Below are 144,179 nucleotides of genomic sequence, written 5' to 3'. Positions count from 1 at the left end.
ACATATAGAGACTGGCATACAAGGGTACTCTGCCCCTACACTGAAAGACTGACGGTGTAGGGGCTATGACTGTAGGAACATTAGACTGCACAGCCTATTTGCAGCAGTCGGATACTTTTCTCTTTCAGGGAAAACCTGGTGTTCCCCAACAGAAAAACACTACTAATGATCCCCACTCTCTGGGTGAGAACTTCTAGTATGTCAGTGTCATTAGTATTTTCTATATTTTTGTGAGTTTGGTGAATGAGGACCTGAAACATGGTGACAACTCAGCAAACTTTCAGTGCTTTCAGGTGAGCTGCCATGACTTGATGGGCAGTTTCCATTTTGTGATTGAGTACAACGTACCTTCAGCCGATATTTAACCCCTTGCGTGCTCCCGTCGGCCATTGGCTGACGGCAGCACTACCTCCCCAGTGCTGCAGTCGGCTAATAGCCGACAGAGCCCCACCCAGCCTTTAGAACGCCCGCACCGCAGCGGAAAAACCGCCGCAGTTAAGACGTTAATCAATGATTGTGGCCACAAACAATTGTTGCATTCCATTGCGACTCAGGAAAGGGAGGTGTATGACCCATTCACGTCTTTCCATCTTCTGGTACTAAGGGCTTGCAGAGTGTACTTTGTAAGTCAGAAAGGCATTTTCCACATTTTAGCATTGCAGGCTTTACGGATGTAAACTACTTTTGTACACTGAGCTATTTTCTATTTTGTTCCTGTGGTAAATATATCCAGCAAGTACGTGACTGCTTCCACTGTTCACTTACTCACTTATTCTCCTCCTCTTCCACCGCTTTCATAAATGTGCTCTCTTCATTTGGTTTTGTAACCAGTTACCTAATCCCTTCTGTGATATATTTATTTCCACAAACAATATTTTTCCGAAACATTGCTCGCATACACTATCCCATTCTAACTTCTGTACTACAATCTGTCTTTTTATGACATTGTTATTAATACATATTGTTTCTCTAATGTATCACATTTTTCTCTTAAACTCTTGTTAAAGCTCCCTCATTCTGCTATGAGTCCTTGGGTGACACCAGATTCCAATGAATCGTTGACCGCTATTGGGGTGATGCAGCACTATGGTACTATAAAGATCCTACAAATTAAACATAACAAAATGTCAGGTAATTTGGCAACCTCGAAACTGACACTCTTATCCCCAAAGGGCATAGATATATACAGATATGATACCCTTTCGTTGTTTACTTGTGCATGCCCATGGTAAACATAAGAAAGATGCAAATAAAGTTTTCAATACATTTATTCAAATAATCGTAGTCTGGCATAGACAGATTGAACTGCAATTAATATTAGTGAGTTTGAACAAAACAATGTAACCTGCATTATGAGCAAGGTGAAAAGAATAAACAGTCCAATCCTGGCAGTCTGATTTCTATATATTCCTACCTATCAATACCCCTACTTTGAGAGGATAGTGGGCGTACACTCTGCCCAATCTAGTAGGTTAACCTGAACCCTCATAGCTGGATAATTTGGCCAGGGAATTGCCCTGAAGTGGAAGTGGAATCCTTCTCTGCAGAGTGGAAGATAAGCAACATTCGGAGCTGTATGCCGAACACAGGATCTGTTCAAGGGCAGTCGTGATCGGAGTGCTTCTCTCTGACCTCCGAAGGTCAATGTATTGTTTATATAATGAAAGCCACTGTGTTAGAAGTAGAGCGGTGATGCATTATGTTTAGATGTTAGAAGCTGTCTCTGAAAGGGCAACGCAAGCACCAGGATATCTTGTTAAATGTTCTTAGCCTTGAACGGAGTGTGCTGATTACACAGCGAGAAAGGCTTTCTGAAAACAAGCAACATGTACTGCAGCTTCTCATAATAATATTGTGCAAGCAAAACATGTAAAAAAACATTATTAAAAAAATGTCTGCTAAACCGTGTAAAGAGAGAATGCCTTGAGATGAATCTGTCCTTTTTACAGAATGCTACCTATGATGGAGCAATGTCACCCTGGTAACTTTCGATACAGGTCTTGCTGAGTGTCTTGATTCAGTGTTTTCTTTTGAACCACAATAACCATTAAGTGCCTCAGACCAATGCCTCGGGCCTCAGACCAATGCCTCGGGCCAATACCACATCATTCCTCCAGTGTCCCCACTGTGGGAAGGACACTGATTTAAGTGCAACAGGTGACTGCATTTTTTGTTGTTTGACTCTTGCCAGGTCTGTGAACAAGGGCGTGGCCCGAAACATGTCAGGCCGCCTTGTAATCGATATCCTGCTCATGCCGTTGTCGCTGCAATCTTCATTAAAGGAGTTACAATCTACTTGGGAGGGCAAATCTTTTGGAGGGCAACCTGTGTATTTGATGTTTACAACCAGCCCAGTTGTGGATTTGCACCACTCAGAAGAACGGATCTGAAGTGCCTGGGAACGATGGTCACAATCGGACCAGTGTGGCCTTTATGAATGATGTAGTATTGGCAGTGGACTCAGATATGAGACAGTTGAAGTCAACCCACTGGGGAAAAATTCGCTTATTTATGAGGGGGACCCCAAAATCCACAGGGGGAATATATATGCAGCACCACAATAACCATGATGCTTTGCACTTTGTAGGATGGTTCATTGTAGGTGGGAAATGGATTTAAATGCAACAGGTGATGCATTTTTTGTTGTTTGCCTCTTGCCAGGTCTGTGAACAAGGGCTTGGTACCCCGAAACGCATCAGGCCGCCTTGTAATCGATTTCCTGCTCATGCTATTGTTGCTGCAATCTTCATTAAAGGAGATACAACCTACTTGGGAGAGCAAAACCTTTAAGGGCAAGCTGTGTATTTGATATATATATAATATGTGACCAAGAGCTGTTGAGCTCGAAACGCGTTGTTTGTGCCCTAAAATAAAATCTACTTGAAGAAACTTGAATCGGTGTGGGTCATGCTTACGTATGCGAGTAAGCTTGGTGGGTGGTATATATAAAACGATTTATAGTGGCGCCTTTATAGTTAGGTCAGCTGCTCCATAGGAAAAGGGGTTTTGTGGTGCTAATAATATTTGGCCCGTTTGATGAATCTCCATGAATCTGTACAAAGGTGCTACTTTTTGACTAGTTTGTGCATGGAAAGTGTCAGGGTCATCTGTCAAGTGGAGGCCAAGAAAAAAGGAGAGTCCCAAAATGCAAAATCCCCATGCATTTTTCATGGACTTCTTTAAAAAGGGTTACATCAAAAACTCCTGAACAGAATTACACCAAAGTTGGCAGGAATCTAGATCTTGGTCCACACATTGTGTTTTTTGGTATTTGCTGTAAATCTGTTTTTATTTTTTTAGAAATTCAGGGTCAAATGAATTTGTATATCTTGACGGTTGGGTCCTCGAGAGGGTCTAGAGACTCTTGCAGGAGAGCCAATTTAAAAATGGAACATTCTGATTGGCCCAGGGAGCTTTCTTCCCTTAGGCCAATTTGCTACTGCACGAGTCAGTCTCCCTTGGGAGCGAGCACTCTGATTGGCTGCCAGCAAGATCAGAAAAACGTTACTGGTAGATGGCCAGATGAACAAAGCATTTTCCCAGTCATAAATCGCCTGATCTGGCCGTTTACGACTGGAAAAATGCTTTTTCTAATGTGCAAAATGTAATTTGGTAACTTGTTACCGAATCACAATATGGATTTATGATTCAGTATTTGTAAGGGGCATGCTTTGGACGTCCCTTGCCTGACTAGCAATTTCTTTTTATTTCAAAATCAAGTGTTTCAGCAGTTGAGGGGAGTTGTGATGGGGGCCTGCTTCTCCCCCAGCTACGTGTGCTTGCACATGGGGCTGTGGGAGGAGCAGGTCCTAGGAATCGCCTATGCGGAAGTAATGACTAACAACATAGTATCATGGCATAGGTTTATTGACGACCTTTTTATAGTGTGGTGGGGGTCGGTCAGTGAGGCAGAGAAATTCATTTCTGATGTGAATATAAATGATTTAAATTTAAGTTTCACAGGGCAAATCAGCAGCAAGTCAGTCAACTTTCTGGATGTCGAAGTGTACATCGAGAGAGGCAAGTTACAAACTAGGTTACATCGCAAGGAGACTGCAGGCAATACAGTCCTGCATGCATCCAGTCACCACCCAATGCACCTGATCCGAAGCATCCCCTATGGGGAGATGCTGAGGAGCAAAATTAGCGCTGCACTTTGACCGGCGTCCAAAATCTTCCTAAGATGTTCCGTATTGGCTAGCAGGGCCGATTCCGTGCTGTGGCCCGGCCGAAAACCATTTTGTGACGGGTCCAGAATGTTATAAGAGCTCAGAAATTCGGATAGAGTATTGTTAACATGGGCTTCTGCGATCTTGGCCACCCAAGGGAGAAGGGAGATAGGTCTAATATTCTCAGGTTTTGAGGGGCCTAACGTGGGTTTCTTGATAATAGGAGACACCCAAGCCTGTTTCCAGGCCACAGGGACACTGGCCATGGAAAAGGACAAATAGAGTATTTGACACAGCGGCTGCTGAAAGAGCGGCAGTGACTCAATAAATTGGGCTGGCCTCATAGGGGCCGAAGGAGACCCAGATTTAATTCTACCACATAGTCTTGTTAACTCCTCTTTGGAGATCTCCGGAATAGCTGGCAGAATAGAACAGGACTCATCCCTAACCACTGAAACGGTGGAGTCAGGGGACACCTGTGGAAAAGATTGATAAATCTTTTGTACTTTTTCCACGAAAAAGGTCGCAAGCTCCTCACAGTGTTGTATAGATACTATGCTAGGGAGAGCGACAATTTGAAATATACATTTCGTAGGATCAGAGCTAGATTTTATTTGCTTAGCATAGAAAGCAGCACGTGCAGTACAAATAGCTTTGTGGTAGAGCTTGACTTTAGACAAATACGTTGATTTATCCCCTCCTTTGTATTCCCTTCTCCACACATGTTCCGCTTTCTTACATTCTTTCCTCAGGGCTCTCAGAGACTCACTGTACCATGGACTCATATTAGACGTACGCCCTTTGGTCCATTTTGCGGGAATATAGGTATCCAATCCCCTTAGGATCCAATCGCAGAATGCATTGTAAGCCACCTCAGGGCTAGTCAAGTCCTCTAAGGGATTGGCCACCAGGAAGGAGTGGAAGTCTTCTAATTTAAGTTTATTCCATGGGCGTCTAAGGACCGAGTTCTCAATGTCGTCCCTAAATGGTTCAGTGATACACAACCTAATTTCTATCAAGAAGTGGTCGGTCCAGGCCATGGGCTTGGGCTTTACTTTGCTCATAGCAGGGATGTTAGAGAATACCGGATCTAGTGTATGTCCGGCTATGTGCATAGCCTCAAATATTAATTGCTCCAGCTGTAAGGTGACCAGATCGGCTGATAAATTACGGATGGCACTGTCCTGGGTCTGATCCATGTGGAGATTAAGATCTCCCAAGATCGTAAAGTTAGCAGATCCAACCACCAGTGCACTGACCGTCTCTAATAGTGCCTCAATGAACTTAGCCGCTGGCCCAAGAGGGCGATAAATATACAATCCAGAAAAGGTAAAGTGTGCACTTATTTCTATCCTAAAACGGGCACATTCACATTCCCTAATATTTTCCTTAATGAAAGAACAGGTATACTGTGATTTATAAATTATCGCAATACCACCTCCTCTAGAGTCCCTGTTTATAGTACTGATCAAGTATCCTGCAGGGAGTGTAAGATTCAGTACGCCTGGCATGTCATCCTTAAGCCATGTTTCGCAGACGAAAAGAATGTCTGGGGATTCCTCAGAAATCAAAGTCTGGATTTCCATGTGGTGCTTAACAAGTGACTTTACGTTCAGTTGGAAGGTCTTGAGCTGAACTTGATGAGCTATTCCCGCTGCTCCTCGCACACGGCGAGGTGCAGGTGTGGTAAAGTCACATATGGTACATTTCAGGTGTGTTTCACCCAAATGAGATGGTAACTCACCGCAATTCTTGACACCTTGATTTAACGCTAGAAGGGTCTCTTTATTGTAGCAAAGAGGCTCCAGCAGGAATTGGCCAGTGATTTTGGCGAGAGGCGATGTCCAGGCGCAGACGGGCACAGACGGGCTTTACCTTTGGCGCACATTCGGCACGCCGTTGGCGCACCTGCTGCGCCTGCCCGCTGCGAGGTCGATTGATGGTGGCCATTTATAAGAGCTGGAAGAGGGCGTGAGTCTCCCAACAATTATGCCGCCACCCAAAAGTCCTCCCGAGATGGCGGCTAGCCCCGAGTGACTCCCACGGCAGCACCTACTCGGCTGCGAGGGAATCGGGGTAGCGATGCGGGTGAAATAAACACCGCGCATAGTGCAAACAGAAAAATTTTAAAACACACAATTTAAAAATTAGGTGCAGAGCCTAACTTTCCCGGCTGCGCCTCAGGAAAGTGCAAGACAGATCTACTGATCGAGCTGGATTACATTTGATAGCAGCATTCTTTGTAACTATTGATTTGCTTAATGAGGAAGTGATTGTTGGAGAAAACTTGACATAATGTGGCAGCTGACGGGCTATGTGGCAAACCCAGCAAATCCTAATGAGTCAAAGGGTCACATATAGAGACTGACAGACAAGGGTACTTTGCCCCTACACCGACTGGAGGTGTAGGGGCAGTGAGTGTAGGAACATTAGACAGCACAGCCTATTTGCAGCAGTCGGATACTTTTCTCTTTCAGGGAAAACCTGGTGTTCCTCAACAGAAAACACTACTAATAATCCCCACTCTCTGAGTGAAAATTCCCAGTGTCACTGGTATTTTCTATATTTTTGCGAGTTTGGTGAATGATGACCTGAAACATGGTGACAACTCAGCAAACTTTCAGTGCTTTCAGATGAGCTGCCACGACTTGATGGGATGTTTCTACATTGTGATTGACTATAAAGTACCTTATGCCAGTATTTAAACAATGATTGCGGCCACAAACAGTTGTTGCATTCCATTGCGACTCAGGAAAGGGAGGGGTATGACCCATTCACGGCTTTCCATCTTCTGGTACTAAGGGCTTGCAGAGTGTACTTTGTAAGTCAGAAAGGCATTTCCCACTTTTTAGCATTGCAGGCTTTACGGATGTAAAATACTTTTGTACACTGAGCTATTTTCTATTTTGTTCCTGTGGTAAATATATCCAGCAAGTATGTAAAAGCTTCCTCTTTTCACTTACTCACTTATTCTCCTCCTCTTCCACCCCGTTCATAAATGTGCTCTCTTCATTTGGTTTTGTAACCTGTTATCTAATCCCTTCTATGATATATTTGTTTCCACAAACAATATTTTTACGAAACATTGCTCGTAAACACTATCCCATTCTAACTTCTGTACTACAATCTGTATTATTATGACATTGGTATTAATAAATATTAGGGCATATTATCAAGACAGGTGATAAAATTATCGCCATTTTAGCGGCAGAAAACTGCTGCTAAAACGGCGATAATGGGCTTGATAATATGCTCTATGGAATTCCAATTGAAGCCCATGTTAGATGTCCTTCACATTTAACATGGGCTTCAATTGGAATTCCATAGAGCATATTATCAAGCCCATTATCGCCGTTTTAGCAGCAGTTTTCTGCCGCTAAAACGGCGATAATTTTATCGCCAGTCTTGATAATATGCCCCATTGTTTCTCTAATGTATTACATTTTTCTCTTTAACTCTTGTTAAAGCTCCCTCATTCTGGTATGAGTCCTTGGGTGACACCAGATTCCAATGAACTGTTGACCACGTTGAGGTCCTTTGGGGTGATGCAGCACTATGGTACTATAGAGAACCTACAAATTAAACATAACAAAATGTCAGGTAATTTTGGCAACCTCGAAACTTAAACTCTGATCCCCAAAGAAATCGTGTAAACAGATATTAAACCCTTTCATTGTTTACTTGTGCATGCCTATGGTAAACATGAGAAAGATGCAAACAATGTTTTCAATACATTTATTGTCTGGCATAGAGAGATTAAGCTGCGATTAATATTAGTCAGATCTATTCAAACAATGTAACCTGCATTATGAGCAGGGTGAAAAGAATAAACAGTCCAATCCTGGCAGTCTGATTTCTATATATTCCTACCTATCAATGTACCTACTCTGAGAGCATAGTGGGCATACCCTCTGCCCGATCTCTTAGGTTAGCCTGAACCTCATACCTGGATAACTTGGCCAGGGAATTTCCCTGAGTGGAAGTGTAATCCTTCTCTGCAGGGTGGAAGATAAGCAACATTCGGAGCTATATGTCGTACACAGGATCTGTTCAAGGGCAGTCGTGATCGGAGTGCTTCTCCCTGACCTCCGAAGGTCAATGTATTGTTTATATAATGAAAGCCACTGTGTTAGAAGTAGAGCTGTGATGCATTATGTTTAGATGTTAGAAGCAGTCTCTGAAAGGGCAACGCAAGCACCAGGATATCTTGTTAAATGTTCTTAGCCTTGAACGGAGTGTGCTGATTACATAGCGAGAAAGGCTTTCTGAAAACAAGCAACATGTACTGCAGCTTCTCAGAATAATATTGTGCAAGCAAAACATGTAAAAAACATTATTAAAACAATGTCTGCTAAAACGTGTAAAGAGGGAATGCCTTGAGATGAATCTGTCCTTTTTACAGAATGCTGCCTATGATGGAGCAATGTCACCCTGGTAACTTTCGATACAGGTCTTGATGAGTGTCTTGATTCAGTGTTTTCTTTCGAACCACTTGGAGAAGAGCCACAATAACCATTAAGTGCCTCAGACCAATGCCTCGGGCCAATACCACATCATTCCTCCAGTGTCCCCACTGTGGGAAGGACACTGATTTAAATGCAACAGGTGACTGCATTTTTTGTTGTTTGACTCTTGCCAGGTCTGTGAACAAGGGCGTGGCCCGAAACATGTCAGGCCGCCATGAAGTGCCTGGGAACGATGGTCACAATCGGACCAGTGTGGTCTTTATGAATGATGTAGAATTGGCAGCAGACTCAGAAATGAAACAGTTGAAGTCAACCCACTGGGGTATAATGTGCTTATTTATGAGGGGGACACCAAAATCCACAGGGGGAATATATATGCAGCACCACAATACCCATGATGCTTTGCACTTTGTAGGAAGGTTCATTGTGGGCGGGACACGGATTTAAATGCAACAGGTGACTGCATTTTTTGTTGTTTGCCTCTTGCCAGGTGTGTGAACAAGGGCTTGGTACCCCAAAATGCATCAGGCCGCCTTGTAATCGATTTCCTGCTCATGCTATTGTTGCTGCAATCTTCATTAAAGGAGATACAACCTACTTGGGAGAGCAAAACCTTTAAGGGCAAGCTGGGTATTTGATATATATATAATATGTGACCAAGAGCTGTGGAGCTCGAAACGCGTCGTTTGTGCCCTAAAATAAAATCTACTTGAAGAAACTTGAATCGGTGTGGGTCATGCTTACGTATGCGAGTAAGCTTGGTGGTGGATGTATATATATATTTATATATATAAAACTATTTATAGTGGCGCCTTTATAGTTAGGTCAGCTGCTCCTTAGGAAAAGTGGTTTTGTGGTGCTAATAATTTTGGGCCCGTTTGATGAATCTCCATGAAACTGTACAATGGGGCTACTTTTTGACTAGTTTGTGCATGGAAAGTGTCGGGGTCATCTGTCAAGTGGAGGCCAAGAAAAAAGGAGAGTCCCAAAATGCAAAATCCCCATGCATTTTCCATGGACTTCTTTAAAAGGGTTACATCAAAAACTGCTGAACAGAAGAACACCAAAGTTGGCAGGACTCTAGATCTTGGTCCACAGATTGTGCTTTTTGGTATTTGCTGTAAATCTGTTTTTATTTTTTTAGAAATTCAGGGTCAAATGTATTTGTATATCTTGATGGTTGGGTCCTCGAGAGGCTCTAGACACTCTTGCAGGAGAGCCAATTTAAAAATGGAACATTCTGATTGGCCCAGGGAGCTTTCTTCCCTTAGGCCAATTTGCTACTGCACGAGTCAGTCTCCCTTGGGAGTGAGCACTCTGGTTGGCTGCCAGCAAGATCATAAAAATGTTACTGGTAGATGGCCAGATATACAAAGCATTTTTCCAGTCATAAATCGCCTGATCTGGCCGTTTACGACCGGAAAAATGCTTTTTCTAATGTGCAAAATGTAATTTGGTAACTTGTTACAGAATCACAATATGCATTTATGATTCAGTATTTGTAAGGAGCTTGCTTTGGACGTCCCTTCCAAATACCGAATCGGTTTGGTATGTATTATGTTTTGTGACCATTTTAAATGTTTAAGTAACCCATTTGAAAATGGGAAGGCGTTCCCTTGGGACCCCTTCCCCTTTGCGAATGTTGAAAAAATATTTTTTACGTGCAGGTAGTGGTCCCACGGACCACTGCCTACCCTTAAAAAATGAAACTTCAAAGTTCATTGTTTTGTCTTTTTAAACACATTCAGTTTTCCTTTATGGAAAATGGACTGTATTTGAAAGAAAAAAGATTGCTTTATTAAAAAGCAATTGCAGACATGGTAGTCAGCTGACATCAACAGGCTACCATGTCAGATGGCTGAGATTCATAATTGGTCGTACATTGTGACCTATTTTATTAATATGCGGAAGGTAGGTTTATTTGCAACCCACTAGGAGTCGATAATGAAACTCAAAACAGATTCATACATTAGTAATACTGATTTCCTAATTGCCATTCGGAGTTAATCGCAATTAGAAAATCTGCATTCCTGATTATCGTACATCAGACCCATAGTCACCTGTCCTGAAGTAGTACATTAGAAAGAATATAAGGGGCTAGGGTAGTCATAAACTGCCCTCCTCAACATCAAGTTGGCGGCCAGGAGCGAGCAAAATGACATCCCGGTGAGACTTTTTCATTGTTTGCGGTCAGCAACATCAAGTTGCCGATCGGGAGCGTGGAAAATAAACCTCCTGGCGAGATTCTCAACGCGGGGAGGTCAGGTTTCTCATTGCGAGTGGTCGCGTATGCTCGCGACCGCTTGCGATGAGAAACTACCAGTCCACGTTTAGAAATCTACTCGAGCAGCAGAAAACTACTGCTTGCACTGTGCAAGATGCGGTTTGCATTGATTGCACAGTGCGGACAAGCATCCGGCACTGTCCAATCAGTGAGAATAGCATTTTGCACAGTGCACTACGCAGTTCGAGTAGCTATGAATAGCTCGCATAGTGCGAAGTGCACTTTATGTTTATGTTTATGTTTGGCATTTATAAAGCGCGACTTATACCCGAGGGCGTCTTGGCGCTGAAGTTTGCGTAGCACTACTATGCGTAGCACTACTTTGCGTAGCACTACTATGCGAACTACGCCCAGGGTTAGTTCAGCGACAGCATCAATGACACTAACTCCTCGCTCCTTAAATGACAGCATAGACCATAAAAGAGAAGGAATGACTCAGTGGTGCCCTGTGGATCTGCCACTGTTTTCCTGGTGCCAGAGCATCAGCTGCTTCATGGAGCAGTGGCAGCTCTTGTTCTTGGGAAGCTTGAAGCCCATGACATGCCTAGGTGTTAGGTTGAGTGTCTTCCACACTTACGGTTTTGGACCTATAAAAGACTGCCAGCTGTCACCTGATTCTATGTAGTTCTCGTGACCTTGGGGCTCTTTACAGAGAATCGATTGTACAAAGCTCTCTATCAATATTCAGGGACATCTTAAGGATTTTGGGGGCCCTGGCGAAACATATTTTGTGGGTCCCTGTACCGAACAACTTTGAATTTATGATCCAATTTCAGCTCTTTCATGCCCTCTTTGTTTAGGTCACTGACAGAGCACAGGCAGACCTGTCCTAATGCTGATGGTGTTTACATCTAATATTCAGGGATAGTGAATTGTGATTTGAATACTGCAACAATTAATATCACTGAAAATATTCTCTGTAACACCCTCCCATTCCCATATGTGAGGTCCTGTTTTGATCTATAAGAAACTTTTTTTATGGATGTTGCATGAAACAAACAACATTTCTCTGCAAAAGGTATACAATAGATTCTCTCACATCACACACATTAAAAATAAATATTAGAAAAATCTATTAAACAATCTATTTAAGAAGTATTAAAGGCTATCAGAGCATGACTCTCTGCAGAACAAAGCTGGCTCTTTCAGGGCCCCCCTGAAAGGCTGCAGCCCTGGGCCAGAGCCCACTTTGCCAACGCCTTAAAACGTCTCTGTCAATAATGGATAATTATGTCACTCAGACGAGAAGACAGAACCCTTTGTTTGCGTGTCCTTGCTCCTTTCCATCCAAGGCCCATATGTAGGTAGCTAAATACCGGTCGGTAACGGCCGAAAACCGTTAATTATCCCATTACCGACAGGTATTTAGCCTTTTCTAATGTAGGGGGCAGGTTGAAGGACTCGGTAATTTACTGATTCCTTATTTTAAGGAATCGGTAAATTACCGAATCCTTGAAAGCTATGTAGGTGGCACTCAAGTAAGTGCATTTTTGCTATCAGGATTTGTTATTTACCACCAACTACAAGTTGGTGGTATATACCGAATACCTTAAATAAAGCAATGTTTTGCATTTTTCTCAGTGCCATGTGGCAGACATACATGCCCTTAGGGCATGGGTACTCACAAACTTTCTCTCGGGGGACAAATTTACAGTCTGGTTTGTTTCCGAGGGCCGCACCGGTAGGGGCGGAGTCAGTGGGGGAGGGGGTGGGGCTAGATCAACAAAAAAAAACTATGACCATGAGGTTGATCACAGGTCCCTGCAGCGGATGCCTTCTTCGACTGCGCCACCACACCCGGCATACACACATCTATCTCCCTCCCTCGCTCCCTCTCTCCCTCCCTCTCTCTCCCTCCCTTGCTCTCCCTCCCTCGCTCGCTCCCTCTTTCTCTCCATCCCTCGCTACCTCGCTCTCTCCCTCCCTCCCTCCCTCTCTCGCTATCTCTCCCTCCCTCCCTCTCTCGCTCTCTCCCTCCATCCCTCACTCCCTCCCTCTCTCACTGTCTCTCTCCCTCCCTTGATCCCTCTCTCTCTCCCTCCCTCCCTCGCTCCCTCCCTCCCTGTCTGTCTGTCTGTCTCTCTCACTCCCTCTCTCTCACTCCCTCTCTCTCTCACTCCCTCTCTCCCTCACTCCCTCTCTCCCTCACTCCCTCTCTCTCTCACTCCCTCTCTCCCTCTGTCCCTCCCTCCCTCTCTCCCTCCCTCTGTCTCTCTCCCTCTGTCTGTCTCTCTCTCTCTCTCTCTCACTCCCTCCCACTCCCTCCCCCTCTCACTCCCGCCCTCACTCCCTGCCCTCACTCCCCTGCCCTCACTCCCTCGCCCACATTCCTTCGCCCACACTCCCTCGCCCACACTCCCTCTGTCGCTCTCACTCCCTCCGTCGCCCTCACTCCCTCTGTCACCCTCACTCCCTCTGTTACCCTCACTCCCTCCGTCACCCTCACTCCCTCCGTCGCCCTCACTCCCTCCGTCACCCTCACTCCCTCCGTCGCCCTCACTCCCTCCGTCGCCCTCACTTCCTCTGTTACCCTCACTCCCTCCGTCACCCTTACTCCCTCTGTCCCGCTCACACCCTCCATCGTCCTCCTCTGTCGCCGCTCTCCCTCTTTCTCCCTTTCTCTGTCTCCCTTTCTCTGTGTCCCTCTCCCTCCCTTTCCCTTTCCCCTCTCTCTCTCTCTCTCCCTCTCTTTCCATCTTCCCTCTGTCTCTGTCCCTCGACCTCCCTCTGTCATCTCACCCTGCCTGTGCGTCAGCCCCGGGTGAGACAGCTTCCTGACACACACAGCCGCACCCAAGCACTTCACAGGTCGTTAAAGGCCATTTGCATGCTAATGAGGCTTCTTCTTAGGCCCCTGCAGCTCCACTCTGGCTAAGTGAGAATCGCAGGACTCTGGCCCCTACAGAGCAGCAGAGACTCTCAGAGTCGCGCTGCAGCAGACAATCTTTAAAAGAAGAAAAAAAAATACATTGGTAGGATATCTGCAAGGTCCGCAGGCCGCCAGGGAACGCTTGCCGGGCCGACCCTGGCCCGCGGGCCGTACTATGAGTACCCATGCCTTAGGGCATGTATGTGCGCCACATGTGCACACATGCATGAATCAGGGGGGGCAACAGGGTGTCAATGTGACATCCTGCCACCCTTGAATATGCAACCCCTATTACCGATTCAGTATTTACTGAATCGGTAATAGTGAATGGCTTCCCATTCATTCCTATGGGCCTCCAGGCCAATAGGAATGAATGGGAAGGTGTTTCCTTATTACCGAATCGGTATTACCGATTAGGTAATAACGAATTTTACCGATTCGGTATCTTTTACCGAATTTTTAGCTACATACGAAATACAGATTCCTAAATACTGAATCGGTACAATTCGGTATTTAGGAATCGGTATTTCATATTTACCTACATCGGGCCCTAGGCACAGGATTGTAGGGTGTCCGGGTTACCTGAAAAAGCGGATGACTTACACCGCCCTCTCTTTGCCAGAGCGACAAGTATAGGCACGTATGTATTAGCGATGTAAAGTCTAATTTCATGTAAAATGCATTGTAATTTCATTTATACAGCCTTTACCAACCCTGAATAGGCGTTGAAGAGTAATGTACAGCGTTGATTACCTGTTCCCACTGAGCCACCGTCGCCGACACTTTAATACCTTTTTATTGCGGAAAAGGAGGTTTCAGACTGTTCCGTGCTCTGAATTCTCTACACGCACACTTTTCTTTGTGAAATTGTGTATTCTTCCCTCCTACATTTGGTGGCTTTGAGTCACTGTCTGTTCTTTTAAAAAAACTAACCTCTGTAGATTTTTTTAAGTGCATGCCTTTTGACAGACATAATAGATTTTTTTTTTATTCCTCGGATTCGACTGATATGATTGTCAGTGTGCCCCCCTTCCTGCGACTCGAAGCCCCTGGCTATGTCTCGGCCTTTATGCCGCGTGAAGCAACCTGGGGGATTAAATCGCCTCTGACAAACGTCGCTTTTTTGTGATTTGCTCTGAATTTGTTGTGGGTGTTAGTGTATAGGCATCAAACCTGTCTCGTCCTTGTAAAAAATAATGACGCGCCCTCCTTCCCCTCACGGCTGCTTCCATTGCTGACCTTCCTGAGACGCACTTCTCTGCCAGTGGGGGAGTCCGGAGTTCGTGCTGTAAGGACAGAGGACAATGTGTCCTTTTCAGTGACTCACGGCCAGTGGGCGTCCTGGAGAGGATGGCTTTCTCCGGTAAATACCAGGGCCCTTTGCGCACAGTGGGTGGCCTCACTTAGTTCTTGTAAAGTACTGTGGAGCAGATTTACAATAACTGATGCATCCCTGGATATTAGCGGGGATGCACCAGTTATTTTGCAAGACGTTAGAAACCCATTGCGCCACCATGGGTGCGTTGAATTTACAATGCGGTACACTGTGGTGCAAGGATGGACAGATGCGTGACGCATCTGTCAGCGTATAGGTGATGGAATCATTTTGCAAGTGCGACGCAGCTCCAGCACTGCTCAGGGGTGCCTTATACTTGCTGTGCTGCGTCACTCTTTACGCCTGCAAGAATAAGGTTCTGACGCAGCAGGGACGTAAAAGTGACTCAGTGAAATCTTGTAGAGTTCACGGTGTCACTTTTACGGGGCTTTCATGTGACGCCCACCCTGCATACATTATACCTGACGCAGGTATAATGTAGCGCTGGGCTTTAAAATGTGATGCATCTCACAAGATGCGTCACATTGTAAATATGTTGCATAGTGGTGCCACCGCTGCGTCACAAAAGTGACCATAGAGTGGCGTAAAAGTGTTGCAAGGGGCTTGTAAATATGCCCTCTGTGAATCTGTGACAATTATAGGAATCTACACAGTCCTGCACACCATGAGGAAAGTTAAGTATGTATGCGTGTGCACTGAGTGGGTGTGCACCCTATCTCTCCCTGGCAACCCGGAAACAAGCAACAATGGCTCTGGTCTCTTCGAGACTAGACTACTGTAATGCTTTATATGGAGGTTTAAATAAATCAGCTGTCTACCGCCTTCAAATGGTCCAGAACGCGGCGGCTAGGATGGTCCTGGACCTTCCACGGCTCGCTTCAGTTTCTCAGGCCCGGAAAGACCTCCACTGGCTTCCGGTTCAGGCCAGAATTTCCTTTAAACTTCTCTGTCTTGCCCACTGGGCCTTCCATGGCTATGGTTCTGAAGGTATCAGCTCACTTCTTCAGCCTCATCACCCAAGCAGAGTGCTTTGATCCTCTTCTAAAAATCTTCTTATGACACCAAGATTCATAAAGGCCAGATTTGGAGGTAGAGCCTTTTTCACCCTGGCGCCCCGACTCTGGAACTCCCTTCCTCCTGAACTGGCTTCCCAACCTCTGCCGGGGTTGTTCCGTTATCAACTGAAAACCTGGCTCTTCCGGGACTCCTATTCGTAGATTCTGTTCTTGGTGCTTAAAGATTTCTGTTGTATGCTTGTTCCTTGTGTTTAAAGACTTACACTGGATGTTTGTCTTTTCCACGTTGTCATGTTTGGCGCCTTGATGCCCTTGGGCTAAGTTGCGCCCTATAAGACCCAAAATAAATAAATTAATAAGGCAGGGATTGGCATAGGTAAACAAAGGATCCCGTCGTGAGGAAAGCCCCAGACCCCTATTGCTGAAACGTGTCGACCCACAAGGATATGAGTTGCATGACTGAGCCTCAAGTGTCTGATTGTTTGTTTTAATCATCCCTACACCCCCACCATAATAAAGGCACAGTTCTGGTACAGATAGGCGCACGGAGTATTTAGCTACCTGGATCCCCGTTTCCCCGGATAATCCCTGAACAATCCCTCAACTCATGACGAGCGCTGCCCACCTCTAGAGGATTCTCTGGTGAGCGTGGGATGGGCAGTGATGAAAATGGTCAGCCAGGGGGCGTGTGAGTCCATCCCGTTCTTGTTCGGAAATACCTACCGGTCCTATTTGCAGGTACTGGGACGCAAATCATCCTGAATTGGGTAAATTGCTCACCAATGAGGATGTCCAGCTCCCATACTTGAGAGCCAGATACAGGGGAACGTTTGTTGTTCATATGTTTGATATTGAAAGGGAGAGTACAAACGCATACTCCTATAAACTATAATTCTCATCCCCCTAGCCCTTTATATGCAAAGGGAATTGTGTATGATGAAAGTTCAGTAGCTACAGATGCAGATTTCAGAAAACACCAGAATTTATAACATGTGGCTTCAATATCATATTAATATTGTAAACAGTATCAAATAGTCTATATTCAAGAGAGTATTTTTAAGAATATGTAACAATTATTGGGCCAGATGTTCATAACGTTTTGAAGGTTGTCAAACCTCCCATTGGCTAAATAAGATTGTGTGCGAACCTGAAAAAGTATTTTGGATGCACTAAACCCATTTATTGATTGGGAAAATCCTTTGTGTATTGTTTAATGGGTTCAGAAATGGATTACAGATTGGTATCTGGAGGGGACGTACGGTGGATCCCTCTTCCAAATTTGCACCCGCGATATCAATGGTTTGCAGCCATAATTCTGGTGAAAATCATTCTAAATGTATTGACTCCTAAGTTGGGGTGGTAACTGATTCACAAAGGGGATTGACTGCTATTAGTGTTAGAGCCCCTTGCCCTTTGGTACCGAAGGGGACAGGTTCACAGAGGGGAGGAAGACCGGGGACCAGCTGCGGATTCTCCACTGGCTTCTGGTCCCTTCATGTGCAGTTTATAAACTCCTTTGTCACTCCTTCAAAGCCCTCCACGCCATCAGTCCCAGCAACCTCAACCGCAGAGTTTCATTCTTCAATAACTTCAGCACACTTCAGTCTTCTACTCCTTGTCCAGCACACATGCCCATGTCCATCAATCTCAGGAAGTAGATCTTTCTCTTACCAGGCTGCAAAGCAGTAGAACAAACTTCCTATCTAACTTTCTGCCATCAGATCATTTCAAGAATTCAAAAGAAATGGTCACTTAGCAGCCACGGACAACTACAGCATGTGGCCAGTATGGAAGCCTGACCACGGAACGAAAGCAGCAACCTCCACTTCATCTGTACAGAACAACGCTGAACCTAGGGCAACACAGAAAACTATTAGTAAGGGTGGGAATAGAACAAATGTGAATTAAGGATGGAAACAGAATAAAGCTTTCCCATCTCAGAAAAGTAACTCCAACAGTTAGCGACTAGTCCAAAATAAAGCTGACCCGTCGCAAAGATAGTAAGCCAGCCATCGCTGAGCAGTCCTAAGAGCTCCTTTCCATACGACAAATAGTTCAATGGTATAGACTCCATTGGACAGGTACACTTCAATCACAAACAATTGTTTTCTACACCAATCGCTGACACTGTAAGGAAAATGAAAGAACCTCCAACCAGAGGAAACAAGCATTTGCAATGCAATAGGTCTCGCATTAGGCAAAGTTTGAGCTTTTAGTATTGTAAATGGCATTGGCTATTTTTTTTTGCAGTAGTTACGTTTTGTTTTTATAAAAAGGGACATATAAAATATGTTGCATATTGACATATAATGATGCAGCCCACCTATGACTTATGCAGCAGCAAAATGGAGCAGCATTGAGATCAGAGTGCAGCTCTGGAGGCCACATGTCCACCCACATAAGAAATGTTAGAAGTTGTCCACTGACAAGTTTCCGAAATGGCGCCACCTCCTCTTCGTAACTGAATAATAAACAGATACAGAAAATACACACCACTCTTGAACAACAAAATATCCAATACTATAAAACTGCGGAAGGAAATTAGGACAACTAGAAGAACAAAATAAAAACCGAGCATAAGGAGCAGAGTGAATGCAGGGTGCTTGGCAAAACTCAAAAGTGCAATGGGTAGCTTGAGACACAAAGGAAGACAAGTATAATAAAAACTCACCGCCGCAGCCCGGCTTGTACAGGAAGCCAGGCAACCTGTGTTAGGACGGGGGCAGGGCCGCAAAAAGACAGGAAGCCGACGGGCGCCTACCCCGCGCTCCTGTGCCGAAGCGCTCCTGTGCCCGTCAGCCGGAAGATTGCCGGAAGATTTACGTGTCAGCTAGCGGGGCTCCCGTGCTCGTGGAGAGCCCCGCCTGCTGCTAAGGATGACCCGCTGCCTGCCGCTGCCTGCCGAAGGAGAGAGGGACACAGGAAAAGAACTCGGTGAGTGGGGTGGGAGTGGGGGGGGGGGACATGTGCGCGCGCGCGCGAGTGTGTCTGTGTGTGTGTTTGTGCCTGTGTGTGCGCGTGAGTCTGTGTGTGTGTTTGTGCCTGTGTGTGCGCGTGTGTCTGTGTGTGTGTATATGTATGCATGCATGCATGCGTGTGTAAAAAGATCCGATGACTGGTGGGGGGATGTAAAGTGAAAGTAAGCGCGCGTGTGGTGGCTGGCTGTGTGCGCACGCGTGGATGGAGGCGACGTTCGCGCACCCGAATCCAGGATGAAAAGCTCGTGCACCCTCTGGTCCGTCCTTCCCCCCAAAGTGATCGCTATTGGTCTCCAGCTGGATGCATCCTTCGGATGCATTGCCAGCGATGCCCAAAAAAGGGGGGGAAAGACAACATGTATCTACTTAAGCGCCTACACGTGGCAGCCGAGTGCTAGGAATAAAACCTTCACATTTGAAAGAATTACCGTTGAATATACATAAAACATCAGGGCACGTGGGCTTTCTAGCAAGCACTTATGGGGTAGTTTGCTTTAATGCGTATCACAGAAAATTCTTACTGACGCAAAGAAAAGGTACTTTTGGCTTTGATCTTAAGAAATTGTTTACACACACAAGGATGGCTACAAGTAAAAAGAATAGAGAACAGAAATTAAAAAGCATTGGCAAATAAAGTGTTGCCCCAGCCCTGGGACTGAAGTAACTTCTGATTAGGCCGGTGTGCACCTGCGGTCGGACAGACTGCAGCTGAAGAGGGCTGACCCGCCGCCCACAGGCTGCAAAGGGTTAATTACAGCAGCAGAACAGACCAAAGGTGACCCCCAAAGTCCCCCATCTCTGCCGTTAATGATTTTTCGATTACATAAGGCTAGTGAAACATTTAAAGCTGATTCAAAGCCAGACCTAAAAATTGCATTTCATCAGAGGAGGCGTGGCCGTGAAGCGGCTAAACATGGAGCCATCTGGGGCTTTAAACTTCACAAGTCACCGTGTAACATTCCATATCAATTACTTTTAATCGCGTATATTGCCACATACCTGGCTTCTGTTGTGCCGCATACTTTAGCTATGGCTACGACTAACCCAGGACCCCATCGCTAGGCTCGACCAGGAAGAGGCGACGCTTAACTTCTCACACTCTGTCAGGAACTTGTCACATCAACCCGCCTTGGGACCGACGGACGCGCATCAGCCGGGCACGCGCACACACACACGAGGCCGCGCGGGGGTGTACACCCGGGCCAGGCCCACTCTACTCACACCCGGCTGGGCTCTGGTCTTAGTCACTCCTGTGCGCTTCGGCCCCACGTACAGTTACCCTTCCCACTTGTTGACTGGCTAGGTTGGCGCTATACAAATACCACCTACAAACATATAATAATTCCTCATCGGACCCTCTGCTCATGGGTTACTGAGTACCTTTACCGGAGTGACCCCAGTTGCATAGGTAGCTCAGTAAGTCAATCCCCTTGCTGCAGATCACTTCCATGGGGCCTACTGTGCCCTCCATCCTGCCAGTGTTCGCGATCAGTGAATGACATTGGAGCCTGTGCTTGTCGCGGGCTGTAGACGTGTGCTGTGTGACAGCACGTGTTACTGTTACTCTCGGGGCCTCAGAGTCACGTCTGACATGGGTGCATCCGTGGGGTGTCTGTGTGCACATGTCTGTCTGTACGTGGGGGGAGGGGTGGCGCTCAGAGGGTGAATGCCCGGAGGCTGGCAGGGTCTGTCTGTAAGGAGGCAACTGGCAACTGGGTCTGTGGAAGTCGCACGTCTGCGCCTGTAAGGAGGTGAATGTCTCTGTCGGGGGTGGCGGTATGACGCTCTGTCTAGTGCTTCGATGTCTGTCTCGAGCTTTAAGCCCCTCCTCCTGTTAGTCGTATGTTTATCTATGGGTTAAGGCCCTGCCTGTCTGAGGCTGGATGTCTGTCTACAGTTGGACCTCAGAATATCTGAAGGGCAGCTCAGGCAGTTCCATACTCGCTGCTGACAGCTACGGTGATCTTTACCTAGCAAGGCCAACTCCGATGTCAATCCTTCCATGGTCAGTAAATGAAAACAACCATCCCATTGGATGCTGACAATGCCTCTCACTAACAGCACAGAGAGGTGCAAAGCTGAGCTGTACTCAAGATTAATGCATTAATATGGGGGGGGGGTCGATTTATGTCAGTCTGGAAGTGAATGTCTGTCTGTCTGACGTGAAGTATGTGCTTGCATGCCCGTAGTAAACGGAATGTCTGTCCAGCTGAAGTATAAGTATGCCTGCGGAAGGGGGGGGGGGGAGGTGGGTGAGGGGGGGGTGTTAAGGCATGCCTAGGTTTATGGACGTCTGCCAGTAGGGGAGATGGATGTCTGTCTGTCCGAAGTTATTTATGTACGCCTGTCTGTACGGGGGTCGGCAGCTTGTCTATCTGAAGTTAGGGATATGTGCGCCTGCTTGTGAGGGAGTTTAAGATGAGTACAGAAACGCCTGCCCGTATAGGGGGTTGCATTTATGTTAATTATAGGCACAGATAGAGTAATTATGCAATTTGGCAGCTGCGGCGTCTTCTGCATGATTATAGCCCCTCCCCTCCACATAATTCATCACTTGCCAAATAATGTATCACTTGCCACATAATTCATCGCTTGCCACATAATTTATCACTTGCCACATAATTCATGACACATAATTTATCACTTGCCACATAATTTATCACTTGCCACATAATTCATCGCTTGCCACATAATGTATCACTTGCCACATAATTCATCGCTTGCCACATAATGTATCACTTGCCACATAATTCATGACACATAATTTATCACTTGCCACATAATTTATCACTAGCAAAATAATTTATCACTTGCCACATAATTCATCGCTTGCCACATAATGTATCACTTGCCACATAATTCATTGCTTGCCACATAATGTATCACTTGCCACATAATTCATGACACATAATTTATCACTTGCCACATAATTTATCACTTGCTCTACAATTTGCAGATTTTAGCAAAAGCAAACATTCCTTTGTATCTGGAAAGGATCAGAAGTTACTACAGAAGCTGCCCCTGGCGTTGCCACGCACCGATGACCCTCTGCAAACATGAAGGGCTCTCCTCTCGGGCCGGGGTTGCTGCACGCGGGTGTGAAGCTGACCCACTGAGGGACACCTTTGCCCAGATTGTGTTAACGAGTACAGACACGATACAATTGTGAAGCGATACTGCCACAAAACGCGCCATAAAATGTGCCTCTAAATAATTGCCGCATAGTTAAGGCCACATAACTTGTTCCCTCCCTGCCGCATACTTCCGGTGACCCTGATTACTGGGGGGAGTATGGGGGGGGGCTGTCTGGAGGGTGCGTCTCTACCTCGGGTTCGATGTTTCGCGCCCTGCCCAGGGGTGGGTGTCTGCCCATAGCTCTGAGTCTGTCTGTCCAGCTAGGAGGTGAATGCGTGTCCTTGATTACCTGGCTGATATGGACTGGTTGATCTGTTAGTCTGGGCTCAGTCAGATGTCTGTCAGTGCCCTGGTGTCTGTCCGTGAGATCAGACGTCCGTCAGCGCCGGGTCTGTCTCAGCACTGACAGTCAGGCTGGCTGTCTGGGTGTCCGGGTGTCTGTCGTGCTGAGGGACCGGGGCCTGTCTGTCTATCCGGGTGAATGTCTGTCGGCCTGAGGAGGGGTGAATGTCTGTCGGCCTGAGGGGCCGGACCTGTCGAGCTGTCTCTCCGGGTGAATGTCTGTCGGCCTGAGGGGCCGGACCTGTCTGTCTGTTTATCCGGGTGAATGTCTGTGGGTCTGAAGGGCCAGTGTCCCTCTGGGTTAAATCTTAAATGTCCGATTGAGGAGCCAAGGTTTTTCTGAGAGTCAGTGTCCCTCTTTCTGAGTTGAATGTCCGTCTGTTTGTCTGAGGGACCAGGCTTATTCTGGGGGTCTGTGTCTGCGCATCTGACCCCGGTGCTGGCCCGATCCGGTCTGGTTCTGTGCCGCCCGGGCTCCCTTCGCTCTCCCCGCGCTCCCCGCGCACTGCCCGGGAATCCAGCTCTGGGAGGACCAGAGAACAAGCACAAGCGCTGTCAGGAGGCGGCAGACGGGGAAAAAGAACCCGAAGCAAGCCCGGACCACACAAGGAACAACAGGGCTAATAAAGGCAGGAGGAACAAGCAAAACAAGTGACGTCAGGCGGGCGCGTGCACTTCCGCGCAGGCGCAGAGTGTTCTTGGTCGCTTCTCCGGCACCCGCCCGCCCGCCCATCCATCGGGAGCCGGGCAGAAGGAGCCCACATGAAAACAGGACAAGAAGAGAGCCTGGTGAGGTGAGGTGAGGTAAGGGGGGGAGCGTGTGTGTGTATGCAGTGTGTGTGTGTATGCGACGGCGGGTTCTCTGTATGCGTGCGTGTGTGTATGTGCGCTCGTGTGTGTGTCTCTGGTGAGGTAAGAGGGGAGCGTGTGTGTATGCAGTGTGTGTGCGCGCATGTGTGTGTATGCGACGGCAAGGGTGGGTTCTCTGTATGTATGGGTGCGTGCATGGGTGCTCGTGTGTGTGTGTGTGTCTCTGGGTATGCGCATGCGTGTTGGTGCTTGCTTCCGAGGCAGGAGAGGGGCACGGCGCCTTGCGCGCCCACGAGGTGCAATCTGCGCTCGTGCACCTTCTCGTCCGTCCTTCCCTCGAGACAGCTAACTATACGTCTCCAACCCTGGAAGCATCCTTTGGATGCTAATTCCAGGGCGAGACCTAAAAAGGGTACTTCCATCTCAAAGATATGACCAATAAAATATGAGTGCCGAGAGTTAAGGACAAATCAATGGCACTGAATATTGTGACATCATGAAAAGTCTTGACCCAGAAGAGTTGATTCAGAAGTATGGTTGTGAATGGTGGAGTGGAGAACGTCGAAAACCCAGGTATGTTGATGGGCATAAATCGATTGTAAGTAGCATGGGGCCAGGAAGAACCACTAGGCAAGAAGATGGAGGACTGTGTAGCTAGTCAAGATCGGGGTACATGCAATATCATTATGGAGGCCACAGGCATATATTATACAGTAACTAAGGGACAACCATACCACGTACTGGCTCTGTACCATCAGCCAAGAGTGCTGACATCACGTTTATTAAATATTACCTGGCCCGCGCCCGGCCCAGGAAGTGAATGCAATACATTGTTAGGGTCCAACCGGATGGCTCACTGCATCCTTCCCCACCAATGTTCGTTCAAAACAATATATTAAAATAATAGGTTAACAAAACAAATGAACACAAATACATTGCAATGGCTAGAATGTCTCTGAGTGTTCATTTTCTTCATCTGTTCTTTAACACAAAAAGCCCCATAACCTTTGGCTGGCTGGGGATTATCCCTCAGCTGGTATGGATGCCCTCATTGGGTTGATGGAGCCTCCACTCGCTTTGGCGTCTCCCCTCTCAGTGTCTCTTGCGCCTGCTCTCCCTCTTCAGCATGTTCCTCCATTGATGGTGGTCCATTCACCATTGTGTTGTCCTTGTTGTCCTGTGTACTCCTCTGCTCTACCTCCTCATTGTCCCCTGGTGTCGGACTGGCTATAATTTTGAACCATGAGACATTCCTTGCTATTCTCCACTCACCTTGTTGCACAGTGACCATCATTCCTTGTACATCCACTATCTCCGAAGGCTCCTTTTCGAATGGAGTTCTGAAATTCCACCCTGGGTGCCTGTCTTTTACCACCACTTTTCTCTTTCGCTCTCATCCTCTTGCTTGCCTGTTCATTGTTGTTTTATCTTCGGGATTGAGCCACTTCTTTGTCTATTACTCCCAGCTCCCAGAATTTCTTCACCAGCACGATGTCTTTTACTTCCCTTTTCATTATTGAGTCACTTGGAGAACACCCTGTTGTGCTGTGTGACGTTTGCCAGTAGGCCCTTAGGAACTGATACAGACACTCCTCAAAGTCTTTACGTTGATCCAACCCAATTCTCAACACCTTGTTAATTTTCTTCATAAACCTGTCCACTTAACCATTGGCATGTGGCTGGATGGTGGATGTTGTATTGTTCCAGATACTTGTGTCCATGAAATGATGGTCCGTTATCAGTGCGTATCTCCCCCAGTGCACCTAGAAGAACAATGGTCTTCTCCAGCACTGGTTTTATGGCTTGAAGCGCTGTGGACATCACCACCTCAACAACCGGGAACTTAGAATGACTGTCCACCATGATTAATGTGGATCTTCCATCCGGAAAGCTCCCGAAGTCCATGCTTATCACAGCCCATGGTTTCGTGCTTGGAGGTTCAGTAATCGCTGGGGGCACCGGTGCATCTCCTCCGGTGATTAAACATGCATGACAGCTCCTTCCCTTCTCCTCAACCATGCGGTCTATCCCAGGAAACCACACTTTGACTCTTAGATGGGGCTTGGTTTTCTCGATCCCTTGATATACTTGATGTGCAAGATCAACCGTCTTCTTCCACAGCTTTGCTGGCATCACTATTCTTGTGCCATGTAGGATCAGTCCTTCCATGCTTTCACAGAGCTCCTCCCAACATCTCCACACCCTTTTTCTCACTTCTCTCTCTTCATCAGTGAGCCTCTGTACGCTGTCCAGGAAATTCTTCCATAGGTGACTGCTTAGTGCTTCCTTTACAGACCTCAGGCATGCATGTGGCCACAACATCTACTTGAGAGATAGCACTCTCAGACATGCCACCTCCGTGATCTGCTTGATGAATGATTAAGCACCGCCATCCAACTCCCTCAGGTAACCAGGATCTATTGCCATCGGGTGACGAGACAAGTAGTCATCCGGATTGTTCGCTCCCGGTCTGTATACAACCTCCAAGTTGTAATGCTGGATCTGTACAGCCCATTTCTCAATGTGTGGTGGTCCACTTCTCGCGGTTCCTCCGAACAAACGCGATTAGTGGTTTATGGTCGGTTACTAATTTGAATTTGTGTCTGCATAGATAAATGTCAAAGAGCTGACATGGCCACCGAATGGCCAGTGCTTCTCTCTCTATCTGGGCATACCTGGTCCCCACTGGTGTTAGTGCTCAGCTGGCATATGTGATGGGCACCCACTCTTCCTCAGCATCTTTCTGAAGGAGCATCTGCTACCAACTCAGTTGGGTTTCCTGGCTTGAAAATTGACACCATTGCTTCCTGTAGTAGCGCACCTTTGATGTCTTCAAACACCTTTGTATCTTCACTGGTTCACTGCCACTTGACATCCTTCTTTGTGAGTACCCTTAGCGGCTCTGACAGAGTGGCCAGGTGAGGAATGATCATTGAAAACAATGGGGTAAACCCAAGAGATCAATAGGACCTGGGTAACTGTATATATATATAAAGAAAGTGGTCCTAGATACAAAATTTTAAACACAACTAATGATGTGAATATTGTTTCTTCACAATCAAAAACATAGTCAGACTAAATCTGAACATACAAACACAAGGAGATGTATTGTTAGCTTAATTCAGCTCAAGAATACGGGAGACCCAACACAACAATGTATACAACAATTTCTACTGCAATTTATTTACAAATTCATAAAATTTCAACAAAGGGAAAAAGGAAAGGAAACAGAGTTGGTGCTCAAGTGAAGGAAAGTGTAAATATAGATTTCAAAGTAATTTAGTGCAACAGAGAAATTATTTGTACATTGCACATGTAAAGCCTACCCATTTACAATCTATATACAATATTATACAAGGGGACAGGAAGGGGCAGGTGTAGGCTTTAAGGAAGTAACGGGGGGGATCGTCGACGTTTCGACCCTGGCGCAATAAGGGAAAAGTCACGACCTCTGCTGCGGGTCTTCTTCAGGACGGTTGTAGGGAAGGGGGGGCGGGGAAGCACCAATTAAAATTGGAGGTGTCGCAATTCCAGATCAGTTGGGCGATGCACCTCGAGATGAGAAATTTCTGCTCAGAGTAGCGATTCAATCCAAAACTAGTTGGTACACAATGGGCAGTTGTAATCAATCGTGCCTAGTCCAGTAACACGATGAACATGGTACCGATGGTCAAGGGCGAGAATGGAAAAAATTTAAGTTCAAGCGAATCTTTAATTTACAGCGTTATCCCTTAACGTGCAGGGCCTCGGGGCGGCCAGACTGCAGTTCGCCAGGTTCCCCGGTTCCAGCCGGTCGCGGAAGCTGCCTGAATACACTTTGAACTACCTGGCGAACTGCAGTCTGGCCGCCCCGAGGCCCTGCACGTTAAGGGATAACGCTGTAAATTAAAGATTCGCTTGAACTTAAATTTTTTCCATTCTCGCCCTTGACCATCGGTACCATGTTCATCGTGTTACTGGACTAGGCACGATTGATTACAACTGCCCATTGTGTACCAACTAGTTTTGGATTGAATCGCTACTCTGAGCAGAAATTTCTCATCTCGAGGTGCATCGCCCAACTGATCTGGAATTGCGACACCTCCAATTTTAATTGGTGCTTCCCCGCCCCCCCTTCCCTACAACCGTCCTGAAGAAGACCCGCAGCAGAGGTCGTGACTTTTCCCTTATTGCGCCAGGGTCGAAACGTCGACGATCCCCCCCGTTACTTCCTTAAAGCCTACACCTGCCCCTTCCTGTCCCCTTGTATAATATTGTATATAGATTGTAAATGGGTAGGCTTTACATGTGCACTGTACAAATAATTTCTCTGTTGCACTAAATTACTTTGAAATCTATATTTACACTTTCCTTCACTTGAGCACCAACTCTGTTTCCTTTCCTTTTTCCCTTTGTTGAAATTTTATGAATTTGTAAATAAATTGCAGTAGAAATTGTTGTATACATTGTTGTGTTGGGTCTCCCGTATTCTTGAGCTGAATTAAGCTAACAATACATCTCCTTGTGTTTGTATGTTCAGATTTAGTCTGACTATGTTTTTGATTGTGAAGAAACAATATTCACATCATTAGTTGTGTTTAAAATTTTGTATCTAGGACCACTTTCTTTATATATATATACAGGTGAGGAATGAAGCGGCCACAGTAGTTGCCAATCCCCAGGATGCTTCTCACCTCTCTGATTCTGGGGTGTTGGTTCAGCTCTGATTGCTTCCAGTTTTGCTAGGTCCACCTGCAGTCCGTTCTGCGAGAATTTGTAGCCGAAAAACTTGACTTCGTTGGTATAAAACATGCATTCAGTCTCTGTAGTGCTGCTAATAGGTGTCCGTGGTGCTCCTCCAGTGACCTCGAAAATATGAGTACGTCATCGCTGACGTTTATTATTCCTACCGGCCCCGATAAGGCTTCACAGATGGTGTCCTGGAATACCTCCACCGCCGAATGATACCCCAAACCTGAGTCGCTTGAATCTCTTGAAACCAATATGTGTGGAGATCGTGGTGATATAGCGACTGGCTTCATCAAACAACAGCTGGTGACATCCCGAGTTTAAGTCAACTTTCAAGAACCACTTTGCACCATTAATGTCTGCCACAATTTCATCTATCATCAGAGTTATGTGTCTCTCCCTTCTGATGGGCTTATTTGGCAAGCGCATATCAACGCATAACCTTATTGCCCCTGGTTGTTTGGGCTTTGGTGCAATCACCAACTGCGACACCCAGGGAGTGGGACCTGACATCTTGTCAATCATTCATGCCTTTTCCAGCATCTCCAGCTCAGCCTCAACCAGCGGCTGCAGGTGGAATGGCACCCTTCTGTGACTCAGGGCCACCAGTTTGATTGATTTGTCAATGTGGACCTTGACTTTGACACCTTTCAGGCACCAAAGCCCCTCAAACAAACTCAGATACTCTGTCATGTGGCTGGTTTGTCTGCCGTGCGAACATGACTAACCCACGGTCCTCCGCAGAGTGGCGACTCAGCAGCATTCCTGCGCTGTCCTTTGTCGCGTGAAATTTTGTGGTTGCTGATACGTCGCCGTGGCTGACCTTGACTTTGATCACTCCCTGTAGTGGGTGGGAGTTTCATCACCGTAAGTGAAAATCCCCACTTTTGTGCTGAAAGAGGTGGTTTAGGTATGAGCTGTTCATACTGTGCTGCATCGAGGATGTTTTCTGATGCCCTGTGTCTATCAGCGCTGTGACTTTGCTCTCCCCGATGCATATCTGGCACATCGGTGGTCGCCTTTTCCTCGTATTAGGCCTCCCTGTGCATGAGATGACGAATACATCATCATCCTCATCGTTATCCATAATTCTCATCCGGTGACATCTCCTTTCCATGTCGTCTGTGTCCTCCACCATTTGGACCACATGCTTGGCAGTCCCAAATTTCTTCGATTTGCTTCCAGGCGTGGTTCCCCTTGTTGCACTCCTGCATACTTTTGCGAAGTGCCCAACCTTGCCACACCTCCAACACGGCTTGCCTTGCGTCGTAAATCCCCATTCCAGATGATTGTTCAACCCACAGCTGCTACATTCTAAGCCACCAGTGGGCGCATTCACGCCTCATCTTCCTCTTCCTGACCCCTTGCGGACTGCCTGAACATTCTTCTCCTTGATGGCAACTGGTGACACTTGTGGGTTGTCCAGCGATGTTTGTGCCAACGCCGACTCAATTTCCCTTACACGTGCGTCTGCCAGCTCGTGAGATCTCCCTAGCACCAGGATGTCATCTAACAAGATTCCTGGCTGTCGCGGAATAAGTTTCCTTAGATCCACTGATTTGCCCCCCTGAATTAGTTGCACCCTTATCTCTAACTGCTTGTCTATGCCCATACAGGAGCCAGTCAGTCTTCTCAGTCAGGCAAAAAACATTTCGACAGACTCCTCCTCCCTTTTCTTGGCCTGGTGCAACTTAAAATGCTTAAAATCAGGGTTCACCTGTGGGTTGAAGTAGCCATTCAATGCTCTCACTGCTTTATCATAATCATGTCTGTCTCCAGTGTCTGGTAGGTCTTGGAATAGTTCATAAAGCTCGTCTCCACCAATGTGTAACATGGTCCACTGTTTGACTGCACCATTTGTCTCACGCACAGCAATGAAATAGTTCTCCAGTTATCCTTTCCATTTGTGCCATCTCAGCGCTGCAGGTCCCGGACCCGCCAATTGGCTGAATGGCAGCAGCGCATTCAGCGTAGACCATGAGCTGTGGTCCACAGCTCCTTGCACCCCACTGTCTGCTGGCACTGACATTGTGCCACACAGCGTGTACTCTTGCCCTGCACAGCTCCACTGGGCCTCTCGCTGCATCGCTAGCCCTCCTAGCTCACTCCCTCCCCACATGCTCTGTCGCCCTGCCCCTGGTATCTCTGGCTCGTTTGGGGCCTTTTCCTGTGTACACAACTCTTGGCATGTCACACTTTTCCTCCCTATGCAGTATTTATTATTGTTTCCTTACAACCTTTGTGTCTTTGTGACAACTTTCTGACCTTCGGTCTGTATAAGCGCTGTCTGAGATGTGCCCTTCCTTGCGGGACTATGCGGGACTGCTGCTGAGTGTCATTGGGCTTGCCAGGCAGCCACGTGCTCTTCCGCACTTCCTCCATGGAGGCAGGATTTGTTCCTCTCCCCCGCTGCAGCTCGCTCCACCTGCACACTCGGTACATCGCTACGCACGCACCCGCTGAGTCCATACCAGATTCAATCTTCACCCGCCACAGCCGCCCTTGCACTCGCAACGCTGCGTCTCACCAGCAGTCTGCTCCAGTGTGCGGCCTGGCTCCCAGCCTGTCCGCTGCTCCTCACCTCTGGGCTGGTCGTGATGGTGGCTCCACACCGCTGGATGCTGCTTCATGTGCACACGGTAAGCACAGCTCACTTTCACGCCATTGTTTCTTCCGCCTCGTCGCCAATGTAGTGGGTCAAGATCGGGGCACATGCAATATGATTATGGAGGCCACATGTATATATTATATACAGTAATTAATGGACAACTTCACTAGGTACTTGCTCTGTAACATCAGTCACGTGCGCTCACGTTTATTTAATACTCCCTGGCCCGCGCCCGGCCCAGGAAGTGAATGTGATACATTGTTGGGTTCGAGCCGGACGGCTCACTCAAGGCTGCAACACAAAAATGTGTGAGGTGTAAGAGGATGTAGGTACGGTGGTAGAAGAGGTGGATCAGTCACAAGAGGAGGAAGATCGAGACCGGAGAAGCCATTCTGGGGGCACTGCTAGCCTCTGAGGTGGCAGAGCAGAATGAAGACCCGGAGGGAACTTCCCCTATTGTTCGGAATTTTAAACGACATGATGAGGAGAAACAAGGTAGGAGAACTGACCAAATGCCTAACGCATCCGCAGCTGGGCTGTTGCTACAATATTCACAAGCCTGACAGGGACAATGGGGCATATTACCAAAAAGTAGCGATATTTATCGCTAAATAGGCTTCGCGATGATTTTTTTATCGCTGAGCATCGCCGGAATTTATCGCTGAGATAACGTGCTATTAGCAACGTTTATCTCCAAAGCGATACATTTTCCGGCGATAGCGGCGAAATGCGTGAATATTACTGAGATTACAGCAATATTCACGCATTAGCGACTAAATGCTCTTAGCCATGTTATCCACCTCCCATTGGATAACATGGCTAAGAACTGATCTTGGCAGGTGTTAGTATTTGGAGACATTCGCACTTAGCGCGAATATTTCCATCGCTACGCCTGCCTTGCTAATAGGCGATAGCGATGTTAGCGACTGTTTTCAGTCGCTAACAGTTTGGGTACGCTCACTTTGCATGTCATTAGCGATAAATATCGCTAACATGCAAAGCGGGCCCCAAACCGGTCGCTATCACCTAAAAGCTGTCGCTAACAGCTGTTAGCGACAGCTTGCTAATAGGGCAATAGAATTAATTCCGCTTGGCGGCCGAAAACGGCCGCAAAAGTGGCGAAAATTCCCTATTGCCACCCTTGATAATATGCCCCAATGTGCGTACACAACTAGAATTTGATTCGTGCTATCGCTGCCTGTTCTTCGTAGAGTAAAGAATGTCTTTCTGTTTTCTGCAGGGCTACAGCTCCAATTGCAGGCTACTAAAGGTATGTTTGTAACATTAGTGTAATGCCACGTTTTTCTCGTGTATAGTATGGGTGCACTGTATTGTTGCTTTGCTAACTCCGCCCGCTCGCTGGAGATTGGCTGCGTTAATTGGCAACTCCGCAGAATTCCGCGGAGTGAAACGCCACGAGCACCTTCCAGCTCAAGTCCAGCAGAGGTGATGAAAACCCTGCTGGACATCAGCTATTCAGCACTAATATACAAGCACACCATCCTCTCTGTGGGGGTTTCCAGCTCACCTTGTGTGGCAATATATGAAATCATCTCTGAAATTCCCTTTCACATGGTATTTCCTGCAATCATAAACTGTAACAAGAGTGTTGTCATATTTCCATAACTCCTTTTTCACAGCTGATGTTTATTTCTTTGTCAATGTTTGTTAACTTTCTTTAAATAGAGTGGCACATCATTGCCCACTGACCTGCCTTTACTTCACCATCATACATGTGCCTAACATGTACTTCCCAGCTACCACTTTCACTACACCTTCATTTGAGCTGAAGTTACTCAGTTATTTCATTGCTTTAAAAGAAGCAAAAGGAACCTGATGACAAAGGTACATATTTTCCAGCATCAGGGTTACAAAAAATGACACTGGATTATAAAATAATTTGAATAAAAACTTATTTTAAAAATTTTTATTATTGTAAATCATTGGAAATGAGTTTTATATGAACGAATTAAGAGAGGGAATTGAGGCATTCTAATCTTAAAATAACTTATTATATATTTATAATGTTTGCTATCTTTTCATTCAATTTTATTTCCTGTTAGGATGAGTGCCCAATATTACCAAATAAATTACAATTAAAAATAAATATTAATATATGTAATCAATATAGGGTTGGAGCTAGCATTAGTGTTAAAATGTGGTTTATGATAACGTTATTTTAGGTTGATGTAGTGTTATGTTAGCAATCAAGTTCATTAATGTCTTAATTTGAAGCCTTTTAATTGCATTCTTTTGCAGTTAAGAATGGGGATAGATAGTTAACACAATAAGAATAAGATTACTTCTTTTTTAATTTAAATTATATGTGCGGAACTAAAACATTAGGGATAAGGCAAGCATTCATTATAAAATAATTGAACTCAATTTATTTCAATTGTGAGTTGGAGTTAGGGATAGTGTTAGAATATTATACTATATCATTTTAATTAAAATGAAGTTAAATATACCTTCATAAAGATAATCAATTTAGTTTAGGTAGTGTGTTTTATTGGAGTCAGAGCTAGTATTAATTAACATTGACATAATTCGATGAAATTTAAAATGCGACGAGGGCAAGCTTAGCAATATGTTGAAGTAAAGCAGATGATGTAAATGTTATTTTAATGTTAGGAGTGGGGCAAAGTGAAGCTAGGAAGAAATGGATATGAAGTAAAGTTTTTGAGAAGTTATAGTGGTTGAAGTAAGGTAGTCAACAGGTGGCTTAGTCTTGCACTAATGTAATGTAATGTAAAAAATTCTTGTAAAGCGCGCTTACACCCAGCGGTTTCATGGTGCTATTGGCAGTAGGGAGACCGGAAGGACCAGGCAGAAGCGAAGGAAAAGGAAACTAGTTATGTGCCCTGCGGAACAGATGTGTTTTCAGGAGAGACCTGAAGTGAGGATAGGAAGTGGTGAGCCTAAGCTCAAGAGGAAGTGCATTCCAAAAGGAGGGGACAAGGAACGAGAATTTGAGCGCTCCGTGTTTCTTGTGTTTGAACATAGGAGTTTTGAGTAGAGCAAGATGGGAGGACCGGAGATTCCGGGGGGGGGGGGGGGGCGTAATGATGGAGAAGGGAAGAAATAAAGGCTGGACCAAAGCAAGCCAACGCCTTGAAGATGGTGCAGCCCAGCTTGAAGTTACACCGTTCGATCACAGGGAGCTAATGAAGGGCCTTTAACAGCGAACGGACATGTTGGTGTCTGGGCTGTTTAAAGATCAGACGAGCCGCCTGGTTCTGAACCAGCTGTAATCGATTCTAACATGAACACTAACATGAAGTCAGTTGGGTTCTTGGTTATTACCATTATGTTTTGCTATATTTAGGAAGCATTTGTCATGCTGAATGGCTGGATGGTGTGCCAAATTCATCGTTATTAGCATATTTCCTAATGCATGTTTTACAATCAAAAAGGAACCTCAATGACATTTCCCACACACTCGATGGTTTCATGATGGCTAGTGAGTGGTTTTGTGAGGGCGATCTTTCTAACCTTTAACTACATTCTTTTGGCTATATTAACTCACTATGGCTTGGTAATGCCAAGTTACTTCTCTTGAATGAGTGAATGAATTAATATACGACTTGTAGAGCGCTAACTTAGCCCATGGGCATCAAGGCGCTAAATGCAGAGCAAAATGCAGGCAACAAATTCACACTCAGACCAGCATCTCAGGGAATAACCAGGTCTTTAAAGTTCTTCAAAAGAGCGTGTGTGATCGTTGCCCCAAAATTTCCTCAGGGAGAGAATTCCACAGGTTAGCTGCAGCAGTTGAAAAGGCTCTCCCGCCCCATCTCATCCTTTTAAACTTTGGAACGATAAATAGATGTTTGCTTGCTGACCTGAGTTTCCTCGTGGGAGCATAGTGTTGAAATAAAGCTCTAATGCCCACCTAACCCAGGCCATAGTAGGCATTGTGAGTGAGGCAGAGGGTTTTAAACATAATTCTGAGATCCATGGGGAGCCAGTGCAGAGAAAGAAGGGAAGCCAAGACTGAGTGATGTTTAGGCAAGTCCATCACCAGCCTTGCAGCGGCATTCTGCACCAGCTGCAGGCAACGCAGCTGTCCTTTGTTAATGCCCAAATAAAGAGCATTGCAATAGTCCAATCTGGACAGTATTAGTGCAATAACAACTTGTTTGCGTGCAGCAAATGAAAGGAACTGTGAGATTTTCCTCATGAGCCTAATTAGCCCAAAACAACTAGCAACCGTCCTGGAGACCTGCAGGTTCAAAGAAAGGGAATTGTCAACCACAACTCCCAAGTTTTTACCATGGGAGAAGGGAATTGGGCAAGTGCCCAAGGAGTCGGGTCACCACTCCCTTGACCAAGTATGCAGCCTGTCCCCAAAAATCAGAACCCCCGTCTTCTCGCCATTCAATGTTAGATAGTTTTGCACCATCCATGACGAGACTGCTTCCATGCAATCTTTAAAGTTGCGAGCAGAGTCACTGATATTATAAGTGATAGACACCATTATTTGAGTGTCGTCCGCATATGACAACACATCCAGCCCAAACAATTTCACCACCCTTGCGAGCGGGCCACATAGATATTAAACAATGTAGGGCTCAGGGAAGAGCCCTGAGGCACACTGCAAACAAGAGAGGCAGGGTCCGAATAGAAATTTCCCAATTTTACTGTTTGGGACCGCTCGCTAAGAAAAAAGGTCAGGAGACCCAAAGCCGAGCCCCCAACACCTATCTCCCTGAGACGCTCCACAAGTCTCAGGGGAGATAGGGTATCAAATGCTGCGGTAAGATCAAGTAAAATTAATAAGGTGGAATGACCTGTATCTGCCTATATCCGAATTTTGTCAAATACCGCAGTGAGATCAGTTTCTGTACTATGACAGCTTCTGAACCAATGTTGAGAGCCATCGAGTATTTGGTGGTCCCTCAAATAGGCACTTAGGTGGGACTTCAGGTAAGATTCTAAAATCTTCGCTGGGACCGGCAAGAGTGCATAGTTGAATAAGCAGCCATTTGGTCCATTGCACAATAAAGAGTTATACCTTTTACTGTGGGTGGTAATCCTACTGCTTGAATACCATCGTCTACTCTCTGGTGGAAACACCAGGTCAGTAATGGTGACCATTTTGTGGTCTGATGCTGCTGGGTTTTGAACACTGCTATCCAAATCCTAGTGAATATGTTTTGACCCTTAAAATGTGACAGGACTGGCTAATTTCTTATTGGCGTAGTTAATTTTCCAGTAATGCCATAGTATACGGTGCAGGAAAAGGCACCCAAAAAGTTTGTGCTATACAAATACACCAATATACACACACACACACACACACACACACACACACACACAGATACATTCATAAATACATTCATAAATACATATGTACAGACATGCAAATTAGACCAATGGTATGTAAAATAATCGTCACCTCTGGACTGTACCTATAGTGACTAGATCCCCAAAGCAATTTTCACTGCAAAGGTCTGCAGCTGTTCTTTTGAAAAAAACTGAAGTTTAGAATAAAAACAAATGTCTGCTAACTTGTTTTTGGTGTAGGCAATAGAATGATTCAATCATTATTTTTAATATTAATGCAAAAATCGAATTCGCTGGTGAAGTTGGATTCCTGATAAATATTTGGGAAAAGTATGTTTTAAAAAGTTAGACTTTGTCTGCATATGCCTCCAGAGGGCTAATTAGTATTAGCCTGCCAGTAGTTGTCCCCTGTCAGCTCTTCCCTTTAATAAGGTGTGTAAATGACTCAGTGAGCAGAGGCAATAGCTCATACCGATTAGAGTGTGAGGTATGTGGCTCCTTTCAGCTAAGGAAGGGCTACTCAGGAGGTTTCAAAAACATCATTAACTTGAAAGGCACCAGGGTGAGGCGTGGCCACCTATAGGTAAGTGGGGAAGAGAAGCTTTTGTTCCCTGGGCCAACTGTAGTGGGAGCGGGAGCTGGTTCCAGAACCAGTATCGTGTATTTTTTACAGGCCAGATAGGTTTATTGTTTTATTAACTAAAATCACCAAAAATATAATAATACACAGCCAAAGCAATTTTTAAATATTATCATACAATGCAGTACAAAATATCATTCTGGCCATCATCTTAAAACCTAAAAAAATACAGAATCTCAAAAGCTCATGCAGAAATCTAAAAAAGAAGATTCATTTGTACCATTCAATTAATTCAACTCACTACCCAATTGCTATTTGTAAAGTGCATGTGATGAAGCAAGGTGAAGAACAAGATTTTGTTCAAACTTGTGAAGTTAATCTCCCATAATAGTAATTAAATTAATAAGCTTGTGGTGAAATTACTAATTAACTTAGTTTAAGAATACATTCATCAATACACGTGGGATAAACTAATGTGCTTTATGTTGCAAACGCAAAGAACAAAATAATAAACTAACCTTGTCTATTGTCATTGTCAGTCTTGAATGCGGCTGTTTGACTAATGGCATGTGCTTATTTTGTGTGCTTATGTTATGTCTTTTCTGTGACGAAAGCTCAAGGAGTTCGTGCAGTTCCTAAAGGAGAAGTAAATATAATGCTGCCTGATTGTGCTTTGCTAGGTAACATAATTAACAGGATTAATTAGTAAAGGGGGTGAGTAACAGAATGGGTCTCCATTCTTTAATTAATTGATGTATTGTGTTTGTTTAATAATAGTTTCCAAAGTGAGGCCTACAGGTGATTCAGAAAACATGGCTGACAGAGCTGCAGACGCGAAAGCTTGTCCAGAGTGAAGTCTTTGTACATGCGTAGCTGTGAAGATTTTTACTGCATTGTCATCGTTAATTGAAAAAGCAGTTCTTTGGTTGAATTGAACGTGCTCATGAAGAAAAGGCTCAAGGACAGAAACTTAAAGTGTCTGCCAAGGCTAGGAAGTAAATGTTCAAAACTCGAGGAAAAGTAACCTTCTTGAGGAAGCTGAAAGATGTGGAAATGAAAGACAATAGGGCTTATGTGAAGCCTGGACTTGGTCAAGAATCGGAGATGACCTAATACACTTTATCATGGACTGACACAGGACAGGCAATGAAAAGCTTGGATTTGCTTTAAAGAATGTAAAATGTAGAAAGTTTAGCTAGAAAGAAAGGTTTAAAACCTGACCCCATGAGCAGGGAAATAAGACTCGCTGCTTCTCTTCCTTTCCATTCCTGAATGACGTGACATGCTGTTGGACTTTTGGCGCACGTAAGGACAGCAGACTTCAAATGATTTTTCCTTTCTAGGTGAAGTGAGAAATAGACAGGGAAATAGATTTAGGGAATGGAAACGGTTATTCTGCTAATATTTCATGTTTCTGAGCTTGCTTTGAAAATGTCAGTTCATTAGTTCATTTCCTTATTAAAATGCTGCTTTCTTAATTACATATAAAAAAAAGATTTTAAAACGTAAATGCTATTTTCTTTATGAAAAATGAAGTTAATAAAATTAGATTGGAAAAGACAAGCTGGTCTTGTTTATTCATGGTCTAGTTTCCATCAGTTGATCCAATCGCCTTAAGTGGTCTGATTAATAATAAGTGTTTAAAACCATGGTGAAATTAGATAAACTGCAGTTGTATATAATAATGTTAATAATATGTAAGTAGTTATTATTAATCATACCACCTGATTCAGTTGCTCAAAATTGTCTCCTAGGTGTTATGGGCCTTTATATGTATTTCATGATTAATGGTGAGTATTGAGGTGATAGGTAGCGTTTTTGAGACAGTTTTTCAAACAGAGCGCTGGATCACATGCATGCAATAAGAAGTTCAGAAATAGCAAAATAAATTAAATGGTGTGGAGTAAGAAGCAGAAGTTTACAGGGAGGATTTTGCATTTAGACATCATGTTTGTTATGCTGTGGGGTTGTGGAGGAGGGAACTGCTCATTTTACTAAACACACTCATGGCTGGAACACCAGTAATCTCCAACGGCAGTAGGCTCCTGTCACATTGGATTTTTCTCAGAATAATGGTTTGTAAAATAGCTTGCATTAAGGTAAGCAGAATGTGCTTCAAAAGTGCAATAGGTGGAACATTTCTCAATAGTTAGGATGTCTCCCGGAGTCACCCCACCCACCAGCTAATGAACCTTACAAAAGTGACATCTCACCACAGCTCATCAGAACATATCGGGCGTGTGGATGAAAAGAAGAGGACCTGCTGTCTACGGACTGGTAAGAAACTGAGGGGCTTTGCCTGCTCCCAATTATACACAAGATTGAGAAGTGTCCCCACGGGTCAGTTAGCTAAACTCATGACTGGCTGCTGAGACATGTCAAGCTGCGAGGGGCCTTTTTCCTGCAGTGTCCAGATGACCAGTAACAACTGGTCCTGGACTGGACCCTGCTGATAACCTCTGCTGGAGTGAGTCCTGGACCTGGAATGCTGTCCCTGATGTCCTGGGAGCCATAGAAGAGAACAAGAGGAACTGATAAGAGAGCCTGAAAAGTTGTGGCTTTTTTTAAGACTTCCAGGACCTCCGGAGCATAAGTGGAACCTTGATTCAAAGGGGTTCAATGTTGAGAGGACTTCATCAGATTTAGCTTCCAGGTTTGCCCCACTGAAGGATTTTGCATTCCAAAAAAGTGATTAAGGGCCCAATTTATTTCTTCATGGTGAACATACTCCATCAGAAAGAAGTATTCTTAATGGCAAGTTAATGGTCCAACCACCTGACATAGATGTAGGCAGACCACAGGTGTGGCTATAGTGGTGACTACTCGGTCACCTTAATAGCCAAAACGAATTGGGAGGGTGGATATATAGCTATTTCTCTGATGGCCATTACTTTGTTGGGCCATCAGAGAAATGGCTATCTGTTTTCCCACCCAATTAGGGTGGGTGGAAATATAGCCTTTTTTAAAAATGTTTGTCACTGCCAGGCAAACCCTGGTGGTGCTGGATATTAAAAATAGAATAATGCCCCCCTTGCCATGGGAAATGGCTCCCTTGGCTAGAGAGACATTTCCTTATTTGTTTAAAAAAAGAAAATCCTGTTTCGGGTGTTTGGTGGAGAGCTCCGTCATGTAGTTTATTCCCTGCAACTAACAGAGAGAAGCCTTGACAGGACCCACTGTGATGGCTGATCCTACCAATGTGTATAAATGACTGCCAACTTGGCAGTCATTTTAAAATTTGGTGGGTGGTCTCTCATCCAGGTAGACTGAGTAATCTACTCCAAACACCTGCTGGAACAACGGGCCATCCGCCGAATTATAAATCAGGCCCCAAGGTAGGAATTTTGACCAGGCAATTGTGAAAAAAGTATCTGACCAAAAGGAGGACTTGGACAGGAGCGAAATTTGAATGTTACCACTCTGAGCTTATGCAACCAACATCAATGGCTTCAGCAGGACCTTGTCCAACTGCTATCTAGCTTTGAGAGGACCTCAAAGCATACAGCCGAGCTCCGATGATGGATCTTGACTTCAATTACAGGTCCCTTGGGCCCAAATGCGATACAGCTCGCGCAACGAAATTAGTTTGAGTCATTTGTTTGTTTACTTACCTCTGTGTGGCCGTATTCCGGATTTTACTACCCCCCCACACTGCCCCTCCCCCACACCGCATCACCACCCGGCAGCACTCCCACCACGGGTCGCTACAGCATGACACGCTGCCATCCTCGTTCTCTTTAAATAGTGACCACCAAACACCTGTACAAGGCTATCTAGTGCAATACTCATGGATATGAATAACAGACGACCAAGTAACTGCCATAGCTCAATACTTTACAAAATTTCCGTTAATACACAAGATAATATTCATTGGTTAAACATGTCTGATACATTTAATACAATTAGATGATATATCTCTGTACGGAACGCTCTAGTACAGCATGCTGGCACCTAGATATTGCTAATCAGAGCATGTAAACAACACAAATCCACAAATCAATCTGATTGGTTGATGTAAAATCCCTTAGTATTGCTATAAAGTGCAAGTGCCTAAAGTATTGTGATGTGCCCTAAAGTGCTAAGCATTGAAGTGCTATAAATTCATTGTGTTAAAAAGCTGTCATCTGTGAAGCCTTTCCTTCAACCTCATATCTATACTAATATAATAAAGAGAGAGCCCAAACCTTTGAGGCGGGTAATCTCAGGAACCACAGCACCTATCACAACAACCAATACAGCGTTGGAAAGGGCAGTTGCAGCAGAAGGACATAGGCTATGCAGACGCCCACCATATACATTTAAAAGATAAAAGAACCGTGCCAGCAAAGTATTCCCTGTTGGCGTGTCTGCGTTGTGCTGTGGGCGTGTGCTGGGGGCGTGACAAACGCTGGGGGCGTATGGTATGTTCCGCCCTTCATGCCATGTCTCATATCGTGTGCTGTGGGCGTGTGCTGGAGACGTGGGCGTGTGCGTGGCACGGGATTACGGAAAAAAAAGCGAGCGTTGTGCCCAATATTTCATTGTTTTTTCTTCCCAGGTTCTGTACATTCCAGCTCCGGGTGTCCACCCTGCTCCCTTTAAATACCCCTGCACCCCATAATCATAACCCACCCTTACTCCTTAAAATACCCAACACCCTTAAACACTAACCCATCTTAACCCTATAAATATACCCTGTACCCCAAAACCCAAACCTATCCCTAAACCCTAAAAATACCCCTGTACCCCAAAATCCAAACCTAGCCCTGAACCCTATAAATACCCCTGTACCTCAAAACCCAAACCTACCCCTGAACCCTAAAAATACCCCTGTACCCCAAAACCCAAACCTATCCCTAAACCCTAAAAATACCCCTGTACCCCAAAACCCAAACCTAGCCCTGAACCCTATAAATACCCCTGTACCTCAAAACCCAAACCTATCCCTGAAACCTAAAAATACCCCTGTACCCCAAAACCCAAACCTAGCCCTGAACCCTAAAAATACCCCTGTACCCCAAAACCCAAACCTACCCCTGAACCCTAAAATACCCCTCTACCCCAAAACCCAAACCTAGCCCTGAACCCTTAAAATACCCCTGTACCCCAAAACCCAAACCTACCACTGAACCCTAAAAATACCCCTGTACCCCAAAACCCAAACCTAGCCCTGAACCATGAAAATAACCCTGTACCCCAAAACCCAAAACTACCCCTGAACCCTAAAATATCCCTGTACCCCAAAACCCAAACCTAGCCCTGAACCCTAAAAATACCCCTGTACCCAAAACCTAGCCCTGAACCCTTAAAATACCCCTGTACCCCAAAACCCAAACCTACCCCTGAACCCTAAAAATACCCCTGTACCCCAAACCTAGCCATGAACCCTAAAAATACCCCTGTACCCCAAACCTAGCCCTGAACCCTTAAAATACCCCTGTACCCCAAAACCCAAACCTACCCCTGAACCCTAAAAATACCCCTATACCCCAAAACCCAAACCTAGCCCTGAACCCTAAAAATACCCCTGTACCCCAAAACCCATACCTATCCCTAAACCCTAAAACTACCACTCTACCCCATAACTCAAAACTATATCTGAACCCTTAAAATACTCAAGCACCCCAAAACATATACCTCAGTACCCCAAAACATATACCCCTATACCCATACTTATCTTATCCAAACATTAAAAAAATACATACTTTTACCATTTATGCATTTACAACGAATTTCGTTGTAAATGTATGCGTGGTAAAAGCATATAAAATGTAATGCCATGCGTTATAATGGCATTGCGGAGTCATGGTACTTTCCTAATGATAGTATGCGGAGTGATGGTATGCGGAAAGAAAGTTGCGGAATAATGGGTGTTTCCCTCCCCCGGTTAGTACATTGGTGGCACGGCGGCCCACATCTCCAGCAACATACTCATATTTTTTCACCACCGATTTGAAAAATGCACAGGTCTCTCTCATTGATGGCCAGCACCGACATACACTTTTAGACACACCTCCTGTCACAAGTTCTAGAATTGCGAGCTTTAGAGCTGGGGAGCTACGTTCGAATCTCGGCATCAGCTCAACATCCTGTCAATCCAGGCAAATCGCTTTGTCTCCCCGTGCCTACCACAAATGAATGTGTTCTTCTGTAATGTAAATTGTGCTCATGCCATGTTGTCGAGTTCGCGCTATATAATATTGCAAGGAAAAATAAAGTAGGGAAACTCGAGTTCACACACTACTGAACGCGCACTCTTAAGTGCATCAGCAGTGCACTGTGAATCGGAGCGTTTCACAGGCCTGTCACAGATAAGAAATGCTATCAAAACGAAATCCTACAAAACAATATACTACTGGCAGCGCCCCCATGCTCATGACGAGCTCAACTCGTCATGAGGCACGGCGCTCGTGTGCTCATGACGAGCTGAGCTCGTCAGGAGCAGACCTGTTCCCGTGGAACGCTCAGCACAGCAGGGGAATTATCCCCGCATGCGAGCGTTCCACGGCTCATGACGAGCTGAGCTCGTCATGAGCACCGGAGCGCCGTGCCTCCTCGTCATGAGCATCAATGTGGTTAACTCCGAATTTGTAGGCTCGGCATTAGCTACACTTGAAAAACCCTGTGTTTGTTGACAACCAGGTACGGGCTGGAACATATTCTGACTGTTCTTGACTAATGCATCTCTCATCGATGGTGCCCGTCTGAATGTTAAAGACGGTTGTTGAGGTACAATTTGATTCAATGTGATATCATGTAAATAATATTGATGTCCAAAATATCCGGAAGGTAGGTGCAAATAGGTGAGCATAGATTTACTATTCTTAACCCTTTCGTTGCTGCCGTGGGCCAAAGGCCGTCGTGAGCACTACCTTCGTAGTGCTGCGCACGTCCGTTGGCCGACGCGGCCCGCCCACTCTTCAGAACGCCCGCACCGCAGCGGAATTGCCGCCGCGTTTAAGATGTTAATTCCACAACTATGTACATTGATGTGGTCTTATGTATAGTAAAACCGTGCTTACCTATAGAAACATTACCTTTACGATATTTTGTCTTTGAAATTCTTGACACAATATTTTGCTCATATAATATTTTTTCTCCAATATTTTGTCTGTAAACCGGAGGACTTACATCCTCCTCAACTAATAATTCATTTCGAATACTATTTAAAAATGCAATGTAATATCTATTTTTGTTATACTGGTGAATATTTGTGCTCCAAAGATGGTGCAATTAGATTAAGATTAGAAAAACAAAAAAGTGATAGATGGAATGCTGGATCAATCTAAGCCACTGGTAATGATTTGTGGTTGTTTCTAGTTGTGTCCAATAGGTCTGGCTTGAACTGCAGTGCTTAATTTGTAAAAGAGCAAGTGCAGGGTCCCAGTATTTTTCTTAAGCCCTCACTACCAGTGATGCTGAATGATGGCATTACTGAATACCAAGGCTCGAGTCTTCATTCCACCTTAAGCATCTTTTTTTCACCACCCACAACTTCTTGTCTCGTTATCTTAGTACTACAGATTATTTTCATTCCCTGATTTCTCCCTCTGTCACCATTGTCCTATTGTTCTCTTCTCCCTTTCTCCTTTTTCTGACTTTCTTTGGGTCACAGTTTGAGGATGACAAATAGGTTCTGGTCTCAAAAAACGAGTGCAGGTGCCCACCACCAGCAACCACCAGAACAAATAAAACACAGGTGATCTGAGAGGACATCAGCACATGATTCACAAATTACATTATGAAGTAAGTTTTGTAGTATTACTGTGGTACTACAAAGTACTATTTACAAAAGGCACTTTTTTTAGCAACTTACACTTTTAAGTATGTTTATTACGGTTTGGTGTTCACAAACTGCACTTTTTCATTAACTTGCACTTTTTTATTCACTTACACTTTTGTAGTATGTCCCTACCTCCATTATTTACTGTGGGAGTATGTTACAGTACCAGCAGCTGGCCATGTGGAGTGCATGACTTACTACAAAAGTGCAGATTGTGACGCCGAAAAGCAGTAAACTTACTCAGAAGTGTGCAAAAGTATTCAAAAGTGTGATGTTACTTGTGTAACTCGGGTCCATCACGTGGCTACTCTCTCTGTATATAAATATTGCCTCTGCATATAGTGGCGGCCACCACAAAAGTCCAAGTGAGGGGCAGAAGGGGTAAGAAAGATATAATACAAAACAAAAACATACCTGTCCTGCCGCCGATGCGTTGGTGTTCCTCTACGCTCTACAACTCAGACTCTCCACCCAATCCAGACAATGCTCTCATAGCATGACAGCAGTGCCAGGATTGGTCTGAGCAGGCAAGTTTTCCACTCAGAAAGTGCCTTAGTTCCTGTGGCATTTCTCCAACCCTGTTGTGCAAAAAAGCTGGGTTGGAGAAACCTAAGTGCGCATGTCTGTTTGGCCGGCCTAAGACGCCCGCCAAACCGGCATGCTCACTTTCCAGTGCCCACTACCCCCTCCTCCCTGCCATGCCTGGTCCAGCCCCACCCAAGACTCCCTGGCTCAGTCAGTCAGTGGAAAAAAAAGAATAATAATGTTATATTATCATTTTATTTTCTGCTTACTGACTCGGTGGGGCGACGCTCCTCCGCCATTACGGAGGAGCCGCCTCTGTCTGCATAGCGTGTTGCAGCTGAACATTGGAATCCTGTGGCATACCATGCTTGTGCACGTTGTGGAATGTGTCACGCAGAGTGTCACTCCAGAGTGTTGGGATATGGGTGGATTGTAGTGGTTTGAGACTTCTGCCCTTGACAGTTTGAAACCTTCCTGTCTGCTGCTGTGTGTTGCTGAGCTTCATGTATTTTTCCACTGTCCCTAATAAATTCCTTAGAGAATTTACTTCTGGCATGTTGAGATTTTGTCAAATTCACAAAGTGACGAGCATCAAGTTATCTCAGGGATCAGACTGACAGCAATAATCATGGGAAGCGAACATGTATTAGAAAGTCTGCCTGGCTCTGAGTGTAGATACATTTCTCCCCTCCCCCCACCAAATAGATTTCACCCTCCTCCTGGGGCTGGACTCTTAACCGAACCCCCACTGGCATCCTGAGAAGAGAGATCTTTCCATCTCCAGCCTGGCGCCTGCTCTGCGGAAGCCTAACAGCTACTGCGTGCTCTATGCGGCCCCCCGACCAGGCCTTGTCAGGAGCACGTGCGGTACGAAGCATCGCCCGCTGTGCACCGCACTCCATACGTCACTTTAGCTCTAAAGCATCTATGCCACCTGCCCAAAACAGAATTTATTTAATAAAACTAACTCAAAAGGCCATAGGTTCTCGCCTCAGGGTGGCGTGTAGAAATTTCCAATTTCTTCTCTTTCATCTAAGGGCATAAAGGCTGGGAGGGTAGTGTTGTATGACAGGCACATTGTTATATTCTGGTCATCTCTTTCCCTGCTGCTCAGCCTGTGTGTGTGTGATGTCATTAGAATGTTCGTGTATGCATGGTTTGTAGGCAGAACTGGCATATTCTATGTTGCATAATCACTCGTAATAGGCGCAAAATTACTCGAAATAACGAGCAATTACTTGAGAACTAATTTCCAGCATTTACTGCTTCTAGGTGCAAAATGTACTTGTGTGTTCAAAATGGACCGAAGGATGCATTTTGTGCTAAGAAAATGGCTCTAAATGCTACGGGATGCGAACAGCAGGAGCCAGCAGCTGCTCGCTCTCTCTTACAGCTAGATGAATCAAACAAAAATCCGCTCGCAAAGGGGCAGATTCTCAGAATCTGCCCCTTTGCGACCGGTATTTTTGCATTTGGGATGCAGCATCCCAAATGCAAAAAGCGCAAATTGAGAAATCGCTAAATTGCGATTATTTGCATTTAAGAAATCTCAAATTGAGATTCCTTAAATGCAATGCATGAACATTTTAAAAATAGCGAATTTGCTAATAGGGCACGCAAATTACCATGAAGTACAACTTCATGGTAATTTGCAAAAACTTTGAAAAATGCACTACAGTGCATTTTTCAAAGTTTCATGTTGCGCACACACATGCCCTAAGGGCATGTGCGTTCGCAACATATGTGCACAGATCAATTTCAGGGGGTGCAACAGGGTGTCCTTTGCACACCCCTGCACCCTTGAAATCGCAATCTCAATTTGCGATTCGCTAATTGCGAATCGCAAATTGAGATTGTCTTCCCATTCATTCCTATGGGCCTCTAGGCCCATAGGAATGAATGGGGAGGTATTCCTTAATTGCGACTCGCAATTTGCGAGTCGCAATTAAGGAATTCTAAGAAATCGCTATTTTTTTTGTCATTTCTTGATGCATTCCATTTTGCTATTCCTTAATAGCGAATCGGTATTTTTCGCTATTAAGGAATCGCAAAATGGGTTGTTGATGCATCTGGGGGTAAGTTCATTGTTCCTGTGCTTCAGCCATTGTATTTTTGCTCCAAATTACTTTTAATTACTCAAGCAGGCGTAATTGTGTAATTTCGGGTTTTTAGCATCACAAGAGTATTGTAGGCTTACTGAAATTACTCCGATTACTCCAGCGTAATTAAACTGTCGCCGAGGCCTAGTAACTTCACAGCACATGCATCCCACAGCCACTGGTGACTAGACCTTTCGGGTGCCCTCTGTCAGGCATTGCCATCCAACCAGTAGGAGAAGCGAAGACTCCACACAGACTCTTGGCTTGGTTGTCTCTTTTCGCTTTCTACTTTAGGGGCACAAACATACCTGCTGCCCCTCAACTAGCCCTTTCACTAAGAGTCCAAGGGGCATGAGGGCTTGGGAAGCCATCGGTCAAGACTCACCCGCAGTTGTCATTGGGGGCGGGAGGGATAGAACCAGCCGGCACAAGGCTCCCCTCCACCCTGTGAAGACTGAGCCATGGTGAAGAAAGGGCAGAAGCTGGCTGCAAGGAATCATTGTAAACTCTCTTTTGGGCTCCGCTTCAGTGCCAAACGTCTTAGTGAATGGGCATGATGGGCAGCTGCCTGGGGAAGTATAAAGATGCTTGTGAATTTTGTATTTTTCCTATCTTAGTAAGGTGCATCTGAAAAAAATGTTCCTTTGCATCTGTGCTACAGGGATCCCGCAAACACTCTGCATTGACCTACGATTAGTGCGAAAACTGGCCGAGATGTATTGATAATCCCTCTCGCACTGAATGTGCAAAGATCATCTGCACATCATTGGCAGATTAGTTTGCAAATAACACGCCAGAAAATGGCACTGAAGGACCCAAGCCCAATTTGAAAATATTTTGTTAATTAAACACAAGGTCTGTTATGTGGGAATCTAGGACCCTAGTGTTATTTCTCCCGATTCATGCCCATATATAGGTATAATTCACCCAGCCCTTATATAGGCATAAAGAATCATTGCCTTATTTAGTTATAGCCTGTGCAGCCCTAATATGGCATGGCTACTTCCACTAAACTCCGAGAATCCACATTGATTTCGTGGTAAAACGAGCCTTCAGCAGCCAGGAACTTCCCCCTGCTTGAATACTAATTTATCCAAGAAATCAGAGAGTTTTCAAGGAACTGAGGCACTAGTGACGATATTATGTCCCATCTTACGTCAGAATCGGCACCTTCAGGGGTATAAATATGCCTACATTTTCTCAGTCAAACACACAGTGGTTCAGGAGCAGATCGACTGACTACTTGCCCGACGCCCTGCTGCTGCAAGTGCTGAAGGAAGCCGACCCTCCGACTGACGCACTGAGAGACTCTGTCATTTCTCCTGCCGAGAAATCCAGCTCCGGTGTTTCCAAGCTACCCTTGTGGGTTGCTGGGAGATCGAGTCCTGAGAGAGAGATACAAGACCTCTATCATCCTAAAACCAAAGTACGGAGCTGATTAGATCCCTAAAGAATTCTTGAACAGATTCTTGGCAGAGAAATACTAAAACTTAAACTACTCCTCACTTACTTCTTCCCTTGTACTAGGCTTAGGTTAGGTACACCGGGGTAGGCGTATGTTAGAAGCACCAGTTGAGTACTTTTAGCCACTCTTTTATTATTGTATGTATTTTATGCATTTTATGTATTCTATGTTTATGGCTTAGAAACCATATCATGCTTTTACAGAACTATTTTATAATACTATCGTATTATATGCATTGTACTTCTTAACTAGCATTTCAATTGTAGCAGTGCATTTCTTATGCTTAAGGAATAAGACTGTTCAATAAATACTTTTATTGAAAACGCCCGTCTCTCTATTTCTAAGCAACTCTGGTTAAACGAAGCATGCACATCTGAATGAGTGAAATAGCCGTCTATTGTTTCCGCGACTCTAGAGATACGTTTCATTCTGGGGAAACAAAGTTGTCATGTTATAGGATTGTCAGAGACTAATCCCTTCTTGTGTATTCGAGAAAGTTTCTAGTGACCTCTGAGCTAGCTGGCACTCACAATTAAGTCTAATATATTTGGCAGAGACCTAGTCGACATAAGTCCTACGTCTAAGCTGCAGGATATATTATTCCAATGCGCAGAGCCTATTGGGAATATAGGAACTACACTACAGGTCATACTCTGAAACTTCCAAGATCTCCTTCGGGCAGCAACAGGGAGGGACGACAGTCCTAGGGCCCTGGTCTCAGCCAGCTCCCGCCAGCCTCTCCAAAAGAGTTCCTCATCTTCCTGGTGCTGTCCCCTTATGGTCATCACCAGGGAAGATTGAGCCAACCTCATCACAGTGGCATTGCGCACATCCAACTATCCTAGGGGGTTCTCACAAGACTGCACAACAAGTGAAGCTGCTGCTCTCATTTGCTTGAATGGGACAGAGGAGAACTGTGTCATAGGGGTGGGCGGAATTTGCGTAGTCGCACTATGCAAAGCTCAGCAAAAAGGTAAAAAATCTCCGCGAGCATGCAGCGGTCCGCAAACATGCGGAATTGCTTGTTTCGCCCATTCACAATGCTTTCTTCCTGTTTGCGAATGCTGTTTGCATGTTCGGGGGGAAATATCTCCCGAACATGCATTTCAAAAGCGCGAACAAACAGAAAGTTCCATAAAGCCAAATCGCGGAATGTTTGGCAATTCCGTGTTCTCCGTAGAATGCAAAATTAGCCAAATTCCGCGAGCAGAACAGAATTTACCGCCCAGGCATAAAAATAATGAACTAGTTCAGCGCTCTCCAGGTACTGGCACACTTGTGGTTGTCTAGCGCCACTGCAGGTACCCCTGCACTGTAGTGCAAGGGTGCCTGCGTTAAGGTCATGATAGTTTTGTGCAGGAAGGCATCCCTTAGTGCACAAAACTATACTTTGTGGCTATATCTTCTTTGCATCAATGAGGAAATAACAAGGAGAAATGAAGATATTACTTTCCATTACCTCAAACTCAGGTAGGCACAACATTATGGTGGAAATCCATGTCAACAGGTCTTTATAGATAGTGGTTTATGTCAAAATCATTGAATGGTTGTACGAGAACAGCCAATCACCACCCATGGAACACCTCCTTGAAGCCTAGTAACAGAAGGCAGTGGAATGCATCGGTTCTGCATCAAATTGTTGATGCAAATCTGACAGAGGGGCAGATTTACAAGGAACTGACGCATCTGCATAGATGTGTCAGTTTCCTTGAGTCACCTCCAAATTTCCTTGTGCCACCATGGATGCACTGTATTTACAATACAGTGCACTATGGGGTAAAGAATTACAGATACGTCAGAAATTCTGACGCATCTTTTGGAGGAAAAGTGATGCATTGTTGGAGTTTGTTACAAAAGTGGCGCAAATCCAGGAATGTGCCAGAAAGCATAGGTAGGTTCCATGTAAAATGCCCTGTGTCAATCCTTATGCCTGGTCTGAGCAGGCGTAGGGATTTTGATGCAGTGAAGGTGTAGAGTGACACAGTGAAATCTTGTAAATTTTACTGCGCCAGTTCTACGTGGCTTTTTCCATGGGAACGCCCACCCTGCATGCATTATACCTGGCGCAGGTATAATGTGACGCATGGCTTTACAACATGATGCATCTCCCTAGATGCGTCACGTTGTGAATGGGCTGCAACGTTTATGACGCCGCTGCGTCACAAAAGTGATGCAACAGCGGCGCAAAAGTGAAATGGATAGGGTTTGTAAATCTGCTCCAAAATCTTTTCAAAATCCAGTCCTAGTTTTACACTAACTCCGTCACGGTCTGCACGCTCTGCGAGAGCTGCAAAATGTGTTGTTTTCAATCGCATCATCCCAGCGCTTCTCAACCGTCCTAAACCTTCAATTTTAAAGTGGAGCATAATGTTGCAATTTTAGTTTATTATGGCATTAGAACAGGGACCCCCTGAGTGAGATCAGAATCCTGGATCAGGCCATCGCTCGCAGCAGGATCTACGACGGGTACTTATTGCCGTGACCTCATACATCTTGGACGTCGCTACAATAGACGTTTTCTCGTCTCTCGGATGCCTCCCAAATAATGTGGACGCTTACGAAGTAATTCGAGGAGCGCATTCTAAAAAATAATTCCAGTTATCTAACCAAGAAATCTCCCGAATATCATCACAAACGATCCTGTTTTTATTAAGGAATATCTGAATATGTTTTAGAACAAGAAGTTCTTCTTACCACGACGGAAGTTAATTAGATGATAAATCAAAAGGTAGCGGAGTAACAGCAGAACAGAATACTACATGCTGTTCCAGTGTGTTTTTTATTCAACGAATTGTAAAGAATGAATATATGAAGGAACACAGAACTATCCCCTAGTGATATATGCTGATATTGTCCTGACGAAGACACCCTGGTGTCGAAACGCGTTGGCAGAGAGACATCAACTTTTATAATCAGCTGGGGAAATCATTTTAATTCATTTTTCCTCACTACCCTATAGAGAATATAACAATTGAATATTGCATTCTCTTTTTATTATCCCTTGTATCTTTCATCATTTTGAGTGTTTAATTGAATGTGATTATCAAACTTTTATCATTATTATTAAATTTTATGATACCATGATTACCTGTTAGTTTTCTTTACTTGTGTTTTATGTGATATATTCGATTTGTGCCAGCTGTCTACTTTGTCAATGCTTGGATATATCTTGTTGCTAGCAATTTTAGTTTATGACATCTGCGGTGTTATTGATTTATAGATCTAGATAATAGGCCTTTCCTTGCAGCTCCTAAGTGCTTCTGAACAGCGGCTGTGATCATTCTCTCTGCCGGGGAGCTCTGGAACATTAAAACCACTGTAATGCTTCGATACACACCACCGAGAGCTGATCCACTACCCTTAGTTGTTGGTTTGCATACTTAAAGCAATCCGCATTTAAAGGGGCAGAGGGAAATGTTAGTGTTTACTAGGCCAATATGTGCTAGCTGAGTATATTTTTATAGACATGTCGGGCATATTATCAAGAAAGGCGATACAATTATTGCCACGTTAGCGGCAGGAAACTGCCGCTAAATCGGCGATAATGGTCTTGATAATATGTTCTGGTGTTAACCTAGGCTGCTATGGGAATTCACAAGGGCAAGCCCATTATCACCGCTTTAGCAGCAGTTTCCTGTTGCTAAAGCGGCGATAACTTTATCGCCTTTCTTGATAATATGCCTGTCAGTATTTTTGTGGGGCCCAAGTAAACCACTTCGGAGGGGGGGGCTCCTTTGTGACGAGCAACAGCTTTTAAGATTATAAAATACATCCTGCAGAAAAAGAGCAGATACAACATATGGTAAAACCTAGCGGTATGAGCTGCCTCCTCATTTAATAAACAGGACCAGCTTTCTTTACATCTAACAATGTTAATGTAAATGTAATTTGCACTTGTATAGCGCCTATCACCCAGGAGTCTCTAAGCGCTGTACGAATACCGCTGTGGAACACTTCCTGGCCTGTTCATGTGAGATGTCCACTCCTGGGCACCCCCAAGGTGAAGCCAGGCATCCCAGCGCTGTTGGGGTCGTTGTGGAGATTAAGCAAGCTTTTGCCCAGAGTTGCAGAGTGGAACCCATGATTAGAGTAGGCACCGAGGCGAGAATTATCGGGTCCGAGGACATTGAGCCCAAGACCCTACCGCGATGGGGATTGAACCCTGGTCCCGGGCCAGACCTCTGCCTCAGGGTCTGGTGCTCTAATCGGTGAGCCACACTTCTCCACAATACATATTGCAAATTGGGTGTCGGGCCCCAAAAAGGTGTGAGTCCTAAAGGATAAGGACCCCTCTGCCCCTGCAACTTCACAGCCCACAGTTTTTCATACATGAACCTCGTTCAGCGCCTACAGCTTACTGACATTATGTTTTGCACTCTACCTAGAGGAACATTGTGGGGTTGGGCGATAAATTCCCCTCTGTGGGAGGAGTTCGCAGAGTTTTGTCCACTCCGAGTTACGCTTGTACCACGGAGTTCAGGCAAATCACTGCCAACCGCCGCGTGGCCGAGTTTTTTTTCATGCACGACTGGTCAATGTTAAGTTGGCGAGTGTGAGCGAGAATTCGTTTCCCCCGTTTAATTTTCGGGTGCTCGGACGACACCCAGCAAGATCTTCTCAATGCAGGCGGTCATGGGCAGTCACTAAAAATCACTGTGAGAGGTGTTGCTGTTGTAGAAAATCTACTTATGTGGCAGCAAAGAAGCAGCACCCTCTGGCTGATTTTGAAGCCTGAAACAAGCTCTATCTGTAAAAATCTATGCAATATGCCAATTCCACCCACCCGTCGAACTTCACCGTATCTTGTGGAGTTTTCATGTAACTCCGCATAATTCCGCAGAGTGAAGCTCCGAGAGTTACGCCTATCCCTAGGATATTGTTTCTACTGTTCCAGGTTTAGCTCAGTGACAGTGAGAGTTGTGAACGTGCTTAGTGGGCGTGCTTCCGGAAGGAGGAGTTACTAGACGGGCTGTGGTGTGCAGGGCCACATCGCACCACTGCTGTGCTCAAAGCATATAATGAGGCAGGCAGATGTGATCGGAGTGCACAGAGCGCAGTAAGTTTGTGGCTTCAGCTTCAGCAAAAAATGGAGATTGCAGAGAGCAGAGCTTTGCGGTCACTGGAGGTCGACGGCTTTGGATATGGCTGCAGAGCGTGACCTGCTCCCCCTCATATTTATCCTATATGTACTTCTCTCCTCTCCCCATAGTAAGGAGTCGGCTGCAGAATATGGGGGCTGTCCTGCAGCGCAAAGCAGAGACGTCTGTAGGGTGCCACCTTTGTAGAAACGGATGAACTCGGCCTCAGTGGGGCTTGTGTCTGCCTGGTGTGCTCCCACCGCTGCTCTGTCCCCCACATTCCCCCATGCCATGAGACCTCCCCGATGATATGCGCGCTTAATAAGAACATTTGATATTAACATTGATGGGGGTATTCAGGTGACTGTGGTGATTTTCTGCTCTCCTATCCCGGTTGCGCTCCCTTATGCTCCCTCCCTTGATCTTCGCTGCCCTGGGGAAAGTTGAAGCATGAGAGCAGATGATGGAAGGAGCGAAGGGAAGCTATGAGAGCAGGGAGTTGGAGATTAGACGTGGACTGCGTTTAACAGCAATCAGGCAATAATTAAGGAGATTCTGGAATGTTTATAGGTGGGAACAGACTTTTGCAGTGCCTTAGGACATGGAGCGGTGGAGTGGTGGAGCCAGGAAGTCAAGGAACAGAGGAAATAAAGGAAAGTAAGTAGTAAGCATGGAGACCTGAGGAGATATAGGGGTGTCTGGTGGAGCAGTATGTTTCAGGTTTGTTTGTCTGACTAACGCAATTGGCCACATAAACTAAGGAACTAAAGAAGCATGGCTACTTATGCAAAAGTTGTTTCCTAAAGCAAGAGCTTATGAGTGTAAACTGCCAAAGGTTTATGGAACCTCTCAAATCTTTTACATGTTTTAAAGGTCAAAAAAACTTTTTTAAAGCGTGGTTTTATCATTATTGCTCCTTGGAGCTCCCCAGAAGACCTTAAAACATCTTAAATATCCCAAAATACCGCTCTCAAACTGGAAATGAGAACATGCAATTCCCACCTTCTCCACGTGGCTAATAAGGTAAGCACAAAGATCCCTGATATAGAAAAAGGATCTCCCCTTCATCCCAGGAGTTGCTCCCAAAAAGCAACCAGGCTACCTACCCTGGAGGATAACGATCATCCTCAAATTATCAACGAAAAGCTGGAATCTCCAAGGTCTAAGATAAATAGATCAGGAAACCTCTTTAGAAGGAATTTTTTTCTTCCAATCAGGAAAAGAAAGAGGCAACGTAAGACAAAGACAACCAAGGTACTAAGGGGCTCATGAGAGGAAAGAGGAGATCCCTAATTGAGGGGACGCAATTCACCCCGCCCAAGATAAAATTATTCAAGCATCGCTTATGAATTACTCTTTAAGTCAAGTCACGCCTCCTTCGGAGAGGGCCCCTGTGATAGGACAAAATTGTAGTGAATGCTAATTAATTGGAAAACAAGACTGAAGATGGGGGATTGAGGATCCCCTAGATGAGAGAGAAGGGCATGGCCCAACTCCTCTGGTGCCCACTTTCTCCCCAGAATTTATAAACAGTAACAATTCACCGCACATAAGGATTATCCATCTTAAAGGTCAAGCAAAAAGGGGCGGAGAAATACTACTTGTAATTAAATTAGAGGGAGATCACATATCTGCAACAGTCGCAACTGAATATGATCAGAAGAACGAGTATGGTTTGGAGGGTCAGAATGCTGAAAAAAATCCCTGTGTGCCTCCAACAAATGGATCAGCAACATTAGGAGGTTAGACCCTAATAAAAACATTACTGGCCATTGCTAATACCAATAGGTGTCACACAGGCCAACTGGACACATAAGTTAATGTGTTACAAACCTTAGCTTCATCTACCATGGCAATTGGTGCCAAGTTGGAATAATTAAACCAGTTAATAAGGCAGACTTATGATTGTGCCGAAGACAAGCCAGTGTACTGTCAGTGTTACTCTATTGTGGATACGCTAGCTAGCCTAACAGAAGCCAAGACAACCCTGATTAAGGACATAAAGGGTGAGGTTGCAAACAACTCCACAAGTCGAAGAGGGAGAACGTCACACAAAGTAGAAGGGATACCAAGTGTTCCCGAAAAATATTCAGCTTCTGAAACATACATGTGCAAATCTGGGAAAATGGTATCTAGGGATACCCAAATAGAACAGGAAGAGCCCTGGGTAACAAGACTCAGGATAGGACAATGAAGGAAAAGGGAAGGGACGCTAGCGCACATAGCTCTATTATAGTTGTGGAAAGAGAGTGCCATGAGGACGCCAATGTAAAAGATCACTGTCCCCTAGAGTGGGTGGAGCTGAGCAAGCAAAACTGACAGCAACATTTAACCAATTGGCCACAAGACCTGAGTCCGGAAGTGACCAGGGGGAATGGTGTGAGTACCGAACCCCTGCCTTGAAGGCTCCACCAATTCAGGTGGTAAAAAGGAGTGAACATTGACAGACACAGCCCCATCATCAGCAGACCCATCTAGGGGTGCACCAACGTGTGCAGTTGATAAAGACTGGATAATAAGGGTCATAAAGGTCCAACCTAAGAACAATAGTTGGGGAGCCATAAATGGACCTCATTTTATAAGACTATACTAATCCCATGGAAAATTGGACATATTAAAAAGACAGAACATAATAATATTCAAACTAACATTAAAGCTCCCAGGATTGGAAATATTGTTGTCTAATGACATCAAATATAAGCTTTAAAGGCCCCAATTCCTAGGAAAATTAATGAGTGAATGGAGATAGTGTAAGGAAGAATTAACAGCCCAGAGGTTTGAACAAAATAAAACACAACTGTCAGCGTGGCGCATCAACGTGGTCAGCCACCAAACTCATTGATATCCTTCGATACTTAAACCACTCCTCCAATCTGCATGGCAGTGCCCCCCTTTTTTTTTTTACTTTAAAAGGACTTTATTAAAGAAAAAGATTGCAAGAAAATCGTATACAACATGAGTGTAATACAGAGAGAAAAAAGCAATCAAATATAACAATAATATATATGTAAAACCAAGAAGGGGGTAAGGGGAGGAAGGAAAAGAGAGAAAAAAGGAAGGGGAGAGATAAAGAAAGAAAAAAGGGGGGGGGGGGACTGAAAAAGGGGAAAACATTAATCATCCTTTATATATCATATGCAACCCGTAAAAAACCCATATTGATTGTATAAAAGATAGCAAGCATCAAAAAGAATGAAATAACAATTATGAAATACAAATATAAAAACTATGTAAGTGGATGTTTCATGGAGGTTTGGGAACTTCTTCAATGGAGGGGACATGCAAAGGACGAGACTGGGTGGATGCATCCAGAAAATTAGTAATTGGTAACCACAAAATATCACGTTTAACAGCTAAAGTAATAGGGGAGACATATGCTCTGTCAAGCCTGTGGTTATAACAAACCCCATACCACCAAGCCTGAAAAGAGATAGTAGATGCAGACTTCCACGATGTAGTGATCTGCTGGAAAGCTACTGCTAAAAGGAGATCAATAATGGATATATTGGTAGACAGGGAAGACCATATGTCAGATAAGCTACCCAGAAAAATGTGCGTGAGGGAAAAAGGAAAATGAGTGGAAAAAATAGAATTAATTTGACGCCAAACTTTAGACCAAAATATGTGAGTTAAGGGACAGGTAAAAAGCATATGTTTGAGATCTGCAGGAGAGTGAGAACAAGACCAGCAAGTAGAAGGGATAGAAGAGTCAATAGCATGAAGCTTGCTAGGAGTAATCAGGAGTCTGTTATAAATAAAGAAAAGAGTTTGAGTGGTGTTGGCTGCTCTAGAGGATCTCCGTATTTTATTCCATATATCTTGCCATAATTTGGTTGAGAAAGTATCCTCCAAATCTGATTCCCAATCCAGTTCTATCTTGGACTTATCTCTAGGTAAAGGTACCACTTGCAGTTTTTTATAAATGTGCGAAGCCGAAGGTGAGGACAAGAGAAAAGGAAGAGAGAGAGGAGAAGCCACAGAAGGAGAAGAAGGAGCAGACAAAGAAGCAGAAGCGGTAAGAAGAGCATCCCGGAGAAGATTATATTTAGTAAGGAAGGAAGGAGGAAGAGAGAACAAAGACTGGAGAGTCGGAAAGGAAAGGAACAGATCACCCTGGAAGAGTTGAGAAACCCAAACAAGGCCATGAGAATACCAATCTTTCCAGAAAAGAGTTCTGTTCTTAATTTTAAGAGAAGGATTATACCAAATGGGAGATTGTAAGAATTTTTCGCGATCATCAAGACCATTAAAGAAAAGTGGATGGAAAAGCCTTCTAGCATTGTTAAGAATAGGGAGAGACATCTTAGATGGAACGCGTGACAAGGTGACAAATTCCTTGAAAGAAAAAGGCTGGAAGAAGAAAGATTCAATGGAAACCCATATTGGCAGGGAGGAGGAGTCCGGGGATGAAACGAAGAGATATGGAGCTGAATGGGAAAGGAAAAAAGAGGTGTGATAAGCAGAAAAGTCTGGAAAATTGACGCCGCCTAGAGATTTAGGGCGCTGAAGTTTGGCAAACGACATCCTAGCCTTCTTATGTTGCCATAGAAACTGTGAAAGGATAGAAGAAATACTTTTATAGCAACATTTAGGCAAAGTAACAGGAAGATTAGAGAGAAAAAATAAAATGATTGGAACTAACATCATTTTAATAGAGTCTAATCTACCCCACCAGGACAGGAAAAGAGGATGCCATCTAGTTGTGGATGCAGTTAGAGTACCAAGTAAGTTTTTAATATTTAAGGCCACTGTATCTTTGATAGAAGGTGTAAATTCGAGTCCCAAATATTTAATTTTAGAAGGGTTCCAATGAAAAGAAGAAACCACGAAATCAGCATGAACACAATACTTATTGAGAGGAAGAATCTCACATTTGTCAACATTAAGTTTATAGCCGGAGACTGTAGCATAAGCAGAGACTTCAGATAGAAAAGCAGGAATAGAGGTTTGTGGATGGGAAATAAATAAAAGAATATCATCTGCATAAGCAGAGAGTTTCAACTGCTGAGGTCCATACGGGAAGCCAGTAATATCAGTATTCAAAAGAATTTTTGACAAAAACGGTTCCAATGCCAAGATAAAGAGTAAAGGAGAAAGGGGGCATCCTTGACGTACACCCCGGAAAAGAGGAAAGGAAGAAGACACAAGACCATTAGCAAAAATAAAAGATCGAGGAAAAGAATATAGAAGAGAGATATAGGAAATAAATTTAGAACCAAAGCCAAACCAGGATAATGTAGAAAGCATAAAAGACCAATTAACTCTGTCGAAAGCTTTTTCCGCATCCAAAGCAATCGCAGCCAAAGAATGATTGAAAGAATGGGATCTGCTAAGAACATTAAAAAATAGGCGGGTATTATCCGAAAGTAGACGTCCCTTGATGAAACCACATTGTTCTCTACCAATGAGAAGTGGAAGAACTTTATCTAAACGTAAAGCTAAAATTTTTGCAAAAATCTTGTAATCTAAATTAATTAATGAAATAGGCCTATAATTTTTACATAAAGTGTGATCCTTGTTTTCCTTGGGAAGGAGACAAATCAAAGCTTCTTGGAAAGAGCCTTCAGACTTCCGGAAGGATATAAAAAAGGAGAACAATTGATGAAGCTTAGGAACAAGAAAAGAAGAAAAATGGGAGTAAAACTCTATAGAGAAACCATCCGGGCCTGGAGCCTTACCTTTTTTAAGACCTTAATAGCCTCCAAAATGTCATTGGGCAAAATATCCTTATCTAAAGAAGAAAAGTCCACATCAGACGTCTGGGGAGGTGGGAGGGAGGATAAGTATTGATCAATATCTGCGGGTAAAGGAGGAGATTCTGGGGTATAGAGATTTTGATAAAATGTAGTAAATTCAGTTAAGATATCTTCATCTTTATGGAGAGTGGTATTAGAAGAAGAGAGAATGGAATCAATTTTTTTACGTTCTTTTTTAACTTTAAGATAACTGGCAAGAATGCTACCAGCTTTGTTACGAGCAGAGTAGAATTTGGCGCTAGATTTGAGCAAGACCAAATTGGCTGAATTCGTGGAGAGCTTGTTAAAGGAAAGTTTAGCTTTAATGACTTGATTAAGGGTCGATGGAGATTTTGTCGAGTAATAGGACTGCTCCATTTGTTTAATTTGAGAAGTTAGAGAAGATCGTAACTGTTGGGAACAGCGACGTTTTTTGGCAACATAGGAAATAATGAAGTCTCTAGAAGCAGCCTTGAAAGTGTCCCAAATCAACTGAGGAGAGGAGAGAGGTGTTTCATTTTCAGCAAAAAAGCGTGGTGCAAATTCAAGAAAAGCAGAAGTGAAAGATGCATCTAAAAGGAGAGCATTATTAAAACGCCATCTGCGGGAACCTTTGATAGGTGGGAGTAATTCAAGGCCTAAGGAAACTGGGACATGGTCGGAAATCAGAATAGAGCCAATGTCAGAATGAGTGATGTGTTCTACCAATGACTTAGAGACAAAGAGATAATCAAGTCTGGATTGGGAAAAGTGGACGGGTGAGAAAAAGGTATATTCTTGTAGAGAAGGATTGGAAAGCCTCCAAGAATCGACAAGGGATCTTTGAGAAATAGTAGATGTAAATTGTGTATGTGCAGAAGAGGGGGAAAAGCGAGAGTTGGATTTTCTATCTAGAAAAGGATCCATAACCATATTGCAATCCCCACCAAGCACAAAATAATCATCTGTGTATTTCATGGAAGACTGAAGAATGTGGGGCCAAAACAGTTTATCAGGCACAGTAGGGGCATAAACATTAAAAATAGTTAACGGAATCTTATTAACCAATAATGAAACCACTACCCATCTACCATCAGAATCATTCTCCTGAGAAAGGAGTTGTACGGATAAGCGTTTATGACATAAAATTGCCACTCCATTACGTTTCCCTGACCCTGGGGATGCAAAAACATGACCCACCCAATTGCGGCGTAATTTGGTTACCTCAGCATCTTGAACATGAATTTCTTGTAACAGAGCTATATCAGTCTTCAGATGATCTAAATGAGACAGCACACATTGGCGCTTAATCGGGGACCCCAAACCTTTAACATTCCAAGAAACTATATTAACTGTCATCTAAATTTGCAAAAAAAAGGCTAATAATGAAAACATGAAACAGTAATAGCATAAACATCCAGCAAAATACCTAACCCAACCAAAGAAAAGACAGAATTGAGAGGGAATCGAGAGGTAATGACAGGAAGCATGAAGGAAAATTGAAAGAAATGTAAGGGAAGGAAAGTTATGATTAAAAAGTAAAGGAAGAAAAAGGAGCTGACAGGTGAGAAGGAAAACAAAAGAAGGGAAGAAAGTAAGCAAGAAGAAGAGAAAAGTGGAGAGCAAAAATCTGAGAAGTAATCGATATAGAAAACATACCACAGGGAGACAAGAAAGAACGGGGATGGTGGAGCCACAAGACGGAGATGGATGACAAAATGCAAAAATTCCTGAACGAAACATCAGGGAGGGAGACAACTCCAGGAAATAACACTGAAGGTAGAAACACGATAAGGGACCATATTCAACAGTACCTATAGTGGAGAGAAAAAAGGGGGAGAAAAAATGATATTAGAGAAAAATATGTGGAAGGACCAAAAGATAATTACAACAACAAAGAAACGGTAAATATACAAATAAAAGTTTAGTTAAAAACATATACGTAGCATGGTGGGAAACTAAGATTCACCAAGAAAGCAGATACAAAAACATAGAACAAAAATAGAATACAAATAGAAACGGAAAGCAGAACATGTGTCAATGAGAAGAAATCAAGTCCTCATGGCTGCGGGACATCCATGGAATCCACTCTGCAACTATTCAGGAACCGTTGAAGAAGAGCAGGGTCTTCGTACGTAGTAGTCTTATTATTGTAAGTCACCTTAAAAAGGCAAGGGTGAAATAAACCATATCTCGCATTCAAGTTGCGCAGTGCCGGTCTCATGTCCAGAAATTTCTTACGTCTTTCAGCAGTGGACGTAGCATAATCTTGGGCAAAGAAGAGAGTAGAACCATTCCAAACAATCTTTCCACGTTGTTTAGCAGCCTGAAGAACACGAAGTAAGTCAGTATATTCGAGAAAATATAGGATGACCCCTCTAGGCTTGGATGAGGATGCAGCAGAGGAACGACTTGGACCAAGACGATGTGCACGTTGAATATTCAGAACGGGCGATTCAGGAAGGCCAAGCAACGTTGGTAAAAAAGTCTGAAAAAAGGAGATAGGTGTTGGACCTTCCAAATTTACGACAAGGCCATAAATGCGTAGGTTGTTGCGCCTGTTTCGGTTTTCCAAATTCTCAACTTGTTGTTTGAGGGATAGTATCTCTTTGGAGATAGAAGGGACTTGATCCGCAAGATCTTGAATGAGACCAACGCGGCTCTCCAACACTTCAACTTTTTGTTCTGTGACAGACCAGTTGGTTTCTAAATTAAGTAAACAACGATTGGTTTCCTCCATGTGAGGTTTAAGCTCGCGTAATTCCTCAAGGATAAGGTCTGAAGAATGAATAGAGGAAGATGCAGGAGGAGGAGATGGAGGATGAACCTTAAGACGCTTTCCGGGCATAGAGGAAGAACCTGGCACCACTGGGGTTGCTTTAGTATTTTGTTTATTACTGGTGCGTGTCGTTGAGGTAGCAGACCCCTTGGAACTAGTGGAATCCATGTGAGAATCCTCTTGAGGGTCCTGCAGCGCGTTAAACGGATTAAAATCCTCCAATGTAGAGTCACTCTGAAGAGTGGAGCCACTGCGGTTGGTGCGCGCTTTAGCCATAATTAGAAGCCAGGAGGAACACAATTCCTGTTGCAAAAAATGGCGGAAAACACCTCACAGAAACCAACTGTACACAGGTAGGAGAGGCGGCAGTCGCAGTTGTGAGAATCACTGCAGCACAGCGAAAACAAGTGCAGGAGTAATATAGGCAAGGAGATTTAAGAGGGGAACCAGTAGTGACCCAAAAATAAAGGTGAATTCTGAGGATACAGCATAGGAAACATCCGTGCAGGCAGAGAAATGCGGACGCGCCGAAAACAAAATGGCGGCCGCGATGCTGTGGCGTAGTGCAGAAAGGAAGAATTTAAAAAAAGGAGGATTGCCTTACTGGAGAGAGTTGTCTGCTAGACATGGTGAGCAGCATAACTTCCGACATCCGGAAATGGTAAAAAATCCGGTCCGAAGAGAAAATTAGAGTCCTAGAAGCCGCCCGACTCCTCACATCTCGGCGGAGCTCCGGCAGAACGCGTCCATCTCCTGAGGCTCCTAAGCCACGCCCCCATGGCAGTACCCCCTAAGGGGAACACTGGCCATGAAAACCACGTCTGTGCTGATACACAACAAAGAAAAACTTTTTTAAAGCGTGGTTTTATCATTTTAAAACCCTCAGTCCATAGCATGGCTCCTTAGAGCTCCCCAGAAGACCTTAAAACATCTTAAATATCCCAAAATACCTCTCTCAAACTGGAAATGAGAACATGCAATTCCCACCTTCTCCACGTGGCCAATAAGGTAAGCACAAAGATCCCTGATATAGAAAAAGGATCTCCCCTTCATCCCAGGAGTTGCTCCCAAAAAGCAACCAGGCTACCTACCCTGGAGGATAACGATCATCCTCAAATTATCAACGAAAAGCTGGAATCTCCAAGGTCTAAGATAAATAGATCAGGAAACCTCTTTAGAAGGAATTTTTTTCTTCCAATCAGGAAAAGAAAGAGGCAACGTAAGACAAAGACAACCAAGGTACTAAGGGGCTCATGAGAGGAAAGAGGAGATCCCTAATTGAGGGGACGCAATTCACCCCGCCCAAGATAAAATTATTCAAGCATCGCTTATGAATTGCTCTTTAAGTCAAGTCACGCCTCCTTCGGAGAGGGCCCCTGTGATAGGACAAAATTGTAGTGAATGCTAATTAATTGGAAAACAAGACTGAAGATGGGGGATTGAGGATCCCCTAGATGAGAGAGAAGGGCATGGCCCAACTCCTCTGGTGCCCACTTTCTCCCCAGAATTTATAAACAGTAACAATTCACCGCACATAAGGATTATCCATCTTAAAGGTCAAGCAAAAAGGGGCGGAGAAATACTACTTGTAATTAAATTAGAGGGAGATCACATATCTGCAACAGTCGCAACTGAATATGATCAGAAGAACGAGTATGGTTTGGAGGGTCAGAATGCTGAAAAAAATCCCTGTGTGCCTCCAACAAATGGATCAGCAACATTAGGAGGTTAGACCCTAATAAAAACATTACTGGCCATTGCTAATACCAATAGGTGTCACACAGGCCAACTGGACACATAAGTTAATGTGTTACAAACCTTAGCTTCATCTACCATGGCAATTGGTGCCAAGTTGGAATAATTAAACCAGTTAATAAGGCAGACTTATGATTGTGCCGAAGACAAGCCAGTGTACTGTCAGTGTTACTCTATTGTGGATACGCTAGCTAGCCTAACAGAAGCCAAGACAACCCTGATTAAGGACATAAAGGGTGAGGTTGCAAACAACTCCACAAGTCGAAGAGGGAGAACGTCACACAAAGTAGAAGGGATACCAAGTGTTCCCGAAAAATATCCAGCTTCTGAAACATACATGTGCAAATCTGGGAAAATGGTATCTAGGGATACCCAAATAGAACAGGAAGAGCCCTGGGTAACAAGACTCAGGATAGGACAATGAAGGAAAAGGGAAGGGACACTAGCGCACATAGCTCTATTATAGTTGTGGAAAGAGAGTGCCATGAGGACGCCAATGTAAAAGATCACTGTCCCCTAGAGTGGGTGGAGCTGAGCAAGCAAAACTGACAGCAACATTTAACCAATTGGCCACAAGACCTGAGTCCGGAAGTGACCAGGGGGAATGGTGTGAGTACCGAACACCTGCCTTGAAGGCTCCACCAATTCAGGTGGTAAAAAGGAGTGAACATTGACAGACACAGCCCCATCATCAGCAGACCCATCTGGGGTGCACCAACGTGTGCAGTTGATAAAGACTGGATAATAAGGGTCATAAAGGTCCAACCTAAGAACAATAGTTGGGGAGCCATAAATGGACCTCATTTTATAAGACTATACTAATCCCATGGAAAATTGGACATATTAAAAAGACAGAACATAATAATATTCAAACTAACATTAAAGCTCCCAGGATTGGAAATATTGTTGTCTAATGACATCAAATATAAGCTTTAAAGGCCCCAATTCCTAGGAAAATTAATGAGTGAATGGAGATAGTGTAAGGAAGAATTAACAGCCCAGAGGTTTGAACAAAATAAAACACAACTGTCAGCGTGGCGCATCAACGTGGTCAGCCACCAAACTCATTGATATCCTTCGATACTTAAACCACTCCTCCAATCTGCATGGCAGTGCCCCCTTTTTTTTGACTTTAAAAGGACTTTATTAAAGAAAAAGATTGCAAGAAAATCGTATACAACATGAGTGTAATACAGAGAGAAAAAAGCAATCAAATATAACAATAATATATATGTAAAACCAAGAAGGGGGTAAGGGGAGGAAGGAAAAGAGAGAAAAAAGGAAGGGGAGAGATAAAGAAAGAAAAAAGGGGGGGGGTGGACTGAAAAAGGGGAAAACATTAATCATCCTTTATATATCATATGCAACCCGTAAAAAACCCATATTGATTGTATAAAAGATAGCAAGCATCAAAAAGAATGAAATAACAATTATGAAATACAAATATAAAAACTATGTAAGTGGATGTTTCATGGAGGTTTGGGAACTTCTTCAATGGAGGGGACATGCAAAGGACGAGACTGGGTGGATGCATCCAGAAAATTAGTAATTGGTAACCACAAAATATCACGTTTAACAGCTAAAGTAATAGGGGAGACATATGCTCTGTCAAGCCTGTGGTTATAACAAACCCCATACCACCAAGCCTGAAAAGAGATAGTAGATGCAGACTTCCACGATGTAGTGATCTGCTGGAAAGCTACTGCTAAAAGGAGATCAATAATGGATATATTGGTAGACAGGGAAGACCATATGTCAGATAAGCTACCCAGAAAAATGTGCGTGAGGGAAAAAGGAAAATGAGTGGAAAAAATAGAATTAATTTGACGCCAAACTTTAGACCAAAATATGTGAGTTAAGGGACAGGTAAAAAGCATATGTTTGAGATCTGCAGGAGAGTGAGAACAAGACCAGCAAGTAGAAGGGATAGAAGAGTCAATAGCATGAAGCTTGCTAGGAGTAATCAGGAGTCTGTTATAAATAAAGAAAAGAGTTTGAGTGGTGTTGGCTGCTCTAGAGGATCTCCGTATTTTATTCCATATATCTTGCCATAATTTGGTTGAGAAAGTATCCTCCAAATCTGATTCCCTATCCAGTTCTATCTTGGACTTATCTCTAGGTAAAGGTACCACTTGCAGTTTTTTATAAATGTGCGAAGCCGAAGGTGAGGACAAGAGAAAAGGAAGAGAGAGAGGAGAAGCCACAGAAGGAGAAGAAGGAGCAGACAAAGAAGCAGAAGCGGTAAGAAGAGCATCCCGGAGAAGATTATATTTAGTAAGGAAGGAAGGAGGAAGAGAGAACAAAGACTGGAGAGTCGGAAAGGAAAGGAACAGATCACCCTGGAAGAGTTGAGAAACCCAAACAAGGCCATGAGAATACCAATCTTTCCAGAAAAGAGTTCTGTTCTTAATTTTAAGAGAAGGATTATACCAAATGGGAGATTGTAAGAACTTTTCGCGATCATCAAGACCATTAAAGAAAAGTGGATGGAAAAGCCTTCTAGCATTGTTAAGAATAGGGAGAGACATCTTAGATGGAACACGTGACAAGGTGACAAATTCCTTGAAAGAAAAAGGCTGGAAGAAGAAAGATTCAATGGAAACCCATATTGGCAGGGAGGAGGAGTCCGGGGATGAAACTAAGAGATATGGAGCTGAATGGGAAAGGAAAAAAGAGGTGTGATAAGCAGAAAAGTCTGGAAAATTGACGCCGCCTAGAGATTTAGGGCGCTGAAGTTTGGCAAACGACATCCTAGCCTTCTTATGTTGCCATAGAAACCGTGAAAGGATAGAAGAAATACTTTTATAGCAAGATTTAGGCAAAGTAACAGGAAGATTAGAGAGAAAAAATAAAATTATTGGAACTAACATCATTTTAATAGAGTCTAATCTACCCCACCAGGACAGGAAAAGAGGATGCCATCTAGTTGTGGATGCAGTTAGAGTACCAAGTAAGTTTTTAATATTTAAGGCCACTGTATCTTTGATAGAAGGTGTAAATTCGAGTCCCAAATATTTAATTTTAGAAGGGTTCCAATGAAAAGAAGAAACCACGAAATCAGCATGAACACAATACTTATTGAGAGGAAGAATCTCACATTTGTCAACATTAAGTTTATAGCCGGAGACTGTAGCATAAGCAGGGACTTCAGATAGAAAAGCAGGAATAGAGGTTTGTGGATGGGAAATAAATAAAAGAATATCATCTGCATAAGCAGAGAGTTTCAACTGCTGAGGTCCATACGGGAAGCCAGTAATATCAGTATTCAAAAGAATTTTTGACAAAAACGGTTCCAATGCCAAGATAAAGAGTAAAGGAGAAAGGGGGCATCCTTGACGTACACCCCGGAAAAGAGGAAAGGAAGAAGACACAAGACCATTAGCAAAAATAAAAGATCGAGGAAAAGAATATAGAAGAGAGATATAGGAAATAAATTTAGAACCAAAGCCAAACCAGGATAATGTAGAAAGCATAAAAGACCAATTGACTCTGTCGAAAGCTTTTTCCGCATCCAAAGCAATCGCAGCCAAAGAATGATTGAAAGAATGGGATCTGCTAAGAACATTAAAAAATAGGCGGGTATTATCCGAAAGTAGACGTCCCTTGATGAAACCACATTGTTCTCTACCAATGAGAAGTGGAAGAACTTTATCTAAACGTAAAGCTAAAATTTTTGCAAAAATCTTGTAATCTAAATTAATTAATGAAATAGGCCTATAATTTTTACATAAAGTGTGATCCTTGTTTTCCTTGGGAAGGAGACAAATCAAAGCTTCTTGGAAAGAGCCTTCAGACTTCCGGGAGGATATAAAAAAGGAGAACAATTGATGAAGCTTAGGAACAAGAAAAGAAAAAAAATGGGAGTAAAACTCTATAGAGAAACCATCCGGGTCTGGAGCCTTACCTTTTTTTAAGACCTTAATAGCCTCCAAAATGTCATTGGGCAAAATATCCTTATCTAAAGAAGAAAAGTCCACATCAGACGTCTGGGGAGGTGGGAGGGAGGATAAGTATTGATCAATATCTGCGGGTAAAGGAGGAGATTCTGGGGTATAGAGATTTTGATAAAAGGTAGTAAATTCAGTTAAGATATCTTCATCTTTATGGAGAGTGGTATTAGAAGAAGAGAGAATGGAATCAATTTTTTTACGTTCTTTTTTAACTTTAAGATAACTGGCAAGAATGTTACCAGCTTTGTTAGGAGCAGAGTAGAATTTGGCGCTAGATTTGAGCAAGACCAAATTGGCTGAATTTGTGGAGAGCTTGTTAAAGGAAAGTTTAGCTTTAATGACTTGATTAAGGGTCGATGGAGATTTGGTCGAGTAATAGGACTGCTCCATTTGTTTAATTTGAGAAGTTAGAGAAGATCGTAACTGTTGGGAACAGCGACGTTTTTTGGCAACATAGGAAATAATGAAGTCTCTAGAAGCAGCCTTGAAAGTGTCCCAAATCAACTGAGGAGAGGAGAGTGGTGTTTCATTTTCAGCAAAAAAGCGTGGTGCAAATTCAAGAAAAGCAGAAGTGAAAGATGCATCTAAAAGGAGAGCATTATTAAAACGCCATCTGCGGGAACCTTTGATAGGTGGGAGTAATTCAAGGCCTAAGGAAACTGGGGCATGGTCGGAAATCAGAATAGAGCCAATGTCAGAATGAGTGATGTGTTCTACCAATGACTTAGAGACAAAGAGATAATCAAGTCTGGATTGGGAAAAGTGGACGGGTGAGAAAAAGGTATATTCTTGTAGAGAAGGATTGGAAAGCCTCCAAGAATCGACAAGGGACCTTTGAGAAATAGTAGATGTAAATTGTGTATGTGCAGAAGAGGGGGAAAAGCGAGAGTTGGATTTTCTATCTAGAAAAGGATCCATAACCATATTGCAATCCCCACCAAGCACAAAATAATCATCTGTGTATTTCATGGAAGACTGAAGAATGTGGGGCCAAAACAGTTTATCAGGCACAGTAGGGGCATAAACATTAAAAATAGTTAACGGAATCTTGTTAACCAATAATGAAACCACTACCCATCTACCATCAGAATCATTCTCCTGAGAAAGGAGTTGTACGGATAAGCGTTTATGACATAAAATTGCCACTCCATTACGTTTCCCTGACCCTGGGGATGCAAAAACATGACCCACCCAATTGCGGCGTAATTTGGTTACCTCAGCATCTTGAACATGAATTTCTTGTAACAGAGCTATATCAGTCTTCAGATGATCTAAATGAGACAGCACACATTGGCGCTTAATCGGGGACCCCAAACCTTTAACATTCCAAGAAACTATATTAACTGTCATCTAAATTTGCAAAAAAAAGGCTAATAATGAAAACATGAAACAGTAATAGCATAAACATCCAGCAAAATACCTAACCCAACCAAAGAAAAGACAGAATTGAGAGGGAATCGAGAGGTAATGACAGGAAGCATGAAGGAAAATTGAAAGAAATGTAAGGGAAGGAAAGTTATGATTAAAAAGTAAAGGAAGAAAAAGGAGCTGACAGGTGAGAAGGAAAACAAAAGAAGGGAAGAAAGTAAGCAAGAAGAAGAGAAAAGTGGAGAGCAAAAATCTGAGAAGTAATCGATATAGAAAACATACCACAGGGAGACAAGAAAGAACGGGGATGGTGGAGCCACAAGACGGAGATGGATGACAAAAATGCAAAAACTCCTGAACGAAACATCAGGGAGGGAGACAACTCCAGGAAATAACACTGAAGGTAGAAACACGATAAGGGACCATATTCAACAGTACCTATAGTGGAGAGAAAAAAGGGGGAGAAAAAATGATATTAGAGAAAAATATGTGGAAGGACCAAAAGATAATTACAACAACAAAGAAACGGTAAATATACAAATAAAAGTTTAGTTAAAAACATATACGTAGCATGGTGGGAAACTAAGATTCACCAAGAAAGCAGATACAAAAACAGAGAACAAAAATAGAATACAAATAGAAACGGAAAGCAGAACATGTGTCAATGAGAAGAAATCAAGTCCTCATGGCTGCGGGACATCCATGGAATCCACTCTGCAACTATTCAGGAACCGTTGAAGAAGAGCAGGGTCTTCGTACGTAGTAGTCTTATTATTGTAAGTCACCTTAAAAAGGCAAGGGTGAAATAAACCATATCTCGCATTCAAGTTGCGCAGTGCCGGTCTCATGTCCAGAAATTTCTTACGTCTTTCAGCAGTGGACTTAGCATAATCTTGGGCAAAGAAGAGAGTAGAACCATTCCAAACAATCTTTCCACGTTGTTTAGCAGCCTGAAGAACACGAAGTAAGTCAGTATATTCGAGAAAATATAGGATGACCCCTCTAGGCTTGGATGAGGATGCAGCAGAGGAACGACTTGGACCAAGACGATGTGCACGTTGAATATTCAGAACGGGCGATTCAGGAAGGCCAAGCAACGTTGGTAAAAAAGTCTGAAAAAAGGAGATAGGTGTTGGACCTTCCAAATTTTCGACAAGGCCATAAATGCGTAGGTTGTTGCGCCTGTTTCGGTTTTCCAAATTCTCAACTTGTTGTTTGAGGGATAGTATCTCTTTGGAGATAGAAGGGACTTGATCCGCAAGATCTTGAATGAGACCAACGCGGCTCTCCAACACTTCAACTTTTTGTTCTGTGACAGACCAGTTGGTTTCTAAATTAAGTAAACGACGATTGGTTTCTTCCATGTGAGGTTTAAGCTCGCGTAATTCCTCAAGGATAAGGTCTGAAGAATGAATAGAGGAAGATGCAGGAGGAGGAGATGGAGGATGAACCTTAAGACGCTTTCCGGGCATAGAGGAAGAACCTGGCACCACTGGGGTTGCTTTAGTATTTTGTTTATTACTGGTGCGTGTTGTTGAGGTAGCAGACCCCTTGGAACTAGTGGAATCCATGTGAGAATCCTCTTGAGGGTCTGCAGCGCGTTAAACGGATTAAAATCCTCCAATGTAGAGTCACTCTGAAGAGTGGAGCCACTGCGGTTGGTGCGCGCTTTAGCCATAATTAGAAGCCAGGAGGAACACAATTCCTGTTGCAAAAAATGGCGGAAAACACCTCACAGAAACCAACTGTACACAGGTAGGAGAGGCGGCAGTCGCAGTTGTGAGAATCACTGCAGCACAGCGAAAACGAGCGCAGGAGTAATATAGGCGAGGAGATTTAAGAGGGGAACCAGTAGTGACCCAAAAATAAAGGTGAATTCTGAGGATACAGCATAGGAAACATCCGTGCAGGCAGAGAAATGCGGGCGCGCCGAAAACAAAATGGCGGCCGCGATGCTGTGGCATAGCGCAGAAACGAAGAATTCAAAAAAAGGAGGATTGCCTTACTGGAGAGAGTTGTCTGCTAGACATGGTGAGCAGCATAACTTCCGACATCCGGAAATGGTAAAAAATCCGGTCCGAAGAGAAAATTAGAGTCCTAGAAGCCGCCCGACTCCTCACGTCTTGGCGGAGCTCCGGCAGAACGCGGCCATCTCCTGAGGCTCCTAAGCCACGCCCCCATGGCAGTACCCCCTAAGGGGAACACTGGCCATGAAAACCACGTCTGTGCTGATACACAACAAAGAAGCAGAAGATCATGACATAGAATTAGTATAAACCCAAAGAGTATGGCTACAAAATGAAGCGATCAACTCAATTCTAGTGCGGAGAGAGGAAAAGAAGTAGGTCAGTGCCCCATCCAGCGGCTGATGGAAGTGACAACCTCCCCAGGACTGGGCAACCACAAAGGTGCTTGAGAAGAAGATATAGAGCCTGCAGCAACACAAAGAAGCAGGCAACAAAAACATGCGCCAGCAGCAGCTCAAGGCACTTGAGTAACTTAGTTATCTATTTAGCAAGTTATTAACATTTATTGATTCACTTATTTATTTATATTATTTTTACTACTACTGTCTGTTTCCTATTATAGGTTCTCCCATTTTTGTCTCTTTTCTGGAAAACCAATAAAAACGATTTGAATTAAAAAACCTCCTTGGGTTCCATAAACGAAGTGGTACCCAAAGCATCAATGGAGGTGCAATCTCTTCATCCCGACATTGCCTCCTTCTACCAGAGAATGGATGTCACGGACGCCAAGCTGAAGGATATAGAATCCCGACTTGACAGATTGCCTGGATTGGTCATCGAAGTTATGGAATCTGAAGTGCCAGGTGACAGATTTGGAAGACAGAAGTAGGCAGTATAGTGTCGCAGGCGTTCATTCAAAATTGAGGAGGCAAACATGATTGCATTTCTTGGCACCTTCTTGCCACAAATCTTTTAGCAGACATTCGTTGTGCAGTTAGAAAGACAGAGAGCCTATAGGATCAAATGTTGCACTCCATACACGTCTCAGGCACTCAGACCTATTTTAGCTTACTTCCTGTGACACCAGCAGGCATAGAAGATCATCATGATGGCACAGAAACATTGTATCTATCAGTTTGAGAACCAACAAATCTTCCTCCCAATGCCATTAACCATAAAATGAAGCAATTCCTGGCATTGTGTTTCTCACCTACGGACGTGTGACATATGCTACAGCCTCTTGGAACCAGCAGTGATGCTGATAAACCATCGACAGCAGAACAGGAGAATACAAGGAGCTGGAAGACCTAGAGAAATTTCTAGATACCCTTGATGCCTCTGATATGGATACTCAAGAGCCCTGGAACACATCTGCCTTTCCCAGCTGGAGTGGCGATCGACCGATGGGTGACCTCAATGAAAGCCAAAGATTGGACAGAGTAACTAAAAAGAGGTCAACGGGAGGGGTGGACGGGGGGGGGGGGGAGGGCTCCAGTAAAACAAACAGGGAAGACACAGCAATTAATCTTGCTCACCCCTAAAACCTGAATGAGGTATGACATGGTTCTTAGGCTTGGCCTATTTAATAGTTGTTTGAGTGCTTACTTGACAACCAAGATCAGTTTGCTGCGCAGTACTCCTTCAGAGGGATCAGGCATGGGCCCTCTTCATTGCATGGCACAAATTCCTCATTGGAAAAAGAATATCCATTGACCTGCCCAACGGGACCTGAGGGCAGATGAACGTTCCAATCCAAAGCACAGTTTTCATGAAGAAGTCACGATAGCGGAAGAGGGCAGCCCGGGGACACCGCTGATAGGGTAAGGATTGTTCTGGCTCTTTTAAATAGATTTTTTAAATGTTTTAACTCCAAGGACAACTCCGCTGCGCCGCAAGTGTGCAGAGATTTGCCTGCTCCACCTACTTTGCGGAATGCGGAACAGGCAAAATTCCGCACATTCCGTGGGCAGAACGGAGTTGTCCGCCCACCCTTAGATTTTAGACCTAAAAGAAAATCAGAAAAATTAATGTCACCTGACAAAAGGGAAAGGTGTTTTTTTTAACCGAAGCTAATGTGGAATGTTCCAGCCACTGTTGACATAATTTTCCAACAGAATAAGTGGTAACCGTATGTACATTTGGGTAACGAGGTTCAGGTCTAATTTGGGGAAAACCCTTAGTAACATTCAAAAAATGTAAGTGACAAAGATCTGTGCTCGTACGCCACAGTCCCCAGCCCTATGTATTTATCATCAATAAACTAAAAGTGTTATTCTGTATCATGTGAGTCAAGTCATCAATAGTATAATTGGTGTGTAAGCTCCATGACTCGTTATGAGCCAAACATGGAAAAGAAGGATCATTCAAATTTTTCGCAGTGGCCAATCCGAAGCAGGTAGTTTGTTTCACTGTCTGATTTAAAAATAATATTTGAGACAGTATTAAACAAGCACGTTGCAAGGATTCACTCCCCTGCACTTGTCAAACCTTAGTGTCCCAAATAGACTTTAAATCAGCATTGTCTTTCCAAAAATCGTAACCTTTCAGTGACAGATAATTTTTAAAAGATGAGGAATAAATTAGTTTATTCTCTGTAAGCATATACTTGTTAAATCTACGGATATTCAATTTAAAATATTATGATGTTGGGTCAGATAGATTGTAACCCGCAAAATAAGTAAATTCCTTTTTCTGTGTAATTGAACTGATTTTAAAAGGTGACGAACAATGTTCCCATTGTGTATAATTGAACGTGGGTCATTGAATAATGGATTTGTGAAGAAAGTGATGGCCATAATATTGGTAACAAAATAAATCTGCATAATTGACTGAATTCAAATATAGATCCTCCGTATCCAAAAAGGTATAATATTGAAAACAAGGAATACACAGCACTAAAATCCCAATCATCTGAATGCATTCTAATCAAAATGACATCTCCCAAAGAAACACGGAAGACATATAGAATTAGCAAAGGTCTCAATCGGACCATATACATCGAAAGGCACATTGTCCCAAACAATGCCATCAGCGATCAGGACTGCTGAAATATTAACAAATGCGTGGTCTCTTTCAATTTTATGTGACGAAGTATGTGGCACCAGTACTTCGTCGGCCAGTTCCACAGCAGAGCGTTCAGGCAAGTAGTGGCCATTAATCAAAAAGAAAAAGACAACCACAAATCCAAACCACATGAAGCGAAACAACATCGACAACACGGTCCAGATGTAAGTCCATGGTGTGACTAGATATGTGCTCTTCAACCAGGAGATGAAAACACAAATATGTGTAGGAGGCACTGCAATAGTCGAAGACAACATACTTGCATCCAAAGAAAAGATATCCTGGTCAATATACTAGCCGCTGGAGCTAAGCTGAAACAGTGGAGGATGTTTGTCAGTAGAAGTTGAATGTAGGACAGTGTCAGGGATATCAACCCTAAGGTAATCTGGTGGAGTAGTATATTCATGTACCACAGTCACAGGCATTGAAAGCAAAACAGACCATAAATCAACGGAAGATACCAGCTCCCCTTCCATGTTTTGGAGGGACTCTGGTGGAACAGTACTCATCAGCTGGAGCGAAACATTCCGGCTTGGAAAGCTTCTAGGCATGCTATTCAGAATCGGCCACATGGTAGTTTGACATGTTCCACAGAAATGAATCAGTTATCATTTGCATCCAGGTTGTGGAGGTAAAATTACAGTTTGAGTGCCCTTTGGACCAAGGACCGGGGCCGGAGCACGGTAGGAGGGTCCAAATTCTTTTTTGTTCACAACATTTTCCATGACCAGATCTCCAACTTTAGGAAGCCAGCCAGAACAGTAACTAAGAATGCTGTATTCATCGGCGAGGTCAAATGCGATTTTGCTAGACCATCTCTATTCTTTAGTAGAACCTGTAACATAGCACAATGGTTATCTACGTAAAATGTTGCGGCCCCTGCCAGAACGTCTAAACCATCAAGGTCAGGAACAAACACTTAATGCCAAAGAGCATTTCTTACAGTGTACGCCCACCCAGAGATCTTTGAGGTAGATTATTGAGTTCACGCTGAACCCATGGAGATGAGTTAACCAGCCCCGGCCCGCACCTAATGCCTTTGCTGTTAAAGATTGCTTTAAATTACTGTTCATCCGCTCCACAAATGAATTGTCCTCAGGCCAATATGGAGATGAGAAATTCACCTGCATCCCTATCAACTTGATAGAATCACGGTAAGCCTTAGAGGCAAAAGCCGTACCTTGGCCGGAATGGAAGGTGCCACGGGCATATATCCCTACAAAGACATGCACGTTTTTTATAACAGTACAAGCATCAGCACAGTGCTGCAGCCAAACCCAAAGGCTTCTAGTGCATGAATCCACTGCAACCAAAATATATTTCAAAGCATTGTCTGATGTCAACGGATCGCAGTGGTCAAAATAAATGCAACCAAACGGTTCATTAGAAATTAAAAGTTGAGTGTGTGGCAGACGCAAAACAGTAGAAGGTGTAATCGGTTGACAAATGTCACAGGAAATAACATATTTGCGTGTTTGTTGGTATAAGTTGCGCTACCAATAACGTTGCTGTAAAAGAGAAATTGTGGCTGTCACTCCTGCATGTTCAGAATCCATTCCTACATGGTCAGCCGCGATAATCAAAAGCCTGTGGTCTTCGTTGGGAATCAAACGACCACCAATGGAGGGAATAGTCACAAATGGAACATGGTCAGTGGTCAAGTGAAATGTATAATGAGCAGGGGAACCTGAGGATAAGGTGTTCCTTTCGTCGTCCCAGCAATAGCAGCCAAAAGTTCCTCATCAATTTTACACATGGACCTTGTAACAGCTGCTACCATGCATGTGACTACAGCAGATTTGGTTGCTTCATCAGCCATAGAATTACCAGCCGCATGTGCTCACACATGTTGATGGGCCAATGTATGGATTACATGTGCGAGTGGCAAACGTTACTTAAGAGTGCTCACCCGGACCCAAAGCATTTTACGCTTTATTGACTACCTTTAGAACCAAGGAAATCATTCTGTTTCCAAAAGAATAGGTTGTCATTAAAGGATTGTACACAGTAGAAGGAATCGCACACTACCAGATTAGGCACTTCAGGATCAGCAAACTCAAGGGCTAATAGTAAAGCACCACGTAACTTCACCAATTGCGCCGAACAATCCCCAAGGGATTGTGTGTGAACCAGAGAGGATTTAAAACACCATAGACTATTGTGCCTGCCACAATAGCGCAGGCTGCAGAACAAGCATGTTTAGAACCAATAGCTGGCTGGGCAGACCCATCAGTGTAAATTATACATTTATACTGACCAAGAGGGAGTAAGGATAAAGGAAGAGGATGAACATGTTCATACTGCAAAAACTCTGGCGTCCGCAAAGAAGGATCAAAGATGAAATTGACATCAGTCGAAGTCAATGAACTAGCCCATTGCATCCAACACGGATGCAAAGCTTTAGAATTGGGCATGCTTGCCTTGGTGACAGCTTCCAAAGCCGGCACCAGCGAGACCATGAAAATGCGTTTGCCCTGAGCCAGAAAGCGCTCTTTTATAATCACCATCTGTACTGCCGTCAAAATGTTTGCGGTAGAAGAAAAACGCATTTCAGAAGGAGTATATAAATGCAATTTATGAGCAATAGGAACTATGTCCCCTTCATTAAAAGTCACATAGGTGAGTCCTAACATTCCTGGTACAATCCTTATGACCAAATTTGTGGTATTGTCTCTAGAAAACAACAACTGAGTTGCAAGCAGATCAGATTGTAAAGACCACAGTACTACGGTGTGTTCGAGAAGCCCACTTGAAGATGAGAAAGAAGGTTGTTTCCACGCATACATCGGTTTGATATGCTGGGCATAATCTGGAATATAAGATCTGCCAAAATTCAAGAAACCCAGAAAAGATTGTACATTTTTGAGGGTAGATGGAGGTTGCAATTGAGCACATTTCTCCAAAAAGTGGGGTGCTAAACCCCTACCTTCATTCTTCAGGTCATAACCGAGAAAAAGAACTGCCAAGAAGGCAATATGGGATTTCACAAAGTTGAATTTGTAACCTAAAGCCAAAAAATGTGTGATGATGCTGGTCACATGTATGGGATGCAGAATTAATTAATCACCTGCCAGTAAATGTAATCGACATAAGAAAATGCATGTGGGTCAATTTCATCTAAAATCGATACTATGCGTGCAGCAAAATCTCCGTGGCTATTTTTATACCCTATAGGCAATTTCACATAGTGTCTCTGATTGCCGAGAGTGCAGAAAGCGGTCAAGTCAAGGCTCTCAGGAGCCAAAGTGTGACTGAAAAATCCATTGGAAATATCTAAAGTAATTTTGAACTTCATATGAACTATGTTATTCACTAACGCAGAGCTGTGTGTGTTCTGTACTGCAAAAGTATGAACATGACTGTTCAAATGTCTCTAGTCTAAAATTATACGATATGAACCATCTGCTTTCATTATCAGAAAAGGAGGATTATTTTCATTGACGAAACACAGGGTTCAATAACACTCTGATATTCCAATTGTGTTAGAATGTCAGTAACGGACACTTTAGCATCAAGTTTAATGGGATATTGCAGTTGAGGCGTAGATTGAAAAGGAATTACATTCAAAGGTGAATCCCTATCCTACCCGACCTGATTGCGATGCAAAGCAGGACCCAAGGTCAGAGCCCACTCCGAAGCATTAGCCTGTTTAGTCTCCTCAGGTACATATTGTGAGAAAGACGGTAAAATGATATCCTCGCCCTCAGAAGATGTGAATACAAAAGGGGGAGGCCAATTGTCCTTAGCCAGCAAAATGTCATAAGAAGAAGTCAAATTATCCCAAAAGACTGCATTTATTGTGCGTTTAATATCACCTTCAATTTGAAGTTCAATGTGGTAAACTCCATCAGGGGAAGCGACATGGGTGTCTGCAGTTTCAACAGTAATAAAAGTGTTGGTTGCTTTCACCTCCAGACGCTGATGGAGTGTCTGCCGAACTATGGTAACTTCTGATGTGCTGTCGAGGAGAGTTAACTCCCGCCCAGGAGGAGGGTTTCTCACCGTCTGGGGCATACTTTGCAGTCAAAGAGGCAACCTTTTTCTTCTGAAACGGGGCACGATTCTGAGGTGGTTCGTCCAGTTTGACTTTCACATCAAACTGGTGCTGTGGGTCTCGCTTTTGTTGCGTGGACTCGCCCTGTCTGAGATCGTGTCGCCCCCCTCCGCCAAATTATTAATCTGATGATTCCTGAAAGGAACAAGGAGAATGGGGATCTGGAAGCTGGAACCTTTCAGGTGTCTTCATTTTAGAGCAGTCGCATAAATCATATCTATTCTCGGAAGAGTACTGTGGAGGTAAACCCGCACGGGACCTAGGCTTCTACTGCTACCAATTTGTGTCACAGCTCTTCTTAGGAAAGACTGGACAACCCTCCTTGTCCGGAGAGCTTTATTTTGGACTTGTGTAAATGGCCTGACTCTCAAATTATTGCGACTGAGAGATGTATCAACATCCACAATAATAATCCGCAACTGTCGCTCCCGATCAGCATCCACCACCACCGCTAGGCCTCTGGCGCACTTGCAGGCAAACTGCTTCACCTTTAATGTTAGCCAGAATCATATCGGAGACAATAAGGAACATTCCCACTAATCTCATCCCCATATCCAGGGCTGGGATAGCCCTGTGTTCATCCAGTACTCGTTTTATAATGCTCTGCAGAACGCTCATGGAGGGAGTGCCAAAGCACATTGTATACACTGATGCAACCACCATTCCCCAGATGTTGCAATCCGCTAGAGGGGGCATCAGACCACTTGGCAAACACATATTAAGGATCCTGTGTTTCTCCACAGGGCTCGTGTGCGGGAAAACAGCTTCAATCTGTTCAATTTTCTGTGCTATCCAAAAGGGAAGATCCTCACGATTCTGAGGGTATTTGCCCATCACCAAGTTAATCATGACGGGACTAATCACAAGCCCCCGCCTTGTACTGGTGCCGGAGGCCAAGCTCCAGGCAGAGCTACCTGAATGGTACGAGAAATGTAGTGTATGACTCGTCTATAGAGTTGAGTCACCTGTGCATAGAGCTGAGTAAGCTCCACTATAGTAACATTTAGATAGTGTGGATGTGGTGTAAAACCAGCCAAAACCGAGCAAGCAGCCCCATCAATACTTAAGGGGCCCAGACGAAAAAAAGAGATAGGGTGAGGAATGGTGCCATTAAACCAAATTGTATGCTCCCACGAAGTCAATGGAATTCAATCATCGTGTAAGGACACCACCGCCGCGATTTAGGCAGCGGCCGCGTAGGCATGGAAAAAAATCATCATTCCATTAATGGCAGGAAATGTAACCCAGGAATAAAAAACTTTCAAGCGGTATGCTGGATCCACTTAGACCACCATGACGAGTATCGGGAAGTCCATGTATTGTCAAATGTTGCATAACCGCTGCCCAGCTATGTGCCGTAATCGCTATTGGCTGCACCATATAGTATGGAAAATCAAAGAAAACTGCAGCGCAAAATGGGTCAAAGAAACCTTTTAGAATTCAATCTTGAAAAACTTACAGAAACAGATGTACATTACAACTGTAGGAGGCAAAGTTCCGCTGCCTCGGGCGTCCCAGGGAAATGGCAAAAGTGTATTGTGGAAAAGCACAAGCGCTACTCAGGGGTCCCGTAAATAAGTCCCAGATCAAACGTTGGCGGCGCCATGTTTCAGGGATTCTGCGCAAACACAGAACTATGCGTATGATTATGGGACATTAGTAGATTGGTACTGAGCCATCCCTCCACCTTAGTACTCATGAGCTCATGACTGAATAGGTATAGTGTCTCAAATGCTCTCCTACTCACTCACAGAGGAACAAGCGATTAGACACCCAAGAAAACACAACACTCCCTGGGGCATATTCTCAAGGAACTATCGCCGCGTTATCAGCACCTTATCGCAGCCAAAGTTGCAATAAAACTAACACCCCATTCACAAGCTGGTGATAACAGCCCATATCACCAGTTTAGCCGTGATAGCAGCCGCAAAAAACAGTGCCACATATGACACCGGCAACTATCGCTAACGAGATGCAGAGTAGGCGTTCCCGTGCAAAAAGTGGCAACAACACCACTCCACAACATTCTCAATGACCAGCCAGATCGGCGATTAGATCACAAAACATGCAATAAGGCGCGTTAGCAGCAAGAAACTAACACCTGCTCTGACCTAGTGTAAAGTTGGACAACAGCCTGCACCAGAAAAGGGAGCCCAGCTCAGAGCTACACCTGAAGGGCAACAGATTCAATGAAGCCACTGATCATGCAGCCCGGACACCCAAGAGGGCAACAACACCCAGGGCCACCACCCCCAGGACCACACCCCACCCCCTGGACCCACGCCGCCCCCACCAGACCAACACTGAGGCAGTGCAGACAAAGACAGCGGACCTTCAGAAAATGCTCCAACCTCAGAGACTCAACACCAGAAAATGTCATTGCCCACCACAGGCCCAAAGGGACAACCATCCTTCGCATCCTGAACATCATTGCCCACAGGCTGGTGGTACCAACACAGCAGACAACCAACAATCCACCTCAGTCAAAGCTGCTGGCCGTGCTGCACCTGTTGGCCTCTGGTAACTTCCAACCAACAACTGCCAGAATCAGGGGAGTCTCAACCAGCCCAATCCAAGTTCCTCACAAGGGTCGTGGATGACATCATCAGCTTTGTACCCCACTACCCATACTTCCCCCACACTGCGCAGGAACAGCCAGAGACCAAGCAATGCCTCTACACCATAGCTGGCTTCCTGCACGTTTTGGGGGCAATTGACTGCACACGCGTCTCACTGGTGCCCCCTGGCAACACTGCACACAATAACCGCAACAGAAAGCACACGCATTTCATCAATGTGCAGGCAATAGCGGTCCCCCGGGAGATCTCCCTAACGTCGACGACAACCACACAGGCAGTGTGCATGATTCCTACATCTCCGACAGTCCGTCAGCAACCAGCGCTACCAGGATGGCACCTAAGGAAATGCACTGCTCATTGGCAAGTACCAAATGAGCACAACACACATCTCAACTCCACAATCATGCAACACACAACACTGGGAATGCACACGTTACAAACTCACATACAACATGCCCACCCACCAGACACGACAGCACAACTTCCTGTAGGAACCTGGGCCAGCCATGCACAGAAGCCATCAACTGCATGGCACCTCAGCCACAAAATAGCTGAATGTGGGGAGAGGTGGGAACCAGGCATGTGCGAAGGAGGCAAGTGACCCATGAATGAGAATGTACACAATGCCAAGTGTGGTGTGGATGTGCTGGCCAGACTGCAGTATGCAGACCACACATATATCCATGTCGACATACACCGCTGGTGTATGGAGTGTAGTGGACAGTGGACGCAACCATGTCACCCCAGCCACAGGGGAAGATCGCGGAAATGTAGCTTGTTACATTCCCCCGTAAGCGTGAGCGGAGTGAGCTGGCCCAAAAAGGGGAGCCCAATTGTCCTCAGCCAGCAAAATATCATAAGAAGAAGTCAAATTAGACCAAAAGACTGCCTTTATTGTGCGTTTAATATCACCTTAAATTTGAAGTTCAACATGGTAAACTCTATCAGGGGGAGCCACATTGGAGTCTGCAGTTTCAACAGTAATAAAAGTGTTGGTTGCTTTCACCTCCAGATGTTGGTGGATTGTCTGCAGAAATATGGTAACCTCTGCCGTGCTGTCGAGGAGAGTTACTGCCCAACTCCTGTCCAGGAGGAGGGTTCTCACCATCTGGGGCATACTTTGCAGTCAAACAGGCAACCTTTTCCTTCTGAAACGGGGCACGATTCTGAGGTGGTTCATCCCGTTTGACTTTCACATCAAACTGGTGTTGTGGGTCTCGCTTTTGTTGCCTGGACTTGCCCTGTCTGAGATCATGTCACCCCCCTCAGCCAAATTATTGATCTGACGATTCCTGAAAGGAACGAGGAGAACGGGGATCTGAACAAAAAAGGAAAAGGGACTGAACCGTAACGATGGACCCTTTTTACTAACAGCACCTGAATTCCTGTCCCCCTAAATCAAATGTGTGTTACCCTCAAATTATAATTGAGGTTTGTGTGCACACTGTATGGCACCCACCGTTACTGTGCCTATTCCCTAAGGAACTGAATACAAGTGAACAAACGCAAAGGTGCACCACAAAATTATTCAAATAACAATCATGTTAATAAATCATGCAGAGGTGATGTCTTTCTTGTGTTTTCAAAACTTCTTTATTTTTCCAACGTTAGCACCATACAGCTGACGCGTTTCGTCCTTATGGGACTTCTTCAGGGCTGTTAATACAAACATATTTACAATAAGAATCTGTTAAAAACGAGAATTTACACATGATCAATTGCATGACATGCACATGCTACCTAATTGATCAAGACAAATATACTTCACAAAACATCATAAAGGACAATTTAAAAAAAAATTTAGGCTTGCATCTTGGAACCAACTAAGAGAAAACATGGACCCTAGTAGGCCTAAATTAACATTTAATAAAAACATTGTTAGACAGACGACTAGAGTCTAGCTACAAGTCACCTAATATACAAATATGAAAATTTAAGCTCAAGCTAAAGGGATAGTTCATAACAAATAAAGGAGAACAAATTTAGTTGTTTTTTTTTTGTTTTTTTTAAGTTAAGTACTTTGTCAGATGAGGACAAAGCTTCCAATTAGAATCTTCAAGGTTGAAATTCTATGTTGCGCCTTTCCTGTGACAATATTATCGTAATGGTATTGTGGAAGGCCTGGGCTAGATCTTCTGTCCTGGAACAGCAGGATTACAGGTAGAACAGAAAAAGGGGGAAGAAGAAGGGGAAAATATAAGATGAAATTATCCAGTGGCGGACATGCGTATGGACAAGCTAACTTAATCTCTTTAGATTATTTATAGGGGGCATGAAATCTTTTTAGAGCAATACTAGGAACCCCCGAAGGAACGTCTGGGGTACTTCATAAAGACTTACTTTCTGTGTTTGGATTTTGAAATCAAATGATGTGGGTGATACGGAATTCATATAGCTGTGTTTCAGTTCGCATGATGAAGATAAGTCTTCAATCCATCAAGATAACCCGAAAAGTGTAAGTACATTGAAGAGATATAAGATGAGGGGGCTCAGACATATGTTAGGGCTAGCGTAAGTCGCGTGCTTATACTCCTGTATCAAAGCACAGATTAGATGGATAAACCCTAAAGGGAAATAACTCAAGGGCATGATATACTATATTCCTGTGAGAGGAAAGGCTCTCCAGGATCTTGAGAAATACCCATAAAAAAAGCGCATCTGAAAGTCTGCTATAACTGTTACCTTTTTAGGTTTATAATGTTCTCTGGCTAGTCAAATGTATAATTCACTAGGACTTGTATGTGGGCACTGGAATACCATCAGGTCTAAGGAAAAGAAAAGAAGAAAAGAGATAGATTGACACTGTTGATCGGCATATCAACCACAATAATCAGGTACACCAAATTTATAAAAGTTAAGAGAATAAGTCTATGACTTGATTTCATATTGCAAATTCTGTCTTCATTATAAAAGATATCCTACATGTGTTGCTAAAAATCTTAATTCTCCATTCGATGCCCATAACGTATACCATAAACAAGCCCCTTATCTTATGGAAGTCCCTCCACCCTTGGGTGAGGGAAAGGGGCTTGAAATCATAATTATAAAAGACAAACAAACAACCACCGTGAACATTGGCCCCATGTTCCAAAAGGTAGGAGCTCGGTGGGCTGCCCAGAGTAAAGACAGCGTAACGCTATCTTCGCATTCTAACCTCAGAAAACAGGAATATGCAGCAGCAAGCAGTCAGGGTCCTTACCGACCGTGTTAAATCGACCTGTGAACATCCACAAAGCCTTCGCCTTCTCCGAAGTGTCCGGAATCCGAACGGCCCAGACATGTTGAGAGGGCAGTCCTGTATTTATAGTAAAGCCAATGAGCTGTAACTGGCAACACCTGAAATTGACGCGCGAAATCCGAGGGAGAGAAGCCTCGCTCTGACATTATGGTTGCTTACAAATGCGGCGGCCATTTTTGACTGTATCCTATATGATAGAATCTAATGGCAATTACCTCTTCATAAGTGTAAACGGGTTTATTGTAAGTCTTGTAGAATTGTATACAAGATAAGAGGTTAAGAGAATTCAACCACCCTGATATCTGGTTGTACGGTGGTATATGCAGGAATATAAATGAGGGTGCTTATTTACGCCTATTAATATGAACTGAATTGTACTAAAATAATTGTGAGCTGACCACAAAATGCGAAATCCTCTCAGTTGCCTAGATCGATTCTGAGATAATATCAACTGATTTCTACTCAGATGTATTGACAAAACCATGATTGCCGAACCTCATCTCCTTTCACGGTTGTGAGCAGATGGCAAATAGACGAACCGGACGAAACCGGCACGAAGCATCCGCCTCAGATATGCCCCATGGACCACTCGTACGCGTTTGGCAAAATAAGATGAGCCCAGTGCCCTCAGCACCAGATGTAAAAACACAAAAATGTACACTGTGGGGAGATTCCGCCCGGTAATGTACACCTTTCTGAATAAAATTTGTTTGTTGTTATTAGTCAAAGCGAGTGGGTGTCGCAAATGAGCTAACGGAAGCAAGCAGGTGCATTAAGTCGAATAAGCATTTAAGCGAAAATGTGTTAGAACATTAGAAAGAGATCCTGGTGATCCAGTTTTTATTCAATACAAGCCCTTCGATATTTTATGGAAATAATGGCAATAGAAGTAATCTTATTCTATGTTCCATTGGCATTATCTTGGCTGATGTAAAGAAGATATAGATCCATATTGTGCAGAAAAGGATGATAATAAAATATAAATATTATACAGTTTGGGGATGTGACAATCCATAAAAATATATGCTTTGTAGCGAGATAATAATATTCATACATAAGTACTGTTCCGAAATTCAAGTACTAGACCAAAAACCGCATATCTGTTAGAATTTCCACATCTGTACCCAAAGATGTTCTAAATGACGAATAGAGAGGGGATAGCTAGTTATTAATGAGTCCTATGGGCTTATCCGGGACTTATCCCGGACAAGGAAAGGGACTATCTATCCAGAAAAAAATGCAGTTCATCCTCCGTGTTGTGGCCGAGTTCAATGCAGCGCAATCTGCATATCCAGCCTGCCTCTCGTTGTCTTAATGCAAGTTCCCTATTGCCTCCTCTTGGATGAACAGGCTCGTGATTAATACAAATGAAACACATATTGTCCGTGTCTTTATGAAATTCACGCATGTGGTGGGTCATGGGGTGTCTCAGATCCCCATTGCGTCTAGCGCGAACGTGTTCCTGGATTCGGATCTTGAGGGCTCTTTTAGTATTGCCTACATAGATTTTATTGCAATCACATCCCAAGATGTATATAGCATACTTGGTGTTGCAATTGATCAAGTGATCTATTTTGTAGGTTTTTCTGATGTTGAAGCAGAACTCTTTGGTTCTGTTTCTCCCTAGTTCACAAGTCAATTTGTCTGTTTACAAGATTCAATGTAGCTCGGACACAGAAGGTTCCGAAGGTTTTTGCCCCTTCTGTAACACATTTTGGGAGTCTTTGCCAATGAGTCTTGTAGGCTCGGTATTTCTGCAATGAGGTGCCAATGTTTTCTCAGGGTGTTATATATTTTACCAATTTGATCAGAGAACTGTGTGCTAAAAGCCAGAGGTCCATTCCTGTTTGTTTTTGTTCTCTTACAGACTAGGGTACTTTCTCTTGTTGTTTGCATCACTCTTCGGTTGGCCTTTCTAAGTGTGTATTTGGGGTATCCCCTTTCCTGACAGCGTTTTTCTGTTTCCTGGATGTTTTGGACGAAAGTATCCTCTGTGCTGCAATTGCGGCGCATGCGGATCAATTCCCCGTATGGGATGTTCTCAATTACATGTCGGGGATGGGCACTCTCATAATGCAATATGCTGTTGCAGGCAGTCTGTTTGTGATGTGTGCAGCTGTGGATTGTTGTTCTCCACAAAGAATTTGACATCCAGAAAATCAATGGTGTGTTGATTATGTGCCATTGTGAAACGGACATTAATGGGGTTTGCGTTCAGGAACTCAAAGTATTCCATTAGGTCTGGGGTAGGCCCATCCCAGATCATAATCACATCATCGATGTACCTACCCCAGAATATTATGTTGTTCATCCATTCAGCCACGTGACGTCCCCAGGCATGCTTCCGCTCGAACAAGCCCATAAAGAGGCCGGCGTAAGCGGGAGCAAACCTAGAACCCATCGCAGTTCCCTGCGTCTGGTGGTACTACCTAGAGTCGTGTAAAAAAACGTTTTTTGACAGAATAATATCTGTCATTTCAAGAAGGACACCATTATGTAATAGATGATCTGCTGTTCTTTTTCCAAAAAAGTCTCTAAGGCCCTTATCCTAAAACTTTTTTTTATGCAAGTATATAGCCCAACGACATCGAGGGTGACAAAGCTGAGAGTGTCTGACCAAGTGAAGCCTTCCAGTTTTCCAAGTATATCTTTTGTATCCCTGAGATATGCTGGGAGATTCTGTACCATGGGCTGAATGAATGTATCCACATACTCTGGGAGTTTTTCTGTGGGTGAGTTGACCCCCGAAATGATTGGGCGGCCTGGTGGAAAGGGACCCCCCTTGTGGATTTTTGGTAAAATGTAAATGCAGGGGAAGGATGGAGCCGTTACCGTTAAATACCTGCATTCTTCTTCGCTAAGTATGCATGTCTCCCGCCATTCTACCAATCTCATGTTGATATGAGAGGTGAGGGCCTCTATTGTATTATTCCTAAGTTTGATGTAACAGGTGGTATCTGATAGCTGTCTATCAATTTTGCCCATGTAGTCTTCCCTATTCATAATAACCACATTTCCACCCTTGTCTGCCTCGCGGATGACAATGGTGGAATCTGATTGAAGATTTTTTAGAGCTTCAGATTCTTTATATGTGAGGTTATATTTGTGGGGACCATGGCGTGTGGGGTTCTCCAATATTTGGTAAAAGCCCTGAGTGACCTTCTCACGAAAAACGTCAATGTTTGGATGGGTACCTGGTGGAGTGAATCTGGACCTAGGTTTGAGTCCACTTTCAATTGTAACATTTTCCATAATATTCAGTTCACTTCTAACATTTTCAATATCAACAGATGTATCAAGTTCCACAGTCATTATTGCTTGAATGGTGTTTATTTCGTTCACAGTATAAGTCACACAATTAATATTGTTCAAATTTTCATGATGAATTGGGTTACGTGAGAAATTATCTTTAAGTTTTAACAATCTGGTAAATTTCATTAAATCAACAAATAAATCCACATCCCCTCCTGATTTGTTTGGGCAGAAACCTAATCCTTTGCTAAGCACTGAGATTTTATCCTGTTTGAGTTCTCCTTTGGACAAATTTACACCAATGGATCTTTCTTGTCTTTCATCTTGTGTACTGGTTACTGCTGCTGATTCCCCATCTTTTTGGATCTTGTTAGTCTCCCTACTGGTTCTAGATTTGGCTTTTTGAAATTTTTCTTTACATTTCTGCCAATTCCTCCCTCCCCTTCTTGTCGTAGATGTTCTTTGTGTGCGGGTCGTGCCCCGAGCCTCAACCTCTCCATCTCCAATAAAAAATTACTAGACCTTATTTCAGTTTCATTTGAACCTGTGGGTTCAATTAGGGAGACAGAGCTCCCTGCTGATGATAATGAGGTGATAATACTTGCACTGCTCATTTCCGGAGTGTCAACTCTTTGTCTTTTGCCCTATCCAGGGACTTTTACTTTATCATATTTATGGTCAAAAGTGTAGACCCTACCATCTTTGTAGTCCTTGTCATCCCTTTTGATTTTCTTCAATTTCTTGTCTCTTAGATAAATTTGATGTTTTTCCAAGACCCCATCTAATATAGCATAGTTTTTCTTTACTATATCCTTCAGTTCTGATAGAGCTATTTCTTTTTCTAGATCAACTATCTCCTCTTGGGCTTTTGCCCCCTTCTTTTCTGCGTTCTTTATTAAGATACGCATCATTGTAAAAGATGCATTGCGTAAGTTGTTCTCCCAATCCTCTAATTGTTCTGTGTCAAGGTCTTCGAATGTGGGGAATATAAGTATCCTAAGCCCTCGCGGGATTTTCTCATTGTCTATGTATTTTCCCAGGGTGGTGCCGTCCCACCAACGGGACATTTCATTTTTCTTTAGCTTCTCTAATTTCAGAAATTTGGCTTTTAAGCCTTCTTCCTTGGTAGCTACTGTGCCAGTTGGTTTGGCCCCAGGTGTAAATAAATCCTGAGCGAGCTCTTGCCGTCTGTCTTTGAAACTGAGCATACTTGAGACAACCTTTTCACAGGGTTCTCACTTGGGCAGTTGTTAATTGAGAACGGGGATCTGAAACCTGGAACCTTTCTGGTGTCTCAATTTTAGAGCAGTCGCGTAAATCATATGTATTCTCAGAAGCGTGCGGTGGAGGTGAACCTGTATGGGACCTAGGCTTCTATTGCTGCCAATTTGTGTCACAGCCCTTCTTAGGAAAGACTGGACAACCCTCCTGGGTTTATTTTGTACTTGTGTAAATGGCCTGACTCCCAAATCATTGCGACCGAGGGAAGTATAAACATCCACAATAATAATCGTCAACTGTGGCTCCCGATCAGCATCCGCCACCGCTGGTAGGCTTCTGGCGCACTTGCAAGCAAACTGCTTCACCTTTAAAGTTAGCCACAATCATATCGGAGACAATAAGGAACATTCCCACTAATCTCATCCCCATAACCAGGGCTGGGATAACCCTGTGTTCATCCATAACTCATTTTATAATGTTCTGCAGGACGCTCATGGAGGGGGGTGCCAAAGCACAGTGTATACACTGATGCAACCACCATTCCCCAGATGTTACAATCCACTAGAGGGGGCATCAGACCACTTGGCAAACACATAGTAAGGATCCTGTCTTTCTCCACAGGGCTCGTATGCAGGAAAACAGCTTCAATCTGTTCAATTTTCTGTGCTATCCAAAAGGGAAGATCCTCACGATTCTGAGGATGTTTGCCCATCACCAAGTTAACCATGATGGGACTAGTCACAAGACCCCCACCTTGTACTGCTGCCGGAGGCCAAGCTCCAGGCAGAGCTACCTGAATGGTACGGGAAATGTATTGTATGACTCATCTATAGAGTTGATTCACCTGTGCATAGAGCTGACGAAGCTCCACTATAGTAACATTTAGATAGTGTGGATGTGGTGTAAACCAGCCAAAACCAAGCAGCCCCATCAATACTTAAGGGGCCCATACAAACAAAAGAGATAGGGTGAGGAATGGCGCCATTAAACCAAATTGGATGCTCCCACAAAGTCAACGGAATTTTAATCAACATGTAAGGATGATACGCCGCCGGTTGGCTGCCGTGTAGGCATGGAAAAAATCATAATTTCCATCAATGGCAGGAAATGTAACCCAGGAATAAAAAAACTTTCAAGCGGTAAGCTGGATCCACCCAGACCACCATGACCAGTATTGGGAACTCCATGCAGTGTCAAAAGTTGCATAACCGCCAACCGGCTATGTGCCGGAATCACTATTGGCTGTGCCATATCGTATGGAAAATCAAAGAAAACCGTAGCGCAAAATGGATCAAAGAAACCTTTTAGAATTCAACCTTGAAAAACCTACAAAATAAGTGTACCTTACAACGGTAGGAGGCAAAGCCCCTCTGCCTCGGGCGTCTCCGGGAAGCGGCAAAAGGCTATTGTGGATGAGCACAAGCGCTACTCAGGGGTCCCTGCAAATAAGTCCCAGATCAAACGTTGGCGGCGCCATGTTGCAGGGATTCTGCGCAAACACAGGACTATGCGTATGATTATGGGACATTAGTAGATTGGGACTGAGTCATCCCTCCACCTTAGTACCCATGAGCCCAGGACCAACTAGCTATAGTGTCTCATATGCCCTCCTACTCACTCACAGAGGAACAAGAAATTAGACACCCCAGAACACAACACTCCCTGGGGCATATTCTCACAGAACTATCGCAGCGTTATCAGCACTTTATCGCTGCCAAAGTTGCGATAAAACGAACTCCCTATTCACAATCTGGTGATAACAGCCCATATCACCAGTTTACCTGCGATAGCAGCCTAAAAAAACATCGCCACAAATGACCCCGGCAACTATTGCCTATGAGATGCAGAGTAGGCATTCCCGTGCAAAAAGCCGTGACAACTCCACTCCACAACATTCTCAACGACCAGCCAGATCGGCGATAAGATCACAAAACATGCAATAAGGTGCGTTAGCAGCAGGAAACTAACACCTGCTCTGACCTGGTGTAAAGGCGGACGACAGCCTACACCAGAAAAGGGAGCCCAGCCCAGAGCTACACCTGAATGGCAACAGATGGCATGGAGCCACTGATTATGCTGCCCGGACACCCAAGAGGGCAACAACACCCACGGCTACCACCCCCAGGAACACACCCCACCCCCCCAGGATCTCCACCGCCCCACCAGGCCAACACTGAGACAGCGTAGACAAAGACAGCGGACCATCAGAAAATGCTCCCACCTCACAGACCCAACACCAGAGACTGTCATTGCCCACCACAGGCCCAAAAGGACAACCATCCTCCGCATCCTGAACATCATTGCCCACAGGCTGATGGTACTAACACAGCAGACAACCAACATCCCACCTCAGTCAAAGCTGCTGGCCGTGCCGCACCTGCTGGCCTCTGGTACCTTCCAACCAACAACTGCCAGAATCGGAGGAGTCTCAACCAGCCCAATCCAAGTTCCTCACAACGTTCGTATATTACATCATCAGGTTGATTCCCCACTGCACATACTTCCCCCACACTGCGCAGGAACAGCCAGAGACCAAGCAAATCCTCTATTCCATAGCTGGCTTCCTGCACCTTTTGGGGGCAATTGACTGCACACGTGTCCCACTGGTGCCCCCTGGCAACATTGCACACAATAACAGCAACAGAAAGCACACGCATTCCATCAATGTTCAGGCAATAGCGGTCCCCCGGGAGATCTCCAACAACGTCGATGACAACCACCCAGGCAGTGTGCATGATTTCTACATCTCCCGGCTGTCCATCAGCAACCAGCGCTACCAGGATGGCACCTAAGGAAGTGAACTGCTCGTTGGCAAGTACCAAATGAACACAACACACACCTCAACTCCACAATCATGCAACTCGCAACAACGGGAATGCACATGTTACAAACTCACATACAACATGCCCAAGCACCAAATATGACAGCACAACTTCCTGTAGGAACCTGGGCCAGCCATGCACAAAAGCCATCAATGGCATGGCACCTCAGCCACACAATAGCTGAATGTGGGGAGAGGTGGGAACGAGGCATGTGCGAAGGAGGCAAGTGACGCATGAATGAGAAGGTACACATTGCCAAGTGTGGTATGAATGTGCTGGTCGACATACAACACTGGTGTATGGGGAGTGTAGTGGACTCAACCATGTCACCCCAGCCACTGGGGAAGATCGTGGCAATGTAGCTTGTTACGTCCCCCCGTAAGCATGAGCGGAGTGGGCTGGCCCGGCGTACGCCAGGCCAGCATAGGGGTGTGACTAAAAAGCATGTAGCCCTGGGTGTAGTCCTCTTCCAGAATGCCCAACGTCTCTGCCAGGGCGGCACCACTTAGCCCCCAACGAGGCTGATGCCGTCGCTGTGAGTGGTGTTGCCTACAATATTGTGCGCCTGCTGCATTCCAGGCCGCTGGTTCCCGAACCCGACTTGCCCATCCCTACACACCCAGGCCTCATGTTTTCTCCATGCAAATTTCCATAGGAAACTCTATCCAAGGCTACAGCCCGAACTGCTGAAAAAAATTGCACCAATATAGGCAAAAAGGTAGTTCTTAGTTCAGAAAGAGACCTTCTTTTAAATGGTGTAAATCCATTCAGTAGTTGCTGAGAAAATCCCCAAATTTAAATATTGATATCAGTGGCCGCAGTGGGTTTGCGACCCCTCCCGGCCACAAGTTTCATTCTAATTGGCTGCCAACACCCCAAACCAGGAAGTGTTGGCAGCCATCTTGTGACTAAGTAGAACCGAGTCACAAGATAACAGTAAAAGAAAGTGAAAAATGAAGAAAAAGGGGCAGGGTAGAAACACCTTGACTCCTTAGGCCTGCTCAGGGGAGTCCCACAAGGACCCCCCAATTTGTATTTTATTTTTTAAAATCGTCAGAATGTCCGCTGGGTGTGCAAATCCGGATAAAAAAATGTTAAAAAAATGAAGCGGGGGCTCCCCCACTTCATTTAAATAAGCCCCCAGGTGGGCCAGGTCCCGGGGGCAATCGTATAATTATACGGCGACCTCCTCTGGGCTATGTAAATTAGGAGTGGGAGGGCACATGACCCTCCCGCTGCCCCGGAGATCACCACTATCCCAGGGCTTTGAAAATAGAGGAAGGGGGGGCCGCGCGGCCCCCTCCTGGAGCGCTTGATAGCCCTGGGGACTGCCACCCGCCAGGGCCGGCTAATGCAATGTTCCAGCGTGTCCACCCCCGGGACATTGCTGTTTGCTATGACATGGCGGGAGCATGGCTTCCACCCTGTGATAGCAAACTCCGGTTTGCTTCGTTGAAGCGAGAGGAGGAAAATCTCCTCTCGCTTCAATAAAGGAAAGGAGAATTGCTTTTGGGCAAGGGAAGTTGCATGTTAGCAGCTCCTGTTGCCCAAAACCAATGCCGGCTCCCGCAGGAGGCGGTACACCAGCGGGACCGTGGGGTCATTGGGGCTCCCCACATGGCCCCCAACCGCGAGGCCAGGTCCCAGGGGATGGGGTCCCCGGGGCCAGGATTGGCCTGGGATGGAGGCCACTTGGCCCCCTCCCTTTTAAAAAAGAATAAACATATGTAGGTGCGGGAATGCCTTGGGGGATGGGGTCCCCAAGGCGAATGTAAACTAATAAAAGTGAATGTTTTTTTTTTATTTAAAAAAGTTTGGAGTTGCGACCCCAGCGCAAATTTCAGCACGGCCCCCTGGTGTGAATACGAAGGGTGCGTGGCTCTCTGCACAGCTCCCTAGTGTGAACGCGCAGGGTGTCCGGCACTCGAGTACTTCTCAAGGCTTTAAAACACCAAGGGGCATATTCTCAAGGACACATCTCCGAGTTAACAGCACTTTATCGCAGCCAAAATGGTGATAAATTTAACTCACCATTCACAAGATGGTGCAAAAAGCCCATATCACCAGTTTACCAGTGATAGCTGCCTCAAACAGAGTGCCCCACCACCCCCTTGTCCGCCATCCCCCATGACCACCCCGACAAACAAATGTGACAGCAACATTCTAAAATCCAGAACGTAACAAATCGACTGATGTCGCACAATTATAACAATCAAGATGCATGTGATGTTGGACAAATGAGAATCAGTCATCTATGAATTTACATACAAAACATTTTATTTAAATAAAACAACAAAATAAAAGTAGGTATAGCCATGGCGTGTCATCCCTCGACAATCTGTGAATAACAGCCTGCAAGACAAAAAGCAAGATAAGATTGTGCATCATGTGCTGATTAAAGGAGAGAGAGAGAGAAAGAGAGAAAGAGTGAGAGAGAGAGGAAGATAGCGAGAGAAAGAGTGTGAGAGAGAGGAAGAGAGAGAGTAAGAGTGAGAGAGAGAGGAAGAGAGAGATAAAGAGTGTGAGAGCGAGAAATGATAAGATGGAGAGGGAGAGGGAGTGCCGACACAACGGACAAAACCCTCACAGCTCACCTTTCCGCCACCGGTGTGTCTCCAATCACATGCCAGGACATGCTGCAGCCTTCAAGCTCACTTATCTGAAACATAGTATAGAATCTGTAATGGCAGAGTACATACAACTGCACACACCTTCCTCGCTGTCCCGCCCCTGCGTACCCAGGCAGCTGCACACCATCCACTCCCACTGCCCAGAAGGGTCTGCCTGCCCCTGCACACCCAGGCTGCTGCACAACATCCACTCCCACCGCCCAGAGGTGACTGCCCACCCCGCGCACCCAGGCTGCTGCACACCATCCACTCCCACCGCCCAGATGTGACTGCCTGCTGCTGCACAAACAAGACTCTCTGCTCACCTTCTGCCACCGGCGTGTGACCAAAAGCGCCCACCACGTTCTGAAGCGAGCTCCAAGGCCGGGGCCCATGTCCTTGGCAGCCAGAAGGTCACATATTTGATTCTGGGTCTTGCTATCGCAATGGCAAAGAACATATCAATGTACAGCACCGTAGTCATCTTTGTGTGGCGTACACACAGTCCAGCCGAGCTCACAATTCAAATCGGGTATTGATTGCCAGGATGGTGTATCGAGGGCTATGCATCTTCAGCTCTGATGGCACTAACTCAGTGGAACTCGTCATCGGCACGTGGCGGAAGGCAAGTGTCGGGCAAAGTGCCTCTGCTGCCACCGAGATCTGTGTACTTCAAGTCATGGGAGAGAATGGAAATGGCCTCAAGCATGTGCGCCCGGCCCATGGGTTTCAGGGACGTTATAGTTAGAAATTAGCATTTAAAAAACCGTAGAACTTAAATGAAAAAAACATAGCTTTCAGGGACGTTATAGTTAGTTGGACATTTTACTTGTACAAAACCAGAGAAATACGGCTGTTATAGTTAGTTGAGCTAACTATAATTCGCGCCCCAGCAATGCACTGCTGATGACATCACGTATTACATCACTCATGATGTGGTCAGTGACATCACTTAGGACATCACCCATGTGATAATTTTATGCACCTCCTCACACCCTAATATAAGCTTTGATACACCCACTCTAAAATACAAACTACCATTTTTGAAACCATAGACAAACCAATAGCATTTATTATATACCCACTGACTGATTCTTAGGTATACACACACATCCATTCATTCAACCATACACTCACTTATACATGCAGTCACTCATCAAAACAGCACTATCATTTGCACTCATGCACCTATACAGGCACTCACCCTCTGCCACTCATCCATAGAGTTATTAACACACCTAGCCAGTCATGTAAAGAATAAATAACACGGCCATTTACTCACCTATACAGTTATACATTCACTACCTCACCTATTCATACAGATACTAACATATAATTACTCTCTTATACAATCACTGACACAAGCACACACTCATTCATACAGCCACTCTCACAATCCCTCACTCTCACATATAGTCATTTATATACTCCAACACCCACATATACTGTCTTTCACATATATAGTTACTCACACATATACCACTGAGACATCCATTGACTCACCAACACACCCATACACACACTCACACACCCTTACAGCTATTTCCACATGCACTCTTGAACCCATGTACCCAGTGAATCACCCACTCACACATCTATGCACAAAATCACCCACCCATACAAACACTCAGGCACCCATACAGATACTTATTCAATCAATAAATAACCCCTATAGACACTCATGTAGCTATTCAGCAACCCATGCTGCAGCTTACACAACAACAGACAGACTGATACAGACATTCACACAGTTGTGTCACTAACCCATGCATTATATAAGACACAATTAGTCACTCACTTATAAAGTCAGTCACACACCTAATAAATCCTCCACCCGTACACTTATGCACTCACTCATTCTTCGATACACCTTGGCATATATATAAAACATATTTAAACTTTATAGAAACACACAGTTACTGGATGATGTCACCAGTGATGTCATTTAAGATGTCATCAGTGATGTCACTGACAATGTCATGAGTGATATAATATGTGATGTCATCAGCAGTGCAATGCAGGTGCGCGAGTTATAGTTAGCGCTACTAACTTTAATGGCTGAATTTCTCTGGTATTGTATGAGCAAAATGTCCAACTAACTATAACGTCCCTGAAATCCAACTAACTATAACGTCCTTGAAATCTATGTTTTTTTCAGTAAAAAAAAAAAAGAAAAACTGAAAAAGAAAAAAATATATATATATATATATATATTTTACATGAGTGGGTCACTTGTTGTCCTTCGAGGTGAATGGAGTATGAGAGGTCAGTGACTTGTAGGAGTGCCTTTAAGGTAGAAGTGTAGTTGGCATTAAGTGTGTTAAAGGATAATGTTATGAGAGGTTAATGTAAGTAAATCAAAGTAAATGCAGTAGTAGAGGAAGGTCTGAGCACTTTCTTATTCACATTCTAGATTCAGCATCACACACATTCCAAAGATCCATGGAGGTCAGCCTGTCCCTTCCAGTTGGCTGGCTGGTGAGTCGTAAACACTTTACTTGCAGTCCTGCACTGTTCTAAGACTGGCATGGTTGACAGGACGACGAGGGGTCAGAGCCGACAGCCATCTCAAATTCAAATTTATGGCTGTCAGTAAAATAAACCATTTTAGATGACAGAGTCAGCACAATCCACATTTCTGCCTGTCAAACAAATATATAGCTGAAAGTGAGTTACTGGTTCTCAGCAGAAGATGGATGGGGAGCTGGTAATGGCAGGATGTGATATCTTAATACTGTGTCCAGTACGGATGCCCTTGAGCAGTTCAAGAGGATACCTGATCTTCTCAGGCCAGGATCATGAGAATGTTTTATTCTATTTGTTAGTATGTTCTCTTTAGGTTCCACGTATGATGTGGTCAAAATAACTCCACAGTGAGACCGTGTTCCCAGTGGCCACTGCCTGCCCTTAAAAAATGAAACTGAAAAGTTTCATTTTTCATTTTTTTAAATGCATCCCGTTTTCCTTTATTTGAAAGCAGTCACAGACATTGTGGTCTGATGACCCCAGCAGGCCACCATCCCTGTGAGTGCTAGCCATTCCCAATGGGGTTTCTAATTGCGCCTGCCTCATTAATATTAATGAGGCATGCAATTTGCGACCCCATTAGGAATTGCAAACAGTGTCTGAGACACTGTTGTACATCCCAATTTGCGAGTCGCAAATTACGAGTCTCAAATGCGACGCAATAAAAAATAAGTTAAGGGGAAGGAACTTGGGTTCAGAAGGGGTGGAGAAGAGTGGAGGAGAGAAAAGAATTAGTGTAGGAGGTTCCTACCTCTAACAAAAGGCAAAGAAAGGGTAGCAAGGGAAAAAAGGAGAGTATGCTTGGTTTCCATCATATAGTGGAAACAAGAAATCCATGCAATTCGTGTAATGTTGGAGACAAGACTAAATATGATTTTTTCAACTTAACAGGCATTCAATAGCATGTATTCCACATCCTGGGAATACCACCCACTTGGAAGAATTTCAGCAAACAGGTTCGTATAGCAAGGTACTCCAAGCCAATTTCATCAATGAATGACAGCAGTCACATTGGTAGCTAAGGCATTTGCATCTTGTGTTTTCTGTAGACACCCTTCAAGGTAACCAAATGCCTGGCACAACATTTTGTGCTGGTCCTAAGTCCCCAAAAGTAATGCAAACTGGTGCAAAGTGTTGATTTCTTATTTATTAAGCTGCCTAAAGTAATGCAAAGCAGTGCTTGCATTACTTTGCATCAAGGGGGCATCCTATGGGAGGAACATGGGTGTCCCCAAGCTACCGCACGTGGTTTTTGATACGAATCCCTATTCACCAGCATTTGTAGAAAGGGCTGTGCACCACAAAATGTGCCTCCTAGAGGCAGGTGCAAAGTAGGTGACATTTAATTATTCTCAAAAAGTTTAAAACTTTGCATGTATTCTGCACTGCACTAAGAAAAGCTTTAAAGTATGTCTGAGCATATTATTTCATACATGGCATGTGGAACTAGGCAGCCTAAAAGAGTGCCAGCATTGAGGAAGAGAGAAGAAGCTCCTTATCTCAGTAGATATGTTGCCTTCCTGCTCAGTCCCTCCCACATTAGTACATTTGTCTCTCCTAATGATCTGAGAGTGACAGTGGGCTGTCACTGCATCATGATGCAGTGTTCCTCAAAGAAAAGAGCCTTCAGCTCTTTCCAAAGTACTAACAGTATTGGGATGGTCTTGATCGATACAGGGGTGTTGTTCCAGATCCTGGGTGCACAGATGCTGTGGTGGGCCTGATGGATACAGGGATGATAAGATAAGAAAATTTTATTGCACAGTTAATAAAAACTCACAATTTAAGATGCACAGCTTTAAAAGAAGTATGTATCAAGAATAAAAAATTAATTGGTGGAAATTAAAATTATGTAAAGATCATGTTACAATTTACATTTTTAATATTGTTCGTTGGAGCTGTGGACCCAAGGTTTTATACTCAGAGGCACTGTCTGTCTGTTACTCAGTTTCCTCCTTTTGTGTCTGCATAATTCTCTCCGCCACAACGTCAAAGAATTTTGTAAATCGGCAGTTCAATTGGGTCTCCTGCGGGTTAAAACATAGTTTAACTGCCTGTCTGCAAGTTCTAATGCCCTTCTGGTTCCATATTACATGAAGTAAGGATCTCCTTTTGTTCATTAAGGTTGGGCAGATACAAATTATATGGATTAGATCTTAAGGTCCTGCACTGCAGAGTCGGCAGGTTTTATCATCCCGATTCCTTTTCCATGGGGCCAAATGAGGGCGAATTGGTACTATACCGAGACGCAGCTTTAGAAATGTTTCTTTGGTCTTCTGTTTGAATCCATGGTCCATGTACGCTTGGGTCTTTAATATTTTGTAATCGTTTAGGACTGTCCATCCATGTGCCCTTTTTGCTAGAGTTTCCTTGTCTTCTAATAGCGATGTTATTTTTGTAACCTTTGTTACTAGCTTTTTAAAACTTTTGTTATCTACTGGACTATTCCAGAGGTTAGTCAGTTCAAGTCTTTCTAATGATTCCGTCAAATACTTCCTTGCATAAGATCGTTCTCGTCGCTGCAGCTCGATCCAGAGGTGGGCACTTAAGGTGCCCTTCTCTGCGTTTCTGATCTTGTGCCAACATTTTATGAAGCTGCCCCTTCTTTCCACTGTCTGTTTTTGAACTCCGAACTCCAGACGGATTTGGGCAGGAGATACGTGGCTAGGTAGCCGAAAGATGGTTCTGTACGTTTTACTGATCACTTTGTCGAGGGTAAGTGCGTCTTTTCCGAGAGTTGACTCACTCCCGTATGTTAGCGTCGGTTGAAGGTGAGCTCTCAGTACTTGGAGAAGCGGGTCGAGCGTATAGTCTGGCAATATTTTCTTTAAGGGGATCATTGCGAGATAGGTCATGGTGCCTTTTCGATGTAATGTCTCTAATTGCGTTTTAGACGAGCCTCTGCTGTCTACTAGGACTCCCAGGTATTTGTAGCATGCTACATGGTCCAGTTTGCGTCCGTCCAAGTACCAGATATTTTTTCTGACCTTCTTATAGTTCACAGCCATAGTTTTTGTTTTTTTAGGTTGATTTTTAATCCATTGCGCTGTGAAAATGAGCTGGTGGTGTTTAGAAGATGCTGAAGGCCAGTGGGAGTACGACTTATTAGTACCAGGTCGTCAGCATAGAGGAGATTGGACAGTGTGATGTCTCCCAACCGTGGGGCATGCGATTTTGTGCTGTCCAGTTCCCCTGGGAGGTCTGCCAGAAAAAGATTAAACAAGGTAGGGGCTAGGACACACCCTTGCTTCAATCCTTTGAATGTGTTAATTCGCCTGGAGAGGTGCGTCCCGTCTCCAAGCTTAATCTTGACCCAGGTGTTGGTATGAAGTAAAATTAGCTGCTTCAGGAGGGGTTGCGGTATACCCCATTTTTCAAGCTTTCGCCAAAGTTTGCCTCGGTCCACATGGTCGAAGGCTGAGCTGTAATCGATAAAACATAGAAACAGCGAGCTCTTTCCTGCTTTGGCCGCGTCTGTCAGCACAGTTAGCGCCATGAGATTGGTGGTAGTTCCTTGTCCTCTGCAAATCCCTGTTTGATTTGCCGGGATTATGTGTTTTGACGCCGCCCAAGATGTCAATTCATCCAATAAAATGCCAGCATAATACTTCGCTTCTATGTCCAGTAGAGCGATCAACCGATAATTGGAAGGGTCACTCCTGTCTACCTGCTTGTAAATTGGGCTTATGGTTGATCCTTGCCAGGATTCCGGGCAGGTTTCTAATTCCTGTATGCCCACAAAGAGTGGTGCTAGTGTGCTACTCCAGAAATCGATATTGTATTTAAATATTATTGGCGGTATCCCATTTGGCCCTGGTGCACCTTCCGATTTCCCCTTCTTTATTTGCGTTTTTATCCGATCCACTGTTATGTTGATTTTTTCCCCTATGAAACTTGTTGGTGTGGCGTTGTTATTTACCCCGTCGTTCTTCTTACGGTCATTTTTGCCCATTGTACTTTCCGTGGGGTTTCCAGACCCTTGTTCTTTCTTCCCTTTTTCGTTGTCCTTCTTTTTATTCTCTGTTTCTTGTGTTAACAGGGCTATGGGGTTAGCTTCGTCGGTTAGGTTAAAGTGATTGTGCAAATACTCAGCCCAAGCTGCCTCTGATATGTACGAGTTTATTCCTTGATGGCCTGGCTGCTGCAAACTGTGAATTGTTTGCCAAAATTTAGCGCTGTTTTTTAGTTTCGAGTCGTACTTTATTTTTGCCCAAAGTTCATCGTTCGCCTGTCTTTTGATTTCCCAAGTTGCCTTTCTTAGGCTTGCTTTTAAACCGCGTAGAGCGTCTTGCAAAGGCTCTTTTTTAGGCTGTATACGGAGTTGGTTCAAAGTTTGCTTTATGTTCCGTTTAAGTCTTTTTATCTCCAGCGTGTTTGTCTTTCTCGATGCAGACTTGGGAAGTTTGCATTTGGATAGCCTTGGTTTTGTTGCATATTTGATCCCGAGAGTCTTTGTATACCACTCCCAGGCCTCTATTGGGTTTACAGCCAAATTGCCCTGAACCAAGAGCTCCTTCACGTTTGAAGACAGTTCTTCGATGTTATCTTGTTTGTATTTTATGCGTTTGAAGTCTGATGTATATTCGGACGTAGCGCATGCCCTGACTTCCATGGGGTTCTCTCTGATTATCCTTAGTACGATTTCTTGTGGTAGATGGTCGCTTTGATCACTAACACCCAACTTAAATGATCTGATGATGTCAAATAGAGGGAGAGTTGCAAATGTATAGTCTAGGTAGGAGGAACTTGTTGCCGTGTGGTAGGTTGATGCTGGCGGGGTGTCTTCTTTGTACCGGCCGTTCAGCGCCCTTAGATTTAATTGCTCTAATTCTTTTAGAAGTTGGTTTGAACACTTGGTTTGTTTAGTTGAAGGTGGTCGTGCTTGAGTTGGTATTCCCCAGGCTCTGTTAAGTTCGTGTACCAGTTCTTCGTCCGTTGCGCTTCCAAAAAGAAAGAGATTAAAGTCTCCTGCCAAGATTAGAATTTCAACTTCCCCCTCGTCCAAGATTCTTGCTATCTCTTTGACAAGCTCTCTTGCACCTTTCCGTCTGCACTTCGGGTGTATGTAAGAGTTGATTATTATGAGGCGGTGGCACTGCTTTCTGGTGTTGATTGTTATGACAGTCGCCTGTGTGACGTTGGGGGCAATGGTTTTAATCTTTATTTCCTTCATTGATCCTACTGTGAGGATTGAGGCAAAGATCGTCAATCCGCCTGAGCTATGGCCGAAGGGAGAGGTCCTGGTAGCTGGGACGATTTGTGTCATGTAGCCTTCAAAGGCTATCTCAGCTTCTTCCCAGGTTTCTTGCAGTAGTATCAGGTCAAATCTCTTCAGGTATTTTAGTGTTTCATGATCGTCCAATTTATCAGTCAGGCCATTGATATTCCAAATACATATTCTGAGGTTGTTCAATGTTGTGTGTGTTGAGGGCTGGACGGGGGAACCTTGTCATTGCCCACCTCTGTTTGTTATTGTACGCAGTATTATATCCAGATTAGGAACTGTTGATTTCGTTATTGCCGTTTTGATATATGATGACCTCCCTTGGCGGCCTGGTGACTGACTGAGAGCTCCTTTTAGAATTGATGTAGCTTTGAGCGGGTGTTCTTTTTCACTCTCCTTTAAAAGCGGTGTTGGGTAGGCTGGCTTTCTACCTAGTTCCAGTCTTATTCCCCAGTGAGCGAATTTGTCAAGTTCTCCTAAAATCCGATCGACCAGTTCGTTAGACGCCCATGTTGTCTTTGTCGTTTCTGGTTTGGTCTGGTCGAGTGCAGGTTGGAATTCGATTAGAAGTAGGTCGGTTGAGATAATACCTTCCAGACCCTTGATCGATGTAATTAATTTTAATATGTTTCCTCTGTTCAAAATGTCCATGCGGCCCTTAGATTTATACTCAGGAGTGAATATTAGTATGTTTGTCTTCTTTGATGGAGTGGCTCTGGGTGTTTGGGCAGTGGTTTGTTCGGGATAGATGGCCCCGGTGAGGGATTGATCATTGTTGATGTCAATTATGGCTGAGGTTACACTTATTTTGGGTTGTTCCAATTCCTGCTCCAAGGCCGGCTGACTCGCATTTTGTGGCGTGGCCCTTGGCCAGCTGTCGAAGTGGCTCCTTATTGTGCTGCGTAGGTCGGACTCTTGGTCGAATCTTTCCTGCTGGTGTGAGCCTAGTGCTTTTCTTCCATCCTCGTGCCCAGGGAGTTCTGTTGCTACCTCTAATGGTTCCGTTGCTCTCGGGATTTTAAGTTTAGTATGGGTCCTTGTGGTTGGAGGTTTTTTATCCAGGAGCGGTGTCGGCTCGGCCTGGTTTGGCGGTTCCTCCGTCTGCTCTTGTTCTGCTTGGCTGTGGGATTCTGCCGGCTGCCACTCCTGTTCATGGGCAGTGCCTGTCATTTTCCTGTTCCTGCCCTTCCTTTTTTGTTTCCGACGGGTTCGTGAGTTTGTAGACACCTCTGTGTTGGCTTCTTCTTGAGGTGAGAGAATAGGAAGTGCGTTTTTTGATGGTTGCCCGGCATTGAGGGAACAAGTCTTCTTGTTTTGGAGCAACCCGTTCTCTGGTTTTATTAGGGTTCTGCGTATTAGGGAGTCACTGGCGATGGTTCCCTCCTTGGCCGTGTCTGTCAAAACCGGTGGTGTGATTGGCTTCAGGTTGACCAGAAGGTTCTCTAGCATAGTTGGTAGTGTCGATAGTTTATTTATTATTGGGGAGCAGTCGCATTCTGTTCTTTCTATAGCAGAAAGTTCTGCTGCTTCCTGTCCCCTTTTTATTAAGCCGTTTAAATTGCCCAGTTTCTTCTCGATCCCTGAAGTGAATTCGGCCAGTGTTTGCAGTACTGTTAGCTGCATGTCTAGTTTCTCTGATTGGTATTGTAAGGCTGCTGCAGAAAGTTGTATTGTGTTTAATAGATTTGCCCAGAAGGTAATGAACGAGCTTTTACTTTCGCTCTCTGGTCTCCTGGCGCTTGGGGTTGTGGTAGGTTTTAGGTTGTAAGCCGCTACCAGGTCTTGCCACTCCTGTGTTGCAAGGAAGGACATGTCACTATCTATGGTATGTGGATTCTCCCTTTGCCGATTTTTTGGTGTGTTGAAGCGGCCCGTGTCGATCTGCTTGTTTGGTGCCGTATGGGGGCCGTCTTGTGGGCTCTTCAGCGTCGGTGAAAGGCTGCTGTTTTGTCATGGTGTTGCTATCCTTTCGTCCCGTATGCTCTGAAGTTTTTGCCCCGGCGGTCCGGTTAAATGGACCCCCCAGTCCTGTGGGTCATGATGTTCTAAAATGATAGAGGCATCTAATGCTCTGTCTATACTTGGCCCACTGAGTGTTGTGTCCTTGTCTGGGGAGCTTTCTATTTTTTTACTCCCGAGCTGTGTCTGTAGGCCTTGAGGGCTTGTCAGTTCGGTGTCTGGTTGGCTACTGAACTGCACTCGCCGGTCTGCTGCTGGGTATGCTGTTCCATCTTCTTCGTTGTCAATTGTTAAGCTGCTATCAGTTGGTGCCGTGTGAATATTAGCGGTATGAATGTCCGCTACTGTGACTTTTGGTGTTTTTTCTGTAGCTGGTGTTTTTTGTTCTTGGACTGGTGGATGTTCTATTTTCCCTGGCTCCAGTGGAGTTGGTAGGCCCTCTATATTTCCGTTGTTTGTATAAATTGCTGCTCCTGGATGTTTTAAGAACGCAAATTTCGTGTAGATTTTTGGTTGGTAGGAGTATGAAGTTTTCCTTGCTGGTTCTCCATCGATGGTTATGAGACCTTCGGTTCTGTCTCTTTTTGCTCCTTTTGATTGGTTACTTGGTTTTGTTACTTTGTATGGGCCCGCTGCGATTTTTAAGTTGTTGTCTTTACTGGCTTCCAGGCCGGTGAACCAAAGGCAGCACGTGTCATTGCCGGTTTCATTGGCGGAGTTGGTATCGTTCGGGTGGTCATATTCCTTAAGAGTCCTTGTATTACAGAGGTCTTTGTCTGTAGGTAATAGAGTTTTCCGTCGTCTCTTGTGGCCCCTTTTTTCAGTTTTGATACTGGTTTTGTAATGGACCTTCTCACTTTTCCGGACCTCATGGCTGGAAGCTGAAGCTAGTTACTGATGGTTGGTTTCGACTCACAGAGATACACGGCTAGGGTGAATGAGGGGCACTCGGGGGGGGCAGAACCAGCCCAGGTGTCTGACAACTGTCTACTCCCGCTGTCGGTCCCTCAGTCCCTCTGCTCACTTCACTTGGTGGTGTCAATGGGTCTGCACAGGGCGCAGATGCTGCTCCGCTCCCAGCTCACCCGGCTCACCCCTACACGAGCCTCTGGGGCCGCGGAGCTGCTGGGCCCACGTCTCCTGCAGTTTCTTGATCCCCGCTAGATGAGTTTTGAGATTCTGATAATACTTCCCCTTTATGGCAGTGCCTGGTGCCTGGCAGTCGGCGCGTGGGGGCATGGGAAGCACAACACTCGGGAGGAAGCGCACTCACAGGCTGTAGCTTAGCAGAGCACGTCGAGGTGGTACGGTGTAGGGGAAGCAAAGCTGCAGGGACCGAATCTCTCAGAACCTCTAGATCCCCCTTTCCTGGCCCCGCTTGCTCCTCCACCGCTTGAAGCTCCACGAGCGGGCCCCCTCGCAGGCCCCGACACAGGCCCCCACACAGGAGCAGAGCTGATAACCTCCGGGTGCACCAGATTCTATAGGTGCCTGTGGGAGCCTGTGGATGCCGTGCCGTAGGCTATGAGTGATGCGTGATTGCCCGTAATGTCCTGCCTGCCGCCTGTTGCCTGCCGTGTGCCAGGGCCGGGGTCGTGTGTTATGCGCCCCTACGGTTGCCTCTCTCGAGGTTCTCGCAGAAGCAGAAGCAGGAGCAGGGGCTCGGAGCTCAGGGCTCAGCCTAGATTTTCACGTGCCCGCCCACCGGCCAGCTCTGTGCTCTGTACGCCGCTGAACTCACCGGCTCACCGGCTCTCCGGCTCCTCTGACGCTCCTTTGCTGTTCCGCGGCTTCCACGGCTATCCTTGCGGTGAGTTTCCTTTGGTACCTTGCCAGGCTGCGGGTGTTGTTTTCCCAGCGCTCAGCTGAGCTCAGCGCTGACACCCGGTTGCAGCCTGGCCTCCTCTGCTCCTCACAACAGCAATCGACAACGGCAATCGGCAAACCGCAAAACGTGAACTTGAGAATACAGGAGAAATGGGGAACAAGGAGGGGCTGTTACTGTTGCTGTAGTTGTGGGGCGCAGGTACCAATTCCAGCTGTTTTGTAGCTTGTGCCTTGCCGCCTGATGCTACCGCTGCCCGTCCCAGCAATGGTGGTGGCAGAATACAAGCGGGAGCTTTTCTGATACTTTTACGAAGGTTCTGCAGAGCTTCTGCGGCGCCAGTGGCCGGCAGTTCCTCCCAGGTGCAGTTCCTCCCAGGTGCAGCTCCTCCCAGGTGCAGCGGCAACAGGATGCACGCAGGAGCTTTTCTGGGGCTTTGCGAGGCTTCTGCGGAGGATTCCACGGCGGCAGGCAGCACCTCCCAGGTACTGAAGCACCGGTCAAAGGCGCAAAGCAGGGCGACAAAAGCAGCAAAAAAAGGCAGCAAGGAGGGCGGCTGTGAAAGCGGCTGTGAGGGTGGCTGGGGAAACGGCCGTGAGCCGACCGCTACCACCGCCACCGTGGCACGTCAGCTCCGGTGCTTAGTTTTCCCTGCGATCGGCCACCTGTGAAAACACAAAGCGGGGGCCCCTGCTGTCGGGGCGGCAAGCTTAGGCTCAGAGCTCAAAGCCGGGAGCCAAGAGCCAGCTGAATCGGCGTCTTCCTTGCGCGTCGCTCCTTCCTCGCGCCTGCGGTCGGCTGTGGACGGCTTGAAACCAAGGAGTGGAGTCCCAGGAACAGCTTGCAACAAGTGACTGGAAGGATTGTGGAGATATGGATACAGGGATGTTGTTCCAGATCCTGTGTGCCATCTTGATGAGGTCCACGCTAAGGATACGTCATCACTGGTTGAGTCGCTTGGGGCCTGCGATCTTATTCAGCTTGTTTCCAAGGCTACTCATACAGCAGGTCATATTCTTGATGGGGTTTTCTCTAATGATCTTAAACTCTCCTGCGGGACACCTCTACCGCTGGTGTGGACTGATCATCTTGTGGTCCCCCTCAAACTAGCCTTTTCCACCTCTAATTTGAGCAAGAAGGGGACTAATCCCTTTGTGTCTAGGAGAAATTTTAGAGCTCTCACCAATGAGGCCATTGCTCCTCTTATTTCTACACCAGAGGCCCTCTCCCTAAAAGATGCGGATGAGGCAGCACAAGATCTGCAGGACTCCATTACTAAAGCTGTAGAAAATCTTGCCCCCGCGTCTCTACAATATGTAGCCCGGCTGAAACCATCGGCGCCATGGTTTTCTGACCGTCTTAGACTACTTAGACAGGGCTGCAGAAGTAGTGAGAGGAGATGGAGGAAATCCTGGGATCTCATAGACAGGGAGGCACATAAGTCTGCTCTGCGGGAGTATAAGCAAGAAGTGGTAATAGAGAAGCAGAAATACTTCTCTAATTTGACCAGCTCACTCACTTCTTCCAGGGAGCTGTTTAAAATTGCGGATTCATTATGTTCCCTTCAACTCCCTGATCCCGTAGTCAGCTCTCAACAGCTATGTGACGACATCGCAGACTTCTTTCATAAAAAGATCTTTGATATACATACTTCCTTAGAGGCTCAACGTCTTTCTCTGGATGAAGATAGTCTATTGGATATTCGCTCCTCCGAGTCACTGGCTACCACTCCTCCTAGCCTCCTCTCTGATTTTCCCCCTATGTCCCGGGAAGGATTGAATCTTCTCCTTGACAAAACGAAGTCCTCCTCTCCATTGGATCCACTGCCTCTAAAAAAGTTAAAGGAGTGCAGGGACAGTCTCCTGCCCCCTCTACTTGAGGTGATGAATAAGGCCATAGCCCAGGGCATTTTTCCATCAATTTGGAAGAAGGCCATCGTGAGGCCGCTTCTTAAGAAGCCCTCCCTTGATCCTGGTCTCTTGAAAAATTTTAGACCGATTTCTCTGCTCCCTGCACCGGCTAAAATTTTGGAAGCACACTTGAATTGCCACCTTTCTTCCTTTCTCGAAACTGCGGAGTATCTGGATATTACCCAGCATGGATTCCGAAAACATCACAGCACAGAATCTGCTCTCACCTCTGTAGTCGATAACATCCGACGCAAGGTGGATGCGGGACAGACCACTGTTCTTGTGCTATTGGACCTCACGGCCGCATTTGACACCTTGTCTCCTGCCATCTTAACATCGCGGCTTGGGGAGGCAGGTGTCACGGGCTCGGCCCTGAGTCTCCTTCATTCCTTTCTCCTTGATAGAGAACAGAGAGTGATGCTCGGCAACCACCTCTCCCCAGCCACATCCTTGCAATGTGGGGTGCCACAGGGGTCGGCATTAAGTCCGACCCTGTTCAACATCTATGTGGCCCCCCTTGCTAGGCTGGTAAGATCTCAGGGGATGGAGGTGGTATCATACGCCGATGACACCCAGATTATGGTTTCATTTACTCAGTCTTCGGTCGTATCATCTGCCTCTAGCTTCAGGTCCTGTATGCAATACGTTGCTGATTGGATGGTTGCCAACTCCCTGAAGCTAAATGGCGACAAGACTGAGGTCTTGGTCTTTGGAAAGGACCAAGATATTTGGTCGAGTGAGTGGTGGCCCACTTCTCTTGGCACCTGCCCCACTCCCTCACAATCTGCCAGAAATCTGGGTGTGATATTCGACACTTCACTCTCGATGTCCCTACAGGTGAACCGGACCGTCTCGACCTGCTGGGGCGTGATTAAGACGCTCAACAGAATCCGCAGCTATCTGTCACTCCAAGCACGCAAGCAGATTGCAGTTGCCCTTGTTGGTTCCAGGTTAGATTATTGCAACTCTCTCTACATGGAATCCAACAAGGGCCTCATACATCGTCTGCAAATTGTGCAGAATGCTGCTGCACGTTTTGTCCTGGATCTTTCCAGGGCCTCTTCTGCTACTGCTGCGAGGAGAGATTTGCATTGGCTTCCTATTCAGCACAGAATTGATTTTAAAATTCTGTGTCTAACTTATAGAGCTCTCGAGGAAGGTTCTAAGAACGCTATCAGTCATTTGCTGACTCGCTATCACCCTACAAGGTGTCTGCGTTCATCGGGACTTTTTCAACTTGTTGTCCCTCGTTTCAAGCTTACCAGATGGGGAGCCAGGGCCTTCTCCATCGTTGCGCCACAGCTCTGGAACATCTTGCCGATGGAGTTGAAGGTCCTCCCCTCTATAGCGCTCTTTAAAAAGGCTTTAAAAACGTGGTGCTTTGCGAGAGCTTACACAGGTTGAGCTGCCTGGTTTTGGTCGTGAGCTGGATTTGGAGTTAGGCGCCTTGATGCCCATTGGGCTAAGTCCGCGCATTATAAGATCCCCTTTATTATTATTATTGGTGGTCCTGATGGATACAGAGATATTGTTCCTGATCCTGGGTGCACAGATGCTGTGGTGGTCCTGATGGATACAGGGTGTTGTTCCAGATCCTAGGTGCACAGATGCTCTGGTGGATGCAGGGATGTTGTTCCAGATCCCGGGTGCACAGATGCTGTGGTGGTCCTCATGGATACAGGGTGTTGTTCCAGATCCTGCTTGCACAGATGCTGTGGTGGTCGAGATGGATACAGAAATGTTGTTCCAGATCCTGGGTGCACAGATGCTGTGGTGGTCCTGATGGATAATGAGATGTTGTTCCAGATCCTGGGTGCACAGATGCTGTGGTGGTCCTGATGGATACAGAGATATTGTTCCTGATCCTGGGTCCACAGATGCTGTGGTGGTCCTTATGGATACAGGGTGTTGTCCAGATCCTAGGTGCACAGATGCTCTGGTGGATGCAGGGATGTTGTTCCAGATCCTGGGTGCACAGATGCTGTGGCGGTCCTCATGGATACAGGGTGTTGTTCCAGATCCTGCTTGCACAGATGCTGTGGTGGTCCTGATGGATACAGAAATGTTGTTCCAGATCCTGGGTGCACAGATGCTGTGGTGGTCCTGATGGATACAGAGATATTGTTCCTGATCCTGGGTGCACAGATGCTGTGGTGGTCCTGATGGATACAGGGTGTTGTTCCAGATCCCAGGTGCACAGGTGCTCTGGTGGATGCAGGGATGTTGTTCCAGATCCTGGGTGCACAGATGCTGTGGTGGTCCTCATGGATACAGGGTGTTTTTCCAGATCCTGCTTGCACAGATGCTGTGGTGGTCCTGATGGATACAGAAATGTTGTTCCAGATCATGGGTGCACAGATGCTGTGGTGGTCCTGATGGATACAGAGATATTGTTCCTGATCCTGGGTGCACAGATGCTGTGGTGGTCCTGATGGATACAGGGATGTTGTTCCAGATCCTGGGTGCACAGATGCTGTGGTGGTCCTGATGGATACAGAGATATTGTTCCTGATCCTGGGTGCACAGATGCTGTGGTGGTCCTGATGGATACAGGGTGTTGTTCCAGATCCTAGTTGCACAGATGCTCTGGTGGATGCAGGGATGTTGTTCCAGATCCTGGGTGCACAGATGCTGTGGTGGTCCTCATGGATACAGGGTGTTGTTCCAGATCCTGCTTGCACAGATGCTGTGGTTGTCCTGATGGACACAGAGATGTTGTTCCAGATCCTGGGTGCACAGATGCTGTGGTGTACCTGATGGATAATGAGATGTTGTTCCAGATCCTGGGTGCACAGATGCTGTGGTGATCCTGATGGATACAGGGATGTTGTTCCAGATCCTTGGGGCACAGATGCTGTGGTGGTCTTGATGGATACAGGGATGTTGTTCCAGATCCTTGGTGCATAGATGGAGGAGACCTGTTGACTTGTTATTCTTTTTTACCATTTTTAGCCTCTGGTCTGATAGGGTCCTGGTTGCAGGTATGCTGAGACCCACCAGAGGCAGGGGTCTCATCATGGTGGCTTTGTAAATTATATAGTTGGCTTTGACAATGGTAGGGGCGGGTAAGGTTGCCATTTGTCTACCTTGTTCCTAAGGCCTGATATGTCTATAAGATGTTATAAACAAACTCCCCACTCTCTCCTATGGGAACAGGTAGCCTTGCAATAGTGAAAAACGAAAGTGGCAGTATTTCACTATCAGGACATGCCACAAACATCAGGGCATGTCCTACCTTTCACTTACAATGCCCCCTGCCCACAGGGTTACCTTGGGTCTACCTTAGGGGTGACTAATATGTAGAAAAGGGAAGGTTTAGGGACTGGCAAGTGTGTGCACTTGCCAAGTCAAAATGGCTGTCCCGGACTGAACACAGGCTCTGCAATGGCAGGCCAGAGTTACATTTTGTAGGCTGCATCTATGGGTGGCACAATCCGTGCTGCAGGCCACTAGCATCATTTGATTTACAGGCCCTGGGCACACACAGTACAGTATACTATAGTCTGACAAGTAAATCAAATATGCCAATCATGGAATCACTCAACAATTTACAAAGGGAGCACTTGCACTTTGACACTGATCAGCAGTGTCAAAGTGCCCAAAGCATCTAGACCAGCAAAATGGAGTCCAACACACAGCAAAAACACAGGAGGCAACAGCAAAAAATGAAAGTGAGACCCACGCTAATGGTGCCAGGTCTAACAATGCAAATGAATTCGAAGGAGTGTGATGTTTGTTTAGACGATACTGATGCACCATCTGGGAATATTGGTCCGTATTCGCTAGACTTCATTGTGAGCATCATTAAAAGATCTTATGACCTCGAAGAAAGCTTCACAAAAGAATACGTCCCATAGGTGGTTTGATAGAGTGTGTTCTGTGGTGCAGAGGAAATTAGTAGTAGCTGTAAAAAAGAAGCTCCATACTTGCAAGGAAATGTGGGAATGAAGGAAGAGACATAGATAGGGAAGAGACAGCCCAGGAAGGGTGTCTTTAGAAATCAGGCATGGGAGGATCTTATAGCTGTAGTAAATTAATGGGCAGTAGACATTTTTTGAAGATTGTTAATCTCCCCTTTTCAAACCACCTGCCTAGAAGGTGAAAAGTTGAATACCAGCTGAATTGTGGTTTAACCATTTCAGTCAGTTTTATCCATGTGCCCAGGGAAGGAACGAGTGGGTGGAATTAGAGGACAAGATTCAAGGAAAAAGTTTTGGGAATTTTAGCCCCCTCCTTTGAGGTCTCTGAGATGGTTTATGCTATAAGATAAGATAGCCAGAGCAGAAAGGTCCCGGGCCCAGATGGCATTCCCACTGACATTTTCAAAAATGATCTGGCCCTACTGACACCACAAATCAATGTATTAAGGGTTGCTACAAAGACCTCAATCCCAAACATGTTGTTGAAGGCCATAATTGCCTCATATTCAAAAGAAGCGACAGGAAGGACCCTTGGTGTTTTCATCCAGTGTCTTTGTTGTACAATTAAAAGCCTAGGTAGAATACTCATGGCTGGACCAGAGACTTGGGCAGAACAGAATACAGTTCTTCCAGATGTACAGTATAGTTTTGCCATGGCTTAGGGATGGTAAAAAAAACTTTAAATTGCACTTTATATCTCGCATTTATGGACCTGACCTATGCATTTGATACAGTTATCCATTCAAAGCTCTGGTCTGTTATGACTGAGATGTGAGTGGAAGAAGCATTGATCATGTTACTGAAAGAGATGCACAGTAGGGCATGGTTCGGCTCAAAAGGGGAATGAACTGAGGGGCATATTATCAAGGGGGTTTATCTCCCCTTTTTTGACTTTAAAAGCCAAGAAAGCGGAGATAAAATTATCTCCCTATTACCTAGCTGTCGCTAACACCAGTTAGCGACAACTAGTAGGAGATAGCGACCATCTTGGGCCCCACTTTGCATGTCAGTGATATTTATCACTAATGACATGCAAAGTGGGCGCGCCAAGATGTTAGCGACTGGAAACAGTCGCTAATATCGCTATCTCCTATTACCAACTTTTGGAGATATTCTCGCTAAGCGCGAATATCTCCAAAAACTAACACCTGCCCTGAGCAGTTCTTAGCCATGTTATCCAATGGGAGGTGGATAACATGGCTAAGAGCATTAGCTCGGTAATGCATGAATATCGCTGACTTTTCAGCGATATTCATGCATTGCGGCCGTTTTTTATCGCATTTGCGATAAACCTTGATAATAGCAAGGTTTATCTGCGATAATTTCTGACGATGCTTAGCGTTAAAAAATTTGTTGCTAAGCATCGTTAGCGATAAATATCGCTTAACGTTGGTAATATGCCCCTGAGTTAGGTAAGCCCGACAGAGGGGCTTGCCAGGGATGTATTTTGGCACCATTGTTATTTAGGCCTTATATTAATGGCTTGGAGTACTATTTAGTTGAGTGGGAGAGGATATGCCTCTTTTGGGTAAACGTCAGAACCTTGTGCTGCTCTATGCGGATGATGCAGTTCTGCTGGTCAAAACTACAAGTGGCCTTCAGGGCCTTTTAAACCACTTTACATCTTTTATGAAAAATGTGGATCTTAATACCAATTTAACACATTTTTTTACTAGGATATATGGATAAAGATTACAAAAAACGATTTCACATTTTGTATATTATTCTGTTGTGGGGCTGGATGCGATTTTGTATATATTTAGGTGTCCCCTTTCAATTCTTACATTTTTGGGGCCATTAGATAAATATTAGACATCAGCAATTTTTTAGATCTTTAGAGGCTATTTTCAGATTTATACAAAATGTTGGCTATTAGCCTGATACAAAACTGCTTACACTATATGTAGACTGTTCTGTTTAAGGTTTAAACCTGTAATAACTGATAAAACCCCACTGAAAGGAAAATAGCCCTCACCAATGTAAACATAAAAACACTGAAAAAACACCTGAACAACCCCAATCTACATGCCTTTCAAAGAAAGACAAAGGAGAGTGAAAGAGTAATTTCTATTTCTTCCTGAAGGGGCCAATACAATGTAACTTTGTTATACAAGGTAGCAGCAAGAATGACTGGGCTAACATTATGCAGATTGAGTTTTCTTGTTTAGGGATGTCACTAAAATGTTGTTTCTTCTTCTTTCATGCTTTTGTTTTTTTAGTTTTGTGGTCTTTGGTCTAAAGATGCAGGGTTTAGAAATATCAAAAATAAAATTCATATTTTGGCTGCGTTTAATTCATTCACCAATATGTGCCATCACATTTACCCACAGAGAATGGGTAAAAACCCTTGATACATCATCCCCCTTTTCTACTGAGTCAGTATTGATAGAAGGTGAATTGCCAAACACCCCAGGCTTTAAACATTCAATGCAGGGTGTAGTGACAGGTATATGAGAAAAGATTGCTATCACCAAGCATCGAGAGAGTGGTGAAAACATGACAGCAGACTTTTGGAAAACATGGAATGCAGTGTCACTTGGAATGATGCTGCGAAAAAGTTCTTTCCAAGTTCAACAACGATTGGAGTGATGTTGTTTGTATTTACAGTGATTCAGCTATGTATATGAAAATGTTGTGATGACCTGTCAAAGTTGATTCCTGAGCTGAAGTGCTGAAGAGATCCTTGCCACTTGTTAGATGCTATGCTGAAAGCATCTTTACAATCTTCAGAGTTAATAAAGAATGCTATTGAATTTTTTGTCTATTCTCGTGCACGGTATTGTTATGCACAGGAACTAAAATGAAAATATTTCTCATTTTGTGCTTTGTGTGGCATCAAAGAAAGAGTCATTCCAACTGTGTCACTTATGTGACACTTTTCAGTCCTAGTGGCAATGAATGCTAAATTATCCATATGGCAATCGCTTACAGAGTTTTTGCTGAGTGATGATGCAAAGGTAAGAAATGTGAGGATCTTTGGTTGCATATTGATAGTGATGTGAAAAAAGTACACTCTACTGCATTTTTAGATTTTTCAGGAAAACATAACTGCTGGAGTGGACATAATAAAAAAACTAGAGTCTGAAAACACCCTTGTCTACCAAATGTTCAGCATAATTAGTGTAGATTTGAAACCTCTCCTTGACAGTAGGTTGGGCTACACCTTTAGTGACTTTGGCACTGCAATATGTTCCATGTTAGAGTGCTTGGCAGTTGGTAAGCAACGGAATGTTGAAGAGCAACTCATGAACTTTTATTTTACAATGCTTGAGTACTGGCTTGCAATGCTGCATAGAAATGTCCCTTCACCAACCATGGCATTTGAAGTCAATAAAACCTCACTGTGGTAGTCTGCACAAGTTCTTGATCCCTTCCAAAATAGGGAATTTTCTCAGCAGTTTCAAAAGTGCTGCTTTATTTTTGACCGCTTCAATAACTCTGAGTGTATACACACCCAGTTCAATGCATATGTTGCAGAACCAGTCCCAGAGAATCACAATCTTCAAGTGCACCATTATTGGCATGGAAAGATATTTCAGTGGCCAGATTTAGCGAATTGTGTACTGGCTGTTTTGGCATTGCCCGTCTCAAGTGCCAAAGTTGAGAGGGCCTTTTCACAGATCCAAGTTTACATTGGGCAGAAAGAGTGACTGCACATGACCAAAGACTCACTGAAGAAGTATTGTAGCACCATACAATAGTACAGTAAGTTTGATTTTTAAAAATGTATTTGGACCTCATATAAACTGTACGTGCACTGTCTATATACCATGCACTATCAATACAGAAAACAAGCAATAATAAAAGCTACATTTTCCATAAACACCGAAAAAACAATGTCTCTGTTGTTTTTAATGCTGTGGAAATTTGTAACCACTGATAGCCATTGTTTTTTTAAGGTACTGAAATCACTTGAAAGCACTGAAAAAACCCCATCAGAAGTTTACAAAAATAGAAACTGAAAATAGGAAGGCCTAACTATATGTTAGTCCATTGCCATACATGCAGCAGACTTGTGGGGTTATGAATAGGCTGATCAACAGCAGAAGGTAGAGTACATATTTTGTATGTTAAATGCTGGCAAACCCACAAAGATGTTCTACCTATAAATGTCATAATGGGTTGGGATTTTCTTTAGGTTTGGATTAAATTAAAATCTGTCTGCTTTTATTGTGGGTCTCTATTAGGCCTGAGTGGAAGTCACTGAATATAACTCTACAGAATCACGCAGAGTTACATAAAAACTCAGCGAGATTCCGCACAGTTTCGCCAACAGGCAGAAAATGCATGTCACGCTGCTTGCGCTCTGACATCATTAAACTAGTGTGGCTCTCAACACACTTTTTTCGCTAATGCTGAAGCACTGCTACTTATTGCTGTTCACAGATTTCATGAAGTTTTTGATGTTCGTGAAGTTTGCAAAATAATGCATGCTCTCCATCAAACAACAAACTTATCCAAGAGTTGTTTTAATTACTTGATTTTTCTCAAAAAACCTTAAAATCCAATAGTACAAATATACAGCAGGGATTGCACACAAAAAGAGTGATCCCTTACCTCGAAATCCAAATGAAAAGTGACCAAGGGATGGACAAAGCAGTGGGAGAAGCCTGTTGGGCAGGAATAGGAAGTTGGAGACTCTGTGGCGCTTTCTTCCTGTTAAAACAATTCAATAACATTTTAAAAAATGCATTCTGAGATAAAACAAATTACCTTAACAATACCTACTCATAAAACTAATTTTGAGTTAGTTTTACTGCTACTTGAAAACAAAATCTACTTTGGAAGCAGACCTCTGACCGCGACTGCTCGCAACCTCCTGGATTTGTAAAATCTTACCGGAAGTCCTTCTAGCAACCATAAATCGCGCTAAATGATGCCACATCTTGCTCAGCTTGCCAGCTCATGTTTTGAAGCCTAACATTGTTCCTGTTGTTATTGTGTAGCTCGAAAGGGGAAAAAATTACTCTAGGCAGCAATTCGAGGATTTTGGCTGGAACTCTGCGCTACAAGAGTTTTACAGCAACTTGCCTCAAAAGGACCTGTTTGGCAGTAATTAATATTAAACAAAGTGCCTTGAAATTGAGGAAACATTGTGGTTTGTCAGTATTATGACAAATAGGGGGAAACTGCAGCCCTCATCCTTCTAGACCTATCAGCAGCCTTCAACACTATCTCCCATGCCATTCTAAACCAATCATTCCACAAAGCGGGCATTTAGGGACTCGCCCTTGAATTAATATGCTCCTGCCTCACCAGAAGAACCCAAACCATCAGTATGCCCACTAAGGCTCTGAAGCACGAGATTTTATTTGCAGATTCCCCCAGGGCTCCTTGCTCAACCTAATGTTCTTCAACATCTACATGATCCCGCCGGCCAACATCATGCAAGCTCACAACATGAACATCCTCACTTACACCAACGACAAGTAACTGATACTATCCCTCACGGCCAAACCACCCAACACCAGGAACAAGTTCACCACATGCATGACAGAAGTAACCATCTAAATAAAATTCAATTGCCTTAAATTGGACTAAGACAAGACAGAGGTGGCGGTCTTCAGGAAGAACGTCTCACCATGGAAAACCCCCTGGTGGCCCACATACCTTGCACCTACCACCAAGCCCTGCTCACAAGCAAGAACAATCACATTCATCATAGACAGCAACTGCGTTGACTGGGGTCAAAGCAGGGGTTCAGCCTGCCTCAAAACACTAAGGATACTGAAGAAAATCTTCAAGTGACTACCAGACAACACCAGGAAAACCATCACCCAAGCTCTCATCATCATCAGCAGACTAGACTAGGGAAACGCTCTGTATACAGGGATAACAATCCAGCTTATAAGAAGACTGCAGACCATCCAAAACACAGCACCAGACTAGTCCTCAACCTCCCACGCTGAGCCAACATTATACCACACCTTAGGGAACTCCACTGGTTCCTGATACACAAGAATATCCTCTTTAAACTCCTCACCCACACCTGCAAAGCTCCCTACAACACTGCCCCAGCCTTTCTCAATATCCACATTCACTTACACCAATCTTACAGACATGTCTGCTCTGCCAGTCTCTTATAGCACACAACCCACCTATATACAAAATCAGAGCAGGATGGCGTGCCTTCTTGTACCTTTCCCCTAAAGCCTGGATCAACCTCCCACAACACATCTGAGCCTCCCCCTTTATTTTTGATTTTTGCAAGAAGCTGAAGACCTGGCGTTTCAAGTAAGCCTCCAGGGCTGGCCTCAAACACCTGCTAAAGAGTGCCTGGATACCCTCCCAGGTGATTAGCGTACTATAAAAATGCACATACCACACATAGTATAACATAACATGTTATTAGTATACTGTGAACTGTTTTAATGACTGATTGATTAGACTGATTTAATGCACAGCATGTTTTAATTATTTGTGATATTGTACGTAGTGTTAATTTCTGTACTTGTATGGCTGTTGTTTTAAGCCAAACAAAAATATCTTGACTGACTAACTGACATTTTCATAGGTTTCAATGGTGGTCAAAGTTACTAGCCCTACCTTACTGACAGTTGTTAACAAAACTGTTGTTGCTGCAGTTGTTTATTATTTTGTGGCAGATGTTGTGCTAGTGTCCCTGCTATGGTTACATCTGTGGCCACTGCTGCTGTGTCTTGCTTGCAGCTGTTGTAGGTTGTTGCTATAATGTTAAACAACTATGGTCACTGCTGGGCCCCTCCTGTAATCACTGCAGTTGTAGCAGGTGTGGTTCATGCTGTATTGACATTTGCTTTAGCTTTTGTCTGTATTGAGGTGAAAACAGCGGCTCCGGATGTGGTCCTTGATGTACGGGAGGTGTTGCTGCTGTGTGTACTTTTGCTGTGGTAAAAACGGTTTTCACTGCTGTTGTCCCTGTCTAGATAGAAGCTGTTGTCCCTGCTGTGCTTGCAGCTGTGGTAAAAGCTTTTATCAGTAATCTTTATCCTGCTGTGCACATAACTATTGCTGCGGCTGTTCCTACAACTAAAGTTGTGGATGTGTCCACAACTGTTGTTTCAGCTGAAGTCCATGGTGTAGTAGAAGCTATTGTTTTTGCAGTGGTTGCAGCTCTGGTTGGTGCTGTGCTCTCAGTTTTAGCTACTCTGTGCCCAGTGCTCTTGTCTCTGCCATGGCAGCCTGCCTCCCTTTTGGCATTAAAGTTGTGGTTGCTGCTGTAGAACACGTTCTGCTTGCAGCTCCAGTGTGAGCTGTTGTTGCTTTTGAGGTTGTTTTGGCTGTTGTGATGGCTGTGACAGCTATTGTGGCTGCAGTGGTCTCCACTGTTGTGATGTCTGTAGTTCCTGATGTGATTCCTGATGTTGTGGTAATCATGTTTACTGTTGACTACTATGGTAACTGCTGTTGCCCTTGCCTAGGTGCCTTAGTCCTGCTAACATGCATGCCATGGTGAAAGCTGAGGTCACTGATGTGGTTGCTGCTGAAATACCTGCTGTGTGGGCAGCTGGTGTCATTTGTCTGTGCGATAGTGGCAGGTGTTGTCACTTTTGTCATCTCAGTTGTTGCTGTTTTAGTCACTGCTTTGTAGGCAATGATGTAGATGTGGACTGTGGTCCCTTCTGATGTAGACAATGTGGCCATGGCAGTGGTCAGAAGCTGTTGTGACTAGTGGTTTACCTCCTTTTGCTGTTTCTGTGATCCTTGCTGTGGTCAAAGCTTTTGTGGCTGTCAAGGCAATAAGGGTTGCTAATTCTGTGGCCCTTGCTATCTTAACAGCTGGAATCACAGCTGGGTCTGTTGCTGTGGTTCCAGGATTCATCAGTTTGCAGCTGTTGCTGCTGTTGCGGTGGAGGCTGTTAGCAGTGACCGTGGCTGCTATTGTGGTAGTTGTGGCTGATCCTTGCTTTTGTGACAGTTTTTGTTGCTGCTGTGGTTTTTCTGGTGCACCTGTAGCATGCCGGCAGTGTGCCCTGTGCCAGGGCAGTGCAAGAACGGGCACAGACAAGCTGGCCTCTGGTGAACCTTTGGCGTGCCAGTCATGTGCACTGTGCCTGGGCAGTGCAAGAACGGCCACAGACAAGCTGGCCCCTGGTGCTACTGTAGCGTGCCAGCAGTTTTCCCCCAGTACACATTCAAACTGGCATCCCATGAAATGCACAAGCCCCGCAGAAGAGACTAATGTCAGAGGAGTGAAGTCTGTGGCCATCCCCATCAGAGAGACCGGGTCAGTTGGAGACATGGAAAGAGCTTTGTAAAATCGGAGCCCAGACCTCCTGTTTGTAGAGACAGTACTGGGAAACAAATAACAAGTTAAACGAAACATAAACATCATTAAATAATGGTGAAAGTAATAATGAAAATAAGAAAGTGCACCAATGTGATATTTAAATTAACAAACAGAAAAATGATCATGAAAACATGGTGATGACAATGATATTTGGCCATGGTCCATCAAACTGAAATAATGGCAAGCCATCAACTGTCCAAATAATTTCAGAATGCTTCTCAACTTCCTTAGGAAAATTGCTCTTAGTAGCCTACTTCTGATCTACGAACTGATCCACAAACTGATCTACGAAATGATTCCACTTCTGATCTACTTCTGATCTACAAACGTATCTACTTTCAATCTACAAACTGATCTATGGACTGATCTACTTCTGATCTACCTCCAATCTTCTTCTAATCTATGAACTGGTCTACTTCTAAACTACAAACTGATATACTTCTGATCTACAAACTGATATACTTCTGATCTACTTCTGATCTACAAACTGATATACTTCTGATCTACTTCTGATCTACAAACTGATATACTTCTGATCTACAAACTGATATTCTTCTGATATACTTCTGATCTACAAACTGATATACTTCTTTTTTTGTTTTAAATGTTTTTATTGTTTGCAGGCGTACAAGGAATAAGTAAATTAAGGCATACATGATTAATTTTGACATACATAGATTATTTCCATATAAAGCATATACAGATACAGCTAAATCATGAAATGTTATTTTAAGAATAGATGTACAAGAAGATAATATCAGTTTCTTTTCAACGCTGATGCAAATAGTATAGTTCGAACTATTTCCTACACCCCTCCCCTGTATCACAAGAAAGAGAAGAAAAAAAATAAAAAATAAAAAGAAAGAATAAAAAAATAAAAAAAAATAAGATAAAAAAAATAAACAAAATGAAGCATCATCAATCTATAAAAGTACCCCAAATTTTTTCATGCTTTTTCAATGTCTGTAAGCCCCTGATCTTAGCTAGAGCTAATTCCATTGAGTATATCTCGATTACCAGGGCCCACCAATCCCAGACCGTAGGTATATCTGGACTAATCCAAGCTCTGGCCAAAGTTAGCTTAGCACAGGACATTAATATCGTGGCCAAAGCGGCTTGTGGAAAAGATACCGAATAAGTGTCTAACAAAACAGAAGTGGCCGTAAATGTAGGCAGCTGAATATGTTTCAGTTTAAGAACTTTTTCTACATCATGCCAGAAAGTTTTAAGATTCGGGCACGAGAATAAGATATGTGCTAAATCAGCTGCTTCGGCAGAGCATTTAGGGCATTTTGTACGATCACTATGAGTGTTATTAGATGGCCATTTTGAGATTCTTTCCGGGGTGTAATACAGCATACAGGTTGTTCTAAATTGTTGTAATCTGAGGTTTGATGATCGCACTCGTTTATTGATATTTATTAAAGAACTCTCAATCTGTTTCGGTGTTATATTTGACCCCAACATTCTGCTCCATTTGTCAGCCAGTTTAATACAATCATTTGATTTAAATCCAGCAAAAAGCTTGTATGCTTCGCTTATTGTGGATTTATTTTTGGATGAGTATAGACATGTCCAGATATCACTTTCAGTGACCTCCAATATTTGTTTTTTATTAATCAGGTAGTTGTGTATCTGTAGGTGTTTATATCTCATATTTTCGGATAGATTATATAATAATTTGAGAGTATTGAAATCTAAAAAACCTTGTGTTCCATAAAAATCCCCTAGAACAGTAATAACCGATCTTAGCCAGCAGCGAGTATTAATGTCAGAAAAAATGTTTGGTAGGCCCGGATTGCCCCAAAGCGGAAGCTTGGGGTGAAAAAAGCTGGTATTGCAAAAAGAAAGTATGTTACCCCAGATCTTTATTAAGTCTCTTATAGTCTTAAATCTAACCCTTTTGTAGTAGTTGGGGTCGTTGATTCGGAACAGAAACATGTTCGAGTCAGATTTTAGTGTAAAAAGATGAAAAAATAAAGTCCTTCTTTCATTTAATAAGGAGCGAAGACAAATTACAAAAGCAGACCAAAAATATAGTTTGAAATCAGGAAAATTGAGTCCGCCATAGTTCGTATTGTTTTTCATAAGGGCCAGTGATCTTCTTGCTTTTTTATACCCCCAAATAAAACTGCTAAGTATTCTGTCAAGTTTTTAAAAAAATTGATTATTTAATGCTAATGGTATAGACCGAAATAAGTATACAAATTTGGGCAAAACTTTCATCTTGATTAAGTTAATTCTGCCAGTTAGGTTCAGAGGTAATCTGTGCCATTTTTTTAGCAATAGGCTGGTTGATTTAATTAGTTCGTTATAGTTTAGATTATTGATTTCTAGTAATTTAGCCGTGATTTTAACCCCAAGATATGTGGCGGAGTGGCAGATCTCAGGCACAGCCACTGCAGGTGTGTAATTAGCTATTACTTGCGTTTTTAGTAGATTTAATTTATAACCCGCCACCTTACCATATTTTTCAGCTTCTAATGCTATTCCCTTTAATGCTTCTACGACATCTTCAGTGTAGATCGCGATGTCATCTGCGTATGCAGTTATTTTTAGTTCTTGTGTTCCTGATCTAAAGGGTACGATCTGATTTTGAAGTTGAAGTGCGGACAAAAAAGGTTCCAATGAGAGGGCAAATAGAAGAGGGGATAGGGGGCATCCCTGACGGGTACCTCGTAAGATAGAAAAAGTCTGAAGATCTCAGTCCCCCATAGCTGGTATATGCTGAAGGTTTATCGTACAGTGCTTGAATGCTCCGCAGAAATTGTCCTTTAAACCCTATCCTAAGCAGTATGTACCAGAGAAAGTCCCACCCCACTCGGTCAAAAGCTTTTTCAGCATCTAATAGAATTATACCAAGTGGGGTGGATTCTGTCTCTGCCACATCTAATGCAGTTATTGCCATATTAGTATGTATAGTAGTGTCCCTACCAGTTATGAAACCATGCTGTTGTGGGTTAATGATTTGAGGCATAATAGGAGCTAGTCTTAAAGCTAAAATTTTAGCAAAAATTTTTGCGTCTGTGTTTATTAAGGAGATGGGGCGATATGACCCTCTCTCTTCCTTCGGTTTACCTTTTTTCAAAAAGAATATTATTTTTGCCCTATTCCATGACCTAGGTGTCTTTCCTTCTAGGCCTACAAATTGCATGACTTTCAGCAATAGTTGTTCAAGCTCTTCTAGGCAGGATTTATATATTTCTAGGTGTATGGTGTCCTCGCCCACTGCTTTTCCTGCGGGTAATAAAGCTATCGCTAGGTGCAGTTCAGCCATTGTTATGTCCTCAGACAGTGAGTCTATCTCTAAGCAATTCTGCATGTCCCCAGTGTGCTCCTCCACATATTTATATATGTCGTCTAGGTTATAATCCACTTCTGGGGTATATAAATTTTTATAGAAATCGGCGAATTGTTCTAAAATATCTTGAGGTTGAGTATAAATTTTATTGCCAGCCCCCCGTATGCTTGTAATAGTAGAGTTAGCTCTGTCCTCAGCAACTTTGTAGGCCAGGATTTTCCCGATTTTGTCACCCCCCTCATATTGTGTTATTTTGAATTTATGCAAACTATTTGTGCTTTTCTGAATAAATTTTGACTTCATTTTATTTTTGATTGAGCAGAGTTCAAGGCCGATTTCTATGCTTTTTGCTACATTATACCGAAGTGCTAATGATAGTTTTTCTTCTAAAGCTATTATTTTAATCAATAGTTGGTCGTTATTTTTTTTGTTTTCAAAATTTTGTCTAATTATATAAGCCTGAGTGAAACCCCTAATACTTGCCTTACAAGCATCCCAAACCATATCAGGTGAGGTTGAGTTGATATTTATGCCTATAAATTCAGTAAGGTGTGATTTTAATTGCGTCATAAAGGATGTATCTGAAATCAAATGTCTCGGGAAGGAGAATGGTCTGGGGGTAGTTCTAGTATTTATTGTTTTGATTGTCAAAAATATTGCACTATGGTCCGATGATATTCGAGGGCATAAAACCATAGAACTATTTACCAATACATTTTCGCTTGCTAATGCCATGTCGAGCCTAGAGCATGTTTTATGAGGGGCAGAATAATATGTATATCCAGGATTGTTAGTGTTTAAATGTCGCCAAGCGTCTTTGATGTTATGTACGCGGCATAAATCCAAGATGGCTGATCTAGTTTTATGCATCCTTTGATATCGCCCAGAGCTAGTTGTATCAATTCTGTAATCCATGACGCAATTAAAATCCCCCATAATGATAAGTTCTCCCTCCAAGCCCAAAAGTTTAACATTCAGATGGTCAAAAAAGCTAGGCTCATCTATATTGCAGCCATAGACCACACATAAAACATATTTAATATTTTCGTAGCTTATCTGCGCTATTGCCCATCTGCCATCTTTACCCCAAAAAGTCTGTATTGTCTCAGCCCGAAATCGCGTGTCTTTGAGTATGGCAACCCCTCTTGTAGATTGTCCAAAAGCAGAACAAACTATGATGTCGTATCCCAGATGTTTAAGGAGTTTTTTATCCTTACCCGCAATGTGTGTTTCAGATAATAAAATTATATGGGGGTTATGCATTTTCAATTCCTCTTTAACCAAGCACCTTTTGTTCTTGCTATTGAGCCCGGCTACGTTCCAAGCTAAGTATTTTATTTCATACATCTAAAAAATACAGAAGATTAATCCCTTAAATTTTAAGCATGTCTTAAATTTTCCAAAGTAGATTTCATGACATCCGCATAGCCTCATATATCGCATATTTTTAGTATTATTGGCGAACAAAAAAATTCTGGCTTCATGGTATACGACCATCCCCTCATTCCTCTCAGCCTGCAGACAAATTTTCATAATTTTTCCCCTCCCACCCTCAACCCCCCATATTGCGGAGACTCCCACCCTCCAGCCCCCCACGCCCCTAGTTCTTACCCCGGCCGGGGAAGAACCATCCCTCTGCATCTGCTGCCGCTGAAGGGGCAGCTTTTCGTGGCAAGTCGCCCAGAGAAGTCTCTCCCATCCCCCACTTGCGCTGTTTAAGAGTTTGTCAGCGAGTATATATAAAAAAATAACCTGGGCATTTGATATATAACTGCTTAAAAGTTACAAAAGTTGCAGAAAAGGAAGAAATATTAAACAAGATTAGCTGATTTGAGCAAATGTATCATCCCCCCTGCAGCCAAGTATTAAATATTGGCAATTTCTAATACTTGTTAGGTCACAAAAAAGAGAAAGTAAATGAAATAAGTAAACGGACTAGACTAATTCTTAGTCTTATTCTTATTCTTATTCTTGCCCGTATCAATGTTGGCTAAATAAGCCTCTGCTTCTTTGACTTCAAGAAAAAAGTGCGTGTGGCCATCTTTGATAACTTTGAGCCTTGCTGGTTCTTGGAGAAATGCCTGGCCTCCGCTTGATTTTATAGGATCTATTAGTTTTCGAAGCATCCATCGTCTGTCCATTGTTTCTTTGCTGAGGTCGGAACGGGCGAAGATTGAGAATTCACCAATAGCTACCGGAGTGTTAGGGCGGGCCCTCTGCCATATGGCCTGGCGTAATAGAAAATTTCCAAAGAAAATTAGAAAAGGACGTGGGAATCGACTCTCCCTATTTCTCTGTATCAGAGGGAGGCGATGGGCTCATTGGATTTGTGAATCCCAGTCCCAATCTGCTAAATCAGGGAAGGCTTTCTGGAATAAGCCTACTAAGTACGCCCTCGGGTCAGAGCCTTCTGCGCCCTCCGGCACGCCAACATTTTTTAGATTAGAGCGTCTCTGGCGATTCTCCAAGTCTTCAACTTTTTGTTGAAGTGTAGCAAGTTGAGTTTCATGTTGATCTGTTGCAGATGCAGTCTCTAAGTTGTTCTCTTCTAGCGAAACCACCCGTTGTTGTAGCTCCTCAATATCTTGCGAGAATCCCCTGAACTTAGTGGTGAGTTCTTGTAGAGTAGATTGAACTTTGCTATTGTCCTCCCTCAATTGTAAATAATATTCCTGTGCTTCTGCCCGTTGGGGGCTCAATAATTGCAGTATCATATCTAAAGAAGTGGGATCGGCTGATTCTTGGCTTGAGCTTTGTTTAGAGATACTTATATGTTCATTTATCTCCACATTAGTATAGGAAGAAAAAGGCTCTGAAGAAGAGAAGATGTTCGGGGCTGCTATTGCTGCAGAGATTGTAGTGTGTTGTACCATATCAGCCTCTTCTGTAGAAGATTCCGTAGTAGGCTCGGGTTCAGACACCATCAAAAGTTTAGAGGCGGACGGTGGTATGTAAGGTGTGTTGGGTATATTAGATGGTAAGTTTAGTGTAGTATCTAAGGGGCAGGAGTCTAAATTAGAAGATCTAGCGGTGTCAGGTAAAGTCTCTTTATTGGATATAGGTTCTGTAGGGCTCCCCCCTGAGAGTCTCTGAGTCATATTTTTGACTAGCCCCTTTGCTTCAATCCATCTTCTTAATGGGCGTTGGTTCTGTAAAGCTTTAATTGAGGTCTGACAGTTATTTATCATATGTTTGTTTAGTATGCCACCACTTTTGCCGCATTTCTTTGCCTTCGGTTTTGTTTTCTGTTTTTGCCCTTTTTTGGTGCGTGCTTTTATTGCGTTACTCAAATAGACCCCCTTGTCACCCTTCTCCCCCAATTCATCTTCGATTTCTACGTCTGTATCTTCAATGTCCTCAATATCTTCGAATGAGCCTTGCTCTATCTGATCCGTAGCCACCTCCGCCTCTGCTAGCCCATCAGCTTGCCCACCAGGTTCCACCCTTGCTTCTGCTTCTGCTTCTATATTATCCATCAAGACAGCAGTGTCACCAGAAACTATCCGGCCCTCTGAGTGCTGATTAAGCTGAGGCCCATCTGCATCTGGCCTGTCTTTCTTTGTAAAGACAGATAAATTATTATTCACTGGAGGTGCAGATTTTTTAGACATAGATATATTGCCACTCTGCCCCTCTGTGTTCTCAGTCTCTGGGACCAGTTTTGCGCTTGCACTTACCCCTCCTGTTTTTGTCAGTAGCTTAGTTTTAGCCAACAGCCTTGCAGCACTCTGGTTTGCCTTTTTTAAGAGCACGTCAGGGGGTAGATTAGGGGAGTTCTGTACCTGGTTCTCTGGGTCGGAGTCCATGCTGTTCTGTTGCTGATCATCTGGCAGCTCAGGAGCGGTTGTGGACGCTTCAACGATAGCAAGTTGGCGGTTTGCGTTTTTCCCCGCACCTACTGCTTGCGCCGTGCCGCCTTTAGCCTTCTCCACAGAAACAGTTCCTGGTGCGTCTGAATTCGCATCTGAGGTCGTTTGGGCATTAATTTTTAATGTTTGTATGACCTGAGGGAGAGCTGCAGCCACAGCCGGCAAGAGAGGTAAAGCACCCGTAACACCCGCGTCCCCAGCTGGGTGTTTTCGTGTAGTCCGCGGGAACCTCTTCGTAGACATCCCCTTCCTCCGCCAGGTGTTTGCAATGCGAGAGTAAAGCCTCGACCAGCCGAGCCCGGATCCCCTAAACAGACCGCCAATCGTCCGTCGGAGAAGCTCAGCAGTGGCAGTGGCGGTAAGCATCAGCAGCGCGTCTTGTAGTGAGCCTCGTGGGTTGCGCTGAAAGTATTTTCCGCACAGAGCGTCTCGCTTCCCACCTCCGCACTTTCTTCTGAAATTCTCTATCTGTCTGTATTTTTTCCCCCTTGGAAGGAAAAGTGTATCGCCTGCAATCCCTGCAGCGCTACTGCCCAGTCATGAGCGCCGTGTCGCCATTTCGAATCACTCGGTAGGGATAGTTAGAGAAACCCCTGGGCGAGCTTGCTCACAGCAGATCCTCACTCCGCCATCTTGGATCCGTGTCTCCTCCCCTGATATACTTCTGATCTACGTCTGATCTACAAACTGATATACTTCTGATCTACTTCTGATCTACAAACTGATATACTTCTGATCTACTTCTGATCTACAAACTGATCTACTTCTGATCTACAAACTGATATACTTCTGATCTACTTCTGATCTACAAACTGATATACTTCTGATCTACCTCTGATCTACAAACTGATCTACTTCTCATCTACTTCTGATCTACAAACTGATATACTTCTGATCTACAAACTGATATACTTCTGATCTACAAACTGATATATGTCTGATCTACTTCTGATCTACAAACTGATCTACCTCTGATCTACTTCTGATCTACAAACTGATATACTTCTGATCTACAAACTGATATACTTCTGATCTACTTCTGATCTACAAACTGATATACTTCTGATCTACTTCTGATCTACAAACTGATATACTTCTGATCTACTTCTGATCTACAAACTGATCTACTTCTGATCTACAAACTGATATACTTCTGATCTACTTCTGATCTACAAACTGATATACTTCTGATCTACAAACTGATATACTTCTGATCTACTTCTGATCTACAAACTGATATACTTCTGATCTACTTCTGATCTACAAATTGATATACTTCTGATCTACTTCTGATCTACAAACTGATATACTTCTGATCTACAAACTGATCTACTTCTGCTCTACAAACTGATATACTTCTGATCTACAAACTGATCTACTTCTGATCTACAAACGGATCTACTTCTGATCTACTTCTGATCTACAAACTGATCTACTTCTGATCTACAAACTGATATACTTCTGATCTACAAACTGATATACTTCTGATCTACAAACTGATATACTTCTGATCTACTTTTGATCTATAAACTGATATACTTCCGATCTATTTCTGATCTACAAACTGATATCCATCTGATCTATGAACTGAGCTACCTCTAATCTATGAACTCATCTACTTCTGATCTACAAACTGATCGACTTCTGATCAATTTCTGATGTATAAACGTATCTACTTCTGATCCACAAACAGATGTACGTGTGATCTACGAATCGATCTACCTCTGATCTATTAACTGATCTACTTCCGATCTATGAACTCATCTACTTCAGATTTATAAACTGCTTTACTTCTGATATACAATCTGATCTACTTCTGATCTGCTCCTCATCTACGAACTGATATACATCCAATCTAAAAACTGATCTACTTCTGATCTATGGAATGATCTACTTTTGATCTATTTCTGATCTACAACCTGATCTACAAACTGATATACTTCTAATTTACTTCTGATCTATGAACTGATCTACATCTGATCTACAAATTAATCTACTTCTAATCTATTTCTGATTTACTTCTGATCCATGAACTGATCTCCCTCTGATCTATTACCGCATCAACTTCTGATCTACAAGCTGATCTACTTCTGTCCTACTTCTGATTTATGAACTGATACAATGCTGATCTATGAACTGATCTACTTCCGATCTGCTTCTGATCTACAAACTGATCTACAAATATATTTCTCACAGAACGTTGTGCAAGATTTTAGCTCTCATTTTACTCGTGACTGTAGAGAAAGAATAGTGTTATGGTATGCAATAATCAACTTTAATGTCTGTCTGTGGCTTTCATTGTGATGCTGAATAGCAATGCTTTGCCTCAAATGTGCTCTTCAGAACAGGGGTATAGAATTACTGTACAAAAAGGACTAGGCAGGTCTTTTTTTAACAGAAAGTCCTGTATGCTGTGTGCACACACACACACACACACACACACACTAATACAGTGTATTTGAGCAATCTTAAATCATACATTCTTCCCCACTGCATTTTGATTTAACTCACTAACCATTATTTCACCATTGCCAAAGGATATGCTGGACACTGTCACCTGCTGAGGAAGTGAGATATGTAAAGCAAATATGTCCTCTCATAGAAGCCCCTATAATACCCTAATATGTCTCTTACGTTATATGCAGGCAATCAGCAGTTGCCTTAGAAACCCTCTGCAGATGCTGCTCCAAAGGGTCATGAAATGTCACACTCTTTGATGGCATCAGGCTGAAGTGTCACACAACAATACTTCTGATGACGTTATCTGAGACAAATGTCATTTTTAGTGCCACTTCCTGTGATGTTGTCATGGAGACAAAGAGTGTGCGACGTCTCTTACATTAGACCTTGGTGAATCGGTGTCAATGGTTGCACCTCAAAGAAAAATAAATCCCAGTAACTGTGGATGTTGGCACCTTCGCGACCACCTGCCCAGCATCTCCTTACAAGGAGTTTAAGAACTGGGAATTCGCATGTAGAAAGATTCCTCAACAATGGTAGAGGTAACCCTAAGGAGGTGCGAAATTTGCAGAGTTATCTGATATTTTTGGGAAATTATGCAAAATTACGCATACTTACACAACAGGCAAACCCATCATTTAGCATTGAGTTTTAGTGCAAAATGGATCTTTGTGTCAATTTCTGATGTGCCAAAAATTAAATTGCTTCGAAAACACTATTGGCATGAAGAACAGCAGCGCAATTTTGTTAGTGTTATTCCTGTATTCCTATCCTATACGTTTTTTCATGAATGTCAGCATAATTATGTGAAATGGCTTACGGTGTCATTTCAGGAATTTCGCATAACAAGCATAACACCAAAATGGCACTAATTATGCCAGCATAATGGTAGGTAGGTAGGTAGTAAAAGCTTTATCTAGATACGTAAATATCTTAAAAGAAATACATACAATAAGAAAATACATTCTCAAGGCCATTAATAACATACAATTATGTTTTTTTTAAAATAATCAAATATAATACAATAAATAGTTAAAAAGAAAATTTAATTGAAATGGAAAGCCTTTTAGAACGATTCACCCATGCCCATTTTAAAAACTTTGAAACACCACAAACAATGGATGGGGATGTATCAGTCAATAAAATGCGGAGGGCCACCTGATGCTGTTGTGTAGCTAATAGCCTGCACAATGGTATAAGCCAGCGCCTCCTTGGAGCACGATAGTCCGGACATTCAAAGAAAAGATGTGCCACCGCCTCCACCCGTGTCGAGCGCATAGCACAGAAGGATGAGGACTGGAAAGATGATGATCTCCACCTGGACACCAGGTTGCCCAAAGGTAAGGTGCCCACTCTGAGTTTAAAATAGAGAGCCCTGTCCAGTGGGATGGAGATTAGATCTAGGTAAGGCTCATATGCAGCCACGTCTTTAATTCTCAGGAATTCTGCGGTCGAGTTGCAGTGACGAGGATTGCAAATGAGTTTGGAGGCTATCCAGTCCCAATATAGCTTCTTCAGGGTGGCTTTGGGAGGAGCAGAACGAGTAACCCAGGAGTCTTCCAAACCCAGCACCACTAGTAGGCTCTTAACGTCCCTTAGCCATTTTATTCGATGCAATCCCTCCATTGCAATCACCTCGGACAGACCTGAAGCATATGAGGCTAACTCCGGGACCCTCCACAAACGGGCCCACAAAAGCAGAGGCCGTAATCGCGCCTGGTCCGCAATTGGTCTGCAGCCCAAGTCAAGAAGTACTGGGACTGTAGGAGTGCTCAATGGGAGAGCCAAGAGTTCTTTCAAGAATTTACTTTCTGACTTGGCTAATACCTCCAGGTTTGTGGTGCCCCACAGCTCCGCCCCATACAGGGCGGCAGCAACCCCTCTAGCTTTATATATGTCTATGGCCGGGGAGATACAATGTTTGGGGGATGAGCGATGTTCCCTGAGTAGGACACCAGTCACCCTTTTGTGGTTAAGCAACATATTTTGGATATGTGGGGTCCAGCTCATAGAATTACTGAGGCGAAGCCCAAATAGTCAAACTCTCGGACCCTCTCCAGGGGAACAGTATTTAGAACCGGAGGGGGCCCTAGCTTTTTGGGAGGGTTCATGGTCAGGAATTTGGTCTTATCTACGTTAATTGTCAGGCCCCTAAGGGAGCAAAACTCCTGGAAGCGGGTGAGGAGCTTTTGGAGACCCTGAGGTGTCTTTGCAATAAGCAGGGTATCGTCAGCAAAGAGCAGGGTGGGGATCCGAGTGCCCGCCGAGACGGAGCATCTGCTGGTTCCTTAAGCAGGTGCTCAACCACACCATTCACATACAATGAGAATAGTGTGGGAGCCAGCACACTTCCCTGGCGGACACCCCTACACACTGGAATCCTGTTGGTTTTCTCCCCATTCTTGCCCCACCGCACCTGTGCATAATTGTCTGAATGAAGTTTAATCAGAAGCGACAGGATGTATGGGGGCAACCCCAGGCCCTGCAAAACCCTCCATAGCTCCTCCCTAGGTACTAGGTCAAAGGCAGTCTTCAGGGCAATAAAGGCCAAATAAAGACTGCACTTGCCCAGCACCACCACCTTCCAATACAGGAGCATCAGCCTAAAGGCCTGTTTGATCGTCCCAGTACCTGAACGGAATCCCGCCTGGAAGTCAGACAGTATTTTGTGATCATCAGCCCATTGGAGGACCCTCCCCAAAATCACCTTCCCTACCACCTTTTGGGAAGAGTCAATGAGACTGATGGGCCTGTAGTTAGCGGGGTTGTCCCGACACCCCTTTTTGAATATCGGGACAACCTCCGCCCCCTTCCAGGAATCAGGTACTAGTGCGCCCTTCATGATTGCATTTAATAACGTAGCGACCAATTGTCCCAAATTCCTTGGGATTGGCACGAAGCAAGTCGCCGGGTATTCCATCCGGCCCCGCAGCTTTTAATGGGACCAGAGACTTGATTACAGCCTCCACCTCCCTCTCAGTAAAATCATCAATGCCGCTAACCATTATGTCATCCTCCAAGGAAAAGGACTCACTAAGGTCCCCTTCAGGTTGAGAATACAGGGCCTCGAAGTGATTATACCAGAGCTGGGCAGGGATGTTACATGTGACCAGCGAAACATCTGGCCTATTCCTATTTCTAATCATACTCCAGAAGCCCCTTGCATCCTTTCCCTTGCTTGCAACCAAAAGATCTTCCCAAAACTTCTCCTCCCACTCCCTTTTCACTGCCTTTACGGTGAGAGAATAGTCCTTCCTTGCTGTCCTAACTGCTAGTGGGGACTTAGATTTAACTGCCCCTATCAAGGCCTTTTTCATGGTCCTGCATTTGGTCGTAAACCATCCCTGTCTTGTCAGGGGTTTATTCCTAATAGTCATACCAGCGGCACTGCTAGGCGAGATGAAGAGCTTGCTCAGTGCCCCAATTAGGCCACAAAAAACCTGCGTGGCCTCCTTAGGTGCACTAAGCAATGAGCCCAGATTGCTCTGGGCTGCAGCCAGGAGGGCCCCTATGGCAGTTAATTTCTCACTAGACAGGGCAATCTTAGGCCATTTCAACCGCCTCCCACAATTAGATACACTGATCGTCTAGGAGTTGGGAGCCAACAGTGATTGTTGAGACCCAACCTTACCCCTTAGCCACTCGGGAGACAAGACAAGAGAGAGAAGATTGTGATCGCTCTCAATGCTCTGAATAATCTCCATGTCACTCAGAGTACTCCATAAACATACGTCGAGAAGAATGTAATCTATTCTAGACGTATGGTTGGGCCTATTGTATGTGTGTGCGCCCTTCAGATCAGATTTGGACCTCCCATTTACCGCTCTCAAATCGAATTCCAAATTGAGTGCGTTGATCTGCAACGCCACTTGCGACCACTTTTTGATAGGGGGCAGAGCCAAGGCCGGAATCCCCTTTCTCGAGTCCTCCTCTTCTATGCCTAACATATCATCAAGGCCGAGGGGCTCGAACGTGCAATTTAGATCACCCGCCACCATAATACACGATTTTCTTGGCCGTTGCCTTAGGAGATCTTCCAAAAGTGAAATGGTGGGCGATTGTACTCCTCCCCTAGTACCTCTAGCATAGACATTAAAAATGTCTAAGAGCAAGCAACCCCGAGAATCCCTTAACGTAATGTTGAGGATATCAGGAGAGTTTGTGGGGTGTTCCTCCACCCTGCAATCCAAGTAGACAGCAACCCAAATGAGGAGGCCACCCGAAGGGCGACCCCTCCCTGCCAAAGGCGTAACAGCTGGAACAAAGTGGGATGAATAACCCACCTTATGGCAGGGTTCATTGGCTCATGTCTCCTGGAATATGCAGATGGAATATCCCTCAACAAGAGCGTTCCAGTCAGGCAACTCCAACTTCCTGTCGATTCCCGCAATGTTCCAGCTGAAAATCCTAAGAACTGGATCCGTCACAGCTGGAGCACCGCCAGAGTCGTGGTCACTTCCCCCCACCAAAGGGTCCTGGATCGCAAGGCTGCTGACCCCACCTTGCCCATCTGGAACCTGATTACTCTCTTGCATGGGAGTGGGGATTACTATGCTGGGGGGTGTAACATAATCGCTGGTCAGCCCTCTCAGATCAGAGTCATCACCAGATTTGCCGGCTCCGGGGGCCTCCCCAAAATTGAATTTGTTTCAATATCCCGGTGGCCTCCACCCAGGCGATGACCAAACTGCCTGAGGATAGAATAGAGGTTTAGCAGGGAAATCAAAACAGGAAGAGCTATTGCTCCGTCCCGTGCCGAAATCTCGGCCAGTCGGGGTTGTGTCTATTCTTTGATAGAAAAACGTTAAGTCCACTATGCCGATTCCCTGCCCCCCAGGATTAGGTTTGTAGTCACAAATAGTTTGTGCTACTCTTCTGTCCCTAAAATTGACCACCACGCAGTCTCCTTCCGATTGCTTGTGTCAGTAACCCACCCAATCCACCCTTCTGGCTCCTATAATTGGGCCATCAAGGCCCCTGGAAAGGGGTCTGTTGGTCTTAAGCCAGTGCAATGTTTTATTTAGTAAAGCTTGAGGGGATTCATTTTGGCCAGCCCTCAGTGTGGGTACATTTATAAGGACAGCAACATACGGGTGACAGTCTGGAGGCAAGTTCACTGGAGGAGATTTTGGGGCAGCTTTGGAAAGTACAACTTTATGGGCAACGTTTGTTAGTTGTGTTTGCGGGTATATAGGAGCAAGGCTATTAGTCAAAGTTTTGGCTGGACAGGCCTGAGTAGTAGCTTTACCTTTGCCCGTCCCCTTTGGAATTCCCTTTGTTATAACTGGACCACTCCCCCCTGGCAACTCAGCCCGACCCGGCTTCGTGCCCGGGGCTTTTGGGGGCTTAGGGATACTTGGAGGAACTTGCGCTTTTCGACCAGTGCTCCCCGAGGGAACCTCCAGCGGCACTACGGGTGCAATGTCGGTCGGCTGAGGGGTTGCCACAATAGCCACTGTGGATGCAACAGGCAAAGCCTGCTGAGACACCATAGTTTTACTATTTCCAATGGGACCTTCCTGCCCCTCCTCCCTTAACCTAGAGTGCAGTTTGATAAGTGCTTTCAGCGAGAAGAAGCTATCTAGGGTTGATTGTTCAAACCTGTCTAGCCTATCTCCCAGCCCTGTTACTCTATCGACAATCGGAGACAGCAGTGTTTTCAACAGCTCCTCGATTTGTACAATGGTAACTGGAGCACAGAAAGTCAAAGGCTGGTGGGTAGGAAAGGGAGGTGCACCTACTTTTTCTAAGGTGGGACCCACCCCCTTAGTAAAAGAAGAGGAATTTGTCGTATATTTGGAACCTAAGCCCTTGGATCCCTGTTTCCGTGCTTTCTTAAACAGTTTCAAGGAACTTCCTTTACACGGGCTAGCAATCCTTTTCCTTTTCCTTTTTATGATAGCGGGGATCTTATGGGCCAACAGCGGTTTGCCCAGAGACTTAGAATTTTCCACTGTAAGAGGGGTAGACACAGGGCCGGTTATAGTAGCTGTGGAAACAATAGGAGGCAATGCCATGATACCATCAACCTCAGGAGGGGATATGGATGATGCAACCAGGCTCTCCAATCTGTCGATACTAGCCCTCAATGATGCAAGCCGCGGTTCGTCAGACATATGAGGAGAGGTTAAAGGGGGAACAGAATTATTTATGGGTGAGTCTGCCAGAGCTATGGAGCCCAGGGATGATCTTTTAGACGGATGGAGCTCCTGCGAAAGACGCCGCTCCGTCATAATTATCTCCTTCTCTATAACGGCTGCAACCCGTGTAATACATTTATCCATGGTACCTATAACACCGCTTGGACACACTTCGCCCCCTCCCCTCAAGCTCTTTCCTGAGCGGGTAGACATTTGCTCGAACTATAAAGGAAGAGCAGGTACTCTCACTAATATTAGTAGGACCACCGACACTGTAGTGAATTACCGATGTCAGAGGTGTGGCCCAGCCCAGCCTTAGACAGCCCCTGACTGCCCCTGACTGCCCGCCCTTTGCCCGGGCTTTGCTCGGCGTTCCGCTACGCGTTCCGCTACGCGTTGGGCGTGCTGTTAAATAGGAAGCGTTGCGGGCAGGGGGCGTGGTTTGAAGGGGGCGCAGCCAAGATTAGCGTGGCTTCGCGGGGAATCCTGGTGAAGCGAGTCCCTACCTCGCACCACCCTTCGTCTTGGACGCCAACTCCTCCTCTCTCCCGTGGTCCGTCACTGGCTCAGTTCCCAGCTCCCAGCCCCTCGCTACAAACCGCGAAGCGGCACCCGCGAAGCGGGTGCTGCGAGAAGTAACCAGTGTAGCGGTATCCCTCTGGAGTGAGGGATAAAGGGCAGCCCAAGGCTTGATGCTGCTTTGCAGTCCTCGTAGGTCCACACAAGGTAGTGTACATTTCATCCGTGTCTAGTTATTACAAAGTGTATTGGGAAAGGCTGGAACAAGGCACCAATTAACCTCATGTATAAATATCTTTTCTCATATAGTTATGGAACCATATTTGCCAACTGTCCCGTTTTTGTGGAGACAGTCCCAGCAAGTTGGAGACTGTCCAGGGTAATGTTGTTGCAGAAACTGTTCCTCTTTACTACACACAGGTACACAAACAAGAACTTTCCATCTGAAGTGGCCCTGTGCTGCAAAGGGGCCAGTGACTTTCTTTCCAAATGTTGGCAACTATGTGGAGCACGTCAATTCAGTTGTTACATACAGATATTTCTATATAAAGCATAACTGCAACCAAAAAGATGGGTTAATTCAAGAGGCTATTATTATATTGTATGCCTGGGCGGTAAATTGCGTTTTGCTGGCAGAATCTGGGTAATTTCGCGTTCTGCGGAGAACGTGGAATTGCCAAAAATTCTGCAATCCACGACTTTTCAGAATTTTTTGCTTGCTTGCGTGTTTACAAGATGTTTCTCCCCGGGCACGCAAACAGCATTCACTAACAGGAAAAAAGCATTGCAAACGGGAGGAACAAGCAATTATGCGTGTTTACGGAACTTTTGCGTGCTCGCGGATATTTTGTACCATTTTGTGGAGCTTTGCGTAGCGCGACTACCCAAATTCCACCCACCCTTAGTATATGGACCAGCAAGGCTATTGTCAGTGTGTGCTAGTTATTACAGGCGGAGGTAGGGCAAGACAATTGTAAAATATAAACACATTGCCCTGCTCACTGTAAACCTGGCTGTCAGGGTCAATGCCACATTTATTGTAACTAATATCATCAAAGGCCACCAGTCACGACCAGGCCACACTCATCGCGGAAGGGTAGCTGTACCTGGGCTGAGGGTGTGAAACTTCACAAGAGAGCCACATATGGGCTCAAGAACTAATATACAGTCTTTCCAAAGCAGTGGTTCTTAACCTGTGGTCCGAGGACCCTTGTAGGTCCGTGATACCTACTCAGGGGGTCCGCGGCTGCTTAGAGCATTAAATTATTAACGGATCGATAAAGTCTATTTTAATACAAAGGCAAAATGTAAAAATGAAAGTTTTAAAACATTCTGTAAATGTGAAGGAAGCTGGAGGCTAAAAAGTAAGTTGGTCTCCTCGGCTGATTGGTTGGAGCAGTGCAAGTGCATCCACCAGAATATAATACAGATGAAAGGTGGGGTGAACTCAATTGAATTTAGAAAAGCATTAACCTTTCCACTGAAATAAAAAAATCTTTTTTTTATAATATTTGTTTGTGAACTCAGTAAAACATTTGTCATTTGAATATTTGTTTGATGAATAGTTGTGTCTGTATTTGTGTGCATTGTTTTGCACTTCAAATCATCGACATTGCTTAGGCCGGGTCCCCATCTTCAAGTAATGACTCAGTGGGGCTTCCTGTACTCCAATAATAATTAATTGGGGTTTCACAGAAATCAGAAGGTTAATAATGACTTCCCTAGAGGCTCAAAAACAGGGTATGGTGTAGCAAGACACCACACTGGACAGGTTGGCTCTGTCACTGTTGTAAGTTGCTCATTAGGTTGCTCACTGTTCCTTTAATCCTCAGAATGCTTTCCCTGGAATTCTTATTGTATTGTGTTGTGCTATGTTCTATTCTACCCCCGGCAGTTGCTGTTTGTCCCTTGTTCGTGCAGGTGCTTCTGCCGTGGGCTCCCTACTGCATGTACCTATTTGCTTTATTCCAATAAAGCTCTCCTGCATTTAAAACTACACCTCTGCAAGTTCCTACTTTTCCCTCAACTAGTACATTTTGGTACCAGGAGTGGGGTGGATCTGTCGTCATTCTCCTGCTTCACCTAACCCTTCTGCTGGAGCGCACTGGTCTGTGTTTGCTGCATTTACTTCTATTTCTATGACTTTGACCGGGACATTTGAAGCCCTTTCTACAAGGTGGGTCGAATTTGTGCCTTTTCCTGCTGCCTCCAACTCTCTCTTCCGCTGGTTGCCCGCGCGCCCGGTTTTCAAATCATCACCTTCGTCATCGCGGATTCCTGGAGCCTCAGAGTTCTGGCTCGTGACTCTCCATTCTTCTGGTCTTCTCAACGTCACCTCAACACAGAGGAAGTTCCGCTGTGCATTGTGGAAGGCATGCTGACATCACACACACGGCAGCCATTTTGGCTAAGTCGTTAAGTTGATTTTCTTTTGACTTCTTTCGACCTTACCCATACAACTTTCCTTTTCTGCGCGACGCTGCAATCAGTGATTCGCACACTATCCTCATCTGTAACAAATTTGTCTTCTGTGTTTACTACTGTGTGCGGCACAATATTCAGCGATTTGCACACCTTCTTATCATCTTTACCTGCTGTACAAGTGAGTTTGTTTCACGTACAATTTGTGTGACACCTTATCCTTCGGTGATTCACACACCACTTTTGTTTTCTTTGTTTACTCTACGCTCTTGTTGTGACACCTCCATCCTTCTGTGATTCACACAGCATTGTATTTTGTGATTTCTGCAGTACATTTTATTTCTTCTTTGTTTTTCTTTTGCCACACTTTGCTATCGCAACTGCTCAATGTGTCAGTCAGCCTTACCCTTTTCTGCAGAAACCAGGAAAGCCTGATTTGAAGTGGACAGAATGGCTGAAGGACTTCGAAAAAACTATCTCACTGCCATTGACGCTGATGGTTACGCTCCCTCAAGGAAATTGGCCTTGTTAATAAATCATTTGGGAGTAGCTGGCCGTATAGTCTTTGACAATCTTCCACGCTTTCCTGCACCTGTATCTGAAGATACTGTATGGAACGTTTTTATTGAAGTTAAGCTATGTATGGGAAAACAATATTCTGATTCCACAAATGTCCTCTTAGAGAGGTTTAATTTTGCTAAGTGTAAACAATCCTCTGAAGAATCAGTAGAGGATTATATAGCAACTTTAAGGGTCTTGGCTGAGAAATGTGAGTTTGGTACAAATGTCGACACTTATATAAGAGATCAATTTGTCTTCTATTGTTACTCAAAGAAGATTCAAGAGCGCCTTCTCACCTCTCGCAATCCCGCTTTAGCTGAGACAATTGACATTGCCAAAAGCATTGAGAGATCAACTGTTACATCTAAAATCTTATCTAGTCATCCTAATCGAGTTATTGTTTCTCCTACACATCCATTTTGTTTCTGATGAGAATATTGTTTGTGCCATCAACCCAAATCAAACTTCCGACACAAGGGTTTCCAAAAATCAACCTTGTAAAAGCCAATTAGTTTATTTTCACTGTGGTTCCAGGAACCACATAGGAAACAATCCTAACTGTCCAGCTATAGGAAAGAAATGCATTAAGTGCCGGAAATGTGGACATTTTCAAGGTGTGTGTAGGGGGTATGAACACAGCATCCAACTGTAACTCTAGTAGGTTTAAAGTTACTAACATCTCATTGGACACTCCTGACATCCACGATTGTGCTTCCTAGTTTGCTAACAATATAGTCACTGTTGATATTCCTTAGTTTTCTGTGAAACCTATTAAAGGGCCGTTGGTTGATATTTCTATCGATGGGAAAACTATTTCAGATATGGCAGATTCAGGTTCCCCTGTCACTATCCTTCCAGATTCCACATTTGACAAATTATGGCTCATCAGTATGCCACTTCTTACTCCTGATATCAGTTCCAAAGCATTTGAGGAACAAGATATTGATCTGTTGGGTTACTTTTGGGACAAAGTCAAGTGCTTAGGCAGGTCCGCTAAAACCAAGATTCATGTGGCGGTCAAAGGAAGGGACATCATAGGATGGAAGGACCATGCTCTCCTAGGCATCATTCGGTGTCCTGGGCAAGATCCTGCCATTATTTTGGGTGATCTTCCTTCCAACATTCTTTCTGTCAACTGGACTCGACTGTTGATAAACTAGTGCAATCTTTTCCCGATGTGTTTAAAAATTCTGTAGGTACTGTCAAAGGTCATGAACATACCATTATGCTCAAGAAAGATGCTGTTCCTATTGTACATAAAGTCAGACCTGTACCTCTCAGTGTCAGTAATGATTTAAAATCATTACTATCCAATCTCCAGCCGGAGGGTATCATTTCTCCCATCAATACCTCTGAATGGGTCTCTCCAGTGGTTTTACAGAAGAAGAGGACTGGGGATCTCAGGTTATGTGTGGACTTAAGATCTATTAACCAAAATATTCTCGTAGATTGTCACCCTTTACCTCATATCCATGAAATGCTAGCCAACATTGGTAAATCCAAGTTTTTCTCAACTATCGACTTGCATTCTGCCTACCACCAAATACAACTTTCCCCAAGCTGTCAAACGCTCACTGCTTTTGTGACTCCTTTTGGTGCCTTTAAGTATCTGAGGCTACCTTTTGGTCTCGCTTAAGCTGCGAGAGTTTTTCAAAAGCTCATGGACAGTCTTTTTGGTGTCCCATCACAAGTGCAAGCATTCCAAGACGACATCTTAGTCCACACAGAAATGAGGGAGGAACACCCGCAAATTCTTGACAAGATACTAATGCTCATGCAAAATACAGGCATGACCGTAAAAGCTAGCAAATGCAAACTACTTGTTGGCGAGGTTGAATACCTAGGACACATGATTTCAAGTGAAGGTATCAAACCTGAATTTTGCAATGTTGAAGCAATATGTAATGCTCCCCCTCCAGCTGATAAAGATGCCTTACGGTCTTTCCTTGGACTCTGTGAATATTAAACTAGATTTGTTCCTGGTTTTGCACAACTAGTCTAACCCCTACGGTGTCCCCTTAAGAAGGGTACAAAATTTGCATGGACTGCCGCGCTTCAAGAAATTTTTGAGAAGGTGAAACTTTTAGTTATAAACGCACCTGCATTACATCTTTTTATTCCTAATGCTAGTTCTTTCATGTCTGTGAATGCAAGTCAAAAAGTTATTGGTGCAGTCTTTGGACAGTAGGTGGATCGTAAGGAAATCACTATTGCTTTTGCATCCCGTGCCCTGACACTCACTGAATGTAATTACAGCAGAATCAAACGTGAGGCTCCTGCTATTGTTTGGGCTGATCAGAAGTTTAAAACTTACACCTGGGGAGTTCATTTTGAGGTTTACACTGATCACAAGCCTTTGGTATCTTTAATGTCAGGCTATGGATTTGGTAAATCCTCTTCAAGGCTAATGAGGTTACTTTCTAAGTTACAAGAGTATAATCTTATTATCAAATACATTCAAGGAGGTAAAAATGTCCAAGCAGAATGTCTCTCTCATATTCCTCTTCCTAATTGTAGCAAAGGTGATGATGATTTTCACAAGGAGTGTGTGGTTGGTTTAATAGATGCTATTTTCATGTGTTGTGGCAGCATCCCACAAGATTAATGGGCACTGGATGAGGCTCTTAAGAAAGTCGAGGTGTTCGTCAAGAGCAAATGGCCTGCTAATAGGAGCCTAAGTAATGATTTAAAATGTTTGCACAAAACAGTGAGGTATTGTTGTTTGAAAATGGAGTATGTGTGAGGCAATGTCTTTTTGTTTCACCTGCTTCATTGAGAGAAATAATTATCAACATCGCTCATGAAGGCCATTTAGGTATTTCTGCCACTTGCAAAATTTAAAAAGCATCTACTGGTGGCCAGGTTTAGACAAACAAGTGGCTCTTTTTGTGGATAATTGTCCAAGCTGTGTTTTCTCTGAAAAACACTGAAAAACTAACAAAAAATATTTGCTCCCAGTTCCATTTCCCGATTTTCCCTGGGATAAAATTGCCTTGCATTTTTCAGGGCCTTTCACTTTGTTATCCTCAGACAAAAGATATTGTTTAGTTGCTATTGATTATCATTTCAAGTGGATTTATTATTCTTTTGTACCAGCAGCCAATTACTCCACCGTTGTTTCCTTTCTTCAAAGTCTATTTAGGATTGAGGGCACTCCAAAATGTGTTGTCACTGATAATGGTCAACGATTCCTCTCTCATCAGGTTACCAGTTTTCTGGAGAGTTCCGAGGTAACCATTGTCAAGTTGCCTTATACAGTCCTTCCTCCAATGGACTTGTCGAGAGAGCCAATCGGTTCATCAAAGAAGGTGTTCAAACTGCTATCGCATCCAATGCCCATGTGGGTGATTTCTCGCCAAAAAAGTGTGGGTTTATCTGACAACACCTCATTCCACCACAAGTGTTACACCTTTCAGGGATCTCAGAGGTAGGGAATCTAGGTCTAAGTGGTTCAGTGACTTAGCAGTAAGTTCTGCTTTGTCTCAAAAGTGAAACACTTTGCCAGACCCCAAATTAACCAAACATAGGGTGAAAGCAAAGCAGTTACTGCAGAAGAAATTCCATGATGGTGCTTCTAGATCCCAAGGTCCTGATCTCAAAGTTAACAACTGGGTTCTCATCAAGAAACCTTATAATTTATGCAAAGGTCAAACTAGATTCACTATACCTGTTCTCGTTGTCAAAGTCACCAAGCCTTCTTTCCTCTTAGAAAACGGAGGTTGGTGGAACAAGAACAATGTTGTCAAAATTACAGACACTCAAGTTGCGATCTTTAACAAAGTTTATGCTAACAGGTTTGATGAAAATGATTCTGATTTCACTTTTGGTCATGGCTTTGATATCATACATTTCCAGAATACACATAGTGATAATTCTGTCTGTAAACAGCGTTTACAATGATTATTTTTCTCCGCGGGGAATCACAACGCGGTCGTTATCACAACCGCGTTGTGATTCCGCATACCATTACTCTGCAAGTCGGAACAACGACTTGCGGAGAGGGGGGGGGGGAGTTGGAGTTAATCCAACACCTTCCCTAGTGTCCGCATTGACTGGAGTTGGAATCGTAAATTATACTATTCCAACTTCCAGCACCCCCCCTCCGCGAGTCGTTGTTCCGACTTGCGGAGTAATGGTATGCGGAATCAGAACGCGGTCGTGATAACGACCACGTTGTGATTCCCCGCGGAGAAAAAGAATGCGGGATTTCAACATATATTCAATTTTGTCCCAACCACACCTGCTTCATCTTCATGCCATTCAAATGCTGTCTTACCTTCCCTTTCCCATTCTACACCTGATGATGGAGTTGCACGCAATCAGTGAGTTTGTAGGTTACCTATCAAATTTCACAACTATTTTTTGTATCAAAATGTTTTGTGTTCATGGTGGGGGTATGTGGTAAGTTGCTCACTGTTCCTTTAGTCCTTAGAATGCTTTCTCTGAAATTCCTATTGTATTGTGTCGTGCTATGTTCTAACCGACCCCCAGCAGTTGCTGCTTGTCACTTGTTCGTGCAGGTGCTTCTCCCTATTGCATGTACCTATTTGTTTTATTCCAATAAAGCTGTCCTGGATTTAAAACGACGCCTCTGCGAGTTCCTGCTTTTCCCTCCACCACTGCAGTCACGGTGGACGCCATCTTTAAAGATAAGTTTCTACAAGTGATACAATGTCTTGAAAATCATAGCAGCTGTTAACACTCAAGACAAGGCCCTGCTCAGGGTAGAGATGATATATGCAATTATGGTTTGGACCCTGAGCCACTCAGCTCTGCTCACAGGTGGCTTGGTAAGTGGGTCACTGATTTCATCTGATTTTCAAGTGGTCGCTGAGAGGTTCAGCCGGCAGGCCTCCCCTTCTCATCAACGCTCTCTGTCTTTCTCTTGGAGTTAAAATAGTCAGTGTCCAATAACCCCTGCAGCGAGTTGACTGATGAGAACAGAATCCCTAATTTTCTGGAACTTTATAACTCATCACAGTAGTAAATAAGGTTGGTTTCTGAGAAACAGCAACATTTTCTTGCTCTGAACATGTCAGCGCAGCTGTGATTTCCCAGCAGGCACCACCACCCTCATCTCTGCTGACAGATTGCTAATATCCGAATGCCAGAAAGGTATCATTCTCATCTCACAGAGATAATGAATGATGTAAATTGATTCTATTTCAGATTCCACCAACAAATGCATGTCAAACCAAGGCTCTTGTATCTAGGTATCAGAATTAAATATTGTTCTTTGTTGAACGGTCTCTTTCTGACATCAAGCTTCAGGTGGATAACATGCCTTAGAAAAACCAAGATGTATAGTCTATGTGGTGTAGGTGGTGTCAGCACTGGTCTTTTTATACACACCCATGGTGCTTAATTT

Source organism: Lissotriton helveticus, chromosome 11 (assembly GCF_964261635.1).
Source record: "Lissotriton helveticus chromosome 11, aLisHel1.1, whole genome shotgun sequence".
Classification (NCBI taxonomy): domain Eukaryota; kingdom Metazoa; phylum Chordata; class Amphibia; order Caudata; family Salamandridae; genus Lissotriton; species Lissotriton helveticus.
Note: the sequence above shows the minus strand (reverse complement) of the source record.